This window comes from Lepidochelys kempii, chromosome 20, assembly GCF_965140265.1.
Source record: "Lepidochelys kempii isolate rLepKem1 chromosome 20, rLepKem1.hap2, whole genome shotgun sequence".
NCBI classification, from domain to species: domain Eukaryota; kingdom Metazoa; phylum Chordata; order Testudines; family Cheloniidae; genus Lepidochelys; species Lepidochelys kempii.
In genome coordinates this window covers 19,653,306-19,781,823 of record NC_133275.1, presented here as the reverse complement: position 1 = coordinate 19,781,823, position 128,518 = coordinate 19,653,306, and the positions used below count along the sequence as shown (strand labels likewise).

General features: G+C 49.4%; 3 protein-coding genes across 11 annotated transcripts; 2 read left to right on the top strand and 1 right to left on the bottom strand.

Moving 5' to 3' along the window:
- Positions 1-19,054: 19,054 nt before the first annotated feature.
- Positions 19,055-48,320, top strand: NFE2 (nuclear factor, erythroid 2). Of its 2 annotated transcripts, none has more exons than XM_073318744.1 (4): positions 19,055-19,437; positions 30,680-30,761; positions 32,100-32,303; positions 37,680-48,320. In XM_073318744.1, exons 2-4 carry the CDS (start codon positions 30,711-30,713, stop codon positions 38,790-38,792), a joined length of 1,368 nt encoding a protein of 455 aa, XP_073174845.1. In that variant the 5' UTR covers positions 19,055-19,437; positions 30,680-30,710; the 3' UTR covers positions 38,793-48,320. The 2 variants fall into 2 exon arrangements, with proteins under 2 accessions (XP_073174845.1, XP_073174844.1); XM_073318743.1 differs by having other exon boundaries at positions 19,055-19,441.
- On the bottom strand, positions 46,861-56,818 carry HNRNPA1 (heterogeneous nuclear ribonucleoprotein A1). 8 transcript variants are annotated; one of them, XR_012155731.1, is made up of 12 exons: positions 56,315-56,464; positions 55,841-55,957; positions 54,871-55,017; positions 53,512-53,722; positions 53,265-53,357; positions 53,075-53,170; positions 52,644-52,715; positions 52,165-52,284; positions 51,636-51,761; positions 50,784-50,942; positions 47,268-47,342; positions 46,861-46,976 (listed from the first exon to the last, which is right to left on the bottom strand). XR_012155731.1 is itself a non-coding variant. In XM_073318747.1 (11 exons), exons 1-10 carry the CDS (start codon positions 56,447-56,449, stop codon positions 50,791-50,793), a joined length of 1,269 nt encoding a protein of 422 aa, XP_073174848.1. In that variant the 5' UTR covers positions 56,450-56,464; the 3' UTR covers positions 46,861-47,342; positions 50,784-50,790. The 8 variants fall into 8 exon arrangements, 6 of the variants coding, with proteins under 6 accessions (XP_073174848.1, XP_073174851.1, XP_073174852.1 ...); XR_012155732.1 differs by having other exon boundaries at positions 50,784-50,846; XM_073318747.1 differs by having other exon boundaries at positions 46,861-47,342.
- A 603-nt stretch (positions 56,819-57,421) lies between these two features.
- Positions 57,422-118,307, top strand: CBX5 (chromobox 5). Its single transcript, XM_073319461.1, is given in 6 exon segments — positions 57,422-57,491; positions 57,494-57,570; positions 93,795-93,973; positions 95,133-95,319; positions 99,643-99,740; positions 108,892-118,307. Coding segments are annotated over 6 exon segments (747 nt in total). The 5' UTR covers positions 57,422-57,436; the 3' UTR covers positions 109,043-118,307.
- Positions 118,308-128,518: the final 10,211 nt, after the last annotated feature.

The window sequence follows — 128,518 nt, the reverse complement described above, 5'->3', positions numbered from 1 at the left end:
GTTCTGGAGACAGGCAGAGCCCCCAGCACGATCAGTCAGGAGAAGACGAAGCCCCAGTGGAACTGATGCAGATTTTGGATCCAGGCATCAGAGGACTTACTTGAGCATGGATTCACCAAGGGAAGGTCATGCCTGACTAATCTAATTGCCTTCTATGATGAGATTACTGGTTCTGTGGATGAAGGGAAAGCAGTGGATGTATTGTTTCTTGACTTTAGCAAAGCTTTTGACATGGTCTCCCACAGTATTCTTGTCAGCAAGTTAAGGAAGTATGGGCTGGATGAATGCACTATAAGGTGGGTAGAAAGCTGGCTAGATTGTCGGGCTCAACGGGTAGTGATCAACGGCTCCATGTCTAGTTGGCAGCCGGTATCAAGTGGAGTGCCCCAAGGGTCGGTCCTGGGGCCGGTTTTGTTCAATATCTTCATAAATGATCTGGAGGATGGTGTGGATTGCACTCTCAGCAAATTTGCGGATGATACTATACTGGGAGGAGTGGTAGATACGCTGGAGGGGAGGGATAGGATACAGAAGGACCTAGACAAATTGGAGGATTGGGCCAAAAGAAATCTGATGAGGTTCAATAAGGATAAGTGCAGGGTCCTGCACTTAGGATGGAAGAATCCAATGCACCGCTACAGACTAGGGACCGAATGGGTAGGCAGCAGTTCTGCGGAAAAGGACCTAGGGGTGACAGTGGACGAGAAGCTGGATATGAGTCAGCAGTGTGCCCTTGTTGCCAAGAAGGCCAATGGCATTTTGGGATGTATAAGTAGGGGCATAGCGAGCAGATCGAGGGACGTGATCGTCCCCCTCTATTCGACATTGGTGAGGCCTCATCTGGAGTACTGTGTCCAGTTTTGGGCCCCACACTACAAGAAGGATGTGGATAAATTGGAGAGAGTCCAGCGAAGGGCAACAAAAATGATTAGGGGTCTAGAACATATGACTTATGAGGAGAGGCTGAGGGAGCTGGGATTGTTTAGCCTGCAGAAGAGAAGAATGAGGGGGGATTTGATAGCTGCTTTCAACTACCTGAAAGGGGGTTCCAAAGAGGATGGCTCTAAACTGTTCTCAATGGTAGCAGATGACAGAACGAGGAGTAATGGCCTCAAGTTGCAGTGGGGGAGGTTTAGATTGGATATTAGGAAAAACTTTTTCACTAAGAGGGTGGTGAAATACTGGAATGCGTTACCTAGGGAGGTGGTAGAATCTCCTTCCTTAGAGGTTTTTAAGGTCAGGCTTGACAAAGCCCTGGCTGGGATGATTTAACTGGGAATTGGTCCTGCTTCGAGCAGGGGGTTGGACTAGATGACCTTCAGGGGTCCCTTCCAACCCTGATATTCTATGATTCTATGGGTAGGGTTTTTTGTAGAGAAACAACAATGGTTCAAGGGAGAACACTAGATTTGTGTATATGTAAACAAGGGAGTATACCAAAGTTGTTTTGTTGAAGCTAGACAATAGGAACTGATCATTCCTGGCTATGGGCTGTGTTCCTTGGAGGGCGCTCACAATACAATTAGGGAGCTTCACTGTTTTGGATACCAATAAAGGATTTATTACTAGAATTGGTCTGATAACAACTGAGCTGGGTGTGTGCAGGCATGGGTTCATTAACATCTGGAGCAGAGATCCTCCATCATGCAGTGCTTCCCTGTAGTCCTCGCCTTGGAATCTCTGTTCCCTGTTCAGTATGCTAATGGAGATACCTCCTTGTCCTATCTTCCATTCAAATGAGGCTAGGGGAGTTTCCTTAATCCTGTCATCCTTATCCCAGGGGTTTAGGTGTGTCTCTCACTGCCTTTTCATTGCCTTTTGTAAGTCTTCTGATTGGTTTTTGTTCAAATAGAGGCTGGGGTGGGGAAGGTCTTCTGTGAGTCAGACAGGTTGGGTACTGTGCCCTGGTTCCCCAAAAACACAGAGCTGCTAGGTAACAAGTCCCTCCGTTGATGGGGTGCTCGCGCTGAGGGAGTATCCCCATCACAGCCTTACTCCGTGATACCGGGTCTGATCTTCCATCCATTGCAGCTGCCGCATCAGTCGCTGGATCCAGCAAACCAGTAGAACCAGATAAATTGCTAGTATAATTTGGAAATCGATTATCACCACAATGGGGTGAAGCATGATATTTAAAAGACCTGTTGCACTGGGGCTCCACCCAAGCAGTCTTCCACCAGGAGTGATGGCCTGTGTTTTTAACTGTAGCGGCTAGCCTAGAGATCGCCTGGTTGTGGTGCTGAATCTCGAGTTTGCCTTTCTCCCCCAAAGTTCAGAGCTTCTACAGCTCAGTTTGTAAGGAGCGATGAGTTAATAGTCCCTTACTGGCAGTGAGACCCATTCCCAGTGAAATGGGGGAAACCTCTTTGTAGAGCTCAGGAGAGGCATTTAAATGTTATACAGTCCATATAGGCACAGTAAACTTAATATCACAGCTAACAATAGTGGTTACATTACAGAAACAGCGGTTAACGTAAGGCACCATTGGATTGAATCCAATGTCCATTAATCAATACAATATTACATCTCATTCTTACACACATACATGCTTTACCAACATAGATAATAACAGACCCCTCTTCCTTGATAACATGGAAGGAACAGGTTTCAGAGTAGCAGCTGTGTCAGTCTGTATCTGCAAAAAGAAAAGGAGGACTTGTGGCACCTTAGAGACTAACCAATTTATTTGAGCATAAGCTTTAGTGAGCTACAGCTCACTTCATCAGATGCATGCTTTTTCTCTCCTGCTGGTAATAGCTCGCCTTACCCGCTCACTCTCATTACAGTCTGTATGGTAACACCCATTGTTTCATGTTCTCTGTGTATATAAAATCTCCCCACTGTATTTTCCACTGTATGCATCCGATGAAGTGAGCTGTAGCTCACAAAAGCTTATGCTTAAATAAATTTGTTAGTCTCTAAGGTGCCACAAGTCCTCCTGTTCTTTTTATGGAAGGAACAGTGAGACTTATTCCCAGGTTGTGGGAAGAAGCATTCATCATGTTCCTCCAATGCTTGGTCTTCACAGATATAGCCCAAACCTTCTTTTCTCCTACACCCCTTTACAGTTCCACACATTATCTTTCTGCCAGGCTCAAACGTTAGGATCTCTGGAGTACATTACTGAGTTATCATTAATCTGTTATCCCAGCGGGACTACTGGGTGGATTACTCTAATTTCTTTGCCTGCCACTGTTATCAAGAATAACTGCAAGCTTTGCTGGTGGTGATTGTACGAAGTGTTAACTGGTCTCCACCAGGGCCGGAGGACTAACTTCGTTACATGCGGCAGAATCAAGTTGATTGCCTCCATGGGAATTTGTCCTACTTTGGCTTGCCGAATCATTCCCATGATTACGTGCTGGGTGAGAGGCTGAGTTTGCTCACACACTGAGGTCAATGAGACATTATTCTGTAGGAACTGTACACCAGACATCATTTACTCTTCATCTTTTTCTATCAGTCTTTCCCACCCAGGAAATACCTTACTTATTAACTACTGTTCCTCACTTAACTGTTTCAAAGATGTTGTTAATGGGGTATATTTCTTTACTATATTTTCGGTGGCATATGATAGTTTATTAGCCAGAACTTCTATATTTGCAGCAGCATCTAAAGAGATTCCTATTCCTACAGGTGCAATCTAATCACTTAATTCCCCTTTTACTCTATTTACATGGTCAGCCCCTTGCCACATTCTTACCCGTTCATCCCAACCCTCATGGCAAGTTCCAATCAAGGGAGCGCATACAGGTGCTATGCAAGAGATATTCATGCCCTCTAAGTGGATTTGAACCTCCTTCAGAGAAGTCTGAGGTTGAAGAACCAAATGTTCTTGTTGATCCAATTTTAACACGTGGGGTCCTGAAATTGCGGTGCTTAAAAGTTGGAGGGAAGCGAGGTTTGTGATCAGAGGGTCAAAATTTAAAACTGTTTTTTTCGGTTGTTGTTGGCCCAATTCTGTTCTGCACAAACCGGGCTCATGGAATCAATGTGCCCATAGAATTTAAACCAAATTGTTGGCATGAGCTTGTCACAGTGTGTGCCCTTTAATGGAACTACCCAGTCTGGGGGACCTTGCTGAATCAGGTCATGTCCAGCTAAAGTCCAGTTCAGCAGTTCCCAGTTTATGGGGAACCGTGTGATATTCTTGCCTGGTGGTGTGATCAGAGACAGCTGCAGTTCAACTCCGGGTAACGGAGGTGTCTGGGTTCCGATGACAATGATGACACATAGGGGTATGGTTGCTCCCCAAACAGCAGAAGAAACCAGGACTATCCTGCACCTTCTGCCACCCAGGAGGCTGTCACTGGTTGCGTTTGATGGTGTACATCCCTTTTGAGACCACAACGGCTTACAGAAGAATGGGACGGAGTCTGCTGTGGTCTTAGTTTCATAACAAAACTTGAGTGACTCCTCGGGGCACTCTGCGTGCAATTGGCAACGCTTTCCTAGAGGCAACCCGAGGAGTTGCTGACAGCATAGAACAGGTAGCGACGCTGCAGGGCCAGTTGCTCCCATTCCCATAGAATCCATGCATGTGGCACAGCAATTTTACTTCCTGGGCTCCAGCTGGCAAGCCCCTCCAGAGGCTCAGAGGGATCACAGGTACAGCATAGAGCCTGGACCGCATCAGACTCCAGACACTTATGAACAGCAGGGGGCTGGTGCAACGGTGGGATGTCATGGCTCATGTTCAGGACCTGTGAAGGGGCAGAGAAGAGAGAAGAAATTCTATGCCTCAGGGGCTCACACGAGATACAGTAAGAGGGGATACACACACACCCCGCCCCCCGTCCATCCTTGCCACCGTTAGGCTGGCTCCATGCACTGGCTGTGTTCTCTAGCAAACAGCCCTCCTTGGTATGATTTCAGCAGCATAGCGTAGCATTAGAGACCACTCCAGTGAAGCTGGCAGGGGGGAGGAAGAAAGCTACACATATGAGGCTTCTTAACTGGACTGTATGGACCATTCGGCACATAAAATTGGGAGGTGGTTGCACATTCCTTGGCAAATACCAGACATTTTGCAGTATGAGGTTTCCCACCTTTCAAGTCCTTCTTCTTAGGTGCAAGTCTGTATCTAAGGAAATGCATTGGAGGGTTTCTGCCCCGCCCCAGTGAAAGTGTCCACATCACAAAACCCATCACGCCCCTCAGCCCCCTGTGGCCCAAACACGGAACACAGGTTGGGACGTAGACCCAGAAAGGACACAGAACTGTATTCAAGCAGGAGGATGGAAAAGCTCAGTGGTTTGAGCATTGGCCTGCTAAACCCAGGGTTGTGAGTTCAATCCTTGAGGGGGCCATTTGGGATCTGGAGCAAAAATTGGGGATTGGTCCTGCTTTGAGCAGGGGGTTGGACTAGATGACCTCCTGAGGTCCCTTCCAGCCCTGATATTCTATGATTCTATGATTCTAACAAAACCCCATATATACTGGGAGAGCCTGGGACCAATATTGCAGGGGGAACATGAAGCAGTGACCTACGTGAGGGTGGCCATAAGTTGAAAACTTCTCTGGCCTTTTCCTGCCTCAGTATCGGGGTAGGCACTGACAAGTGTGTTTTCCAATGGTCCCAAGCCGTTCCTTCTTGCTAGCCAAGAAGGGTGGCTGGCAGGACGGAGAAGACAGTTATAATATCCCTTGAGGGTCAGGTGTTTTACCCTTCCACTCTTTGAGCGGTGAGGAATGAAACCATTTCCACCAGGATTTCCTGTTTTTTCCATTCAGGATTTCTACCTGATAAACACTAGGGCTGGCCCGATTCACAATAAAGCACAGGCCATCCCAGGTGTGTGTCAAAGAGTGCTCCTTCACTGAAAACTGTCTGTACATCACTGCTTGGCCTAATTGTTACCCGCACAAAATTCTCTGTTACTTATACACTCTAGGGACACCCACCTTTACCCAGTTTGTAGGACTCCAGGCGAAAGGCTAACTTTACTCCTCCGTGGGCTCTGGGCAAACAGCCTTTCCCTGTGGACTCAAGACTTAATCTTTTGTGAGTTTATGGGGTCTTCCACCAGCGAAAGAGCCCCACACAGCAATACCCCACTCAATCTCCACCTATTAACAATCACCAAAACAGAATGCACACCCCATACACACAACGCTCACCACTCCCAACAAGACAGATGAATCCTTCCTGATGGCCAGCCAGGATCAGGTCCATCTGCGGGACTCCAACCTCCACACAGTACCACCGGCAGAGTGCCGAGGTCTGGCAGCTCCGATCCTGGGGCTGTTTCCTGGAGTTGGTTCCCTTAGAGCATCCCCTTTCCCAGGGGTATTTCCCCTTCTTCATTACTCATCTCTCTAACCTGTTGTTTTTTTCCTGTCTCAAGTGAGCAGCCAAGGTTTTTTTTTCAGCCCTATCTACTTCCCTTATCTCATTAATGATCCCTACCAAAAGCCCTTTCACGCAGTCACAGTATTCCTCTAAAATCTTTACTTTTAAGCACAACTCTTTAACTCCTTATTGCATGGTCCTACAGTTATTCTAAGCACGAATCTTAACTTAAAAGTTACAGGATGTTACCAAATATTCTATGAGAGAGAGACCTCGCTAAAGGAGCTTAGTCTGAAAAAGGAAGAGACAGTTTGCTCAGGTCTGTGCCTCAGTTTACCCACTCCACAACAACTACTCAACAAGTACCACGTGATTAGGGTCACGTGCTGCCTGCGTTCCTCCACCAATTTGTTACCAGCTTTGCCTGTTACTTTGGGTATGCTCATTGATTAGGGTTACTCTTCGGGGGGCGGGGCGTTTCTGTAATTCGATCAATGTACTGCTTGTGTCACATGTGTTCTCATACGGCGCTGTACTTCTCCCTGCTGCAAGTCCCTCCCAGTGGAGCTACCCTGCAGGACCAAGGTTCCCCAGGGCTGGGTTCTTCCAGCCCCAGAATCAGTCACACACACACACACATTAACAGAGCACATCTGAGAGGACCAGGTTAATCAGCACTCCCAAGCTGTCACCCTCATATGGCCTTGGACTCAACAGGCTGGGTCGAACAGCACCTCCAGGCTGCCACCCTCCTATGCCGTGGGCACCGCACCAGAACAGGGTACGCCTGAGCAGGCTGGGTCAAGCAGCACTTTCCATTTGCCACCCTCATATGCCCCTGGACTCAGCAGACTGGGTCGAGCAACACTTCCAAGCTGCAATCCTCCTAGGGCAGTTTTTTGGGCAGTTTTTCAAAGAGACATTATTAAGGGCACAAGAGCAAATTATCCCACTGCGTAGGAAAGATGGGAAGTCTGGCAAGAGACCACCCTGGCTTAACCAAGAGATCTTCAATGATGTAAAACTCAAAAAAGAGTCCTACAAAAAAATGGAAACTCGGTCAAATTACAAAGGATGAACATAAACAAATAACACAGGTATGTAGGGACAAAAGTAGAAAAGCCAAGGCACAAAACGAGATCAAACTAGCTAGGGACATAAAAGGAAACAAGAAAACATTTTACAAATACATTAGAAGCAAGAGGAAGACCAAGAACGGAGTAGGCCCGTGACTCAATGCGGGGGGAAAGACAATAACAGAAAATGTGGAAATGGCAGAGGTGCTTAATGACTTCTTCGTTTTGGTTTTCACCAAGAAGGTTGGTGGTGATTGGATGTCTAACTTAGAGACTGCCAGTGAAAATGAGGTAGGATCAGAGTCTAAAATAGGGAATGAACCAGTCAAAAGTTACTTAGACAAGTTAGATGTCTTCAGATCACCAGGGCCTGATTAAATGCATCCTAGAATACTCAAGGAGACTGAGGAGATATCTGAGCCATTAGCAATTATCTTTGAAAAGTCATGGAAGACAGGAGACATTCCAGAAGACTGGAAAAGAGCAAACATAGTACCCATCAATAAAAAGGAAAATAAGGACAACCTGGGAAATTACAGACCAGTCAGCTTAACTTCGGTACCTGGAAAGATAATGGAGCAAATAATTAAGCAATCAGTTTGCAAACACCTAGAAGATAATGAGGTGATGAGTAACAGTCAGCATGGATTTGTCAAGGACAAATCATGTCAAACCAACCTGATAACTTTCTTGGACAGGGTAACAAGCCTTGTGGATGGGGGGAAGCAGTAGATATGGTATATCTTGAATTTAGTAAGGCTTTTGATACTGTCTTGCATAACCTTCTCATAAACAAACTAGGGAAATACAACCTAGATGGAGCTACTATAAGGTGGGTGCATAACTGGTTGGAAAATCATTCCCAGAGAGTAGTTATCAGTGGTTCACAGTCATGCTGGCAGGGCATAACGAATGGGGTCCTGCAGGAATCAGTTCTGGGTCCGGTTCTGTTCAATATCTTCATCAATGATTTAGATAATGGCATAGAGAGTACACTTATAAAGTTTTTGGACGATACCAAGCCGGGAAAGGTTGCAAGTGCTTTGGAGGGTAGGATTAAAATTCAAGATGATCTGGACAAACTAGAGAAATGGTCTGAAGTAAATAGGGATGAAATTCAAAAAGGACAAATGCAAAGTACTCTACTTAGGAAGGAACAATCAGTTGCACAAATACAAAATGGGAAATGACTACCTAGGAAGGAGTACTGTGGAAAGGGATCTGTGGGTCATGCTGGATCACAAGCTAAATATGAGTCAACCGTGTAACGCTGTTGCAAAAAAAGCAAACATCATTCTGGGATGTATTAGCAGGAGTATTGTAAGCAAGACACGAGAAGTAATTCTTCCGCTCTACTGCACACTGATACAGCCTCAACTGGAATATTGTGTCCAGTTCTTGGTGCCACATTTCAGGAAAGATGTAGACAAACTGGAGAAAGTCCAGAGAAGAGCAACAAAGATGTTTAAAGGTCTAGGAAACATGACCTATGGGGGAAGATAAAATTGGGTTTATTTAGTCTGGAGAAGAGAAGACTAAGAGGGGACATTATAACAGTTTTCAAGTATGTAAAAGGTTGTTACAAGGAGGAGGGAGAAAAATTGTTGTTCTTAACCTCTGAGGATGGGACAAGAAGCCATGGGCTTAAATTGCAGCAAGGGCGGTTTAGGTTGGACATTAGGAAAAACTTCCTAACTGTCAGGGTGGTGAAGCACTGGAATAAATTGCCTAGGGAGGTGGAGGAACCTCCATCACTGGGGATTTTTAAGAGCAGGTTGGACAAACACCTGTCAGGGATGGTCTAGATAATACTTAGTCCTGCCTTGAGTGCAGGGGACTGGACTAGACGACCTCTCGAGGTACTTTCCAGTTCAATGATTCTATGATTCTATGTCCCAGGTTTAGCACGTCTCTATCCCCACTTTCATGTTACAATTGTACCGGTAGTAACCCACTTGATGAGCAAACCCCACAGGATTTTTGGGCGCTGCAGGGATCTTTTAGCTTAGGTACGAGGAGCGTTGCTGCAGAGCAAATGAGGAAACCAAAAAACACTCACGAGGGGGAGAGAGAGAAGCAACCAGCTTCATCATGAAAGTTATTTATTGCCAGGTAATAACCATAGGGGAGCCAAACGAACATAACAGTTATAATATTAAATCTAACTTAAATTTCAGTATAAAAGTCAGGTTTACTAAACTATAACTGATCACACAAGCCAGGGTCAGAAGGCTACACTGAGAGAGAGAGAGAGCTGGGATCTCACCACTCCGTGAAGCTTGAATTGGTTGGGGTTCCCAGGTGGTGGTGGTAGCTGAGGGTCCAGGGTGCAGGAGACAGGCAGAGCCCCCAGCACGATCGGTCAGGAGAAGATGAAGTCCCAGTGGAACTGATGCAGATTTTGGGTACAGGCATCAGAACACATACTTGAGCATGGGTAGGGTTTTTGTAGAGAAACAACAATGGTTCAAGGGAGAACACTAGATTTGTTTGTATGAAAACAAGGGAGTATACCAGAGTTGTTTTGTTGAAGCTAGACAATGGGAGCTGATCATTCCTGGCTATGGGCTGTGTTCCTTGGAGGGAGCTCCCAATGCAATTAGGGAGCTTCACTGTTTTGGATACCAATAAAGGATTTATTACTAGAATCACTCCTGAGCTGGGTGTGTGCAGGCGTGGGTTCATTAACATCTGGAGCATCATGCCGTGCTTCCCTGCTTTTCTGGTCCCAGAGTTCAGCGCGGTTCTTGCCTTGGAATCTCTGTTCTGTATGTTAATGGAGGTGCCTCCATGTCCCATCTTCGATGCAAATGAGGCCAGGGGAGTTTCTTTACTCCTGTCACCCTTGTCGGAGGGGTTTAGGGGTGTTTCCCACGGCCTTTTCATTGCCTTTTGTAAGTCTTTCTTCTGATCAGTTTTGGTTCAAGCAGAATCTGGGGGTAAGGTCTTTCGTGAATCAGACAGGCTGGGTACTGTGCCCTGGTTCCCCAAGAACACAGAGCTGACAGGTAACACCCCCCAGGCCTGGGAGCACCTGTGGGCCTTGCTTAGGGTGGGGTCATAGGTCTCACGCCCCTCCTCCTACTGTCCTGCCATCGGGGCCCATGGAAGAGTCTGGACACAAGGCCAGGGTCCTTCTGGGAAACACCCCACAACCCTATCATTAAAGACCAAACCACAGCAGAGGCACGGCAGGGCTGGAATGGGGGGACAGGGCTGGCATGGGGTTGGGTGTGTCGCTGGGCTGGCATGAGGGTGGGGGGCATGGCAGGGACAGCATGGGAGTGGGGGCAGGGCTGACCTGGTGTGGGGGGTGCAGCAGGGCTGACATGGGGGTTCATGGTAGGGACAGCATGGGCGGGGCTTGGGGACCAAACAGGGCTGGTGGGGGAGTGATGGGCCATCACAGGAAGGTGCTCCTGTCTCAGAACTCTGGGTGAGATGAGTTTGTGGGGGCTCAACCTGGTGCCCATGTGTCCCCAAAACCAGAACCACCAGGGAAGCAGAGCAGGCATCACAAGCCCAGCCGCCCCTTGTTGAGCGATAGAAAATTCCCCCCTCCCCCACATACTGAAATAGGACCAGTCCCCCACCCCCTGCATTCTGTGGGACTTGGCATCTGGCTCTGCAGCCAGTGCTTGGACCCACACAGACCCTGGCATCAACTAAGGCAACGCCCCTGAGTCCCGACCCACAGCCCCCTGCTACCCCAGTCCTGGGCTTCCAGCCCCAGCTCTGCTGGTGCCCCTCAATCCCGACCCACAGCCCCTTCCTACCCTATTGACAGTGTCTACTGGTTGAACTGTCCCTCTTTTTTCCCTGGTGCACATAGGCTGTGGATGAGAGCAGCTAATCCCATGTCCTGGGGCTTGGCCTGGGGATGCTAACCTCAAACCGCAGCAGAGAAAACCCAGCACTGCCCCCCTCCCCCACATGGATCAGCCCAAAACCGAGATGGCTGCAGGAGGACTTGTGGCACCTTAGAGACTAACCAATTTATTAGAGCATGAGCTTTCGTGAGCTACAGCTCACTTCATCGGATGCATCACGAAAGCTTATGCTCTAATAAATTGGTTAGTCTCTAAGGTGCCACAGGTACTCCTCTTCTTTTTGCGAATACAGACTGACACGGCTGTTACTCTGAAACCTGTCATGATGGCTGCAGGGTGGCCCTGGGAATCCAGCTGCCTTCTGACGGCAGGGGGTGCTCTTTGCTTGCACAATCCCCTGGCACAGAGGAGCTGAGCCCCTGGGACAGTGGTATCTAGTGGTTAGAGTGGCAGGGGCTGGGAGCCAGGGCTCCTGGATTCTATCCCTGACTCTGGGAAGGGGGGGTGTAGAGGTTACAGTGGGGGTAGGGAGCCAGGGCTCCTGGGTTCTATCCCTGGCTCTGGGAAAGGGGAGGGGCCTAGTGGTTGTGGGGAGGCAGGGCAGGAAGCCAGGACTCCTGGGTTCTATTTCCAGTCCTGCTCCGTAACCACAGTGAGGTCCCCACAGCTCTCAGTGGCGGGGGCTGCTGGAGCCGTGGGTCGGGGTGGGGGCTCTGGTTGCGGAGGGGAAGCGCTGCGTGTCAGGGATACCAGCCCTGCAGCCTCCCCGGCCGGTTGCAGAGGAAGCTGGGCCGGGCGCTGCCAGGGGCGGATACGCTGGGCCGTGCTGATAAAGGTTGCGTTAGACCAGGCAGCCACCCCTCCGCGAGACCAGTTACATAACGTTGCCTGGGCTCTTTAGCAACGGGGCCAGGCAGGGTGTGGGACAGCTGTGCTAGGTCCCCCCTGAAGCTGAAGGGGCGGTCCCGTCAAGTCTGTGCCCCCCAGAGCCACTCATAGAATCATAGAATCATAGAATATCAGGGTTGGAAGGGACCCCTGAAGGTCATCTAGTCCAACCCCCTGCTCGAAGCAGGACCAATTCCCAGTTAAATCATCCCAGCCAGGGCTTTGTCAAGCCTGACCTTAAAAACCTCTAAGGAAGGAGATTCTACCACCTCCCTAGGTAACGCATTCCAGTGTTTCACCACCCTCTTAGTGAAAAAGTTTTTCCTAATATCCAATCTAAACCTCCCCCACTGCAACTTGAGACCATTACTCCTTGTTCTGTCATCTGCTACCATTGAGAACAATCTAGAGCCATCCTCTTTGGAACCCCCTTTCAGGTAGTTGAAAGCAGCTATCAAATCCCCCCTCATTCTTCTCTTCTGCAGGCTAAACAATCCCAGCTCCCTCAGCCTCTCCTCATAAGTCATGTGTTCTAGACCCCTAATCATTTTTGTTGCCCTCCGCTGGACTCTTTCCAATTTTTCCACATCCTTCTTGTAGTGTGGGGCCCAAAACTGGACACAGTACTCCAGATGAGGCCTCACCAATGTCGAATAGAGGGGAACGATCACATCCCTCGATCTGCTCGCTATGCCCCTACTTATACATCCCAAAATGCCATTGGCCTTCTTGGCAACAAGGGCACACTGCTGACTCATATCCAGCTTCTCGTCCACTGTCACCCCTAGGTCCTTTTCCGCAGAACTGCTGCCTAGCCATTCGGTCCCCAGTCTGTAGCGGTGCATTGGATTCTTCCATCCTAAGTGCAGGACGCTGCACTTATCCTTATTGAACCTCATCAGATTTCTTTTGGCCCAATCCTCCAATTTGTCTAGGTCCTTCTGTATCCTATCCCTCCCCTCCAGCGTATCTACCACTCCTCCCAGTTTAGTATCATCCGCAAATTTGCTGAGAGTGCAATCCACACCATCCTCCAGATCATTTATGAAGATATTGAACAAAACCGGCCCCAGGACTGACCCTTGGGGCACTCCACTTGATACCGGCTGCCAGCTAGACATGGAGCCGTTGATCACTACCCGTTGAGCCCGACAATCTAGCCAGCTTTCTACCCATCTTATAGTGCATTCATCCAGCCCATACTTCCTTAACTTGCTGACAAGAATACTGTGGGAGACCATGTCAAAAGCTTTGCTAAAGTCAAGGAACAATACATCCACTGCTTTCCCTTCATCCACAGAACCAGTAATCTCATCATAAAAGGCCCCCAACTCACCCAACTGGCCCCCCACCCACCTTTCGGGCTGAGCTGCTCCAGAATCTGGGTACAGGGTGCTGCTCCATGGGGCAGGGTCCAATCCCAGGGGGAGCCTGGGCAGTGAGCATCCCCAGGACTTGAACCTGGCATATGTCTGGGGTGACAGCGGGAGTGACTGGGGCTAGAGTAAGTGGGAGGGGGGCAGGGGGATGCCGCACTGGCTCACCTGCACACAGCCCCAGCCCCACATTGCTGCCAAGCCTGGCAGATCCTTATTCAGAAACCTGTTCTCCAGCAGTGAAATGCAGCCACCTCTGGGGTGGGTGGGGTGGGTGCTTCAATGCACTGAACAAAAGGGCCTGACTTTGTCCTGGTGGGGTCGCCACCCCCTGCGGCCCCAGCCCAGCACTGGTTCGGCCAAGCATCTCTGGGGCTAGGGAGCTGAGCCGCTCCCCTGCTGCTGCATCTGGTGCTCCCGGCCCCGTCCTCAGACTACGAGTCCCAAGATCCCCTGGGCAGGCTAGAGGGAAGCCCCAGAAATAGGCTCGGGCCCTGGGGGTTATAAATTGTCCATATGGCACAATACACAGGAGGTGGCACAGAAACCACAGTAACGGCCTTCCTGTGTGTGCGGGGGAGGGGGTCGCACAAGGGAGGAAAAACATCCAGAGCCTGTGATACCCTGGCTCTGATACCATAGTGTGGCATGCCCCAGATGGACTGCCGTGGCACCCGTGTGCGCCGCGTGTTACAGGCGTGCACTGCCGTGGCACCCGTGTGCGCCGTGTGTTACAGGCGTGCACTGCCGTGGCACCCGTGTGTGCCGCGTGTTACAGGCGTGTGCTGCCGTGGCACCCGTGTGCGCCGCGTGTTACAGGCGTGTGCTGCCGTGGCACCCGTGTGCGCCGCGTGTTACAGGCGTGTGCTGCCGTGGCACCCGTGTGCGCCGCGTGTTACAGGCGTGCGCTGCCGTGGCACCCGTGTGCGCCGCGTGTTACAGGCGTGTGCTGCCGTGGCACCCGTGTGCGCCGCGTGTTACAGGCATGTGCTGCCGTGGCATCCCTGTGTGCCGCGTGTTACAGGCGTGCACTGCCGTGGCATCCCTGTGTGCCGCGTGTTACAGGCGTGCGCTGCCGTGGCATCCCTGTGTGCCGTGTGTTACAGGCGTGCGCTGTCGTGGCATCCCTGTGTGCCGCGTGTTACAGGCGTGCACTGCCGTGGCATCCCTGTGTGCCGCGTGTTACAGGCGTGCACTGCCGTGGCATCCCTGTGTGCCGCGTGTTACAGGCGTGTGCTGCCGTGGCATCCCTGTGTGCTGCGTGTTACAGGTGTGTGCTGCCATGACATCCCTGTGTGTCGTGTGTTACAGGCGTGTGCTGCCGTGGCACCCATGTGCGCCGCGTGTTACAGGCGTGCACTGCCATGGCATCCCTGTGTGCCACGTGTTACAGGTGTGTGCTGCCGTGGCACCCGTGTGCGCCGCGTGTTACAGGCGTGCACTGCCGTGGCATCCCTGTGTGCCACGTGTTACAGGCTTGCGCTGTTGTGGCTTCCCTGTGTGTCGCGTGTTACAGGCATGTGCTGCCGTGGCATCCCTGTGTGTCGCGTGTTACAGGCATGTGCTGCCGTGGCATCCCTGTGTGCCGCGTGTTACAGGCGTGCGCTGTCGTGGCATCCCTGTGTGTCGTGTGTTACAGGCGTGTGCTGCCGTGGCATCCCTGTGTGCCGCGTGTTACAGGCGTGCACTGCCGTGGCACCCGTGTGCGCAGCGTGTTACAGGTGTGCACTGCCCTGGCATCCCTGTGTGCCGCGTGTTACAGGCGTGCGCTGTCGTGGCATCCCTGTATGTCGCATGTTACAGGCATGTGCTGCCATGGCATCCCTGCGTGCAGCGTGTTACAGACGTGCTGCCGTGGTATTACTGTGGACATGTGCTAACATGGGATTCCTATGTTATGTGCCCTGCATAATACATTACACACATGGTATTTCTGTGTGGTGCCCATTACAGCTAGATGCTGACCCAGGATTCATCCTTAAGAATGTTGCAGGTGTGTCCTGTGATCTGTATTATTGCTATAGGAAGCAAGTCACGGTTATGTGCTGTTAGAGCATCTCCACACCATACATGTCACAGCTGTGTAACTACTCGCTCATGCCACCAGGGTTCATGTGTAAGGCATGCGGCAAAGGTGTGGTGTGATATTCCTATGTTCTGTTTGCTGCAGTTCTATGCAGCTCTGCTACTCCTGAATCTCCTCATACCAGAGCTTGACACCCATATAACTTCACTGACTTTAACAGAAAGATTCCTGGTTTACACCAGTGTGAGAAGAATCAGGACCATGACCGAGCAGTCCCATGTATACCTATTGAAGATTTATGCTGCTCTAGCATTCATGTATATTACGTGTTGCAGTCATGATGATCGAGCATTGACATGTACTGCCTGTGCAGATAGATGCTGCTCTAGTATTCACATTGGTTGCATGTTGCAGGCGTGTGCAGCTGCATGATCCCCTATTAAGCCATGTTGGGGGGGGGGGTTGCATGTTATTTACATGGGGGCAGGTATGCACTGAACTAGCATGCCTGCACCATGCACGCCACAGACACGTGCTGCTGAGATCGTTCCATGTGAGCCCCAGTACAGACGGGTGCCTCATGTCATACCCATGATACGCACACGCATGCACTGAGTGAAGACAGGGCACACGCCAGGGCTCACAGCCCGGGAGCGGCATGTGCAGCAGAAAGACTGCCTGCGCCTTTAAGACAGGTGCGTGGGGATGCCTGGTTACCTGGGCCCATAAAAGGGCCTTTGTCTCTGCCTTGGCCTGGGCCAGCCCTGGGGGAGGGGGAGCCCAGGAGAATGAAAGGGCCGAGATTCAGGCAACCCTCCCCCAGCCTCAGCCCTGGAGCCCCCACTGCCCTGGGACTGTTCAGGTATCAGATCCCTCTCCCGCCCCCTGCCATGCCCTGGGGTGCGGGGGGGTGCACTTCCTGCTAGGATGCACTCCCTAAGCGCTCCCCCAGGCTTCCACGGGCCCCCCCCCAAAACTGCAGGACACGTGGACTCACAGCCTGCACCCACTCACTGGCGGTGCCTAGGAGCCAGGACTCCTGGGTTCTATCCCTGGCTCTGGGAGCAGGGTCTAGTGGTTTGGTGGGGGAGCCAGAACTCCTGGGTTCTATCCCTGGTTCTGGGAGGGGGGTGGGGATGGCTCTCTGTGACAAGCAATGGGGCCGTTTGCTCCTCGATGGCCAATGTGATTCAAGCTCAACCCGGCAGCAGTCGCTCCCCTCCCAGCACCAGGGGCAGAACTCAGGAGTCCTGGCTCCCAGGCCCCCTGCTCTAACCACTAATCACCCTCCCTTCCTTGAGCTGGAGATAGAACCCAGGCATCCTGGCTTCCAGCCAACCCGAGGTAACCCACTGCACCTCATTCCTGTCTCAAAGCTGGATTAGAACCCAGGAATCCTGGGCCATGAATGTACAGCACCCAGCACAAGGTGCAGTAAGAAATATCCATGAGCGCTAATGCCTGTGTTTCCAGCCAGGTGGCTGATGTGATCCAGGGGGAGTCACAGCCCCTCTCTATGCATCAGTTTCCTTTCCTAGATCCCACTCCTCTCCCAGAGCCAGGAATAGAACCCAGGAGTCCTGGCTCCTAGTCACCCCTGCTCTAAGCACTGACCTCCACTCCCTACCCAGAGATAGGAACAGAACCCAGGAGTCCTGACTCCCGGGTCCTGCGCTGTAACCCACTAGACCCCTATGCAGGGCTGTCTGTGAGCTCTTTGGGACAGAGACTCACTTGGTGTGTGCAGCGCCTGGTGTGGTGGGATCCTGTTCTCTGCTTAGACCCACGGGTGCTATGGGAAAAATCAGAAATACTCAAAGAGTGTAAACCATTTTTATTATTTATATTCCGGGCTCCCCTAGTGCTGCACAGACCCAGAGTGAGACACAGCCCCCGCCCCAAAAAGCTCACAAGTCTGACTAGATAAAAGGTGGAAGGGGAAACTGAGGCACAAGCAGGGAAGGAGATTTACCCAGAGTCACCCAACTGGGAATAGAACCCAGGTGTCCTGAGCCCCAGGCCCACATGGCAGCCCCAGCCAGACTGCCATTGGCTTAGGCCCTGTAGCCTCCTCACAACGAGGCCTTGTTGGCAAGGGCCCTGTTTCCCCTGTGTCCTGGCCCATGAGCTCTGAGTCTCCATGGCAACCCACACCGATGGCACCAGCTCTGGGGCCAACGGCAGGGAACTCCCAGGGGTGAGGGGGTTCACTCACCATCCGGCCCAGGGAATGGGCCCCCTACCCATGGGGACAGTTCTCCATGGAAAGCCCCTGCCTCGGAGACAATGTGTCTGACTCATTGTGCAATCGGCCAGTTTTGGTTCCTTCTCACGGGCCTTGGCCAGGCGGCTGCAGCCTCCCCTTCTGGCAATGGCCTGGCGATTCCTCCCCCCAACCTCACTCCCCTCCCAGAGCTGGGAATAGAACCCAGGAGTCCTGATGCCCATTCCTCCTGCCTCCCCCACACAACCCCTCTCTGATCACCAGACCCCACACCCCTCCCAGGGCTGGGGATAGAACTCAGGGGTCCTGACTCCCAGTCTCCACTGCTCGAACCACAAGACCCCACTGTCGTCCCAGAAGTGGCCCACTCAGCCCTTGGCTGCCCCACTGAGACTGTAAGGGCCTGTTGTTTGTAGAACCCAAGTGGCTTGCGTGGTGGAGTGGAGTTGGTTAGAACAGAGGGAGCTGGGAGTCAGGACACCTGGATCCCACTAGCCATATCTGCCTCAGCTTTTCTATCTGACTTTCAGCCAGTCCCAGCCCTTCTCCGTGCCTCAGTTTCCCCATCAGTACAATTGGGTAATGACTGGCAGGGGGGTTAACAAATGTGCAAGATTCTCACAAAAAATACACAATGGATGATGCTGGTGCCCCCCGCATCATGCCCTCCTGCACCCTGTGGTCACCCTGCTGCCCCCCAGCTAATCCCAGGATTGCTGTGCCCCCTTTGGTCACCCAGCACCCCCGGCCACAGACACCTCTCTCCCCTCCCTGCCACCGGTTCCTGTGAGACAAACTCAAGCTGTTTTATTGACTAAAATGAATTTGCATTGAACACCCACCTGGGTATATTTGAGACTTTACTGAAATGTGGCAAAAAGTCACAAAAATTCTTGGACTCCAGTGGGGGGAAAAGAAAGAAAGAAAGAAAGAAAGAAAGAAAGAAAGAAAACACCTCTGTGGATGAACCCATGTAACATTTCAGCTGAGTTGGGGGCTGCGTCTGTGGGTTTGTGTTTGTCTTTCTCAGGGCTCAACGATCCCTTTTAAAGTTGTCTTTGTCTATGGAGCTCTGTGTGTGGCTGTGTGTGTGTTTGTGAGGCTCTCTCTGTGTGTGTCTGTGGCTTTTTATGTGGGGGAGGCAAGCTCTGTGTGCACATGCTTGTGGCTGTGTTTGTGCGTACGCACAAGCGTGTGTGTGTGTGTGTGTGTGTGCATGCGTGGCACTGCGTGCAGGAGTCTTTGCGTGTCTGTGTGTTGTTGGGGATTGTGTCGTCTTGTGGTGCGTGTCTGTGTTATCACCGTGTGCCATGGAGCGAGGGCTCCTGTTTCCCTGCAGCGCAGCCCCCGGAGGCCGGGGGGGGGGGGGAGCGTCCCCTAGGGACACTGCTCTCTGTGGCTTCCCCTCCACACCTCGCAGGGGGGGCGGGAGGCCGTTAGACGGCGGGGCAGGGCTGGCCCCGCTTATGTAATAACAGGCAACCCCAGGGAGAGGCGCAGAGCCTCACAGAGGAGAACACGGACGAGAGCCCTGCCCTCGGTGTGCCCCACAGCCCAGCAAGGGCCCCCCAGGGCTGCCCAGGATGGAGGTGCCTTGAGAAGGCCCCCCAGCTCGCAGCAGGGAGCACGCTCGGCTTCCCCAGCACCTTGGGGTCCGGCGGGAAGGCGTGACGGAGACAGGGAAAAGAGTGAGACCCCCGCGCGCCCCCCGGCTGGGGATCCCAGGCAGGTAGGAGCCAGCAGTGATGCCCGGCCCAGCCACGGCCTCTCAAAGGAGACTTTGTTCAGGTCCCCGCGGCCGTGCAGCTCTGGCAGGTGCTGGGAACCCGAGATCGCAGCTGGGGGTGGGAGATTTTCCCAAGGCAGATGGGTCACCACTGGGCGGGGGGGGGGGGTGGAGATGAGCCCTGTCCTGCCTCCAGGGAACTGCTCGCTGGGGTGGTTCAGGAGCACCCCACCCCCAATGCACCAGGATAGGGGCCCCAGGCTCTGGAACAAGGCAGGGTACAACCCCGACACCAACCCCCGGATTCCAATGCCACCCCCCACGGCACGAATCCCCAGCCCTGTTCAGCCCCTCAATCGGGGCCTGCATCCAACCCCCTGACCAGGATCCCTGTCCCTGTCCAACACCCCCACTCCCCTCCCCCAGATCCCCATCTCTATCCGGCCGCCTGAGCTGTGGGGAGGGTCCGACCCAGATCCCGGTCGGAAACCTGCTGCTCGGGCCGTCTCTGTGAGCTGGCTGAGGACACATGGGACTGGGGTCAGACGTGGGGAGGGTGTGGGGCCCACAAAGAAGCTGGGGCTATGAAGCCCTGGGCATGTGGGGTGGAGATGCTGCAGCCCCTGGGGGTTCTGATCAGACAGGCTCCACCCTGCTGGGTTTGGGGGTCTGCACTCAGTGGCCTGTGGGGCAGTAGTTGCGCTGGGGGGTCCTGCGGAGACTTGCCCCGACTGCCCATCCTGGGGCTTCGGCGGGGGTAGGGTTTGTGTCTGAGAGGGCAGGAGAGAGACGGCAGGTCAGGAGGGTGATTGGGGGGGGACTCAGCCTGGGGGCAGCCTTCTCCCGTCTGTGCCCTTGTGTCTCTGGGTGTGAGTTAGTGACTCGCTGGAGGTGAGTGGAAAACACAGCCCTCCTCCCCCCACATCACCTTCTGGTGCACAACACACATCCACACATCTTACACACACGCACACTGCACACACCCACCCCTACACACAGAGTGCACACGCACACGGACACGCTGTATGCACACACACACACTGCACACACACACACACACACTGCACACAGAGTACACATGCACATGGACTCACTGTATGCACACACACACACACACACATACACACCCACCCCTACACACAGAGTGCACACGCACATGGACACGCTGTATGCACACACACACACACACACACACACACACACACACACACACACACACGGAGCCAGTGCAGAGGTCAGCAAATTCTCCCACCAGCTAGGTGAGAAGCAGCTCTCAAGGGGGAGCTCACAGGCATTTGCACTTTCCCCTTGGTGTGGGGTGAGTGGGATGGGGGTGGGGTCACTGTCAGCTCTTCTTCCCCCAGGGCTCGTGGCCCTGTGGCTCTAGCATTTGTTTCTGTGATGCATGCAGCAGGTTTCTGCTACTGGCAGGTTGCTGAGAGTCGAGCGTTTGCTCTGAAGGTTGAACCCAGGTCTGTGGCTTGGGTGGGACCTTGGTGGAAAAGGACAATCTAAATGGCCAGGCTGGGGCGGGGGTGTGTGTGTGTGTGTGTGTGTCACACACGTGCACCACTGCCCTCTCCTGGGTGCATCCAGCACTGCTACCCATGGCCCATAGACCCTGTAGTGTGAAGAATTGCAGGAGATTTTCCATTAGCTTGTGTCGGGGTTTGGGTTCTTGGGGCAGAGTGCTAAACTCGCTCCCTGCAGCTGCCGTGTAGTTCACGAGGCCCTGGCTTCATTACAGTGTTTTCTATTGAAGTCAGCAGGGCGGGGCTTGACCGTGTGCGGGAGAGAGTGTGAACCAGCAGAACTCCCTGCCACATGATATCACAGAGACACAGGGAAATGGGCATGGCACCTGCGGCTGCAATAACTGGTAATAAATAGAGAGGCTGGGGTTGTAGGGCTGAGTTGATCCAGCCCCTTGGGCTGCTGGGCTGTGCAGCAGAACCAGGCCTGGGCTCCAGGGACAGTGTGGTCGGCTGGACACACTGCGGGGAAGGGGTCTCACAGCGGAGCCAGGTCCTGGACTTAATAGCCCATTGGCCTTGCCCTTCCCTGGGGCTGTTCCTGCTGCCCCAGGGACCCTGCTCCAAGCCTGTCTCTTCCCAGCCTTTTCCTGGAAACCTGTGACCAGCCAGTTAGCGCTCACCACTGCCCTCTCCTGGATGGCTGCAGGTCTGCTTCACTGAGTGTCATAACCCCCTCACCACCAACAGCGATTTCTCTTCAGTTCAAGTGGCTGGGGCTGCACGCTTAGAGCAGCAGGGGCTGGATTCTATCCCTGAAGGGTCCCAGAGGGTTTCCTGCTGACACAGGAACCTCTTCCCCACTGCCCAAAAGCAGCCACTTCCGGGGTGCAGCACCACCCACAGCCATTTAGCATGAACTGGAAACTAGGCAGAGTTCAGGGGGGTTGGGCTCTGTTTGCTTTTCAGATTGGAGGTGTTGCCAGAGCCCCACACTGCCAGGCAGAGGGGCGGCTGGCTTGGTGGAGGCGCCCGGGGATGTGCCAGTGCTGGGGATGCCTGAGAGCTGGGTGAGGAGGCTGTTGGAGGTACCAAGTTACAATCTAGCCGTGGGGATGATGCCCCCCGCCAGACAGGCCATCGGCAGCTCTGCGGCACTGGCTTACTGGATGTGCCCAGGCCCTGGCTGGGTAGCCATGTACCTGACTAGGGGCCAGCCGAGCCCAGCTTTGCTGGCTGCCCTTTGAGGGGGTGGGCCCTGGGCCTCGCGCTGAGGGGTGATAAGGGGGTTCCTGAAGCTCTCTCTCTTTCTGAGGATCTGAGCCTTGTGGCAGCTTTGTCCTCAGACTGGTAACAAAGAGAAACAGCAAAGGAAATATCTCCCCGCAGAGTCTCAGCTCACTCCTGTCTCCAAGGGCGTGTCACGCCGGAGCAGGCGTCCCTTCTCTCTTAGCCTCAGCAGAGCAACACGTGCAGCATAACGGCTGAGCTGTGTGTCATACACCTTATATTGCTAACAGCTAGTGGGGATTCTCCTTCAGCACTGGGGGCAGAGGCCTGCCTTCCTGGGGGATCCAAGCCCTCTCCCTGCCCCAGCTCTGGCTCATGGCTTTGAGTGCTGATTTGGCACACAGAGTTGGAAGAACCGTGCCTGCTTCCGCCCCCTCTAAGCCAAACTCGGCACTTAGCTAGGCCGGTGTGAAGCTGGACTCGCCCCACTCAGGTGCATGGTGTGACTCTGGATTTACCCCAGCGTCACTGAGGAGCAGCTGCCTCTACAAGTCCCAAAGCTTCCTTCCCAATCCAAACCCACACAGGCTCCCACCCCCAGCCAGCTGCTCCGGCCAGGGGCAAGCAAGCCAGATTCTAGCCAGACTTCTGCATCATCTCCATTGGTGACTGCAGAGAAACAACCCAGCCGAGGGGCTGGATTGAACCCCTTTGCTAGGAGCAGAGATGCGGCTGGATGCGCCCCTGAGGCTGCACTGCCAAAACCAGGGTGGGAATCTGCGGCCGGCTCCACCCCCACACACACACTAACCATAATCCCCATCAGGTCCCTCCCTCTGGAGCCCCTGGGCTGGCCCCAAGGCTCCAAGCCAGTGGAGTGAGACTGAAGGCCAATCCTCCTGGGCAGGAGCCATTGGCTCAGAGCAGGGCTCGGTCCTGCCTGGGTTGGAAGAGGGGCCCTGAGACAAGCCCCCCGGGGCATCACAGGAGTCACACCCTAGACCCCCCAGAACCTCATGGTAGCTGGATGGGACAGATGCCTCCAGAGGCACTCCCTCCCGGATGGACACCCATGTGAAAAGAGCTTCCCTGGGAGCAGTACAGGGGCTATGACACAGAGTGCAGCGGTGTGGATTCCATCCAGTAGAGGACAGTGGAGCTCACACACTGACACATGTGCACACAACACCCACCTGCCTGTGTATAAGCCACGCCCACTCAGTGTGGCGCTCTGTCCCCTTCTTGTGGTGCCTAGGCCAGGTATGGCTTGATAGACCTAGTACGGCCTTGCCTAAGAGCTGATGTTTTAGGCTTAGGGACGAAGATCCGGTTGCAGGTTTGATCCCCACTGCTGATAACCCACACAGGGCGTCAGCATTTCACATGCTTGGTACAAGCTACGTCTCAGGCTAAGTGGCAGAACAAGCAATGGTCCTGGGGGAACCCCCCGACCACTGAGAGTCTCTGCCTGTCTCTCCCCTTTGCCTGTCTAGCCTGCCCCAGCCCTGAGCAGACCAGGCCGCACCTACCCAGCTCTGGGTTCAAGCCCCAGGCAGCCCCATCCCAGCACTGACTCCAGCCTGAACCTGAACGTCATTGGGAGCTTGAAAAGCCCACCGAGCACACTGCTGTGCATGCTGGTGTGTTATTGTAGGGTCTCCCTGAGTACTGGGCTGCACATGCTGGTTTGTTATTCTGCGGATCTCCCTGAGCACTGTGCCACATAGGCTGGTTTGTTATTGTAGGGTCTTCCCACAACAGATACAGGAGCTGGGCAGAATCTTGTAGCAAAGCCGTGGGCACTGGGAACTCCACGCCCAGCTCCACGCTGCATGTCGTAGCTGCATGAGACATAGAACTCAGATCCTACTGGTGTCAAAGCCGCCTGCACTAAGGGAGAATCCCCGTCAGCAGTGCAGGGCCTCTGACAGCTGAGCAGTCCTTATCCTGCCTAGCAGAGGGCAGTGGTGCACACATGCTCACTGGCTCCTGCTAATGCTAAGGTTGCAGGACGCCAGCTGGGAGGCGCAGGGGTCCGGAGGGAAAGTATCCCCATCCTGCTCCACTGGGTGACATCTGGAATGGGTGGGGGAGGGGATGTGGGTCTCACCTGGTGGGGGAGTATGTGAGACCCAGCAGCTGGAAGGCAGGACAGGGTGGGGCACTTGACTGAGGGAGCAGGCAGGGGTCAGCACTGTTGGCGGGGGCGGGGGTGGAATCTCAGCTGTCAGAGCCGTTGCAGGGTCTGGAGCAAACTGCCCAGCTCTCACTGCCATGGTAACAATCCTGCCAGGCTTTTCTCTATCAATCTCAAAGCGCTTCACGGAGCAGGCCAGCGCTGTGATCCCTATTGTACAGATGGGTAAACTGAGGCACAGCTTGCCTAAGGTCACCCAGCAGGCCAGAGCCAGGGACAGACCCCAGCTCTCCTGAGTCCCAGTCCAGTGCACTACCCGCGAGGCCACGCTGCCTTTGATGCTACAAGGGCAGTGACCGGTGTTTGCAAGTGGCTGCGCTGGGTGGATGGCTGGGGGATGCTGCAGAGTCTGCACCAAGGATCCTGCTCTGTGAGCCCAGCACGGTGCATGGTGCTGATCCCATGGCAGGGAGGCCTGGGCCAAGCGTGCTGGGCAGGGCCACCCTGATGAGCCAAGAGGGCTGGGCAGTGGCCGGGGCTGGTGGGGAGGCGCCTCCTAAGGAACCCCCCCCCGCCCCGTCCCACACCCTGGGCCCAGGAGCAGGGGCGGGGGACATGCCCTGCAGGAGCCAGGCACAGCGTTAACCAAGAGAGGGTTTTGCCTTGTGCAACATCCCGCCGGGGCCTTGGGAAATCGTAGGGGGCCTGTGTCGAAACACGGGCGGGAAACCAGGGGCCCCAGAAGGTGATAACGGCCCACAGGCTGCGGTGGGGAGGGAGCCACTCAGTGCCTTAACCCTCTGATCCCTGCATCTCCCTGCAATAAAAGCGCCCTGCTCCCTATAGGGCCCTAGCATCAGGTGGCAAAACTGCTCTAACAAAGGGCTCACGGGCAGAGCTGGGGCTAGAACCCAGGAGTCCTGTCTCTCTGCCCCATGGCTCTAACCCCCAGACCCCACTCCCCTGCCGGAGTCAAAGGAGAGAACCCAGGAGTCCTGGCTCCCAGCCCCATGGCTCTAACCCCCAGACCCCACTCCCCTGCCGGAGTCAAAGGAGAGAACCCAGGAGTCCTGGCTCCCAGCCCCATGGCTCTAACCCCCAGATCCCACTCCCCTGCCAGAGCCAAAGGAGAGAACCCAGGAGTCCTGGTTTCCACTCCCTTGGGCTCTAACCCACATGGAGAACGTGGCTTGGAATGGGAGGGGTTTGACATTTAGGCCTGGCAAAATGCCCCCACTGGTGGCGCTGAAGGGGGGACTCGGGTTTGGGATCTGACGCCGGTGGAGGGAGAGTGAATCTCATGTTGCTTCGGTGCAAATCTGCCCCCAGCTGGCATCGGGCTCAGCCCTGTGGGGAGCTGCCCCTGACCCAGGGGCTCTGATCCACATGGAGGGGAGCTGGGTCAAAACCAGACAAACGGACGGATGCGAGAGACGGACAGAGTCCTGCATCCAGGCACCACCTGGGCTGCTCAACAGGAAGTCCCCAGCATGCCCGCAGGACAGCACTCCCCACCCCACACCCACAGCTTCTCCACTGGCTCACCCCCCTGGTGAACAGGCCCATTAACCCCGTCCACGCTGCCTTCGGTGGAAACCAAGCACTGGTGGCAGAAGGCGGCAGAGCTGAGGCCCCCTCTGCTCCCCCCAGCCTGGCCTGCTGGTCCTGGTGGGATGATGCTGCAGCCAGCTGCTCTTCCCGCTTGCTGGAAAGCACCTGAAAGCAGAAGTGAGCGCAGCGGGCGGTCTGGCTGGGCGTTCCTGCGGCCGGGGAGTGTTTATTGTCCCAGGGCAAGAGGGATGAGACAGCTGGGGGCATCCACAGGGCATCCACAGGAGACAGCACAGGGCACTCTGCCAACCTGCCCCCACAGTGAGCTGCCTCTTGCTCCCCAGCCCCTCCAGGGCCCAGCCCAGTGCACCCGCAATGCCCAAAGGCAGCAGGTTGAGAGCAGGGAACACAAGGACAGCGCCAGGGTCAGGGCCCACCTCAAGGATTTGGGAGTGGGGACAGGCTCCCCATGGCCAGTTCTGATTGGTTACTTAAGTCACATGTGTGTGTATGGTGGGCGTGGGGGAGGGATTTTCGGAGAAAAACCACCAACCCCCATATTTCTGGGATCAAAGGGGTTGTTTCCTCTTTCCACATTCCGTTGTTTTTTTATTATATGTATTTTTGGAAAATTACAAAATGTTTGTAATAGCTTTGAAGGGGCCGTTGGGAGCGTCTCGTCCGCCGTCTCGCGTAGCACCAGCCAGAAACCTTCCCCCACCAATTCCTCCCTGAACCAGAGTAGGCCTTGGAGGAAAACAGCCTTTCAAAGTTGCCAGGGATGGAGACAAAAGCAAAGGGGGGAAAAGCAAACCAAGAAACCTCGCAGATTTGGAGAATTTTTTGGAGCTGAATTGGCCTCTTTGGAAATGCAGCAGGACAGAGAAGATCCAGTGAAGGTCCGAACTGAGAACCGAGGCCGGGTGTTGGGGGTGGATTTTTCACACCCCTGAGTCCCATAGCTGTCGACCAACGTTTTAAGTGTTGTCCAGGCCTCCAGCCCCAGAGGTGGCTGCATTGGACTGTAAGCTCTCTGGCACAGGGACCATCTGTCTGTTGTGTTTATACAGCGCCTGGCACGCTGGTGTCCTGGTCCATGAGTAAGGCTCCAAGATGCTACCGTAATACACCTAACAAATAACTACAGAGAGTAGGAGCCTCCGGAATGCCCTTCCCCGGATGCTGGATCCCTCCCAGTTCAAAGAGGAGCTGAGACATGAGTCTGTAACCGGTAGGGGAATTAGTCCTGGGAGCAGCTTCCCAGGGGACTGGTGGATTCTCCATCATGTGGAGGCTTTTGGTTGAGGATGGACATGTGTCTAAATGATCTGTGCCCATCAGTTACCAGGTTGGATGCAGGGATCTGAATGGGCCCTTCTGCTTTTATCGCCAAAAAATCTATTTATGCTCAGAACCACCTCACTAGCTTCCCAGCGGGGCTCGCAAGCCCCACCGTGCCCCCATGGCGGCTCAGTTGCCAGAGCCTGTCAGCCTGGGGGAACTCGGCTGAGACTGGCCCAGGGGATCTTTATGGATGGCTGGGGGGCAGGTGTCTCTGTGATCCAGGGACTGGCCTGAGTCCCTGCAAACTCGTTTCACAGACATGGAAACAGCCGCAAGGTGGTAGCTGCTGGCACTGTCTGCTGGGTTTGGATGGGTGGTCATGGGGGAAGACGCCGTGTCCCGTTATCCAACAGCTGCCTCTCTGGTACAGCAATGGGTGTGGCCCACTTGGTACCAATCAGCTGTAAAACAGTCTCTGACCTGCCTGGTCAGTTACATGGGACCCGCCTGGATGGCCCTTGGCAGTGCCCATCTCTGGGCCACTGGCGCTGGAAGTTTTTGGAGTGGGGGTGCTGAGCTGTACCCCTCTTATCCCTGTCCGCGTCTATCACTGCCCTCTAGAGCTAGGGCCAGGAGCAGAGCTATGGCTCCGGGAGGGGGGGGACATGGACAGGGGTAAGGTGGGGGAAACACAGCTAGGGGTGAGTGTAGAGCCACGGGAGTGGGGTTGGCAGCCAGGACCTCGCATGCAGGGCCAGTGTCCGGGACCCTGGGGCCAGCAGTGGAGCCCCCGGGGCCAGAGGCTGAGCGGAACCTGGGGCCTGTGGCCAAGACCCTGGACAGCAGCGGGACCAGCAGCTGGGACCCCGGGCAACAGGGGCGCAGGGCCGGCAGCCGGGATGCTGGGTGCAAAACCTCGGGGTGCTGCCACACCTCCCCGCATCTCTACTTCCCGTGCCTATGCTCTGCCCCCCCATGCTGATCTGACCATACCCAGCATCCCCCTGGCCTCAGAGCTCGTCACTGGTTAGACCCACCCCTCGCGTCTGGGTGGCACCTGGCAGGTGCTGTCTGGGGATACCCAGAGCCCGGCCCTGCAGAACAGCATCCCAGAAATAGGGCCTGGGGGGTCCATATGATCCCAGTTGGGTTGTCGATGTGGGTGATGCTGCCATGCGGAACTGGGGCAGGTGAGAGGGGACTGCACTGGTAGAGGGGGGCTTTGTGCCTGGATTCTGGTGGGATTCCCATAGATGAAGTATTCAAACACTCCCTGGTTGGCGATGGGTGGATGGAGGGAAGGACAGCAGGTGGCCTGAGCAGGGTGTGCCTTTGTTTCTCACCCTTGCGTCATCTCCTTGGTTTCTTGCCCCATCGTGTCTGTAGGTTCGGGGCTGGGCTGATGTCCCCTTCCCCCACGTCTTTCCTGTGAATTGCCCCTCAGGCTTCCCCAGTGCACGGAGGGGGAGGCATGTGCTTTCGGACCCCGGTTTCACGGCCATTCTGCGCTCAGGATGCAAATTACCGCTTCAGGCTCAGCTGAACCCCCAGGATGTGGGGAGCCAGGCTGGACTTTCCAAGGAGCTGCTGCCCAGCATGCCCCCAGCAGGACCATCTCTACTGAGAATCTGGCTCTGACTGGGTGCCCACCCTGTGAAGGCCGGCCTTATCATAGAATCATAGACTATCAGGGTAGGAAGGGACCTCAGGAGGTCATCTAGTCCAACCCCCTGCTCAAAGCAGGACCAGCCCCAACTAAATCATCCCAGCCAGGGCTTTGTCAAGCCTGACCTTAAAAACCTCTAAGGATGCAGATTGCACCACCTCCCTAGGTAACCCATTCCAGTGCTTCACCACCCTCCTAGTGAAAAAGTTTTTCCTAATATCCAACCTAAACCTCCCCCACTGCAACTTGAGACCATTATTCCTCGTTCCGTCATTTGCTACCACTGAGAACAGTCTAAATCCATCCTCTTTGGAGCCCCCTTTCAGGTAGTTGAAAGCAGCTATCAAATCCCCCCTCATTCGTCTCTTCTGCAGACTAAACAATCCCAGTTTCCTCAGCCTCTCCTCATAAGCCTTAGCCTTGGCGCTGGGGTGGGCTTAGAGGGGAATGAGAAGGGGATGTGGGGCAGGGGAGCGTCAATCTGCCACAGTCTGTGCCTGCAAGACCCACAGAACCAGTTGGGCCAAGGGCAGGACCTGGGATCTGTCCATTTGGGCCCCATGGAGCCAGCCTGGCCATGGAGGGTGGGGGAGCTGGGGTCTCTCCTTTTGGGCCCCAGAAAACCAGCCCAGCTATGGGGGGAGCCGAGATCTTTGCTTTCAGGGCCCACAGAGTTAGTCTGGCTAGGGGAAGAGCCCGAGATCTGTGCCTTTGTGCCCCATGGAGCCGTCCCCTGGCCATTTCATTTGTTAATTTCTGGGGTGGCACAAGCCCAGTGGGACTCAGCTCCATTGGGGGGTTAAAGACACCGACCCGCCCGTACAGGTAACCTCAGTATCGGGGGGGGGGGAGTCGTAGGGGTCATTGCTTGGCAGAGCTGAATGGAGTGGCAGGGAAGTTCCCCTGGGAGGGCACTGCCAGCAGGGAGGGGGTAACATGGGCGCTGGGTGGGGCTGGCAAGTGACGGGGCCGTTTCTGCTTTTCTTCCCGGCAGCCCAGGGCCTCCCCTGCCGCAAGGAGCCTCTTGTGAAATCACTGGAGGGAGGCAGCCCTGCCCGCACGCTCAGGCGCTGGCATTAGGGAGGGCTGGGGACCCAGGGAGCGGGGCGGGGGCTTAGCAGGGGGGCGCTCTCCCCTGGCAGTCAGCGCTGGCCCTATTGCCTCACTGTGGCTCTAGGGGGCGCTGTGCTGCAGGGAGCAAAGTGAGGGGCTCAATAGGGGGCGCTCTCCCCTGGCAGTCAGCGCCGGCCCCATTGCCCAAGGGTCGCGCTAGGGGGCGCTGTGCTCCAGGAGGGTGCAATGTAAATCCAAGACCTGGCCGTTCATGGTCATTAGCGTGGCGCAGTCTCTCAGGGCGGGAGCGTGAGTCCCAGCATCATGGCCAGTCTAAGTCGGTTCACAGGGGCCCCCCTCCATGACCCACCATCAGCTCCTGCTGCAAAACAGGATTATTCTGTGCGTATCAGCAGCACCTAGAGACCCGGACAGAGATCAGGACGCTGCAGCGCCAGGCGCTGCACAGACAGAGTGAGAAATGGACCCTGCCCCAAAGAGCTCCCAGGCTGAACAGAGACAAGGAGGGGGAAACTGAGGCACTGAGCAGGGAAACAGCTTGCCCGAGGTCACGCAGCAGGCCAGAGTCAGGAACAGAACCCCGGCATCCTGTGTTCTGGTGCAGTACACTACCTACTAGATCACACTGCATCCTTTGTGCTTTGGGCAGTTTCACGCGTGTGCCTGGCCCTGGAGAGAGACTGGGGACGGTCAGGGCTGGGAGGGTGTAGGTAGAGCACAGTGGGGTTCAGGGAGCTGGCTGGGCATGAGCCTGACAGCCGCTGGCCGGGGTGCATGCCGGGGCCATGCAGCTGCGGGTGATAAGGGCCCTTATCTGTGTGTTGCAGGAGCAGAGCAGGCCTCCTCGCGGCTTCATGAATGTCTGATTTTGCCAGCTGCGGGCTGCAAATTCACAGAACCGGCTCAGAGGTGAGGGGAGCGACCAGGGAGGGGAGGCTTATCGGGGCACCAGACGGGGTGGCCACGCCTGGGGTCGCCGTGGGGAACATCCCACCGGGGCTGCAGGAAGGAAACGTGGTGCTCTGGAAAGGGCCCCATACTGCAGCCTCTGCCCCCAGCCCCCCAGATGCGGTGGGACACCATGGAGGGTGGGAGACTCTGGAGGGAGCTCAGGAAGGGGTGGAGGGGGTGGAGAGATCGCCCCAGGCAGAGGGGGAAGAGAAATGAGGAGGCATGAGGCTGGGGTAGGGTAAGAGAGTAGCAGCGGGGCGAGTGGGGAGTGGAGGCTGGTGGGCATGGTCCTGAGCTCACCCCACATCCCCGGCTGGGTTGGGAGATTGCCAAGAGCTCAGTTGCCAGAGCTCAGTTGGAATCAGGTACTGGAGTCTTTCCTATGAATGCTCCCCCCACCCCATGCTATAGCCAGGCCTGGATCCAGTCCCCACTGAACTTCAGGAAGGGGGTGCCCCCCAGCCCAATTCTGTGCAAGGAGTTAGAGCCAGAACCCCTCAGGCCACCCAGCTCCAGACTGTGACCCCTGACCCAACCCCTCAGACTTGGGGGAGTTGGGATCTGGAGCCAGTCTCCACAGCGGGGCCCACGGGGAGCCTGGCCCCTCCATACACTTGGTCCAGCAGGCCTGAGGGAGATGCACAGAGCAGGGTGATCCTGGACATCCCCACTTCCCCGGCCATGCTGGACAGAACAAGCCTCAGGCCTCTAGGGAACCTGGGAGCTGCAAAGAGCCTTAGGGTGCCTCCTTAGGGTGCTTTATGTCAGAGAGAGCTCTCCAGCTCCCAAGAGAGAGAAATAGCTCAGATCACCAATCAGCAGATGGGAAGGCTGGGGGAGGGTGGGGGCGGAATCCTATCTCTACCAATCAGCAGGCAGAAAGGCTGGGGTGAATCCTGTCTCCACCAATCCCCAGGCAGGAAGGCTGGAACGGATCCTGTCTGTACCAATCAGCAGGCAGGAAGGATGGGGTGGATCCTTTCTCTACCAATCAGCAGGTGGGGAAGTTTGGGGTGGATCCAGTCCCTATCAATCAGAAGGCAGGAAGGGTGGGATGGATCCTATCTGTACCAATCAGCAGGGAGGAAGTTTGGGGTGGATTCTGTCTCTACCAATTGGTAGGCGGGAAGGCTGGGATGGATCCAGTCCCAACCAATCAGAAGGCAGGAAGGTTGGGATGGATCCTCTCTGCCAATCAGCAGCCGGGAAGACTAGGGTGGATCCTGTCTCTACCAGTCAGCAAGTGGGAAGGCTGGGCCTTTATCCAATCAAATTCTTTCTTTCCTTGTGCCACAGAATTTCGCTGCCACGGCCGGTTTTGGGGTGGCCCTTCTGGAGCAGACGCTGGGCAGGGCCTGGGCCGGCAAGATGCCCCCTTGCCCTCCCCAGCAGGGCCGGGCCCGGACAACGCTCCTGCCTGCGCCACCGGTGAGTGAGCCTGGCCAGCAGGGGGAGATGGAGCTGACCTGGCAGGAGATCATGTCCATCGCGGAGCTGCAGGTGAGCCCCAAACAGAGCCTCTGCTTCCCTCCCCCAGCCAGGCCGGCTTTGGATCCCAGCCTCCTTGCTTGCGGCAGTGGCAGTGCCTGGTGCTGTTAGCCCCCTTCTCCGTCCTGCTGGCCGAGCCGGTCGCTGCATCCAGCGCGGAGCCCTGCGATCTCCTGGGAGCTAGACAAGCTGGAGGGGCAGTTATTGTAGAAGCTATGCTGGGGTCCCAAGGCGCTGTGTTGCCAGGTCCCTGTCCCCACTGGGCTACTGCCACCCACCTGGGTGCCTGTCTCCCAGGGAGTTTGCTTGGCATCTCCCCTTGCAACGGGGCCTTGTTCCTGGGCGGCTGCCTGCTCTAGGCTCACACAAGTGACACGAGGTTGGACAGGTTCAGAGCCCAGATGCTAGCGGGCGACTTGCTCCCAGCACCTAGAGAGGGGAAATTCTGATCTGGGTCGAAAGTCACGCGGGTTCCCTTGAGCCTGGCACAGGGAGGGGACTCATGGCTCAGCCCCCACCCCACCTTGGCACGGACACTGCCAGCTCGAGGAGGGGAGTGCACTGGCTGGCTCTTGGCCTGGCCTTGATAAGTCAAGGCTGGACTAGTGGGGCGCCCCTGCGATGGACCAGCTGCCCCAGCCAATCTGGCCCTGGCTGGAAACACAGAGCTCACCCCAGACCTGATGTTTGGGTCTAATTTCTCCCAACTGCTCCCCCCTCCTTTGGCCTCAGCCCAGTTCCCAGTGGCGCTAACCGGCCCCCAGCGCTGACCGAATCCCCGTCCCCATAGCGGGGATCCCTGAGCGAGGGAGAAATGCTGCCCCTTAGTGGCTGGGCCCACCAAGAGGATAAGGGAGCTGCTAGATGTGCGGGCCAAGGGAGCGTGCCCTCCTGCTGGTGAGTTCTAGCCCCACCTCCCTGAGACTCTCTGCAGCCCCCGGGGTCCATTCCCCCAGGCACCGGTGACCTGCTCAGTGTGGGGAGGCAGCCTGGGCTCTGGGGACTCACAGCCCCCAGCCCAGCACCCTGTCCTCCCAAGGCCCCGGCAGAGCTGCAGGTATTAATTACATGCAACCGCCTCTTTAATCTTCCCAGTGGGATGGAGCCGCTCACCTGCCCCTGCGCCAACACTGCCCCATTCACTGCAGGGCCCTTGCTGTGGTGTTCAGCTGGTGGGGGTAGGGCGGGGGGGCCGGCCGCACAATGGGGCGTCTGTCTGATGAGATGAATTGGCTCCATTGTTCTGGTAGGGACGATATCGTGCTGTCCATCTCTGTAAGGCAGGCACCTGCTGCAGGGCTGGGCGTCTTCCCATCATGCTTTGGGCCTGCAACCCCCTCCCCGAGGGGCAGCGTGATCCCAGCATGCTCCATTCCTCCTCCAACCGCAGGAATGACATGTTCCAAGCATGTTCTGGGTCCCCCATCCCACCCCAAGTAGTGGGGCAATCCCAGCATTTCTGGGTCCCCTATCCCACCACAAGGACAGGGTGTTCCCAGCATGCTCTGGGCCCCCCCATCCTACCCCAAGGGGGAGGGCTCTAGGCCTTCCCATCCCAGACCAAGGACTGGCACATTCCCAGCATGCTCTGGGCCCTCCTATGCCACCCCAAGGGGCAGGATGTTCCCAGCATGCTCTGGGGCCTCTCATCCCACCCCAAGGGGCAAGGTATTCCCAGCATGCTCCATTCCTCCAACCCAAGAAGTGGCATGTTCCCAGCATGCTCTGGGCCTCCCATTCTACCTCCACGGGGTGGTGAGTTCCCAGCATGCTGCATTCCCCATCCCCACAGCCTTAGGCGTTCCTGACCCCTTTCTAGGGCTGGCAGTGCTGCAGAGTGTGGGTAGAGGGGCAGACAATGCTGGCGCCCTGACCAGCCTGGCAAGGGTGCCTGTAAATGCTCAGGAAGATTAAAGAGGCTACAAAAGCCGAAAGAATTTTCTGTAGTATCTGGCTGGTGAATCTTGCCCATACGCTCAGGGTTCAGCTGATCGCCATATTTGGGGTCGGGAAGGAATTTTCCTCCAGGGCAGATTGGAAGAGGCCCTGGAGGTTTTTCGCCTTCCTCTGTAGCATGGGGCACAGGTCACTTGCTGGAGGATTCTCTGCTCCTTGAAGTCTTTAAACTACAATTTGAGGACTTCAATAGCTCAGACACAGGTGAGAGGTTTTTTGCAGGAGTGGGTGGGTGAAAGTCTATGGCCTGCGTTGTGCAGGACATCAGACTAGATGATTATAATGGTCCCTTCTGACCTTAGTATCTATGAATGTCCCCCCAGGGCAAGATGCAGAGATAAAATTCCTCGACACCACTAACTTCCACCACTGCTTCTTGGAGCAGCTAGTCCTAGGAGCTAGTCATGAGGGGAGAGGCAGTTCTTGATTAGTCCTAAGTGGCACAGAGGATCTGGTCCAAGAGGTGAATACAGCTGACCTGCTTGGGAATAGCAACCACTGTGTAATCCTTGTAGGGGGATAACACAAGAAAGCCCACCACGATGACATTTAACTTTAAAAAGGTGAACAACACACCAAGGAGGATGCCATTTGCTGGACATTAAAAGGAGCTGTCACACAGGTGAAATGCCTGCAAGCAGCATGGGGACGGTTCAAAATCACCATAGTAAAGCCTCCAACTAAACAGATACCCCAAGCCAGGAGAGACAATCAGAGGACCAAAAGAATGCCACCAGGGCTAAGCAGTACAGTACGAGGCAAAAAGGCATCCTTTAAAACCTGGAAATCAGGTCCCAGTGAGGGTAATAAGAAGCCGCCCAAACTCTGGCAGATTAAGCATAAAACTAAAATAAGGCTGGTCAAGAAAGAATTTGAGAAGCTGCTTGCTAAGGACGCAAAAACTAACAGTAAGACTGTTTTTAAATACATCAGAAGCAGGAAACCTGCCAGCCAGCCAGTGGGCGATCAAGGTGCTAAAGGAGCACTCAAGGAAGACAAGGCCGTTGAGGAGAAGCTAAATGAATCCTTTGCATTGGTCTTTGCTGCAGAGGATGTGAGGGAGATTCCCACACCCGAGCCATTCTTTTTTTGTGACCGATCTGAGGAGCTGTCCCAGACTGAGGTGTCAGTAGAGAGGTTTTTGGAACAAATTGGTAAATTAAGCAGTAATAAGCAGGGGTGAAAGTAATATTAAACTCTTACCGGTATGGGGGCCCAGCTCCTGGCCCCTGGAAGGTGCAGAGCCTTGGGCGGAAAGGGCGGGGCTGGGGGGTCAGTTTCCCCCAGCCAGCCCATCCATGCTGCCTGGCTTACGCCGCCCAGCTTGCACCGGCTGGGAGCCCCGGGCCCTTTTAAATTGCCAGCCCCGGGGCAGCTGCCTCTTTTGCCCACCTTGTCGGTGGCTCTGCCGCAGTGTTTAACTTCGGCTGCGTAAGGGCAGGTACTGACCCCGTACCGGCCTGTACCGGCCTACTTTCACCCCTGGTAATTAGTCACCAGGACCAGATGGGATTCACCCAAGAGTTCTGAAGGAACTCAGATATGACATTGCAGAACTACTAACTGTGGTATGTAACCTACCACTGAGATAAGCCTTTGACCCAGCTGACTGGAGGGTAGCTAATGTAACACTCATTTTTAAAAAGGGCTCCAGAGGTGATCCTGGCAGTTACAGGCCGGTGAGCCTAACTTCAGTGCTGGGCAAATTGGTAGAAACTAAGTGAAGAACAGATTTATCAGACACACATATAAACACGATTTGTTGGGGAAGAATCAACATGGCTTTTGTAAAGGGAAATCATGCCTCACCAATCTATTAGAATTCCTTCAGGGAGTCAATAAATACGTGAAAACAACAAGGAGTCCAATGGCACCTTAAAGACTAACAGATTTATTTGGGCATAAGCTTTCGTGGGTAAAAAACTACTTCTTCAGATGCAACGTGGACGCAACTAAATACGTGGACAAGAGTGATCCAGGGACATAGTGAACTTGGAGCTTCAGAAAGCCTTTGAAAAGGGCCCACACAGAAGGCTCTTAAGCCAAGTAAGCAGTTATGGGATAAGAGGGAAGGTGCTCTGATGGGTCAGTAAATGCTTAAAAGACAGGAAACAAAGGGTAGGAATAAATGGTCAATTTTCACAGTGGGGAGAGGTAAATAGCAGGGTCCCCCAGGGATCTGTACTGGGACCTCTGCTGTTCAACATATTCATAAATGATCTGGAAAAGGGGGTAAACAGTGAAGTGGCAAAGTTTGCAGAGGATACACAATCACCCCTAGTTAAGTCCAAAGCTGATTGTGAAGAGCTACAAAGGGATCTCAGAACTCGGTGGCTGGGCAACAAAATGGCAGATGAAATGCAATGTTGTAGATATATGTAATGCACACTGGAAAACATAATCCCAACTACACATATATAATGATGGGTCTAAATTAGCTGTTACCACTCAAGACAGTGAGCTTGGCATCACGATGGAAAATGTCAGCTCAGTGGGCAGCAGCAGTCAAAAAAGCGAAGAGGATGTAAGGATCCATTGATAATGAGACAGAAAACATCATAATGCCACAATATAAATCCCTGGTACGCCCACGCTTTGAATAATGGGGGCAGTTCTGGTCGCCCTGTTGCAAAAAGGATACAGCGGAACTGGAAAAGGTTCAGAGAAGGGCAACAAAGATGAGTGAGGGGGTGGTTGGAGCAGTGTGAGTTAGGGGAGGGGTTGATGGTGAGTGAGTTGGGGAGGGGAGAGTGGGTTGGGGAGTATGAGAGGGGAGAGGGGGGAGAGGGGACAGGAGTTTGCAGAAGGCGGCTGTGGGAACATGAGTTGAGGGAGGGGAGGTGGTTGGAGGAGTGTGGGTTGGGGGAGGGGTTGGGGAGAGTGAGTTGGGGGAGGGGAGCTTGAGTTGGGGGAGGGGAGGGGGTTGGAGGAGTGTGGGTTGGGGGAGGGGAGTGTGGGTTGGGGGAGGGGAGGTGGTTGGAGGAGTGTGGGTTGGGGGAGGGGAGGTGGTTGGTGGAGAGTGAGTTGCGGGAGGGGAGGGTGTTGGGGAGCATGAGGTGGGAGATGGGACAGGAGTTTGCAGAAGGAGGTTGGGGGAACATGTGTTGAGGGAGGGAAGGGGACACTGGTCCAGTCTGGATCCCCGTGTTGCTTTTGCACCAGTATTTTGGGCCTAATGGGTGGTGGGGAGCGTGACTGTGGGGCTATAGGAAGGAATTGGGAGTAAGGACTCCTGGATTCTATTCCTCAGTCTGCCACTGACCCTGGCTCTGAACATGAGCAAGCCGCTTACCCTCCCTGTGCCTCAGTTTCCCTACCCTGTACTATGGGGACAACATCCCAGATCCCTCAGGCATGGAAGGCCTGGCCCAGCGATGCCTCGGGGGAAGCTCCTAGCAGCCACTAACCAGCCCGTGTCTCTCAACCCCACAGGGCCTGGATGTGCCAAATGAGACCCCCTACGACCCTGCAGTCTACACCCTCATGCACCAAATGGCGCCCGCTGCCAACTACGGGCACTGTCCAGTGCTGGGGGATGGCCTGGTGCCCAGCTGCAGCCAGCCTGCCCCAGTCTATGACCGCCACTATCTGGATGTCATGGCAGCCCCATGCCCCCGGCTAGGGATGGGCCCCGTGCCCCCTATGGACCCCCCTTATGGCTACACTGGGATGCTGATCTCCTCCAGCCTTGACCCGGGGCCGGCAACCACCGCCCTGGGCCAGATGGGCACCAACAAGACTCCGTCCCTGTCTGGGCTGCTAAGCGAGTCCCAGGGGGAGGCCAGCGGGCGGGCTGAGGGGGGCCGGGCTGAGGGCTACGGACCCCCGCCCCCCTGCAATGCCCAGGAGGACTTGGAATCAGATTCGGGCCTGTCGCTCAACTACAGCGACGCCGACTCCATGGAGACCGAGGGGCTGGAGCCCAGCAGGCTGCGGCCCGACTACGCGGAGATGTACCCTGTGGACTATGGCCCGCACTACCCCTTGCTGCCCACCTTGCAGGAAGCGTCCCCCTTCGCCATGCAGCCCCCGGAGCCGTTCAAGCCCCAGCCGGAGAAGGGCCGGGCGCCCCCGCGGGCCGAGCTGGCCTGCAGCCGGGACGAGCGCCGCGCCTTGGCCATGAAGATCCCCTTCCCCACCGAGAAGATCGTCAACCTGCCGGTGGACGACTTCAACGAGCTGGTGTCCAAGTACCAGCTGACGGAGCCGCAGCTGGTGCTGATCCGCGACATCCGGCGCCGCGGCAAGAACAAGGTGGCGGCCCAGAACTGCCGCAAGCGCAAGCTGGAGAACATCGTGCAGCTGGAGCAAGAGCTGGAGCAGCTGGGGCGGGAGCGGCAGCAGCTGCTGCGGGACCGCTGCGAGGTGGACAAGACCCTGGGCCTCATGAAGCAGAAGCTGGGCCAGCTGTACCGCGAGGTCTTCCTCATGCTGCGGGACGCTGCGGGGAAGCCCTACTCGCCTGACGAGTTCTCCCTGCAGCTCACCACTGACGGTGGCATCTTTCTGGTGCCGCGCAGCAAGAAGCTGGACAGCGGGGACTGAGCGGGGCGGCCCCTGGGGCCCCACAGCTAGGCCCTGCCTGTGTGTGGGGTGGGGTCTGTGTTCTTTCCCAGCAACCAAACCTGCTTGTGGGGGGGCCCTTTAGTGCCTTACACACCTGGAGGCATCATAAGGGCATGGGGGGGCCTGTCACTGCCTTACACACCGAACCCTGGAGGTGTCATATGGGAACAGAGGGGCCTGCCAGAGCATTACACACCCAAGTGAACCCTAGAGGTGTCATATGGGGATGGGGGGACCCTGTGGTGCGTTATGCGCCCACGTCCCGGATGTGACACTGTTAGTTTCTGTGATGATTGCCCCAGCCCCCTTCACTCCCCTGCAGAGACCAGGCCCGCTGAGTCCCTTGCCCCCTACTCCCTGATCTCTGTCCTAGGGGGTGTTTGGGGCAACACTGGTGACTGCAGGGAAGAACAGCACTTCTCATGCCCACTCACCCCATGGAAATGACCCAGCCTGGAGAGAGGGAGAAGGATGCTGCCCCATGAGCCCCAAGGAGCTGGCCCAGCCGTGGGACGGGGGGGGGGGGCGCGGGCGGGGTGGCGCGAGCCCCACAGAGCTGACAGAACCAGAGTCTTCCTTCCTGTGCATCCATAAGCTTGTTTGTCAGATGCCCCTTTGAAAAGTCACTGAGAGCAACAGGAGCCCAAGGTCCCTGAGGGCAGGGCTAGAGGGGCTGGGGAGGGGGCAGCCGGGGACAGGAGGGGGTCCCTGAGGGCAGGGCTGTGCAGGGTCAAGAGGGAGAGGGACAGGAGGGGGTCCCTGAGTACAGGGCGTGAAGGGCAGGGGGCTGTGCAGGCCCATGAAGGAGGGGATAGGAGGGGGTCCCTGAGGGGGAGCAGAAGAGCCTTTCTTCCGGGTGATGCTGGGCAGGGAGAGGCCGGCCTTGGGGCCTCTGGCTCGTGGCACTGAGCCCATGTGGCTGGGAACGGAGCCAATCCACCATCATGGTGGGCCGTATGAGCAGGAGCTGAGCACAGCAGCTGAGATCCTGTGGCCCGGAGGCCAGTCGGAGGACCCCAGAGCTCAGAGGGTTAAATGTGGGGAGCCATGGCCCCAACTGCCCTGGTGCAAGGTGCCCCCGGCAGCATTTTCCCCATTTGGACTATTGTAAATAGAGACCTGACCCGCAGCTGCCAACTGTCCCGCAATAAACAGCGCCCGGAGGGACCTGCTGGGAGCCCGCGTCTCCCTGCCCGTCACTGGGGGTCACTCACCGATGCACGGGGTGGGAGGGGGAGGCGGACGGTGGGAATAGGCTGCAGCCTGTGTGATATGGGAGGGCATGCGTGTGTGTGAACAGTGCAGGGGGGCGTGGGGGGTTTGTGTGTGCGGGCAGTGAAGGGGTTGTATGTGTGTGTGTACGTGGTGGGAGTCTCTGGCTGTGTAACACAGCCAGCACCTGCATTGGTGGGGAGTCTGTATACAGTCCGGGGCTTGGGCGAGGGACGCTGACCCACTTCCCAGCGCTGTAATTCCATGGGCGCAGGTTGCTCCTCCTGGCTCGCCCTGGGTCATGGCTCTGCACAGAAGCCTGCACAGCCTCCCCGCAGCACGCCTGGCCTCAGTGGGCCGGCAGCACAGGCCAGTGCCAAGCGGAGCTGCCCTGCGCTACCCACACACATGGAAACTGGATCGGAGCTGGGAAAAAGTGGGACTTGAGGCAGTGCTCCTAGGCAGGTCATGTGGTGTGGACAGGGAGTGGGGCAGGGTGTGGGGAGAGCATGTGGGGCAGTATGAACAGGCTGTGGGGTGGGGCAACTTTCAGGATCAGGATCTCTGCTCCCCCCCTTCTACGTCACTTGTCCTTGCACCATTTCTGGCTGATCCCATTCCCACCGGGGGCATTTGCGGTCCATTCCTGGGCTCTGCTTTTTGCAAATATAAATCTCCAAGCTGTGTTGAGCTCATAAAGCAAAGTGTGTGTGTGTGTGGTGGGGGGGAAGGAATGATCTGACTGTGCCCTGCTTGGGCCTCCCCATAAGACACTGCAGAGCCCCCTGTCCATCCACCTGTCCCTGATCCACGGGGCTCTCAGACACTTTGCTGCCCAGCCCTGGCTGTTGGGCTTTGGTTCTGGGTGTATAATTAATGAAGATCACAATTATTGATGGCCCCAGAATGGGTGTGTGGTGTGTGCGCATTGTGTGGCATACGCATTGTGTGTGCACATTGTGTAGTGTCCACTGTGTGGAATGGGTGGGTGTTGTCTGCATTCTGTGGTAACATATAGTGCGTTGTGTATGTTGCATGTTGCATGGTATGTACATTATGTGTACATTGTGCAGGGGGGTGCATTCTGTGGTGCGGTGTTGTACAATAAGTGTGTTGTTTGCCCACATTGTATGGTGTGATGTTTGTGCGGCGTGGGTAGGAGGTGTGTGTGTCGTGTGGAGGTGTCACGCAGGTGTATTGTAGGGGAGGGTGGGTGTTGTGTGGTGTTGTGTGGGTGTGTTGTGAGGGTGGGGGGGGTGCATTATGTAGTGTGGGTGCATTGTGTTTCAGATGTCCACATAGCTGCTGCAGTGGGTGAACCAGTTCCAGCTCTCTGCATGGTACCGTAACTGGGATAACTAACATGGAACAATACCCCCTCCCCAAACTCGCCGTGGAGCACCCAGCCCAGCCCAGCCCAGGGGCGAGAGGAGACAGCACATCAGCTTGGAGGACTGCGGGATCTCTATAGTGCAAGCAGTGCATCCAGGGGCTTCTCCATCCCCACAATGGTTTGGACTGACGGCCACCATGTAACCAACTCTTTACACCGCCCTCTCCCACCAGAATTGAACCCACTTATAAGCTTTTATCCCCACCCCACTCTTTGAATATAGAATCACAGGACTGGAAGGGACCTTGAGAGGTCGTCTAGTCCAATCCCCTGCATTCATGGCAGGACTAAGTATTATCTAGACCACCCCTGACAGAGGTTTGTCCAACCTGCTCTTAAATATCCCCAGTGATGGAGATTCCACCACCTCCCTCGGCAATTTATTCCAGTGCTTCACCACCCTGGGAGGTCAGATTGGGAGGTCGTCTCAAGGTGGGTTCCACAGGGATCCATTCTGGGTCCCGTGTTATTTAACATCTTTATTAATGACCTGGATATAAGAACAGAGAGCCTGCTGATCAAATCTGCAGGTGACAACACATGAGGAGGGGGAGGGAGGGTTACAAACACTTTAGAGAATAGAGCTAAAATTCAAAGGGATCTTGACAAATTGGAGAATTGGTCTATAGCCGACAAAATGAAATTCAACTAAGAGAAATGGAAGGTGCTACACCTAGAGAAGAAAAACCCAATGCACAAATACAGAATGGGGGATAACTGGCTTGGCAGCAACACTGCGGAGAAAGATCTGGGAGTTGTGCTGGATCACAACCTCAACATGAGTCAGGAATGCGCTGCTGTTGCAAAAAAAGCAAATGCAGTTTGGGGGTTGCATTAACAGAGGCAGAGCACGCAAATCTCGGGAGGTGATAATACCGCGCTACTCGGCCCTGGTGAGGCCTCAGCTGGAGTACTGTGTCCAATTCTGGTCACCAAAGTATAGACAGGATGTGGAGAAACTGGAAAGGATCCAGAGGTGAGCAACAAAGATGATCAAAGGGATGGAATGCCAGCCATATGGGCAAAGGCTGAAGGAACTCTTTAGTTTGAAAAGAGAGATTAAGGGGGAGGGGACATGATAACGGTCTTCAAATACTTGAAAGGCTGCCATAATAAAGATGGAGAAATTTTTCTCTCTTGCCACAGAGGGCAGGACAAGAGGCAATGGACTCAAACTACAGCATAGCAGATTTAGATTGAATCTCAGGAAAAACTTCCAAACTGTGTGAGCAGGATAATGGAACAGACACCGTGGGAAGTCATGGTGCCTCCTTCACAGGGTTTTGAAAAGAGGCTGGATAGCCATCTGTCCCGGATGGTTAGACACAAGTCCTACATGTTCCTTGCGGCCCCTCTCATGGGTCAGGGGCTGTGTGGGACGGAACGCGGAGCTGATTGCCCAGCAAGGGATGTTTCAAGCCCAGTACAGCCTGTGGGCGGAGGCCCTTGCTGTTTCCAAGGTTGTACTCCGAGCATCTGGCGCTCCCTTCCCACGGAGGGAGTGTTACACACTCACACTCCGGTCACAGTCCCAGCTGACGCACGGCAGGAAGTGGTGCAACAGCTTGCAGTGGCCAGGCGGGGGCGGGCCCAGCTGAGCCCTGTGCAGCAGCTGCCCTTGCCACTCATGGTGCAGTTGATTCAAATGCCAATTGTTCATTCATTGGGAGGAAGGCTCCAGGGCTGCATTGACCCACATCCAGTTGGGGTGCATGACTCGTCACGGCAGCTGAATAGAGCAGATTCCTCTGCTGGCATCACAGGGCAAGAGATTAGGAAAACAACATTTACTGCAGCCCTTGCTGAAAGAGGGGCTGTAAGCATGGCTTTGTGGGGTCTTTTCTTACAGAGCCAGCACAGGCTGCTGCTCGGCCTAGTCACCAATGTATTTAGTCAGTAACATGGGACAATCAAAGCTTTTCAGAAGCTTGTCCCTTAGTCTCTCTAAATTTGGGATGTTTAAAATCACGCCGTGTCTGCCTGAGAAGCCAGTGACGGTGCATGGGACTGGAGAGCAGCTGTGGTATGACTCACACGCTGCCGAAACCGCACAGAACCTTTGAGAAGAGAGACTGACCATGTAGACTGGAACAACACGCATGTTATAGGTTTCTATCCCCTCCTCCACTTGGCCCAGCCAGCTCATCCCACCCGCTGCTGTCCCACTTTTTGCCCCACCCTTCACCTACACCTCTGCTTCACTCCCCTCCTGATACAGACAAGTTTTAGGGCTGTGGTTCTCAACCAGGGGGACACTTAGCCCTGGGGGTACACAAAGGTCTTCCAGGGAGTACATCAACCCATCTAGATAGTTGCTTAGTTTTACAACAGGCTACGTAAAAAACACTAGCGAAGTCAGTACAGACTAAAATTTTACACCGTGACTTGTTTATACTGCTCTGAATACCATGCACTGAAATACAAGTACAATATTTATATTTCAATTGATTTTTATAATTATATGGTAAAATGAGAAAGGAAGCAATTTGTCATTAATAGTGAGCTGGGACACGTGTGTTAACCAGACAAGCTCTTCTCTTCGCATCTCGCATGTTAGTGAGTCCACCTCTTAACTCCCCTTGCTTCTCTGACTACATACAACACGCTCGCTGGGGTTCCAATCACATCCTAGAATCTCTCCAAACCCACAGCCACTCAAAGCTCTCATAGAATCACAGAACTGGAAGGTACCTCGAGAGGTCGTCTAGTCCTGTCCCCTGCACTCAAGGCAGGACTAAGTATTATCTAGACCATCCCTGACAGGTGTTTGTCTAACCTGCTCTTAAAAATCCCCAATGATGGAGATTCCACCACCTCCCTAGGCAATGTATACCAGTGATTAGCCACCCTGACAGTTAGGAAGTTTTTCCTAATGTCCAACCTAAACCGCCCTTGCCGCAATTTAAGCTTCTTGTCCTATCCTCAGAGGTTAAAAACAATATTTTTTTCTCCCTCCTCCTTGTAACAACCTTTTACATACTTGAAAACTGTTATCATGTCCCCTCTCAGTCTTCTCTTCTCCAGACTAAACAAACCCAATTTTTTTCAATCTTCCCCCATAGGTCATGTTTCCTAGACCTTTAAACATCTTTGTTGCTCTTCTCTGGACTTTCTCCAATTTGTCCACATCTTTCCTGAAATGTGGCACCAAGAACTGGACACAATATTCCAGTTGAGGCTGTATCAGTGTGCAGTAGAGCGGAAGAATTACTTCTCGTGTCTTGCTTACAATACTCCTGCTAATACATCCCAGAATGATGTTTGCTTTTTTTGCAACAGCATTACACGGTTGACTCATATTTAGCTTGTGATCCAGCATGACCCACAGATCCCTTTCCACAGTACTCCTTCCTAGGCAGTCATTTCCCATTTTGTATTTGTGCAACTGATTGTTCCTTCCTAAGTGGAGTACTTTGCATTTGTCCTTATTGAATTTCATCCCTATTTACTTCAGACCATTTCTCCAGTTTGTCCAGATCATCTTGAATTTTAATCCTACCCTCCAAAGCACTTGCAAACCTTCCCAGCTTGGTATTGTCCACAAGAAAACCTTTTGTAGTGATAAACACCCATTTTTTCATCGTCTGTGCGTATAAAAACCATCTTCTGTATTTTCCACAGTACGCATCCGATGAAGTGAGCTGTAGCTCACGAAAGCTTATGCTCAAAGAAATTGGTTAGTCTCTAAGCTGCCACAAGTACTCCTTTTCTTTTTGCAAATACAGACTAACATGGCTGTTACTCTGAAACTTTGAAAGTGTACTCTTTGTGCCATTATCTAAATCATTGATGAAGATATTGAATGAAATCAGCTCCAGAACTGACTCCCTGAGGGACCACGCTCGTTATGCCCTTCCAGCAAGAGTGTGAACCACCGATAACTACTCTCTGGGAATGACTGAGTAATGGTCTCAAATTGCAGTGGGGGAGGTTTAGGTGGATATTAGGAAAAACCTTTTAACTAGGAGGGTGGTGAAGCACTGGAATGGGTTACCTAGGGAGGTGGTGGAATGTCCTTCCTTAGAAGTTTTTAAGGTCAGGCTTGACAAAGCCCTGGCTGGGATGATTTAGTTGGGGATTGGTCCTGCTTCGAGCAGGGGGTTGGACTAGATGACCTCCTGAGGTCCCTTCGAACCCTGATAGTCTATGATTTTCCAACCAGTTATGCACCCACCTTATAGTAGCTCCATCTAGGTTGTATTTCCCTAGTTTATGTCATGCGAGACAATACCAAAAACCTTACTAAAGTCAAGATATACCACATCTGCCACGTCCCCCCTATCTACAAGGCTTGTTACCCTGTCAAAGGTAACATGACCTCTTCCAAGCCTAAACTGAGAATCAATGCCCCAGCCTCATCAACACTGACTGCTCTTCTCAATATGTTGTCTTCACTTGGCTTTTCACTTTCTCCTACCTCTCTAATCACTCCTTCAGAAGGTTTGGAGGATTCTCCTCACCCCCCTCAGCTTTCTATGGGGGTTTCTAAGGCAGCATTCCTGGTGCCCCTCTCTTCCTGCTCCACACAATCTCATCCACAAGTAACACCTCCATATGGATGATTCGCAGACCTACCTCTCTACGCCAGATGTCTGCTGTCCAAACTAACATGTCCAAGATCTCATGGGTGTCCCACAAGGCCTAAGGTTAGCGTGAACAAGACAGACCTCCCTGTCACCCAAGCCCATAACCTGGGTATCATCTTCACCTCAGCCCTCTCTAGAGCCTCACATTCTGCTGATTCTTGCTGTGTAAGAGAAGAACTTTCCTCTCTATCCACACAGCAAAATTCATATCCAAGTTCTCATCTTGCACCTCAATTACTGCAACATCCTTTTATGGGGCCTTGACGAATGCAATCTCAGCCTGCTCACATCCATTCAAAATGCTGCTATAAAAGTCATTGTCGTAGCTTGTTGCTTTGACCGTATCTCACCTCTGCATCCTTCCACTAGCTCCCCATTTTCTCTCACATCAAACAAACCACTTGCCTTCACTTCCATGGCCACTCACAGCCTACCTCTCTGGCCATCATCTCATTCAATATGGAGATGACAGCTTCCACCTCTGACTGCCTAATGATGGCAGCCTTTCATCACCCATGTGTCAATTTCAGCCAAGCCATTCTTCCCCCATCACCCCATGCTGCCCATCCTGCTTGGGAGGGGCACCTCACAGCCTTTCCCTTGTTTACAAAATCTTAACAGTAGTGAAGCAGCTACTGTGCTAAATCCATTGTCTCATGTTGACCAGTACTGCCTTATTGCTTCCTCTTTTCTGTATTGATTGACCTTGTCTCGTTTCATACTTAGAACGTAAGCTTGTTGGGGCAGGGACGGTTTTTGTTGTGCATCTGTACAATACCTTACACAATGGAGTACTAACTCAAGATGGAGGCTTCGGGTGCTACTGCAATACAATAAAACTTTCAGCCACACTAGATTTATTTTAAAAAAAATAAAATCTTTATTTAAAAAGATGCGTTCCAATATGAACGAGTGAACACAGCTACACAGCAGCTCTGCGACTCTCCACGGAGACATCAACTGGGCTTCCGGCTAGATAAGAGAAAGTATTGCAAGGAAGTGAGAGAGCACATGAGTAGAGGGCAGACATTACCACAAGTCATTTGGGATCACTAGTAGGTCTGCTTCTTGTGTGGGCTTCTAAATTGTTTCACATTAGACAAAGCATCCCTTATTCCTGTTTGAGGGTTGAAATCTACCCCAGGCCCAAAGAGGTAGTTTTCCCAACAAAGCATACTAGAGCCATGAAGAGAAGACACCAGGCATTATCAGCAGTCATAAACAGAGTTGCCTACAATGAGAAACCCCCACAACAGTTCTCACCTTTTAAAGCAGCCACTGCAGACGTACACGGAGTCCTCTAGTTTAGAGGGCAGGCTTAGCACTGGGCATTTCCTCCTACAAAAGTGAAGGCACACATTAGATTCTCCAGCATAGCTGCTTTCCAGTACATTTAAAAGCTACCCTGCATGACCACCCCATTGCAATTTAAAGAGTTAACTACTGGCCAATTTGAGTGCCCTCTGAAAGGCACAGACAGCGCACTAAGGCAGTTTATAGCACCTGGACTGCAGTGCTAAGCAAGTGGGTAAACATTAAGCAGCTCCAATAATAATGGCAATAGAATGAGAGGCGGTGACTTGAGAATGAACGTGCCAAAATAGGTGGGCGAGCATTACTTTCAGGCCAGTGACCAAGTAATTTAAAGTCACTATATTCCAGCCATCTGGTGCTTGCGCTTACAGCACTGGGCGAGTTTAAAAAAGCAGCCCATCTTGTAGATTTCAAGACAGCTAGCCTGACTACTTGGGTTCATTATACAAAGCTTTAGCAAAGTACTCGACAAATTAATTTCAGGCAAAACCATACGGACATAAGTAAAATCTGTTCTTACCTACAAGCACAGTAATAAAACCTTGCCTTCTGGATCTGACTGCTAGTCCTAAGAGCAAGGATCTTTACTCTTGTCTGCCTCCTTCGATGGTCACTGATACTCCACTCCCTCCTAGAGTGCAGAGCCTGCACCTGGCTTATCTGTGTACACTGGACTCCACACACAAGTGTCTACTCTCTCTCAGCTGTAGAAGTGTCTGAACTCGAAGCCATTCGTGCTATGCTTGCTAGCAGCTCCTAGTAGCTCAACATCTGCATGTCTCCTGGATCTTTAAGCTACTTAGTTCTTGGCTCTTGGAGTGCCTTCCTCTGTTGTGGTATGCTACCATGTCCTCAACGTTATCAAGCCATGCCAAGAGTATACTCCATGAATCCTGAGGTCTCGTCTCCCTCTATAAGTTTAGGATCCACCTGCTATTGCAAACTCAGCCACATAAAACCCAATGGAACTAAAACTTTTTTTTTTTTTGCATTCCACATTAATACACTTCATAATCATTCAACTGAAGAGATCGGTTAGAAATATGCCAACATGATTTAGACAGAGGCCTGCTTCAAACAGTTACCATGGGGCTAAGTTGCTCTTTATCAAAGGATTGAGATCACCAGTGAATGCCTGATTTGAAATACCAGTAGAACTGAGAGCTCTGCAATGACTCCCATGTTCTGCAATGCAGCAAACAGAAGGAAACTAAAGCTATGCTTTTAGGCAGCTGGAGGAAGCAGCAGTTTGCATAAGACGGGAACTGCAAAATGTAGATTTTATACTCATTTACATCAGAAAGCTCAGGTCTTCACTGTGCTGGAAGCTTAGAACGGAAGAAGGGGTGCCAGTTCAGAGTTTTTATCCCAACTACTTCAGCAGTTGGAATTTAAACCTTTAAAACACAGGCAGTAAGATTTTAATGTTCGTCAAATTACAGGGCTGGGGAAGCTTGTTCATCCCACCTCATCTCCAGCCCTCTCATACACACCAGCAAAGATCTGATATTCCTAATGAGGAGCAGAAGAAGCTGGTTTACATTTTGGGGCTATCCCCTAAGGTCAGCTTCTTCCTCTGCAGTTCCCCTTTAAAACAGGCTGAGGCACAGTTAGTTACCAACCAGTTTAAAAACAAAAAAGGGAGATTCAGTTACAGCAGTTGAATGGCTATGTTTATACACAGGTTTAAAACTGCAATGGAATCACACTGCATCAGTCAGAAAATGCCTCAGATACCATTCAGACAACTTCTGCAGAACCCACTCAGTGCTTAGAAGAGGCAGAGATTAGAGTTTGGTTTCAGCAGTCTGAGAAACTGCAACTGTTTCTCAAAGCTGGAAGCTGTATTTCAGAATCAACCCATTTGCTGAGCACTTGTGTTAAAGAAAAATGCAATGCAACTTTCCCAGCATGAGGCCCAAGCTGATCCACCTATGGTCACGATGCCACTGTCTAGCTGGTGGAAACATTTAACATAGGCATCTGAACTGGATAGCTTTGCGAGAAACAAAAGCGCAGCTTGCTTTCAAAGTAACCCTGGATGCACTCAGCTTTCCTTTATCATTACACAAGTAAGATTTCACGGCCACTAGACTGGCCTCCATTAGTATCTCCTGCTGCTTGCTGTGAATTCGGGGTGTGCTTCTCAGCAGAACTAGACCCCCCCACCCTCACTGCTAGAGGGTTTTAGCATTGCTCTTCATTTTCCAAAAGTAGGAAAGGAGTTTTAGTTCCCACCTCTGTCAGCCATTAGGGTTTGGTTAACTGGATAGAAGATCCATACCAATGAGAGTTAATGTCCCTAACTTTGTGAGATAACCCAGGGACAGTTTTATGGGAAGTTTTGGCTGGCAGGGACTGGTCCATTACACTTCAATTTACAGCCTAAGCTACTCAACATCAACTGACTTTTGTTCTTGTATAGAGCAGGATCCTAATATACTTTGTTCAGGCAAGTTAATCTTGTTTGGTGAGAAAGGGTTTACATGGGCATATACACCATGCAAAGAATTAGCCCCTTTTGGTTGCTGTAAGACAGTCTCTGGACCCATCTACACTAGCAGACTTTGCAGCTGTAATTCACCAACAGCTGCATCTGCGGCAGCTGGAGTACAGGATACCCAAATTCTGTCTACAAGGGTTACACGGAGGCAGCACACCGAAATCTACAGATTCCATTGGTGGTTACAGCTGTAACGTTTGCTAATGCACCCATCCTCTGGCATTAGTATTCAGGACCCAGCCCAGGAGGCCTGACATGGCCCACAAATGACTGTTCCTGCCCAGTGACACTGCAGTGCACTATTGCTGAGCTATACCTGGTCTAGTTACATGCAGGTACTGCTGCATTCATATAGCTAGGATGGCATTCAATTGACTTATATCAGACTAACTTACACAGCACATTTAAAAAAAGACACATTTATTCAGCGTCATGATCAGTCTATTACAATTAGCAATCAACAGCATGGGTGCGGAAAAAAATAAAATAAATTCTACATAAAAACCCTTATTGGAATGCTTTGCACTTTCCACAGAACAGAAACTAAAATAACCTGTTATACAATTAGTCACAAATACAGTCCTTATGTTTGCAAAGGAGAGTTTGTCTAACACATGTCTTCATGTAGCAGCTACACCCTGCCACAACTGTGTTTGGCTGAGTTCACAACTGTTGTAACCTGTAGCTTCCCTGTCCCTTCTCTGGCTCTCCTCTCCTGCTAAGTTTTGTTTCCTGTTGAATAATATGGAATAAAGTTGTTAATCTAAACACATTGAGACTCAAGGCTACAATCCAATAGCAAGTTCGTTCCCACAGATAGCTGATCGGAATATTAGCTTAAACAACCACATTTTACTGAAATTAAGTCTTTTTACTGTGTACTTGCTCAGCTACATTAGTTACTATTACGGATTCACTAGCATGATATGTTTGACTGAGAGGTGCAACGTCCAGATGCTTACCTGGTAGTTAAAACCGTCTCCCACCGCCATAACTACCGCCACTACTGGAGCCACCGTAGCCACCTGAGAGAGCAATTGGAGACGGCGTTATAGCAGTGGTTTTCAAACTTTTGTTCTGGTGACCCCTTTCAGATAGCAAGCCTCCGAGTGCGACCCCCCCTATAAATTAAAAACACTTTTTATATATTTAACACCATTATAAATGCTGGAGGCAAAGCAGGGTTTGGGGTGCAGGCTGACAGTTTGCGATGTAATAATCTTGCGACCCCCTGAGGGGTCTCAACCCCCAGTTTGAGAACCCCTGTGTTATAGCAAACACAAAGACTGAGGGTTTGGCAAACCTGACTGTAAGGTAGGGCAGAGGATTAGATTCAGGTAAGCCAAAATTGCAAAGGACTGCTTTTGATCCCAATTGTATGTTTGAATGTCTGCAATATAAGCATATTCTGAAGCATGAATTTGTTCCTGTTAGATATTCAAGTTGTAATACTCAGCTAGAATTACATTTGATTTATTATGATTATAGCAGTCTGTGAGAGGTTAAATGGACAAGGATATTTTCATGTCAGGAGAAAAGCTTTTTAACTGTGGGCTAGTGACTGTTCCTGTGGTTAAAGCTAGATAATTGTAGGCCCTCTTGGGAACCTGCAAGTGGGAGGGTGGAAGCCTGCCCACTGCTAAAGGACCTCCCCCAGCCTAAGGGGAGGATCCACAAAGTCTGGGATCTCAATTAATTGTGGCAGACAACTAGGCAGGTAGATTTTAAGCTTGTACCACAAGTGTGATATTGGCTTAGGCTTCTCTCATGCCTACTCCCCTTTATAAGGACGGACCCCTCATTCTGAGACTCACCACCACTGCTGTACGGACCAGAGCTCCTGCCTCCAAAGTTCCCTCCTTTCATAGGGCCAAAGTTTGAAGATTGGTTGTTGTAACTGCCAAAGTCATTGTAGTTTCCACCACCTCCAAAACTGCTTCCTAAGGAGTGGAACAAGCAATGGGAAGACTGTGATCTGTAATACCTTTCTCAGCAACAGTACACTTTGCAGGGCAGTTTTTGCAGCTTGATTTTGAGAACTCAAAGGCAGCCTCAAGAGTGAGGACGTTCTCTTACCTCTGCAACATGGCAGGGGAGGGAGAGAGCTGGCCCAAGGGTGGAGACGACACAGAACGGAATTTTGGGAAACAGGAGGTACAACATACCATGTGATAATGGGGAGGTTCACCTAGCATAGGAAGTTATGCCCCATGTCAGTCTACTAGTAATGAAGGCTTTTGTCATGGAACTGTAGCAGAGCAGAAAGAACTGGCATTGGCTGTTTGAAAGCCAAATAGTCCACTTCTGGGCAAGGTCCCCTAGTGACAGTGGGGGGATACTTACCTCCACTGCCGCTGCCAAAGCCACCACCTCCGTTGTTATAGCCGTCATAGTTGCCACTGCCACCATAGCCTCTGCTTCCTCCAGAGTAGCTAGGCCCACCACCGCCGCCGCCACCATAACCTACAAAATAAAAACACAAGACTGCTGAATTCCAGCATTTCACAACCCAGTCCACTGATGGAATTAGAAACTCCCCAAAGAACTGATCACAGCATGCACTTTGGTAAATCAATATATTTGTACAGAAAATTTGTGACCAATCAATGTGACATGCTTAACACAATAATTATTCTATCTGGATGGATCCAGTTGGGTCCATGCTGTAGTCAGTTTGTATCAGCCATCCGCCAGGCCAAGGGATTGTAGTTTAGTCACTTTCCTCATGTCACCAGTGCTTCTTCATGGGCGTAGCACCTTTGAGCCTGGAAACAAGGCAACCTGGCCGCTGACATGTCAGTAAAGTTATGCTTTGGCCTTACCCTCATTGCTAAATCCATTATAGCCGTCTCCACTGCCTCCATAGCCACCACCGCGGCTGCCACCAAACCCACCTGAAAAGAACAAACCTTTGTGTTCAGTCTATCCAGGAAGGGAAACTGTCAGGTGATGGCGCCCAGGGCACACGGTTTTGTAAGCCAGTTTTACAGAATGAAGCAGCTGTATAAATTGATGGAGACTGTTGCAAGGAATCAGGGATTCCAAGGTCTGTCTGAATGAGCCCTTGTACTATGTTAGAACGCCAAGAGCCAAGAAAGGAGAATTGCACTTAGTCCAACGTCCAAATCAACAAGTAAAATCAATAGCCAGAACTGCAGCAGCAGGTGTGTTAACCTATGGGCTAAAACTTTAGTTTTGTTAGCCTGACAGTATCCTTTTAATTTTAGTCAGAATGACCTCTCAAGTCACTTACCACGACCACTGAAGTTGCTGCCACGGTTAAAGTTGTCATTTCCACCAAATCCACCTCCACGGCCACCACCACTGAAGTTCCCAGAGCCACTGCGACCTAGAAGAGAGAGTAGTGTTTGTGAATGGCACAGCTAATTATCAAGGGGCCATTTGGATTAATTTCAAACTGATTTACAGAAACTGGCACTCACCTCTCTGGCTGGATGAAGCGCTGGCCATTTCTTGCTTTGAAAGTGCTTTCCTCACTTCGCAGTTGTGGCCATTCACAGTGTGATACTTCTGAACTGAAAGGGAAGAATCAGACATTACTAGGTTGTTATTAACTGTTACATCCACAATTGCGTCCTGATTTTAAGCCAAGGACAATTCCCCTTCAAATACTATAAATTCTTCACTGGTTTGCAGAGTTTTGTGTAACAGACTCGCTGGGATACTTACTAACAATCTTGTCCACAGAGTCGTGGTCATCAAAGGTGACAAATGCAAAACCTCTCTTCTTGCCACTGCCACGGTCTGTCATGATCTCAATCACTTCGATTTTGCCATACTGTTCAAAGTAGTCTCTCAGGTGGTGCTCCTCTGTGTCTTCCTTAATCCCACCAACAAAGATTTTCTTCACTGTAAGGTGAGCTCCAGGCCTCTGAGAGTCCTATGCAGGACAGAATAGAGCAATATGAAGTATTATCTGAGATGTATGAATTTAGGACACCACAAACACTGGTCTGAACAGCAAGGCTCCGATAGCTCAAACAAAGAAAGCCAACACTCAGAATTGTGGTAGTTGTACACTATGACTGCGAACAGAAGTTAAAGGCTAGTGCACAGCTGAAATTTTGTCCCCCTTCATAATCAATTGTAGTGACTAATGGCATGGTTCTGCTTTAAGAATTTCAGTACCATCTATGCCAAACTTGGACAAACATTTTGGCCCGAGGGCCACATCTGGGTATGGAAATTGTTTGGCGGGCCACGAATGCTCAAGAAATTGGGGCTAGGGTGCAGGAGGGGGTGCGGGCTCTGGGGTTGGGCCAGAAATGAGGAGTTCAGGGTGTGGGAGGGGGCCCTGGGCTGGGGGTATGTGGGCTCCAGCTGGAAGTGTGGGCTCCAGGGTGGGGCATGCAGGAGGGTGCTCCGGGCTGGGATTGAGGGGAATCAGGGCTGGGGCATGGGAAGGACTCAGGAGTGCAGGCTCTGGGCAGCCCTTATCTCAACCAGCTCCTGGAAGCAGCGGCATGTCTCCACTCCCGCTTATCGGTGGAGCATGGCAGCCCTGCCCTGCAGCTCCCATTGGCCAGTTTGCAGTCAATGGGAGCTGCGGGGACAGAGCAGAGCCCCCTGGCTGATTCTGCACAAATGAGCTGGAGGGGGGACATGCCACTGCGCCCAGGAGCTGCGGCACTCGCACACAGAGAGGCCCTCGACCCCGCTTCCCAGCTGGAGCTCGAGGGCCGGATTAAATCAGCCCACCCCGATCTATGCCATTGACTAATGTCCTTTTTTGGGGGGCGGGAGGGGCGGCACATTTTCTTGCTGTCACCAGTGCACTGGCAGTTACAGCCAGCGCGATTAATGTAGGGGGAGTTCTGTGTGTGGGGAGTGGCTGCTTCCCCAACCCATGAAGAGGACAGGAGCTATTCTTCTCAGTTTAAACCCTTGATTATAGCCACACCATATTCACAATAACCTCATCCCACACCCTACACAACCACACAGGACCATTTAACACTATCACCAGTGCGTGAACAGCCAATTTAAGGCTACAGAAACATCATGATTAGATTAAACATTAATTCATACCTCTCTGGATACAGCCCTCTTTGGTTCAACAACTCTGCCATCAACTTTGTGTGGTCTAGCATTCATGGCAGCATCAACCTCTTCTACTGTAGAGTATGTAACAAACCCAAAGCCCCTGGAGCGCTTGGTATTTGGATCTCTCATTACCTAGAAATGACATCTCCATTAGTGACCGAAGTAGATAATGTGAAACAAGCAAAGTGGCATACAGATGAGAACAAAGGAACATCTAAGGTTATAATCTAGCATTGGTTTTGTCCTACAAGTTACTGAAAACCTTTGACTGCCAGAAGCTGGGACTGGATGACAAAATGGATTATTCAACAATTGCCCACTTCCGTTAATTCCCTCTAAACTAGCATTTGACATCAGCCACTGTTGGAAGATAGGATACTGGGCTAGATGGACCACTGTTCTGACACAATATGGCCATCCTTATGTACAGTGAACCCTTCAGAGCAACACTAAGTATGCAACTAGACCAATTCCGTACTATTCCACTATCTAGGAATAGTGATTTAAGGACTCTTAACTGGTAAGTAAAAACAAAATTCTTCATTTCTCCCTATTTCATCAAAAACCAGTAATGCCACAGAATGAGATTCCTTCACCCATTTCTGAGTTTTAATATCAAATACATATAAGTTTATTTGCTCCCTTCCTACTCCCCCGCAAGGAAATGTTTTTACCCCGTTTGACAAAAAGTATTTTGGAAGGCTTTCGTTACAGTGTGTATGGTAACACCCAATGTTTCATGTTCTCCGTGTATATAAATCTCCCCACTGTATTTTCCACTGCATGCATCCGATGAAGTGAGCTGTAGTTCATGAAAGCTTATGCTCTAATAAATTGGTTAGTCTCTAAGGTGCCACAAGTCCTCCTTTTCCTTTTGCTAAGTTACTGTAACACAGCTGTCCTGCCCAAAAGCCCTAGAGTGCTTCAGCTATGGCGCTGGGACCAAGGCACTCACCACGCAATCAGTGAGTGTGCCCCACTGCTCGAAGTGGCCACGGAGACTCTCATCTGTTGTCTCGAAGCTCAGGCCACCGATGAAGAGCTTGCGCAGCTGCTCGGGTTCCTTAGGGGACTAGAGAGGAAGAACAAGCCATGAGATGGGAACAAGATAAACAGCCTCCTGGAGCTAACAATACCCGTTCTCCCCCACCCAAGGGAGCACTGATCTAGACTAGGGCAGCAGGAATTCCCTTCCCCACAAGGGGATCAGAATAGCCTAGCAGTAGGGGGAAAAGCCACCCCCATTACACAGTGGCTTCCAGGCTAGCCACAGCTCCGGCCCCTCAAGCTGCTGAGCACTGAGAAAGAGGGGGCCAGCCTCCCTGTGCACTGATCACCGGGCCTACCCCCCCCCCCCCCCACGAGGCCTTGCATCCTGCACGGCCCAGGCGCCTAGCGCGGGAGAGGGGCGAGCCGAGCAGACACGCACGCGCACACGAGGTCCGCCACGCGCCGCTCGGCCGGCCGCCATAGCTCGCAGCTGGTTCTGCACAAAGACGGGCGCAGGCACGAGGGCTCGGAGCGCGGGAGGGCCCACACCCAGAAACTGGTCTCCGCCACGCATGCGCGAAAGGGCCGCCCACAGGGGGCGAGAGGAGGGCCGCGCACGCGCGAAAGTTGGGAGGGGGGGGGCCCTCCCCGCCCTCGAGAGCGCCCGCGTAGCATGCGGACCGCCGCAAGCGCAAGCAGGGGCCTCGCAAGTTAGACCGAAGCCTAAGAGGCCCCGAAATCAGAAAAGAGCCACCGGAGCAGCAGGGCCAGCGGAAGGCCGCGTGGAGAAGATGGCGGCCGGAGTCCTGGGGCTTGGCTCACCTCGGACTTGGACATGGCGGCGGGTGGAGGGGGGGGTGCAGGCCTCCGTCTCAGACTGCTGCGCGCGCGATGCTTCCTCCGTCAGGCGCCGATACAGAAAGGGCTGAATGACGAGTGCGTCGCCGCCTCACTCCACCGCCCCCCTTAGGGCTCCGCCCGCCGCGCGCTCCCATTGGATGAAGGGGGTCGGGTCACACCCCCTCACATCCGATTGGATAGTCACGAACGACAGACACATCTCATTGGTGGTGGAAATCCTGGACCTACCCCACTGCGGCAGTCTACTGGCTAAGGCAGCCTAAGCCCCGCCCATTAACGTATCTCATTGGGAGTCCATGCCTTCCCCCCCCATCTATCTTTCCCGCTCCACTCGCGAGAGACTGTATCTCACCTCTGATTGGTTTGCTGATGGACAATCACGCTCTAAACTGCCTAATGTTTGGCCGTTGCTGCCAAGCGTTGAGTTTGACTGGCGGGCTGTCTTGTCAATCATTCGATGAGGCGAGGGTGTCGATTACTGTGGTGGGAAGAATTAAATGACCTGTTTTGTGTCACTGGCACTACACCGCGAGCATTAGCCCTGTGAAACAGACCGGACCAGGGCTTATACCTGGCAGCGTCACGGAAAAGGGAATAAAAACGCACCAGCCAGAAAGTGCTCATCTGCGCATGCGCTGAGATAAACCCAAGGGCGCTCCAATATGTGTACAAATGGGGGAGGGAAGCGCATTGGCTGCGCATGCGCAATGTGGAGAACCAGGCGCCTGCGCGCTGGGGGGGCTGTTTTGGCGGGCGTTGCGCAGAAGCAGCCTCGGCTCTGAGGGCCTGCGAGAAGGGGGCGTCGGTGCCGTGCCGGACCCGCTTCGTACCCAGGTACCCGGTGGGTGGGAGGCTTGCTGAGTTAGGGCATCGGTTTGTTCGGGCGGGAGACCCGGGGGGGGGGAGGACAGGGGCTCATTGTATGGAATGAAAGGGGTTAGGGGGCGGGATCGCGACGCCTGATGTACAGGCTAGCTGGCCAATGGAGGGGCGGGAGCGGGGCTAATGTAGCATGATTGGCAGCACGAGGCACCAGTGCCAACTGCGCGGAAGAGGGAGGGCGCGGTAGCTGGGAGCGACAGCCTTCTCCGCTAATGAGGCAGCCGCAGAGGCTGAGACTGATGGCGCGGCGGGCTAATGGGCGCGCGGTGTCTCGGGGGGTGCTCCTGAAGCGCATTAGGGGGGGGTGCTTCAGCCTGATGGGCGGGGCAGCGGGCCAATCGGGGCCCGACGTCGCAGTGCCCGCCTCTGGACCCCATGAGATGGGGGTTGGGAGATGGGGTGCACCCCCAAAGTGCAGGAAGGGACCTGGGAAAGGTAGGGGTCCCTGGCCACATCGTCCTGGGTTCTTGACCCGTGCCCTGCGCTGTCCTTCAACACCCCCGCTGCTCCCCCTGGAAGCGACCCTGCTGTTTCTCCCTGGTTGGATTCCGTACACCGCTGTGTTTTGCAGCCCCTCCTGCTCCCCCCCACGATCCCCTGCACTGCCTTGTCCTGTAACCCTCCCCCCCACGAATCCCCTGCTGCCCCCCCCACGATCCACTGCACTGCCTTGTCCTGTAACCCTCCCCCCCACGAATCCCCTGCTGCCCCCCCCACGATCCCCTGCACTGCCTTGTCCTGTAACCCTCCCCCCCACGAATCCCCTGCTGCCCCCCCCGATCCCCTGCACTGCCTTGTCCTGTAACCCTCCCCCCCACGAATCCCCTGCTGCCCCCCCCGATCCCCTGCACTGCCTTGTCCTGTAACCCTCCCCCCCACGAATCCCCTGCTGCCCCCCCCCACGATCCCCTGCACTGCCTTGTCCTGTAACCCTCCCCCCCACGAATCTCCTGCTGCCCCCCCCCCGATCCCTTGCACAGACTTGTCCTGTAAATCTCCTTCCCCACTGTCTCTCTCCGACTCTTTGCAACAGCCCCTGGATCCTCTGTGCTGCCCTGTCCTGTAACCTCCCTGGGATCCAAAATCCCCCCCCCCGCCCAACCTTCTGTAACCCCCCCTCCCCCCTGCTGGGTTCCCCACAACATCCTCCTTTCTACTGCTTAGTTCCTCCTAGATCCCCTGTAAATCCTTCTCTCCAAAATTCCTCCTACTCCCAATCTCCTGTAAACCTCCCACATGCACCCCCCACCCCAACATCCCCTGTAGCCTCCCCCCCCCGTCAACCTCTTGGATCCCCTGCACTGCCCTGTCCTGCAAACATCCCCTCCCAAGATCCCCTGTAACAGGCCTCCCACCTCTCTACAGCTTCCCCCACCACTTGCCCACCACAGATCTCCTGTATCTCTCCTCCCCCCCACCCCCCCTATCACCTGCCACACACCCTCATGCTTGTCACTCCTCCCTGGGATTTCTTGCAACGTCCCCATTCCCTGCAACTCCATCTCCCCTGCTACCCTCCCCCACAGCCCTCCTTGTCCCACCTGTCCCACCCCCCAGATCTCCTGCAAACATACCCCCGCAGCCCATCTCCCTTATCCCCTGCAAAACCACCCCCCTTTAGCCCTCCTCATCCTCCCAAGGATCTCCTGTCTCTCTCTCCTGCAGCCCTTCTCCTCTCCCTGAATGCACCTCACAGTCTTTCCTCTCCTCAGGATCCCCTGCAACTGCCCACCTACAGCCTCCTGATTAGGGGGGGCTACAAACCATACTCTGCACTGCAGCCCCCTGCGTGATCTCCAGCAGCCCCCTACAAACACCACTTAGCTTTTTAGCCCTCCCTGCTATTCTTTGCAGGATGTTCCTAGCCCTGCAACCTCCCAACACATCCCCTATCTCTAGAACCCTCACAGTAGGCCTGCTTCTAGCCTTGCAAATCCCTATGTAGCTCTGCTTGAGATCCTTTGTGAACATCTCCTCCACTCTCATTTTTCATACCAAAGCCCTGATGTTCCCAGGATTTCACCTGAAAACCCCATATTGCTCCCAGTCCTGCATATCCCGCAGCTTCTCTTGTGCCTATGTGACCTCCCAGCCCTGCAAGTCCCTGTAGACACCCCTCTTCCTCCCAGTGCTCTCTTTATTTGTAGTTATACCCCCCCATGTTGCATGCCTTCATTTCACATCCAGATCCAGTTTAAGTCTTCAGAGCAGTGATCTTGTCTTATGAGCCCAAACTCTGCCACATTCATACAGGGTTCCTCCTAACCAAGCGCTTCCCCCCCCACTGCAACTCTAGGTTAAATATTGTATGCACCGCTATTGGCCCATCTACATTCTTGGGAATACAGTAGAACCTCAGAGTTACAAACTGACCAGTCAGCAGCACACCTCATTTGGAACTGGAAGTACACAACCAGGCAGCAGCAGAGACGGGAGAAAAAAAAAGGCAAATACAATACAGTGTTAAATGTAAACTTAAAAAAAAAAAAGGAAAGGAGCATTTTTCTTCTGTCATAGTAAAATTTCAAAGCTGTATTAAGTCAATGTTCAGTTGTAAACTTTTGAAAGAACAACTATAATGTTTTGTTCTGAGTTACGAACATTTCTTAGTTATGAACAGTCCCCATTCCTAAGGTGTACGTAACTATGAGGTTCTATTGTAGTAGTTTCCAGACGTGTTCACAGCATTCTTGGTTTTGTAGACACCATGACTCCAAGTGCACTGAAGTGTCCTGGGACATGGTCTTGTACAGTGTTACGGTATTTGTGTTTGCACATGTGAAAATTAATCTGGAATAAGATAGAACGTGAAGTTACAGTGGTTCATTATAACTATCTGAAACCCACTAATACTGTAGTGGTGTTAACTGCCTACTTCACTTTGAGTGGTCTCTTGCAACATGTGTTAACTCCTTATCTGTTCCACCCTTGTATTTAGCTATAACACTCTCAGTACCTTTCCCAGACCTGAAGAAGAGCTCTGTGTAAATTTGAAAGGTTGTCTTTTTCGTCAGCAGAAGTTGATCCAATAAAAGAGATTACCTCACCCATCTTGCCTGTCTAATATCCTGGGACCAATATGGCTACAACAACACTGCAATTTACTGTGGGTTAACTATTCCTGATTAATTCCATGTCTGGATGCATTTATTCCAGAATAAGCGTACCTTGTTCTGAATTAGTTTAAACATGGAAAAAGGCATGCTTATTCTGGAATAAGTATCTATATAGAGAGGTAATCCATTTTAAATTCACACACACACTACCTTATTCTGGATTAATTTTCAAGTGTGGATACAAAGCTAGTAGCAACAGAAGGGGCAGATGGGATTTGGATCTTTATCTGTTGTATGCTATAGGACAGTGGTTTTAAACTTTTTTTCCTTTGTGGGCCCCTAAATTTTGAATGGAGGAGTGGACACCTTTGGAAATCTTAGATATAGTCTGCAGACCCCAGGTTGAAAAACACTGTTCTATGGTTATAACAGCGTTTCGTGGATCCCTTAGACATAGCCTGCAGACCCCCGGGGGTCCGTGGACCAGCAGTTGAAAACCACTGCTGTAGCAGTTACCATGCTCGGGCACTCAGATACATGTCACTGCTCTATATGTAGCAAGATAGAACCAAGCTTTAACCCTGTATGTAAAGAAAAAGTAGCTGGATGTCTTTGACTGATTTTTACCACTCTTGTAACTGTATAATAAAGCAAAGGTAATCTAATTTCATACTGATTGTCTGAATTCTTATTAACTCTTCCTTTGCCGTTGCCTCCAAAATTGGTCTATGTGGCAAAATTGTCCAGGTGTCTAATGAGGGACTCAGAGAGCCTTTTCCCCCTCTAAAGGAAGGCAGGACTTCAGAACTTGATGAACCAGTTACCTGCTTTTGTTAGGCAAATCCTATGCTTGAGGGTTTCCTTTGAGGAGACTGTATTCTGCCCACCTATTTCAGAACAAGAGGCAATGAGAATTTATGGTGGGAGTGGTATTCCTTACTGAAATACTGGGTTTATTTCTTACCCCCACTGTCTAGTTACCATGATGTTTGGAAACCAAGTTATATACACACGCACATGTTAAATTAGACCGTTATATACACACGCACATGTTAAATTAGACCAGGTAACTGGAGCCTATGCTTTAGAACTTACCCTTGTGTAACTTTAATTTCTGTATGCTTAAGTACTTGTATGGCTCTCATCACCCTGGTATCTGAGCACTTCCTAATACAATAACAGACGCTTTTTTTAATATTTGTCCAATGCTATTTTAAAACATATTACTAAATATGTTTGTATCCCTGCACTGTGTGTTAGTTGTATATCCTGAAGCAGAGAGAGCCCTTGTAATTTAAAACGCCTGAGCTACAGATTGATAGTGGTGGTTTTATTTAATAGTCTGCTTGGTATAATGACAAGACTAAATGTGTTACTGTTCCAAATGTTAAGCCACTTGCTTGTTTCTGTTTGATCTGTAACTAGTTTTCATCCTCTTAATATTGGTTTAACCATCTTCTGTAAGGCTTCCATGTCAGTAACTTCTCAGCAAGATAGTTGCCACCAGCTTGAATTTCAGAAATTCAAATTTTTACTTCAGATTTAAACCCAGTTGACGAACAGTCAGAGCAGTAATTTTGGGGAAGGGGCTAGGATCTTTGAACTCGGAAAGGAGGCATTCTTCTCCAATTGATCTCCTAATCCTAATAACATTTGTTTGTGTGTGTTGTAATTACTGTTCACGTAAAATGAGAGAGTAGCTCCATAAAGCTTTTGGAGATACATGTTAGCTTCAAAATGTTGGAAGTGGGGCTACTTTTGTGCATCAGAGCTCCAACGATCCCCCTTAGAATAAAGCAGCTACTTTAGAAATGTATAGATAATTCTGATTTTTATGTTTATCCAAAGGGAACTATAATGGATATTGCAACAACATGCACTCATCTCTATAGAGCTGGTTTTGTTACCATGTGCTGCAAATGTTTCTTTACCAGACACACACTTGGATGGATGTTTTTCATTGCTTGTAACTAAGGGCAAAGTTAGCAGTCTTCATGAGTGGAGAAATTACGATAGAAATAAAGTTCTGCCCCTTATCTTGTACCAATCACTCACAAAATCTACATCATTGCAATGTTAAATTTTACATTAAGGGAGTTCTAGTATTGCAAATGCAACCAAGTTTGCCTGACACAATGGAACACCATTTCATTTGTAGTGCAGATGGGACCTTACCAGTGTCCCTTCAAGACTTTAGTATGATGCAGGGACTCTTAATGTTCTGGTCCAAAATACAAAATTGACCTAACCGGATCTCCTGGCATGGTTATACTTCTTGGATAGAAAGATCCTTAATATGAAGCCCTTTCATTGTGTTACTAGAGCAAGTTGGGCTAGGAGCGAACTTGGGAGGAAGGGAATTCTGTCTAAACTGGGACAGTACTGCTGAATGTAACTCCTCCATTAAAAACTTTGGGTTGGAAGAGCAACCATTGCCCCTCTGCTTCCTCCACATGAGCCTTTTGAGCCATTGGATCTGTGGAAGTAGGAATACAATAGTCCTCTTGTGCTCTGGCCCAAGTGTATTACGCTCATTGCCTCAGAACGTAGAGGTTGCAGAGGCAACATTTGTTAGTCTCTACGGTGCCACAAGTACTCCTTTTCTTTTTGTGAATACAGTCTAACCCGGCTGCTACTCCGAAACATTGCATGGTTTCTCCAGCTGTGCATCCATATTATTGGGGCTTTCTGCATAAATGTCAACCCAGAATAGATAGATGGTGTTTGCAAATGCTGAAAATCATAGAATATCAGGCTTGGAAGAGACCTCAGGAGGTCATCTAGTCCAACCCCCTGCTCAAAGCAGGACCAACCCCAACTAAATCATCCCAGCCAGGGCTTTGTCAAGCCGAGCCTTAAAACCTCTAAGGATGGAGATTGCACCACCTCCCTAGGTAACCCATTCCAGTGCTTCACCACCCTTCTAGTGAAATAGTGTTTCCTCATATCCACCGTAGACCTCCCCCACTGCCACTTGAGACCATTGCTCCTTGTTCTGTCATCTGCCACCACTGACAGCAGCCTAGCTCCATCCTTTTTGGAACCCCCCTTCAGGTAGTTGAAGGCTGCTATCAAATCCCCCCCTCACTGTTCTTTTCTGCAGACTAAATAAGACCAGGTCCCTCAGCGTAATTCTCAGTTCCTTAAGCATAATTAAAATGCTTCAACCAAACAGGAGTAAGAAAGGTAGGACCTTGCTACTTTGTCCTATTCGCTTAAAAATGTGGACTCTATTCTTTGCCATTCCAGTCACTTAAAAAAAGACCAGACAGCCAGATCTTTTAAACTGGCAACCCTATTAAACCAAATCTAAAAGCCAAACTAAGGAGGAGCCAGGTAACTTGTTGTTGTAATGCTACCCCTCACCCCGCTCTCCACACTTTTGTTTTCAGAATTCCACCAACCTGACTCTCAATTTTGCCAAAACAAAGTCCTCATAAGTCCTAAAACAATAGAAATGTTTTCATGATTTTTAAACAATAATTATGCTACTGGAAACAAGTGATTGGGATACAAACATTGCATAAGAGTGTTATTTCAATATGCAGCACTTAGAAGCTAAGAGGAAAATTGGCCACCCCCACCCCTCCAAAACTGACTTCCTGGATTTTTATTGTTCAACCTGAGAGAAGAGCAAAAAGTAGACTGGATTTTTAGAATCTTTCAGTTTTAACGAATCTAATACTTGATAAAATTCTGATAAAGTGCATTCCATTTAGAAGAATCGCTGAAATAAGAATCAGCTGCATATAGTGATCAAAACCAGTGGGACAAAATCATTCCTATAAGAACATAAAATATTCCACTTGTAAGAATAACTGCTTATAAGAATCAAATTATCCAGTACAGATATGATTCATATAAAAGGAGTGCACTGTATTTGTATCTCCAAAACTTATGCCTTTCAAATGAAATCTGACATGCAAAATTAGTTCACTGATTGGATGTTTTTTGCTAACTTGATCAGTTCAAATAATTAATCATGGTTACCTATATTTTAAATTGTCCTGTTAAAACACCATTGAGATTAAACTGGCAGATTTATATCCGATGACTGGCGGATAGCTAATGTACTGCTGAATTTTTAAAGTTTCTAGGTGATCCTGGCAATTACAGGCCAGTAAGCCGAAGTTCAGTACCAAGCAAATAGGATGAAACTATAGTAAAGAACAGAATTATCAGACACACACATGCCACAATATGTTGGGGAAAAGTCAACATGGCTTTTGTAAAGGAAAACCATGCTTCACCAATCCATTAGAATTATTTGAAGGTGTCAGCAAACATGTGGACCAGGATGATCCAATAGATATAGTGTACTTGGACCTTCAGAAAGCCTTTGACAAGGTGTCTCACCAAAGGCTCTTAAGACAAATAAGCAGTCCTGGGATAAGAGGGAAGGTCCTTTCATGGATCAGTAACTGATTAAAATATAGGGAATAAAAGGTAGGAATAAATAGTCAGTTTTCACAGTGGAGAGAGGTAAATAGCAGAGAAGCCCAGGGTCCTGAATTGGGACAGGTGCTGTTCAACATATTCATAAAGCCTCTGGAAAAAGAGGTAAACAGTGAGAAGGAAAAGTTTGTGGAGGATACAAAATTACCCAAGATAGTTAAATCCAAACCTGACTGTGAAGAGTTACAAAGGGATCTCTCAGAACTGGGTGACTAGGCTAGAAAATGGTAGATAAAATTCAATGTTGATGAATACAAAGTGATTCACATTGGAAAATATAATCCCAACTATACATACAGAATAATGGGCTCTAAATTAGCTTTTACCATTCAAGAAAGAGATCTTGGGGTCATTGCGGATGGTTCTCTGAAAACATCCGCTCAGTGTGCAGCAGCAGTCAAAAAAGCGAACAGAATGTTAAGAACCATGAGAAAAGGGATAGATAATAAGACAATAAATATCATAATGCCGCTAAATACATCCGTGGTATACCCATGTCTTGAATTCTGTGTGCAGTTCTGATCACTCCATCTCAAAAAAGATATATTAGAATTGGAAAAGGGACAGAGGAGGGCAACAAAAATTATCAGGAGTATGGAACAGCTTTCACGTGAGGCGAGATTAAAAAAACCAGGACAGGTCAGTTTAGAAAAGACCTAACTCGCACTTCAAAGTGCTGCCGCTGGAGCGTTCCTGCTGCAGTTATTTGAAGTTTCCAGTGTAGCCATGCCCAAAATAGCGTAGACATGGCCTTAAGCACTGCTGTCTAACCCTACACAAAGTAGGTTTCAGATGACTTGCCTAGGTCTTGCCTAGGCTTTAAAGGTGCGTTAGAAAATGTTCACTTGACATGCTCTAACACTCAATTGCGGACAACGCAGAGTTGACTTTTACAGTGCTAAGCTGAAGTCTAGGGTCCCCTCAGCAACCGAGACTTTTAACTCACAGGTTGCCATGTATTAGAGACACACTACCTTGACTCTTAACACGTGTTAGCTAACATCTTCAGATCCTAGTATGTGTGTACAGTGCCTGGCCCAGTGAGGCATTAATCCTTGACTGGTGTTTCGAGGTGCTAGCAATACCAATAATAAAAGTATGATCAAGGGATGGCAGAGGTTATTGGGGGCTAAATTTTGACGCTGATGTAAGAAGGTGCAATTCTGTGAACATCAGTGGAGTTGCATCTGCTTATTCTGTAACTGAATTTGGCTCCATAGCTGTATCTATGGCAACTTAAAATGTTTTTGTTAGTGGAACATGTAGCTGCAGCTACTGTTAAGTCTCTTCAGAATTAACAGTCCATTACTACAACTTGCTGGAACCTGCTTTCTTTCAGTAGTATATACTACGTTTAAATGCAAAACATTTTTACTAATGAGACATTTAATGTTGGTAGCACGATTAAAAGCCCAGGAAATGCAAACATCAACTTTCCATCAGGAACATTAACTTCGTTGCATTGTGCATTCTATACATTTTATACAGGTGAGCAAAATATTAACCTACCACGCTAAACCTGAAACAGAAATGCAAAATACATTTGTGCAATGAGTCAAGTTAATGTTGTTAACACTTTAACTCTTGCATTTCCTGACTTAATATTGTGACAGTTGCACATAATGTTGTTGTAGCACAGTTTTACACATTTAATTTCCATTTAAAAAAAAAAAAAGACCAAAACAGAAAGGGAAGACAGGGAGAGGAATAGAAATAACCTGGAGAAGTTTATTGTATCCTTGAATCCAGTAGGGCCCTGATCCTACAATTCTGTACTCCCACAAATTATCCCATAGGCCATGCCGATTATTGTGGTATTTTTCAATGGAGTTAAGTTCAGACATTCTTCAAGGTGTTAATCTGTATCTGCTGCACCATTGAGGGTATGTGGACATAACTTAGGTTGACATAATTTTGTAATGTCGACGTACGGGCACCACAATCATTAAATCGCTTTTGCATGTCCTCACTGTGCTCCTTGTGTTGGCAGTGTGCCCCCTCACCAGGAGCACTTACAGTGATTTAACTCTCAGCATTGGGCATTGTGGGATAGCTTCTGAAAGCCAGTAACAGTTGATGTAAGCAAGCAGTGTCTATACTGACACCGTGTTGATGGAACTATGTTGACCTAAGCACTACACCTCTTGCGGAGGTGGAATTAAGTTGGCATAGCGCGCAAGTTACATTGGCGGGAGCGATATTTTAGCGTAGACACTTACAGAGTTAGGTTGACACAAGGCATCTTATGTCAACCTAACTCTGTAGTGTAGACCAGGGCTAGGGGGGATTTTCAGTGGAGTTAAAGTACTCAGTTGAGCTAACTTCACTGAAAATAAAGCTATAGACACTGGCTTTATGGTTAACCATGCACAGCTAATGCCCCTTTAAGCAGGGCTGCCTGCTCTTATCCACACTAAGGGCAGAATCGTATTTAAGATTGTTAACTTGTTTTGAAATACAGTGCATTTTCTGAGTGTAACCAAGACTTGGAAACAAGGGTTTGCCGGATCAAGGCCCTATTGCACAGGAATGCGAGTTCATTTATCTCCTAGGGTATCTCTATATTAGGAAAACCGGTTCTTTTTAAAAATTGAATTAGAAAACTCCTAGGCTATGCCTTGGACCTTGTCTAGTTTAGGAGGTGTGATGTTAGTATGTGTTAGCTAATGTGCTACATAACGCATTTGAAAAGTGCTGTTTAGACCAGGGATGGGCAAACTATGGCCCGCGGCCTGGATCTGGCCCGACAGCCGTTTTAATCCAGCCCTTGAGCTCCTGCTGGGGAGTGGGGTTTGGGGCTTGCCCCGCTCTGGTGCTTCAGCCAAGGAGCAGGGTTGGGGACCACTGCATGCGGCTCCCGGAAGAAGCAGCATGGTCCCACTCTGGCTCCTACACGTAGGGGCAGCCAGGGGGTTCTCTGCATGCTGCTCCCACCCCAAGTGCCACCCCCACAGCTCCCATTGGCCAGGAACTGTGGCCAATGGTTGCTGCAGGGGTAGCACCTGCGGACGGGGCAGCACGCACAGCCGCCTGGCCGTGGCTCCGCATAGGAGCTGGAATGGGGACGTGCCGCTGCTTCTGGGAGCTGCTTGAGGTAAGCGCCACCTGGAGCCTGCGCCTCTCCCTGTGCCCCAACTACCTGCCCCAGTCCTGATCCCTCTCCCACCCTCCAAACCCCTCGATCCCAGCTTGGAGCACCCTCCTGCACCCCAAATCCCTCATCCTCAGCCCCACCCCCGAGAGCCTGCACGCCCAGCCAGAGCCCTCCCCCGGCCCGGAGCCCCCTCCTACACCCTGAACTCGCCATTTCTGGCCCCAACCCAGAGCCTGCACCCCCAACCAGAGCCATCACCCCCTCCCGCACCCCAACCCCAATTTTGTGAGCATTCATGGCCCACCATACAATTTCTATTTCCAGATGTGGCCCGAGGGCCAAAAACTTTGCCCGTCTCTGGTTTAGACAATGCCTTTAACACATGCTAGACTGGCCAAATTAAAGCATAGACTCCCCATTGGAGTACCTAACATCACACCTTCAGCTCTTCATTAGGAAAAAGATGTATTTTTAATTTGAATTAACTAACGATGAGGTAAATCCTAATGAAGAGAAAGCTGTGTTTTCCCATGCATTAGATGGTTGAGTTGAAGACTTGAAGAACTAGGGTTTTCCTGGATCTGCTGGCTTGAGTTAAGAACACATCTCTTGTCATAGTGAAGACAGACAAGGCCTAGGAATAATGATGTGTATTTAACATGTTAAAATTCTAGTGTAGATGAGGCATGATGTAGTTTTAGCATGTTAGCTGGTGAAGGCAAGCCCTAAGACTCCCCCTTAGATTCTTATATTTTAAGATCAGAAGGGACCATTATAATCATTTAGTCTGATCTCCTGCATGAGACAGGCAGTAGGACTTCCCCAAATTAATATTGCTTCAAGTCCAAGAGCTGTGGTTGAAGTTGAACATGACCTTTAGAAAAACATCTAATTTTGATTTAAAAATTTCCAGTGCTGGAGAATCCACCATGACTTTTGGTAAGTTGTTACCAAAAGTTGTTAATTGCTCTGAGGGTATGTCTACACTACAAAATTAGGTTGATTTTATAGAAGTCGATTTTTAGAAATCAATCTTAGACAGTCCATTGTGAATGTCCCCACTAAGCACATTAAGTCGGCGGAGTGCATCCTCACGGCTGTGGCTAGCATCGACTCACGGAGAGTTGACTGTGGGAAGCTATCCCACAGTTTCTGCAGTCTCTGCTGCCCATTGGAATTCTGGGTTAAGCTCCCAATGCCTGATGGGACAAAAACATTGTCGCGGGTGGTTTTGGGTACGTCATCAGTCTCCCTTCCCTCCCTCCATGAAAGCATTTGCAGACAATCATTTCGCGCCTTTTTTCCTGGGTTACCCGTGTAGATGCCATAGCACAGTAAGCATGGAGCCTGCTCAGCTCACCGCTGCTTTTGCGAGCATTGTAAACACCTCATGCATTATACTGCAGTATGTGCAGAACCTGGCTAAGAGACAGCAGCACGAGGACGATTGGGGGGGGGGCATGGACACAGACATTCCTGAAAGCACAGGATGTGGCAATTGGGACATCACGGCAGCAGTGGGGCTCTAATGACAGTTGAGAAGCAAGTGGTGATAGCCCTGTGGAAGCTTGCAACGTCTGACAGTCAGGAATCAATTTGGAGTGGGCAAATCTACTGTGGGGACTGCTGTGATTCAAGTAGCCAGTGCAATCACTGATGTTCTGCTATCAAGGGTAATGACTCTGGGAAATGTGCAGGTCATAGTGGATGGCTTTGCTGCAATGGGTTTCCCTAACTGTGGTGGGGCGATAGACGGAACGCATATCCCTATCTTGGCACTGGACCACCTTGCCAACTAGTACATAAACCGCAAGGGGTACTTCTCAATGGTGCTGCAAGCACTGGTGGATCACAAGGGATGTTTCACTGACATCAACGTGGGATGGCCGGGAAAGGTGCATGACGCTCGCATCTTTAGGAACTTTGGGCTGTTTGAGCAGCTGCAAGAAGGGACTTACTTTAGCTGCATTAGGGACTTACTTCCCAGACAAGAAAATTACAGTTGGGGATGTTGAAATGCCAATAGTTATCCTTGGAGACCCAGCCTACCCCTTGCTCCCATGACTGGCCAGTTTCATGACTGGCCAGGCTACGGTGTGACAGTTGTGTGTGTTTCTCCTTGATACAAGCCCGCCCCCTTTGTCAATTTTAATCCTCTGTAGGCCAACCACCCTCCCCACTTCGATCACAGCTGGCAAAGGAAATAAAGTCACTATGGTTTTGAAACCATGTATTCTTTCTTTATTAATTAAAAAAAAGGGGGGGGGGATAACTGATAAGGTAAGGTGCGGTGGGGGAGGAGGGAACGACAAGGGTACGTGGCTTATTGTAGCCACACTACAAATCAAAACCGTTTGAATGACAGCCTTCTGTTGCTTGGGCCATCTTCTGGAGTGGAGTGGCTGAGTGCCCGGAGCCACACCCGCCACTTTCTTGGGCGTCTGGGTGGGGAAGATATGGAACTTGGGGAGGAGGGCAGGCGGTTGTACAGTGGATGCAGTGGCGGTCTGTGCTCTTGTTGGCTTTCCTGCAGCTCCACCAGATGCCTGAGCATGTCTGTTTGCTCCCGCATTAGCCTCAGCATTGTATCCTGCCTCTTCTCATTGTGCTTACTTAATGCTTTCCTGGACTCTTCCACTGAATGCGTCTATGCATTCAGCTGTGTCCTATCAGTGCTGGAGGACTGCATGAGCTCGGAAAACATGTAATCACGAGTGCATTTTTTTGCCTTCTAATCTGCGATAACCTCAGGGATGGAGATGATAGCGGGAGCATAGAAACATTGGCACCTGCAGGGGGATAAAAAGGGAGAGTAAAATTTAAGATAATACATTTCTGAGAACAAAAGGGAGACTTTTTCACAGTGAATCAAGCAATTCACAGCAGACAGCACATGTGCTTAGGTACAAGGTCGCATTTTGTCTTTTATATTGAGCTCCTGCTTGTATGGTGACACATCACACATGCCTGGGCAACAGAATTTGGTTTCCAGGCAGCCATGGTAAGCCAAAGGGTATGTGGGTTTGGCTTCTAACGCCTTCATAACGTGTTTCAGAGTAACAGCCGTCTTAGTCTGTATTCGCAAAAAGAAAAGGAGTACTTGTGGCACCTTAGAGACTAACCAATTTATTTGAGCATGAGCTTTCGTGAGCTACAGTTCACTTCATCGGATGCATTCATCGGATTCATTCATAACGTGGGAATGTTTTCAGACTGCAGCATCCTCCTTTCCCATAGCAAGCAATGCCAGTTGGGTTTGCCATTTGAAAGGAGGGGCTGTGGTTTTCAGGTGGATGTGCAGCACACACCTCCTCCCACCTCTCCGCGTGGCTATTTGGGATGATCCCTTCACCCCTCCCCCCACCACGTGGCTATGGGATGATCCTTTTTAGCCAAGTGCAAACAGCCCAGCATGAATGAGGTCCTTTTACTGTTCCCTTACAAAAATTCCCCTGTTTCAACCAGGTGACCATGAATGATATCACTCTCCTGAGGCTAACACAGAAAGATAAAGACCAAATGTTGCTTGAATGTGACCAAAACCCAGGACCATTCACTGCCATACTTTGTGCTGCAGTGATTCCAGACTACTTGCTACTGGCTTGGCGTGGTAAAGTGTTCTACCGTGGAGGATGAAATAAGGCAGCCCTCCCCAGAAACCTTCTGCAAAGGCTTTCAGAGTACCTCCAGGAGAGCTTCATGGAGATGTCCGTGGAGGATTCCTGCTCCATCCCCAGACACGTTAACAGACTTTTCCAGTAGCTGTACTGGCCACAGATGCATCCCAAGTCTTCAGGGCAAATCAAACATTAAACACTATTGCTTTTAAACCCTGTACTGTAGTTACAAATGTGCACTCACCAGAGGTGCCTTCTCCGCCTTCAGGGTCGGGGATCCCACCTTGGGAGGGTACTGGCTCCAGTGTGATGAAAGGGTCCTGGCTGCCGGGGAGAATGGATTCACGGCTTTCCTGCTGTGCATTCTCCTCCACAGAATCCTCCTCCAAGTTGTGTGAGACTTCCCCCTTGCAGGTGTCCATGGACAGTGGTGGGATAGTGGTAGGGTCACCCCCCAGAATGCCATGCAGCTGATCATAGAAGCAGCATGTATGGGGCTCTGACCAAGAGCAATCCGTTTGCCTCCTTTGTCTTTTGGTAGGCTTGCCTGAGCTCCTTGACTTTCACGCAGCACTGCTGTATGTCCCTGTTGTAGTCTCTGTCCATCATGCCCTGTGCGATTTTTGGTATATATATTAGCATTTCTTCTTTTTGATCGGAGTTCTGCCTGCACAGATTCTTCTCTCCATACAGCAGTCAGATCCAGTGTCTCCCATTCACTCCATGCTGGAGCTCGCTTATGATTCTGGGAGGACTGCATGGTCATCTGTGCTGCTGAGCTTGCCACACTGACCAAACAGGAAATTAAATTCAAAAGTTTTTCCGGGGCTTTTCCTGTGTACCTGGCTAATGCATCAGAGTTGAAAGTGCTGTCCAGACCAGTCACATTGGAGCACTCTGGGATAGCTCCCAGAGGCCAATAACGTCAATTTGCGTCCGCACTACCCCAAATTTGACCCAGCAAGGTCGATTTTAGCACTACTCACCTTGCCGGGGTGGAGTACAGAAGTCTATTTTAAGAGCCCTTTAGGTTGACGGAACGGGGTTGCTTGTGTAGACACATACATTGTAAAATCAACCTAACGCGGCTAAATTCGACCTAACCCTGTAGTATAGACCAGGGCTGAGTGTTAAAAATGTGTGCCTTATTTCTAGTTGGAATGTACTTAGTTTCAACTTCCAGGCATTTAATTTTGTTATACCTTTGTCTGCTAGATTGAAGAGCACTTTACTGCAAATAGGTACTTATACACTGTGATTAAGTCATGCTTTAACCTTCTTTTTGCTAAACTAAATAGATCGAGCTCATTGAGTCTCTCACTGTAATGCATCTTCTCCAATCCTTTAATTGTTCTTGTGGCTCTTCTCTGAAACCTCTGCAATTTATCAGCATCTTTCTTGAAGTGTGAAAACCAGAACTGGACGCAGGATTCCAATAGCCAAATATAGAGGTAAATAAACCTCCCTACTCTGAGTCAGTCCTCTGTTGATGCATCCAAGAATTGCATTAGCGGTTTTAAGCACAGCATTTTACTGGAAGCTTATATTCAGCCGATCATCCACTATGACTCCCAAGTCATTTTCATCTTTGCTGCTTCCCAGGATAGAGTACCCCATCCTGTATGGATAGCCTGCGTTTCTAGATTTTAGTTTCTAAGCCTGTGGTGTTTGTACCTTACATTTGGCCTTATTGAAACGCACATTGATTGATGCGCCCAGCTTACCAAGTAATCCAGATCACTCTGTCAGTGATCTATCCTCTTGGTTATTTACAGCTCCCCCAATCTTTGTGTCATCTGCAGCTGTATCAGTAATGATGTTTTCTTTTTCTCTTCAGGTCACTGATAGAATATTAAATAACATACGGTCAAGGACTGATCCCTTCAGGACCCTAGTACAATTAATATTATCCTCTTTGTTAATTTTTTTTTAACCGAGTCTTGTATCAGTCATAAGAATGGCCATATTGGCTCAGACCAGTGGTTCATTCAGGCCAGTATCCTGCCTTCCTGCAGTGGCCAATGGCAGATGCTTGCAGTGGTTCTCAAACTGTGGGTCATGAGCCCGTTTTAATGAGGTCACCAGGGTTGACGTTAGACTTGCTGGGGCCAGGGGCTGAAGCCCAAGCCCCACCAGCCAGGGGCCGAAGCCCAAGCCTGAGGTCTTCAGCCCTGGACAGTGGGGATCAGATTACAGGCCCCCTGCCTGGGGCTGAAGCTCTTGGTCTTTTGCATCCCAACCCAGGGTGGTGGGGCTTGGGCTTTGGCCCCCGCACCTGGGGCGGCAGGGCTTGGATGGGCTCAGGCTTTGGTCCCCCCTCCTGGGGTCGTGTAGTAATTTTTGTTGTCAGAATAGTTTATTGCTGTCCAATAAAGTTGTAGAGCTGCTGTGAAGGAATGAACAGTACAGAGCAGTTATCAAATGATCCATTGCCTGTGTTCAAGCCCCAGTTAGAAGCTTAGGGGAAACCAGTTGCATCCCTGACCATCTTGCCTGATAACCATTGATGGACCTATCCTCCAGAAACTTATCTAATTCTGTGTTGAATCCTTTTATAGTTTTGGCCTTCACAAAATCCCCTGGCAATGAGTTCCACAGGTTGACTGTGCTTTGTGTGAAGAAGTACTTCCTTTTGTTTGTTTTAAATCTGCTGTCTATTTAATTTCATTGCGTGACCCCTGGTTTTTGTGTTATGTGAAAGAGAAAATAACACTTCCTGCACACCATTTGTAATTTTATAGACCTCTATCATGTCCCTCCTAAATTTGCCTCTTTTTCTAAGATGAATAGTCCCAGTCTTTTTAATCTCTCCTCATATGGAAGTTGTTCCATAATCATTTTTATTGTCCTCTGTATCTTTTCCATTTTCAATATGTTTTTTTTTTAAATGGGATGACCAGAACTGAACGCAGTATTCAAGGTGTGGGTGTACCATGGATTTATATCGTGGCATTGTGATATTTACTGTCTTATTATCTCTTTCCTAATGGTTCCTAACATTGTTAGTTTTTTTGACTGCCACTGCACATTGAGCTGATGTTTTCAAAGAACTATCCACTATTACTCCAAGATTCTCATAGACTCATGGATTTTAAGGTCAGGAGGGACCATCAGAAGCCTCTAGTTTGGCCTTCTGCATACTGCAGGCCACAGAACCTCATGAACCCACTCATGTAATAGACGCCTACTAGCTAATTTAGAATTCATCATTTTGTACCTATAGTTGGGATTATGTTTTCCGTTGTGCATTACTTTGCATTTATCATCATTGAATTTCATCTGCCATTTTGTTGCCCAGTCACCAGTTTTGTGAGTTCCTTTTGTAACTCTACACAATCAGCTTTGGATTTAACTATCTTGGGTAATTTTGTATCCTCTGCAAAGTTTGCCACCTCACTGTTTACCCCTTTTTCCAGATCATTTATGAATATGTTGAACAGCACTGGTCCCAGTACAGATCCTTGGGGGACACTGCTATTTACCTCTCTACATTCTGAAAACTGACCATTTATTCCTTCCCTTTGTTTCCTGTCTTTTCATCAGTTATGATCCATGAGAGCACTTTCCCTCTTATCCCATGACTGCTTACTTGGCTTAAGAGCCTTTGATAAGAGACCTTGTCAAAGGCTTTCTAAAATTCCAGGTACACTATATCCACTGGATTACATTTGTCCACATGTTTGTTGACCCCCTCAAAGAATTCTATTAGACTGGCGAGTCATGATTTCCCTTTACAAAAGCTAGATTGACTGTCCCCCAACAAATTGTGTTCATCTGTGTCTGAATTCTGTTCTGTACTATAGTTTCAACTAATTTGCTTGGCACTGAATTAAGGATTACTGGCCTGTAGTTGCCAAGATTGTCTCTGGAGCCTTTTAAAAATTGGTGGCACATTAGCTATCCTCCAGTCTTTGGTATAGAAGCTGATTTAAATGTTAAATAGGTTACATACCACAATTAGTAGTTCTGCAGTTTCTTATTTTATTTTCATTAGAACTCTTGTGTGAATACTATCTGGTCCTAGTGACTTATTACTGTTTAATTTATCAGTCCGTCCCAGAACCTCCTTTATTGACATCTCAATCTACGACAAATCCTCAAATTGATAATCTAAATGAATGGGTCAGTCATTCCATTATTTTGCCCCGGATGGATGTCAGGCTGACAGGCCTATAATTACTATATCGTCCTGTTTTACCCTTCTTAAATATTGGCACAACATTGGCTTTCTTCCAGTCTCATGGAATTGCTCCAGTGCTCCAAGACTTATTTAAAAAATCGACATTAAAGAGTCCAGCAAGCACCTCGGCCAGTTCTTGTAAAACTCTTGGATGTAAGTTAGCCGGGCATACTGATATAAAAAATATTAACTTTAGTAGCTGCTGATTAATATCCTCCTTAGTTACTGTTGGAACAGAAAGTATTTCATCATCATGATATGTATGTATCACCTTGCTTGTTCCCAAATACAGATCAGAATTATTTTTATAGTACACTTCTGCATTATTTATTGACAACTTGATGTTTATTTTGACTAGCAAACATGAATTAAAACTACGACTTGCCATATTTCCAGTAGGGTTTCTTAATACATTTTTAAAAATAAACCTCTTTTCTAGTGCAGGCATGGCTTACGATGCAGGCTAACAGGTCTGAATTAGCCTACCACATTTTAGGTTAGGGGAGAGGCTAGGCTAAAGCACAGCCAGCTAACATGGCTTCAAACATACTTAGGCTGTATCTTAATGGAGCTTTTCAGTTGTGTTACCTTTAACTCGATTAACCTTTTTTTTGCCTGTCAAGAACAGGACTTTAGGCTACTTTCTAGGTTATGATAGGACTAGCTAACGTGATTGTGAAGATTTATGCTGTGTCTGCACTGGATGCTAAATGGTGTTTGAAATCGTGTTCGATAAGGCAGGTTACCTAAGTCGATTTTAAAAAGCACCTTGTTTTTTAATTTAGGAATTGGTCTGCACATGGTTTAGAAAGTGATATAAAGTAGCCCCCTAGGGTGGAAACTGTTATACAGGTATAAACTTGTTTACATACAGCAGTGTCCACACTAGGGGGTTGTACCGTTTTACTATATTGGTATACCAGTAGACTATACCATCAAAGTGCTCCTAGGGTGGATGCAGCTTATACTGGCAAAACCTGGCAAAAGCACAGTTATCTAGGTCGTCCCCTTTTCCCCCCACCCCAGTGAAATAAGCTGCCTTTGCTGGCATATTGTGCGTACTCTAGGGGCATTTGCTTGCATAGCTATGTCTGTCTGGGATCACACTCTGAACAACGTAGCTGTTGACAAAAGTCTAGTGTAGAGTTGGTCTATGTGTAAGACAGGGCTGAAGGATACCTATGGACTTCACAACATTTGCTTCTGAGCATTCTTAGTAAAATAATTTCCAACAACTTTTGTTAAATCAAAAATGTTTTTCAGACCAAGTAGAAGCTCTCGTTCTCAGCAAGAACCACATCTGTTCCAAGTTTCAAATTGAGCCTATTTTTGCTGTAGCTTTTATGTATTATTTTAAGGTGGTATTACAATGGGAAAAGTGATTTTTGTCTCTACCATGTCTCATACTGCTGAAGGGACTCTGGCCACTTTTTAGAAAATTTCCTCTGGGCAGAGACCAAGCACAGAAGACTTCAATGAATATTTTTATGAAGTTGTAAGTATGGGACAGACAGGGTTTATAGTGGAAAATGTTTTGGAGCATTGATAATTATAGTGTCTGCTAGTCCCCATTAGAATAACTGCAGTCTCTGCTCTGGCCTTTCTTCAAAAACATTTCCATTATTCTGTGCTACTACAGCTCCCCATGTGGCAGCAATAGCGAGAATGCTGTTGTAGAAAAGATGCTGTCAGCTGCTGTATTTTAACCAACATGTTGTCTAGTCTTGTTCATTGTAGTAGCTAAAATGCAGGTGGCTGCTTTGCACTAGTGGTCCTACTGTTGCTTCTGCCATGGTGTTTGAGCAACGACAGGAAGATATTTTGGTGGGAGGACTAGTATAAACAGTGGCCCTGGGGCCTGAGGGTATGTCTACACTTACATTTTATAGCGCTCTAACTTGCTGGCTCAGGGGTGTGAAAAATCATCCTTCCCCCCTCTCCCTGCGCACAACCACACTCACATTTCAAAGCGCTGCCGCAGGAGCGTTCCCACGGCAGCGCTTTGAAGTTTCTAGTGTAGATATACCCTAAGGTACGTACAATTACTGTACCAGTTTTAACTATTTTGGCTAGGAGTATGATTTTCCTTCTGAAATAGTTAGATCAGTACAGGTCCTAGTGTAGACCCACTTGTGTTTGTGTAAAGGTGCCGCATGCTGCCAAAGGAGAATATCCATATCAGTATAACTGCATCTATATTAGGGGGGCTGTAACAATTCAACTGCAGCGGTACAATTCATATGTGTAGACAAGGCCTGGTATTTGTAGTCATAAGCAGTGAAACAGCACCATAAAAAGTATGAATTTGCCTTATTTATCTCAATTTAGTGGAAATGGCAAGGTCTGGTTTTTCTCATTTGGAAATTAATGCTCATAGAAGAGTCGCACATCTTGATTCACTAAAATGGGGCTGTAATTCATTTAATGTACACATCATTGTGAACTTGTAAAACTCTGAAATGCATGTTTAACACAAAATGTTAAGGTTTTAGATGCAGGTGGGGCTGGGTGGCTGCTGTCATAGTGATGCTGTGTTCTTGCACTACTCTTGCCATGGGAAGAAGGCTCTATCTGTGGGTTACTGTTCAAGGCCACATCTACACTGGGAAAAAAGCATTTTTTAACATGTTAAATACATCTGTTTTCCTAGGGCAGATAAGGATTTAGGGCTGGATTGTATTAGGTGCTTGAACTTCATTAGGATTCAGTATCTTGCAAGATGTCTGCTGTGTTTTAATGTTTAACCTGGCTTTGTTTCTTTGTTCAGCATATCTTACCTGTGTTGAACACTGTGTGAGAACACTTTAGAACATTAGCATGGAAAGAATTTTCAAAATTGCAAAAAAGATAGCTAAAATCCTGGTGGAGACAAGGAACTGTAGTTTTTATCTTGATGTTAAAAGTACATCTTTTTGCAGTGAAGACTTAGGATCTTCCACTGATGTTCATTGATGCAGATTTGCCGTTTCATTTAGTTTGGACAGTTAAAATAGATGAATTTGTTTTATTTTCTGGTTCTCCTGCCCTAGCCCGATGCTGTTGGTTTTTGGGTTGCACACACTGCAAGAGAATGTTTATATGTTAAATATTTCTATTAATGGGCTTTGTAAAATGTTTTTTATCCAGAACCTGTATTGGACCTAAAGTACCCCTGCAAGAGGGAAATAACCATATTGAGTTTGTGTGTGTATGGGGGTGGGGGGGATGTGAGAGAACCTGGATTTGTGCAGGAAATAGCCCAACTTGATTGTCATGCACATTGTGTAAAGAGTTGTCACTTTGGATGGGCTATCACCAGCAGGAGAGTGAATTTGTGTGGGGGGGTGGAGGGTGAGAAAACCTGGATTTGTGCTGGAAATGGCCCACCTGATGATCACTTTAGATAAGCTATTACCAGCAGGACAGTGGGGTGGGAGGAGGTATTGGTTCATATTCTCTCTGTATATATAAAGTCTGCTGCAGTTTCCACGATATGCATCTGATGAAGTGAGCTGTAGCTCACGAAAGCTTATGCTCTAATAAATTGGTTAGTCTCTAAGGTGCCACAAGTACTCCTTTTCTTTTTGCGAATACAGACTAACACGGCTGTTACTCTGAAACCTGTCATATTTGTAGGCTGATTCAGGGTTGGTGATTAACTGTGGTATACAATATAGGAAGAACAAAACGTATTACGTTTCTCTAAATCAGTGGTTCTCAACCAGGGGTACATTTACCCCCCCCCCCCCCCCCCCGAAAGACCTCTGCATACCCCCAACGGTACATCTACTCATCTAGATATTAGCCTAGTTTTACAATAGGCTATATAAAAAGCACTAGTGAAGTCAGTACAAACTAAAATTTCACAGGTAATGATTTGTTTATATTGCTCTGTATACTATACACTGAAATGTAAGTACAATATTTATATTCCAATTGATTTATTTTATAATTCTATGATAAAATGAAAAAGTAAGAAATTTTCAATAATAGTCTGCTGTGACACCTGTTGTATTTTTATGTCTGATTTTGTAAGTTTAAGTGAGGTGAAACTTGAGGATACACAAGACAAATCAGACTCTTGAAAGGGGTACAGTAGTCTGAAAAGATTGAGAGCTACTACTCTAAATGAACGATCTCTTATAGCCTTGTAGATCTGAAATGGGAACTTCCGATTTCTGTAAAAGTAGCCTTCTCTTGTATGAAACTGGCTTCTTTTGGTGTCATTTAAATAACAATATATCTGTAGCACTGAGCATACTTTTATGATATTGTGACACAATAACTCACACTTAAACATCAAAAGAGATACTTCAGAGGGCCCGCAAGGTTCAATAACTCTGTGGTTTGTTTCGCCTATCATCGGCCATTATATTTTTTACAAGCTCTTAAATTGCTACAGAGAGAAATTGTTTTGGATTGTAATAGATGGTTAAGAAGCTGCCAAGGATACCTTGTTGTATGGGGTGGAAACAGTTTAATACTATTTTGGTTTTATTTATCTAAGTTCTAGACAATATTGCTTAAGTATAATTTGTATTACAAATACACTGAAGTGATAGCAGGACACAAAATTATACTGTGCATTAAAGGGACATTGTCAAGGGCTTCGAAACATTTGGAAGCCTCTCCTTAGAGGAGATTAAATTTTAGTCATAGTTGTTTGAGCTTTCTCTAGTCCTTGCTGTGAATCCCACACTAATAAACATCCATGATTTGATAGATGAACCGGCTGCTCAGGTTGCAGAGCTCTGCATTTGTGAATTATCCCTGTATACTATCACTGCAAGCAAGCTCCTTTTTAATAACAACAATCATAATCTTAAAAATAAGAAGAAACTCTTGAGAGGCTTGATCCAACTCCCATTAAAGTTAGTGTAATATGTTTCATTAACTTCATAGGGAATTGGATTCATTTCTAAATTAATGTCTGGCGATTTCACGTGACTTTTTTTTTTTTTTTTTAAAGATGAAGAGTCCATGTTAGAGTGATGGAAAACTTGGGAATTAAAAATTCTTGACATCTGTGTAAGGGCGTGGGTGGGTAAATGTGCACAAATACAGTTAGCTTCTATGCTGGCAAATCCAGAAATTCAGAATTAATATTTTGAGAGAAATTGAGTAAAATTTTAAAGAAACATTAGGGTTAGTCTCATTCTGCAGAGGCTAGCAACAGGTCTGAGAGCATCATGAATCTAGACAAAGGTTTAGGGTTGTTGGAGTTTGATTATTCTTCTGGCTTGTAGATCTGATGAAGATGTGTTAACTTTCTCAGGAGGATGTTAACTAGTGTCTACTAAAGTTAGACATTTTTAAATCAGCATGTCCAGATAACTTGCATCCAAGAGTTTTAAAAGAGCTTCCTGTAGAGCTCACTGGACCATTAATTTTGATTCCCAATAAGTCTTGGAACATCGGGGAATTTCCAGAAGATTGCAAGAAAGCTAGTGTTATGCCAATAATTAAAAAGGATAAACAGGATGACACAGGTAATTATAGGCCTGTCCCTCTGACATCGATCCTGAGCAAGATAATGGAGTGGCTAATACACCACTCGATTAATAAAGAATTAAGGGAAGGTAATATAAATAATGCTAATCAACATGTGTTAATTGAAAATAGATCTTATCAAACTAACTGGATAGCTTTTTTTGCTAAGATCGCTAGTTTGACTGGTAGAAGTAACAGTATTGCTGTAATATACTTAGACTTCTGTAAGGCGTTTGACTTGGACATTTTTATTTTAAAAAAAAAACAAAACCTAGGAAGATATAAAATGAACATGGCACACATTAAATGGGTCTAAAGCTGGCTAACCGATAGGTCTCAAAATGTAACTGTAAAGGGCAAATTGTCATTGAACAGGAAGGTGTGACGCTCCCCAAGGCTGTGAGGTACCTTGTTACCACCTGTTCATGGTGTGAGGAAGCCTGCTGTCTGTGCCTGCTAGGAGTCAGCTCCCCAACCCCACTGGCCACGGGCAACACAAGCACTCCCCAGGCAGGCCTTGCTGTCTCGCTTTAGATTAGCTATAAGTATGCTCCAACTTTCGAGCCTTCCACGCATCCCCCTGGAGTGACCAGCCCTTAGTCTATTAGACATTGACAGAATTCACAGACCTGCTGCTCCTAAAGGAGCAACATGCACCAGCTTACAAGTTTCACCTCAGGATCATCTCACTGTTTAACACACAGCTCTTACATGTCTATAGTGAAAACAAGTAAAAGTGTATTTAACGAAGAGTAGAGATTGAAATGATAGCAAGTAGAAATATTGGATACAAATGGTTACATGTAAAATAAAAACATAACAGGCATTCTAGAGCCCAGACTTACTTAACTAGTTACCGTTGTTACCCTGAAAACAGATTTCTAGCTAACCTATTATTCCCACCTGGGTTTACCAAGGGTTCCCTCGAGAGGTGAAATTTAAATATCTCCTTAAAGGTTTTCCCTTAAAACCACCCACCTGTGCTCCTCAGTCTGTTTTCCTCAGGTATGGGTGGCTAAGGAATTTCCCAGAGGACATGGATACAGCCTTCTGATAAATAAACGATTAACCTAAAACAGTATTTTTACTAAAACAAGGAACCTTTTTATTGGTGCAAATAATAATCCCTAATACAATAATAATCTAAAATACAAATCCCTTGCAAGTTAGAGAGCACCCCAAACTGTAATAACATACAGTTTGAGATCATTCTAAGTGGCTGCGCCCTGCTTCAGATGGCCAGTCTTCTGCAGGACACTGACAGCAGCTCTTAAATGTTTCTTAAATCTTACATATATACATTCCTTTTGCAGCTTACACACATACATACACCTTTATTAACCGAAGCACACCCATATATACACTAACACTATACTGTACTATGTGCGATTATAGCTGACAAGCTTACTCTGTCTCCTAACTTCGCTGTCTTCTCCTCAGGTCTCTCTTTCCTTCCTCTATTCAGGGGACACCATCATAGGGCCTAATCACATCAGCCACAATATCAGAGGCTCGTTCACATCTACCAATGCGATCTATGCCGTCATGTGCCAGCAATGCCCCTCTGCCATGTACATTGGCCAAACCAGACAGTCTCTATGCAAAGGAATAAATGGACACAAATCAGACGTCAAGAATTATAACATTCAAAAACCAGTTGGAGAATACTTCAATCTCTCTGGTCACTCGATTAGAGACCCAAAAGTGGCAATACTTCAACAAAAAAACTTCAAAAACAGACTCCAACGAGAGACTGCTGCATTGGAATTAATTTGCAAACTGGATACAATTAACTTAGGCTTGAATAGAGACTGGGAGTGGATGGGTCATTACACAAAGTAAAACTATTTCCCCATGTTTATCCCCCTCCCCACCCCCCACTGTTCCTCAGAGGTTCTTGTCAACTGCTGAAAATGGCCCACCTTGATTATCACTACAAAAGGTTCCCTCCCCGCCGCACCCCGCTCTCCTGCTGGTAATAGTTCACCTCACCTGATCACTCTGGTTACAGTGTGTATGATAACACCCATTGTTTCATGTTCTCTATGTATATAAATCTCCCCACTGTATTTTCCACTGAGTGCGTCCGATGAAGTGAGCTGTGGCTCATGGAAGCTTATGCTCAAATAAATTTGTTAGTCTCTAAGGTGCCACAAGTACTCCTTTTCTTTTTGCGAATACAGACCAACACAGCTGCTACTCTGAAACCTTTCCTTCCTCTGTGTCCCCGTCTGTGTCTCTGCGTTCCAGTGGCAGGGCAGGGCAGGACTCCTCTGCTACTGTCCTGCTGCTGCTGCTTCTTTACTGGCAGCTCCTAATCCTCCGGCTGCCTACTGACACACTGACTTTTATACTGTCCTGTCAGAACTTTCTTGCACAACTGCCCACATTTTAAACTGCCGGGTCTGTTCTTAGCTTGCAGCTGTTGATTACCTCAGTGTTAGGACCTTTCCCCTACTTTGGTTTTCCTGCCAATTCTATTTTTGGTGCTGTGTGACCTGCAGCTTCTAATGGCGGAGTGACTCTTGCTTATTTAAAATGGAAGCCAGGGATACAAAATGGAATCTGGGGAATTTCTCTGGTATCAGTCCCTTCCTTAATGGTTTCAAGATATTTATATATCTAGCCATCACCTACTAGTGAATTCGATGGGTGTTTGGCGTTGTCCAAAGTTGGCTCAAGTCTCTCTTTTTGAGACTGAGCATATGTTTCTTTTCATTGGCACAATACCTTACTTCCCCAATTCAGCCTCACTAGAAGGATGTAATCATTTCAGCGCTCTCTACAACTGTTTAAGCTTTCTTTTAATTCAATGTATTAAAATAAGCATCTCAGTCACCACCAGTATCTGAAGCATTAAGATCACTATAATAGATGCAAAATTGCTTGCATTCCTGTTTGTTTTATTTTAATTTCATTTTATTTGTAAAGTGACATATAATGGTCATAACTCTGTGTATATTGGCTTTGACTCGTTATAACAAGTTCTTGCAAATATAATATTACACACACACAATTGTTTAAACAAAACTAGGGTAAAACTGTTTCATGACATATTTATGAGTTATATTTAGAAAAACAAATGGTTGGCTGTAAATTGCTCACATTAAATTTTAATACATGTTTTACAAGTTAATTTTAAATTTCTTTTAATAAACCCATTACAATTTCCAATCTTTTTTGAACTATTTGTAATTTAACATACATTTTCTTGGTTCAACAACACACTAATATAATAAATAATATACAAACAATTTGTACAAAATGGAGCCTGGGGAATTTCTCTAGTATCACTGTCATGTCTTGTAATATTGTTCAACAGTGTTTTTCAGCCAGGTGGGCTCTGATCCTTTTTTCATGAAACAAGCCACACTCTCAACTTGTTCTCTCTAGTGAAGGATCTTGGATGTCTCCTTGCATTCTCCTGTTGTACCAGACTAGTTCTTTAATGTTTGACATCAACAGGACACCCTTCTGCTGTGTGTTCCCTCCTGTAGATTTTTGTGATCTCTTGTCAACTTCAGTCTTGATTAGCTGGTGGCTTATATGTAAATAGACTTACAATGACCAGCCAGGGAGATAAATGTCTACTGCCTCTTGCTTGAACAATTCCTGTTTATCACCTTCTAGTTACTTGTTTTACCTTACATATCTTAAGAACGTAGTTTTCAGTGTAGATACATAACTTTTTAAATAATATCCTTACATACATTTCAAAGTGATTATGACGACCAGCAGGCTGTGGGCTCTCAGTAGAGCCTTTAAATGCCCTCTTTGGCTAACTATTATGTAGATAGGGATCCCCGGGGTCTCATAAAAACTCCCCATAGACCCCTTATGCCTTCTGCCAGTTGGCACCAAGGGGTCCCTTGGTCAGAGTGTGTTTCTAGCTGTGTCCTGCAGGGATTGGTTCTTGGCCCTACCCTGTGTAACGTTTCTGATAATGACCTTGAAGAAAACATAAAATAGTCACTGATAAAAGTTTGCAGATGACACAAAAATAGAGGGAAGGTAAATAACGAAGAGGACAGGTCACTGATACAGAGCGATCTGGGTTGCTTGGTAAGCTGGATGCAAGCAAATGATGTGTGTTTTAATATGGCTAAGTGTAAATCTTTGAACAAAGAACATAGGTCATACTTATACAATGGGGGAATGTATGCTGGGAAGCAGTGACACCGAAAAAGACTTGGGGGGGATGGTGGATAAGCAGCTTGAACACAAGCTCTCAGTGTGACGCCAGAAGGGCTAAATGCAGTCCATGGATGTATAAACAGGAGAATCTCAAGTAGGGGTGGTTAGGCCATATTACCTCTGTATTTGGCTTTGGAGTGACAACTTCTGGAATACAGTGTCCAGTTATAGTGTCCACAATTCAAGAAGGATGTTGATAAAATGGAGAAGGTTCAGAGAAGAGCCAAAAGAATGATTTAAAGGATTAGAAAACCTGCCTTATAGCGGTAGCCTCAAGTAGCTCAATCTACTTAGCTTAACAAAGAGAAGGTTATGGGTGACTTGATTACAATCTGTAATTACCTATGTGGAGAACAAATAATTAATAATGGGCTCTTCAGTCTAGCAGAAAAAGTATAACACAATTCAATGGTTGGAAGTTGAAGCTAGACTAATTCAGACTGGAAATAATGCATACACTTTTAACAGAGAGAATAATTAACTATTGGAGCAACTAGCCAAGGGTCGTGGTGGATTCTCCATCATGACCGTTTTTAAATCCAGACTGGATGTTTTTCTAAATGATCTGCTCTATGAATTATTTTGGGGGAAGTTTTATAGCTTGTGTTATACAGGAGGTCAGACCAGATGATCACAATGTTCCCTTTGGGTGTGGGAATCTATGAATAATTATGAAAAGTCCCAGTTCTCTAAACATGCAACTCTTTAATGATCATGGGTTAAGGAACATGTGGTATTTAATGCTTTTTCAAACTGTAGCTAGTTAGCAAAGATCCCCTTATGTCCAAAATGTACTATGTGCTTTATATACTGTAAGAAGACAGGTCTGTGCCCCAAGAGTTTACAGTCTACACAGATAACATAGGTCTTGTCTGGATGCGTATTAGCTGTGATCCCTAGGGATTACCTTGACCAGCTAATCTGTTAAAAGCACAGCTGCATTGTCTTCACTAGAATTTTAACATGTTAACAAGTACTTGTGGCACCTTAGAGACTAACCAATTTATTTGAGTATAAGCTTTCGTGAGCTACAGCTCACTTCATTGGATGCATTCAGTGGAAGATACAGTGGGGAGATTTATATACATAGAGAACATGAAACAATGACACACACACACACACACACACACACACACACACACACACACACACACACACACACACACACACACACACACACACACACACACACACTGTAACCAGAGTGATCAGGTGAGGTGAGCTATTACCAGCAGGACGGGGGGGGGGACGGGGACCTTTTGTAGTGATCATCAAGGTGGGCCACTCCAAGCAGTTGACAAACGTCTGAGGAACGGTGGGGGTGGGATAAACATGGGGAAATAGTTTTAATTTGTGTAATGACCCATCCACTCCAGTATGCCAACATTTTTATGGCTGACTTAAGACAACGCTTGCTCAGCTCTTGTCCCCTAATGCCCCTACTCTATTTGCGCTACATTGATGACATCTTCATCATCTGGACCCATGGAAAAGAAGCCCTTGAGGAATTCCACCATGATTTCAACAATTTCCATCCCACCATCAACCTCAGCCTGGACCAGTCCACACAAGAGATCCACTTCCTGGACACTACGGTGCTAATAAGCGATGGTCACATAAACACCACCCTATACTGGAAACCTACTGACCACTATTCCTACCTACATGCCTCCAGTTTTCATCCAGACCACACCACATGATCCGTTGTCTACAGCCAAGCTCTACGATACAACCGCATTTGCTCCAACCCTGCAGGCAGAGACAAATGCCTACAAGATCTCTATCAAGCATTCTTACAACTACAGTACCCACCTGCTGAAGTGAAGAAACAGATTGACAGAGGCAGAAGAGTACCCAGAAGTCACCTACTACAGGACAGGCCTAACAAAGAAAATAACAGAACGCCACTAGCCGTCACCTTCAGCCCCCAACTAAAACCCCTCCAACGCATCATCAGGGATCTACAACCTATCCTGAAGGATGACCCATCACTCTCACAGATCTTGGGAGACAGGCCAGTCCTTGCTTACAGACAGCCCCCCAACCTGAAGCAAATGCTCACCAGCAAACACACACCACACAACAGAACCACTAACCCAGGAACCTATCCTTGCAACAAAGCCCGTTGCCAACTGTATCCACATATCTATTCAGGGGACACCATCATAGGGCCCAATCACATCAGCCACAATATCAGAGGCTCGTTCACGTTCACATCTACCAATGTGATCTATGCCATCATGTGCCAGCAATGCCCCTCTGCCATGTACGTTGGTCAAACTGGACAGTCTCTACGTAAAAGAATAAATGGACACAAATCAGACATCAAGAATTATAACATTCAAAAACCAGTTGGAGAACACTTCAATCTCTCTGGTCACTCGATTAGAGACCTAAAAGTGGCAATTCTTCAACAAATAACTTCAAAAACAGACTCCAACGAGAGACTGCTGCATTGGAATTAATTTGCAAACTGGATACAATTAACTTAGGCTTGAATAGAGACTGGGAGTGGATGGGTCATTACACAAAGTAAAACTATATTTCCTCACGTTTATTCCCCCCCCCCCCCCCCCCCCCGGTTCCTCAGAGGTTCTTGTCAACTGCTGGAAATGGCCCACCTTGATTATTAGTACAAAAGGTTCTCTGGTAACAGCTCACCTTAAGTGATCGCTCTGGTTACAGTGTGTATGGTAACAGCCATTGTTACCATGTTCTCTATGTATATAAACCTCCCCACTGTATTTTCCACTGAATGCATCCGATGAAGTGAGCTGTAGCTCACGAAAGCTTATGCTCAAATAAATTGGTTAGTCTCTAAGGTGCCACAAGTCCTCCTTTTTCTTTCTGCGAATACAGACTAACACGGCTGCTACTCTGAAACATGTTAACAGATTCTCCTTGAAAATCATTTGAGGCTGTGCAATGACCTAGTCTTGAATGGTTTTCTTAACCAAATTCTACCTCAATTCCACTAGGAGCTATGAACTATGCTTGCTGAACATGACTGTCAGATCAAGGTTGTGAAAGTCATTTCCAGAATGGTCATCTCTTGTGGTGTGTAGAGAGAGACTAGATTTTTTTTTTTCCCACTGCTAGAAGTGAGAAATTTTAGGGTTTCTTGGAGGTTGAGTGATTTATCAGGATAATTACCACTTCTATCCTGGAGGTATGGGAATATTTAAGGATTATTATGTGCTTTGAAATCCTTACCGGGACCATATAATGTTTTGTGTTTGTGCAGCATCTAGCACTTTGTGGGTGCTACCAGAAACAACGTAACCAAACTTGATAGACAACAGTGGCATGGGAAATGTATATTTTGTTTTGGATATCTTAACCTTTAGCTTTGTGTTACAAACACTTTTTTACTAGTTTATTTTGCAGTATTACCAAAGTATTGTAAATACTGTCCCTGTATTGCCTGTAATAGCAGATGCCACATAGGCTTCCATAAAACTCCTACAGGTTTCCAATTGTTTAATTTTGTCCATCTTCCTCCCTTCCAGGAAGATTAGAGATATCTGCCTTTAGAAAAAGGCTGCCAATGGATTCTCTAGTAGCAGTACTTAAGACTCCAAAATTGAAAAGTGATTGTGCTAGTTCACAAGATGTCCAGCTGTTGTAGACATATACAAGGGAAAATCCCACTAGTTATTTCTCTCTTTGGATCTGGGTTGCATCTGGAGTTGACATTTGAGTTGCTGCAGCTCCTGTTCCTGTTCTATAATGTTTACAAGAATCTGAGCCTGCTATTGAAAAGAGCTCAGAGCTCCCATTAAGGCATGAAAATAAATGGCCAGTTTTTCAAAAGAGCTCAGCACATTGGGTAGACACTGGGTGTGGAGCTGTTTTGAAAACCTGGAGCAGTGCACTTTAGCAAGGGGGGGCCTTAGGGAGTGGTCTTGTACATGTGATTTCATAAAGTTATTAACGTAATAAATTACCCACACTTAGGTATGTTCAGGATGCCCATTACCATGGTATCATAGCGCAACCAACTACATTTTATGGCATTTTTTCCCTCTTCACCTTTGTTCTTTTAAAGTTTAAATACAGATTTGTTTCCTCTTAATACTCTAGCATACATTTCTATAACATAGTTTTGTAGTAGAATAGCAAAGCCTATCTTAAACAGGTTTAACAAGTGACTTGTTTTAAAATCAAACTACATTGAGTCTGCTAATTTTGTGGTTCTTTACGTTCTGGATTAAAATAAGATGTTGAAAACATGTAATCCCCAAACTTTCTGAGGTTCTGAAATAGGTATCACCAAATGAAATTAATAGGCAGGAGGTTTAAAACAAATAAAAGGAAGCATTTCTTCACACAACGCACAGTCAATCTGTGGAACTCCTTGCCAGAGGATGTTGTGAAGGCCAAGACCATAACAGCGTTCAAAAAAGAACTAGATAAATTCATGGAAGATGGGTCCATCAGTGGCGTCCCTAACCTCTGTTTGCCAGAAGCTGGGAATGAGCGACAAGGGATGGATCACTTGATGATTACCTGTTCTGTTCATTCCCTCTGGGGCACCTGCCACTGGCCACTGTCGGAAGACAGGATACTGGGATAGATGGACCTTTGGTCTGATCCAGTAGGGTGGTTCTTATGTTTTCAGGCAGGTAACACTAGAACAGTGTTCTCTTTCAGGGAATTAATAAATGCACTCTCTTCTGAGCCTTATCTTGTAAGGAGCTGAGAGCACCTTTAACTCTGTGGTGCTTGTTATTTTGCAGAATTGAGCTCTTAGACTGCAGCACATGCTAACGCTGAGGTGGGGGTGAGCAGCAGGCTGCTTACCAGCTAGCTAACATGGCCTCAGCCAAATGATAACATGACAGAAAGACAGATGTTGCACATAACTATAGGCTGCGGCAGAGAGGGTAGTTTAAGGTGAGTGTAGGATTGTAGCCACATCTGGTCACCACCTGGACAGACTGAGGTCAGGTCTACATTACAAACTTACATTGGTATAGCTACATTGCTCAGGGGTGTGAAAAAATCCACACCGCTGAGCGACCTAGTTACGCCAACCTAACCCGCAGTGTAAACAGCACTATGTTGACGAGAGGGCTTCTTCACTGACATAGCTACTGCCTGTCGTACAAGTGGATAACTACGTGGACAGGAGAAGCTCTCCCATCGGTGCAGTAGTGTCTTTTCTGAAGTACTACAGTGGTGCTGGTTCACTGGTGCAGAGCTGTAACCCTCAATTAAATCACCACGCTTTTTAATAACCCTGGGGGAGGGATTGTTTGTAAAGCAGTTTAGTTGCAATTAAAGTAAAGCAAGTTCAAGAATAAGGCCTGGCCTAAATTAGAAAACTGTGTTGCTCAGGGATGTGAAAAATCCACATCCCTGAGCAATGTAGTTAAGCCAACCAAGTCCCTGTATCTTTTTTTTTTTTTTTTCCCCTTCTCTCCAGGAAAGGCCAGACTTTGATATGTGAAAGTAGTTATTCCAAGGCTCTGTCTTTGTGTTAAAACTTCCTTGTGTAGACCAGGCCTAATTCTATACACTAGAAAATGAGGTTGGTTTAGCTACATCGGTCAGGGGCATGGCGTTGTTAAGACAACCTAAGTCCTTTTCTAGATACTGCTAGGTCGACCGAAGAATTCTTACATCAATATTGCAATCTCAGGGAGGTGGATTACTTACACTGTGGTTGTGCTGCTGTAACATTTTAAGTGTAGACAAGCCCTTAGTGTTGTAAAACATGCACAATGAGCTGTGTGAATGGGGCATAACACCATTAAAAATGCTTTTAAAGTGTGATTCTACTTTGAAAACAGACTTTGTGGAAATGATTCCATGGATTTCCAGGTTTGTTTTTTTGTGTCTAGCGCATGAGCCAGTTTTACAAGTAAAAAGGCTCAGCAAACTCCCGTTGAGGTCTGTGAAGAAAATTAGGCTAATTGTGGACCATGAATCACCATCAATAAAGATTCTGCATTTGTAGTTAGCAATTCTGTTGATGCAGCAACCAGGTTAGGATTCCTGTTCATGCTCCCAGGTTCACTGAAATAGTGCAATTAAATTGGGTCTGCTGGTGGTTGGCTTGTTTCAAGCTCTGTCCATTTGCCTTTTCTGCCCTCAGGCAGCTTATTCATCCACTCCTGGGCCAGAAGTATACTAGTGCCTCATAGGACTAAATGCATAACTGTTTAATGAACATTAGCTGTGTGGCCTAAACTGACACAAGCCAGGAAATTCCAAGTTAAGAACTGGGAGTCTGCTTTAACTTGGAATTTCCTGGTTTCTGTCTAAATCACATGTTGCGTGTTCAGGGGGTGAGTTGTTGAATTCCTCTTTTAAAGAAACAACAACTGAGGTTATAAAAATATGCATTTACCTCGGAGCTTGGAAAGGTTCCCAGTTTGGTAAGCCTGTGTACTAAGAAATACTGTTGAAAAGTCAACATTTTAAACTGGGACCTTTTTTCTAATTAGCTATGCCACGTGCAGCAATGACTGTTCTGTGTATGTGCAGTGGCCGAGTTTTATACTAGAGGGGATCTGTAATTTAAAAATAAAATGAAACTTAATACCCAATGCAGTTGGACCACACAAGGTTTATGGACTAATAATTTGTTAGACTTGTTAAACTGGAAGCAGAGTAAAGTTATAGGAGCACAAATCTGCTATAACCACTTTTTTCACTCTTGTACCTCAAATGGTATAATTGATTCCCCCTGCCTTTATTAATTTTTGTCTAAAACTTCACTCTGGGACAGAAACCTCATAACCCCATGTTTGTCTGGAATGGTTTTTATTGCCAAGTTATAAATTCCTGGAAAAATGCCATTTTATATCTAACATTGACAGAACTTTAACTATTGTCCCATGAATACGTGCCTTTAATGGCTACAGCCCAGTAATCACAGTAGTAACGTCATAGTCAAGGTTGAAATAGCCCGTTTTTATTTCTCAATTACCTGAATTCTAGTTTGGGGCTGAACTTTCCCTTGTTTCTGACCCATCTATGTTTTGGAAAGTGATGATATCTGTTCAGATCTTTTAATAATACTTGCATAGCAGTTTTCATTTAAAGATCTCAAACCTGATTAATTTAACCTCACTACTCTCTTGGGAGATAGCTAAGTATTATCCCTGGTTTGCAGAGAGGAGAAACTGAGGCTCAGAGTTTAAGGTCCTGTCTGTGTTACCCCAGTCCAATTGTTTCTCTTACATCAGGATGCAACCTAGTTAAATTGCATCTGGACCTTTCAATATAGGGTGACATGGTCTAGTCTTTTAACATAGTCATGATTTCAAACTCTGAGCCTCGTTTTCTCTCCTGTAAAACAGAGATAATATTTGCCTTCCGAGGAGGATAGGGTGGTTATATCCATTGGTATCTGTAAAGGTGATGGTTGTAGAATTGGTTCAAGAACAGTCAAGCCCTCTCTACACGGAGGAAACTGTTTTTTTAAAAAAAAAAAAAATGGCACCACTGCGAATGTTCAGCTCCACTGCTGCTGGAAGCCCTAATGTAGACGGACCACTGGCATTTAACGCCATCTGATAACCCTTGCTCATCCATGCTGTGGCTTCCAACATTGCTAACCTTTGTGGTGCTGAACTAGTGTTCAGAATTTCTATAAAAATGCCCCCAGAATAGGTAGGGCCCCGTTGTTGTTGTAACTGGGTCCCCGGATGTGGTTGTATTTGTAGTTCTAGATGGGGGCATTCCTGCTGGTCAAATCCACAGAATATGTTTATTTACTGAACTCTGCATCCAGCCCAGGGTAGACAGGCCTTCCAGAGATTAAAATGGATCAGTTTAGCTATCCTCAACAGCTCAACTGGAAATACCAACTCGCTTCAAAAATCTTGCAATTCTGGACAAAGTCACTTTGTCAAGTCCTTAAATGACAGGCTCATAGTCTTGTTCACGCTCATTCTTCCCCTTCTGTTTATAGTGGCCTTTTAAGCCCTGATCCTGCAGTGAGCTCTGACCATGGATCTCTCTGCAGGGTCGGCGCTTTAGTGACAAGAGTTGGAGAAACCTTAGAGGGTCCCAAATGGGTGGGTGATACCTTGGCTGGGAGCAGTGCTGAAGCCTGCATCAGTGCCAACAATTAACAACATTTCACTTCCGATTTGCAGGAATTGGGTGGCCTTGGTGCATTAGGTGGAACTTCCTGCGCTATGGGAAAGAAAACCAAGAGGACAGCAGATAGTTCGTCCTCTGAAGATGAGGAGGAGTATGTTGTGGAGAAGGTGCTAGACAGGCGTGTTGTGAAGGGTCAAGTGGAGTATCTTCTCAAGTGGAAAGGATTCTCTGAGTAAGTCCAACTTTCCTTCTGACTTGGGCTATCTTCTTTAGCAGCGCTCCAGGCAGTGCTTCAAATTTGACCTTTGCTGCCCTCATTCAAGCTTTCCTAAACACCTTCAAGGGTGGAGCTTGCCTTCTTCACTCCAGATAAGAGTGGCGTGCATCCATTTAAATGAGTGGGTCACGAGGAGAGGGCCTGGGATTGTGAGTGGGTTGTGAAACACTGGCAAAAGTTACTTTCCCTTTGGCATCTGCGTTCCCTCTCTCACTTCATGGAGTTGGTAGTTCCACTTGAGTTGTTCACCAGCACTCTCGTCTATAGTCTTCCTCCTCACTTGAGCACCAGTGACTGACTCCCGGGTGAAGGTGCACCTGAGCAGTTATTGTCTAGACTTATTGTGGAGATGCTATTGACTGCAGCTTGGGTAAATGGCTGTTTAGAAGAGGGATACTTCAAGTGCCTTTTTAAAAAAATCTCCCCTTTAACTTCCTCTTAATCTGCCCCAATGGGGAAACTTTTTGCAGGTTGTGTGTCCTGTGTGTTTTTCATGGCTTTTGGCCAGACCATTGGGGAATCTAGTAGTCTACCGTGAAACACAGCCATGACTGAAAATGTGCAAGGTTTTTATCTTGGCATGGGTTGTTTAAATGGATGCACACTGCTTTATACTGCGGGCGGGGGCAGAACATTTAACACAGATGATCAGAAAGGAAGGTTCTGGGGGGAGGGATTGGGAAGTATGTATTTGCATAGAAAATCTGGTAGAACCTTGTTTAGTCAAACCTGGTTTATCCATACGTCTTCACTTAAGATAATGACCTCCATTATCACTGCAGTGAAGAGCTCTGCAGACTTCCAGGTGATTCTAGAATAATCAAATGCATTCTCTGTCTCCTGTTAGTCTGAGATTATGCTTCATTTTGAAATCTTCACCTTATGAGTCACTTAGCAACACGGCAATCTGTGTTCATGAAGTGCAAGGGTATCTAAAGTATTGATACTGCAGGTGTCTGGGCTCCCAAAGGAAATGGGGAACTCAGCTTAAAACGCTTGCTAACAACTAACTAACTTTGCCTTAGAGTAGGTCAATATCTATGATCTTTGGATGGCAGCATTAAAACTTCTCCACCTCTGTTTTGATTGTTGTTGCCCATCTTTTCCATGGCAGGGAACACAATACTTGGGAACCCGAGAAGAATCTGGACTGCCCCGAGCTGATTTGTGAGTTTATGAAAAAATATAAAAAAATGAAGGAGGGTGAGAACAACAAATCAAGAGAAAAATCCGAAAGCACAAAGAGGAAATCCAGCCTCTCCAACAGTGCCGAGGACATCAAAACCAAAAAGAAGAGGGAGGTGAGCTTGCAGGATTTTCCTTCACCCCATTCCGCCACAAGTTTCTAGCAAAGCAGCAAGCCCTGTTCTGCACAGAATATATTGATCTGTGCTGGTGGAAACCATCTCCTACCCGCAACCTCCTAAAAATTACATGAGAGAATTATAAAAACGAAAGAGTCAAGAGGGTGTATTCTGTTAGGCAAACTGGCATAGAGCAACACCTCAGTTTGGCTGTGCTTCAGTCTGCCAGCTTTGTACAACTTTCAGGAAAGCTGCCCTAGAATAGGATGAACTAAATGCTGCCGCTGACTCCAAAAAATTGAATCACTAAAAATAATTAGGGTCTTAAATATAATAAAGATTAATAAACAAACAAGGAGCAAACTACAGTAGGCTAGGACACAAGAAATACAGCTTATTGTTTGACTGAAGAAAGAGACTTTAAATGCTGATTTAAGCTTGACATAAGTATTTTAAAGTAGATCTTGCCTTAAAACAATACATGCCTAAAGCAAGAGGCTTTCCTGTATGTCTCAGTCTGCAACAGTCATTTGGGGCTCTAGGGAGGATGCAGCAGTAAAATGCCTGCTCTCGCTGCCCTTAAGTGTTTCTCAAGCATTCATTCACTGTCATATCTAGGAGCAGATTTTAGGGAAAAGTTCATTGTGGGGTTTTTTTTACATTTCTATCTGTTTGTTGTAATTTCAATTTAAAATTCGTATTTATATTGTACTATGTGCAGTGACTAAGAGGCTACATTAACTATCTTGAGCCCAAATGCATTTGAATATCTAGAAGGTCTGGCATAGTTAGGATTCCAAGCAACTTCTGTGCAAAGTAGGACCCATCTCCTCTGCCCTTCCCTTGCTTTCGTTATTGATTACTGCCTCCCACTGGAATGTGGCTGGGCACTTCTGCTCTTCTCTTTGGAGAGTTGTTGCAGCATCTCCTGAAAGATGCATCTCTTTGTGCAGTTGACAAGACATGGTCTCCTCCTGACACCCACAGCTGGATGTTGTACAGATCTCCACTGTGACAGCTCTGGCTCCTGAGTGTTTGGCCATGGACTCGGTCATCTGCACCAGCCAATAGCTGCCATGAAATACATTTTCCAAGATGGGCCTAGCTAGTAAGGGCTTCAAAGGTCAGAGGTGAAATCCTGGCCTCCTTGCAATCAGTGGCAAAACTCCCATTGATTTCAATATGGCCTAGATATCACTCCAGAACCTTGTACCTTTAAAGTAGACCTGGGAAACCAGAGTAACTTTTATGGAGGTCATGGCCTTAGCCTCGTTGAGACAAAGCACTATTCACAGCTGTGAAGATCACAAAAGACTGACAGGCCTTTCTAATCTGTTAGCAAATATTTAATGAAACCCAGCCATTTAATTTTCAAACTCTGGAGGCCAGAACTACAGTATAGGCCGATGGACAGTAATTCCCAGGGAAACTGGGGAAGGTCAAGCAGCTATAGAGGGAGTATCATGTAGCCCTACTTACCTAGACTACGGAGGTAGTGGGTGGACCTTTCATGGTCAAGAGAGGAAAGGAAATCAAGGAATACAACAGAGCGGCAGAAACATGGTGCTTTCTCTTAGAACAGGAGCTCTCTGTTTCAAAGTGCTGCATAGACTTTTAACCACCATTAAAAGCCAATGGGGCATTGAAAATAAATCCCCAGACGTGGCTTTGAAAATGTAGGAAATCCAGACAGGTTGCTGGAGGTAATGATGCCTGTTGGTTAAATTACTGTCACTGCAAGCACCTTGATACTCAATTATGATGAGGGCAAGGGGGCCTTGTTGGCTGAAGTATAAAATAAAAATGTTGACTCCCTTTTTAAAAAAAAAAAAAGAGGTTTCCCAGATGTGCAGTCCAATGCACAAAACGTGAGAAGATGGGTTATTAAAGCCCATCTTTGTGGAAAAGACTAATATATGGAATCTTACATAAATGAGGAACCGTTGAGCAGTATTTTATGTCTCAGATTTTCCTTTCCTGAAGAAACTCTCCTGCAGAACTGTCTTCTCGTTGCTTTTTTTACAACCTTATTTGAAGAAATGCCCTGCCCTTTACAGCTGTGTCTGTACAAAGTTATGGCTAAGTCATTGGAGATTCAAACCCATATTGCTACTGTCTGCCAGTAATGAAATGATAAGGGGTAATAAGGTCATATATTTCATATCCAGAAGGTTACCCTTAGTGTGTAGGGATTACAGTTTTATAACCCATTATGTATCCTATTTAAAGTTTTGGAACTAAAGCTTTCCACCAGTACAATGAGCAGTTTGATTTCTACAGCTTAGCTGAAGCATCTTGTCTTCTGATTCCAATGTTCTAGCTTGGCACAGTTTCCCAAAGAGATGATGCAAATATCAACACACACTGGTATGGGTCTTAAAAATCCATGCCATGCTTGCATCCACCAGTACTTTTCATGGCAATTGCCATGTATCTGAAGCTGGAGTCTCCCCTGCTGTGTTACCTCAGCCATGATAGTCCATGATCGAACATTAAAAGGCTGGAGACTTGCATACATCTTCTGGGGGCAAAAAAGGAATAGCAGATATTTCTTAATCATTGTTACAAGGGACATTGTTTTGAAATCTAGATAATTTTTAAAAAAAAGAATTGAAAGTAGTTTGAGATAATGTACCTGTCCCCAAGTCCCCTGTCAATTTCTGTGGTTTAGTCACACTTTCTAAAAAATGTTTTTTTCCTCTCCTTTCTTGTGTAAAGACAAAAGGGGAAGCTGGGTAATTTATAGGAGAAACAGTGAAACTGATGATACACAAAGTGTTGTGAAATGCACAAAATATACTCTTGGGAAATTTCCCCCCTCTAATCTTTCAGTGATGGTAATCTCAGTTATTGCATGTCACAATAATAGGGCCACTATTTCAAACAGAAATATGATTTGTTTGTTAAGCTGTGCCCCTTACACCATGTGATCTCTTGTGTGGCACCTGCAGTAAAACATCCTTGAGGTACACATCTTTGTTTACCCCTAAAATGCTCCTCTACCCTCCACATCTCAGCTAGATCTAGTAGCTGAGCTGTCATAACCAAATATACCACAGAATGTTTAGGGTTAGATTTTTAGAAAGCGCTGAGTACCCCTGTTTGGGGTCAAACATATATTTTTGAATGTGCTTAGCTGCTGTGTAGGCACCTAAATGAAGTGGAGAGACTTTCAAATGCGCCCAGCTCCCATTGTTCTCAAAGGCAGTTGTTTGGGTGCTGAGCTCCTTCGAAAATTTAGCCCCAACGCTGTAGTATTGCAGCTGAAGATAGTGATGAGTTCCAGCCATGAAGTTCTCCTCCAGACCCACACTCTTCTAAAGTTGGACAGTGTTCAGGTCCGTCCTTTTGGTTTAGACCTATTTCTAATATAAAAACTAAACACCTGTTGCAGTGCAAATTGTGATGCAGTAGCTTAGATTTTTTTTGTATTTTATTCGTTTACTGAAATTGGTGCATTCCCAGTGGGTCTCCTAGTCACTAGTGAAGTAGCCAGATTTTGCTTGGGTCTGTATTCTCTCATTACCCTCTAAGCGTTTCTTCATTTGGCAAATGTTTTTAGTGCATCCAAAGCCAAACTGGCTGCCTCTTTGTTTGCCTCTTGATCTGCATAGCAGTATCTGTTGTACAGCATGGCAAGCAGCAAACATGTGTATCTGAGAATAACATGTGCTCCTGCAATGAAAGAGAGAACCTTCGCCCCAGACACTATGGCCTGTGGTGACTGAAAGCTGTCAGGCCACCTAACAGCCATCAGATGGTATGTGCGAGGAGCTGCATCACCCCTGCCTCCCTCACGCGCTCACAAGCCCCATCTCAGACTGTTAGTAAAAATGTACAAATTGTCCCATTGTTGGTGGCCTCAGCCCAGAGACCTCATGGACAGAATCAAACTCTCCTCTTCCTTTGGAGTTGGTGGTAGGCTCGAGAAGCTAGCATCCCTGTAGCCAGAGCTATACCTCTTCTGGGGAGAGCAGACTTTGATCTTTGGGGATGTCTGTTATCAATCCAGGACCTCTCACCAGCTGTTAATTTAAACTGATTGCCCTAAAATAGGGGCTTGGCTTTAGGGATTTCCTTGTTTTCCCCTCTCTCCGTGTTCATTATTATTGACTCATGAATTGTAGATTCCAAACAATGACTTGGAGAAGTTAAGGAGTCTAGCCGTCTTTTTATAACCTCACCATATTTCTACATGTCAGAGGGTTGCCAGTGCCCTTTTAAGTCTGCTTCATTCTAAATTGTCAGGATGTAAAGAAACAGCCAAAGATAATATAAATCATTATAATTTTTTTTTTCAACCCATTCTATCCTTGCCAGAGCAACGATATTGCCAGGGGCTTTGAAAGAGGATTAGAGCCAGAAAAGATCATCGGTGCCACAGACTCCTGTGGAGATTTAATGTTCTTAATGAAATGGTAAGTCCCGGAGTATCGTCATCTCCCCCCCCCTCCCCCGGCCTCCCTTTCAGATTAGTAGCTTGGATGGTTTTCTGGTCTGTGCTCTCGTCTAACACACCCAGGGAAGGAATGGTCCCAAGTGAGCCACTGTAGTAAACAGGACTAGGGCAGCTAGGTAGCTCCACTTTCTTTTGTGTGGCTTCATTCTCTCTCATTCAGGCTTGCCCCTCCTATCTTAGGTTTTACCTCTGCTGTGCCACTGACCTGGTGTTCACTGGTTCGGGGGCTGGCTCGCTCCCCTGTCCCAGAACACAATCAAGTTCAAGCTTCCTGCTGGAACCAGCAACTAGGCAGTTTCCAACTCTGCTCCTCCTGACCCCCCCACCCACCCAGTGATAGTGCACAGGAAATCCTTTGAAAGAGATTCCCATTTGGCTTTCTTGGTTCCTTTGCTTTTTTCAGCTGGATTGGCATCTTGCTGGGCCAATGTAGCAGGCAGCTAGTGGCCCCTCCCCCACCCTCTGCAAAGACAAAGAGCTGGGAGCTTCAGGCACAACAATCCTGCAGCTTTGCTAGGCAGGAGAAGGCTGCAGCTTTGTTTTGCCTGCCTGCTCCAGTTCCCAGCCCTGCCGTAAAGAGTTCCCTGGCTCGTGGCACCTGCCCTCGTTGGCCCAGAGTCCAGCACAGAGTGAGCCCTGGCTCTGCTTTGGCTTTTCTGAAGCCCAGCAGGACAGAAGCAGATTCACTCAATTCCCTCACATCAGCAGGCAGAGTCTTGTACTTCCCACAGGTCTCAGGGTCCTCTGCCCGCAATATGCACCAAATCTAAACATTATAAGGACAAAGTGACGCACACTGGGTGTTGCTCTTACAGCTGTTAGTTGAGCCTATCTTCTGGTAAGCTCTTGTGCATATAGAAATCCAACAGTTCTCTTTGTTCTGTACTCGCTAGTTAAAGGTGAAAAAGCACCTTACGCATACATTACCAGGTGGCTAAAGATGTTGTATTAGAGGAGTGTAATGATAAAAGCTTATTAAGAGTGAGCACACTTCTACATTGTAAATTCACGTGCTGTATGAAGAAATGTGTAAGGCAGCAACTTGGTCATCTTGCAGGCTTTTGCCAGATGCTGCAAACAAGGAGTGAAGGCAACATCTGCAGAGGCCTCTCTGGTCCTGGGATATTGTCTTTACAAATGGAAAACAAAAATTTTGCCTCTAAAACATTCACTCTGATCTCAGCCAGGGGGTTTTGCTGCTGCCATTTCTGCACTGGGGGGAGAACATCTGCACTTTGACTGTTCAGTCTTGTCCTAATTCACCGTTACCCTTCTACATTTTGGGTCAGATCAGTAGAAGAGTTACACTGCTGTGTTCTGCAGATGGATTTAATTGGGGAAGTTAATAATTAAGTGGGCTTTCAGGTTTGGATACCTTCTCACTGGGTTGTGTTCCTGAAGGTAGAGCCAGCCCCTGATATGGTGATTGACAGGTCTCCTCCTGCCACCTCAGTTGCACAGCACAGATTACACCCGGTGTAGGAATGGTGATACTTCGGGAAGAAGGTGTGCATAAAAGTATCCTATATAAATGGACTATGTTTATGGAACAGAGGGGGAAACTGCAAGTGATCCCACAAGATGAAGATGGCAAAATCTTGGTAGATGAGAGAGGCAGGGAGAGAGAGCTCCCTGGTGAGCAGTGGATACTAAACTAATGTTGTTCTTAACATTACCAAAGTGGACAGCATTACATTGATTGGGGTGGAAGGTGATCGTGGGGAGCAGGAAATGAAGTTTCCTATAATCCAGTACATGAATTGAATTTATCTGGCAGTTTTACTTGATGGTAGCGCTGGGGCAGCTGTTGCTCCACTATTCAGTTCTTCTTCAAGTAGCGTCCCGGCGGGTGCTCCACTGTAGGTGTGCTTGCGTCCCTGTGCTGCCGATCGGAGAACTTCACATGAACTGTCTCTCCCTTCCCCCAATGGGGTGTGCTCAGCTCACCGGGCTTCAAGAAGTCCCTCTCTTGTAAAGTGGCTGTCCCTATCGCAGACAAGCACTCCCGATGTATTTGCTGCCTTGGGGAAGGATACATCCAACAAAAGTGTGGTCTTTGCCAGCAACTCAGGCCCCCGTCCTCTAAGAATAGAGAGCTCAGGCAGGTTATCTTCATGGAGTCAGCTCTCCGACCCTCTCCAGACCTGCACCACAAGTCACCTGGCAGATGTGAGTCTTCTCGACAACCCTTAACACTTAAAGACTGTGGGTCAAAGAAAAAAGCTGCTTCTCACAAATCATCAAAAAAGAGAGCGAGAAGTCCCCACAGTGAGCACCGAGATAGCTGTAAACATTCTCTGGCAAACTCAGTATCCTCAGTACTGCTGGCACCGAGACCTTTTCAGTCCTGTTCCTATGGCTCATGGAAGTCCTCAGTGGCAGGTACCGTTGATAAGCCTTTGGACCCGATGGGCATGGGCGCTGAGTCAGTGGCACCGAGGAACAAACACAGGAGTAAGCTCTCCTCCAGGAAGGCATTACTGGTACGCGATCCTGCATTGGTACCGTACTTGATGCTTCATCCAGCACCAGAGTGACTGGTACTGCCTAGATCCCATCCCTGTCCCGTCCCCCCTGGCACTGCTGAATTCCGACATTTCAGGGACCTCTGTAACAGACATGCTGTGATGGTCTCCTCTTTAGTGCCGGTACCGCCACACAGAGTTTTCGTTCGGCACAGGAGTCTTCCCCGCTGTCCTGCCATGCTCCCCCGCCCTCCAGTGAGGGCTCGGACAGTGAAGCTGAGGAGATGACATCTCAATACTCCTCACAGGCTCCTTGTGGTGCCCAATATCAGAAGAGCCCTCAAGGATACCCTCAAATGGCCCCACCACCACCACCTTGATATGGCAATCCATGAGCACCACCACTGATGTCTATGCCACCACCCCAGTGGCCATACTGGGACCATTGGCCTGCATATCACCACCATGCCTTTTGAACCTCTAGCCCCACTCGAGAACCCATGAGTTACACCCCTTCGGCCGCGATGTCCTAGGCCTCAGAACCACTGGAAGAAATTGTGGAGGAATAGGAGGGTGGCATTGATGAAGAAGTGACCCTGAGGACCATTTCCTCCTCTTCCCCGGATGATGCCGTTATGCCTCCCCTGCTGTTTCTGGCATACAATTTTTCCTCTTCCAGGACCTAGCAAGATGTCCTAGCAAGGGAGACCGAATTCCTCTTTTCCCACCCTCCACTCAACTCCATTGTGGTGGATACTGTTAACTCCCATGGCTGTCAACACCAAATGAGGTCCACTCCCTATGATGGACTGGAAGCGTTTGGATCTTTTTGGGAGGAAGGAGTACTTCTTGGCCACGCTCCAATTGAATCGCCCTCATGGTGAAATACAACTACGTAAACTATTCAAAACTGAATGATTTTATTGAATAGCTGCCCAAGTCACATTGTGACCAATTTAAGGTCATCGTTCAGAAGGGACAGCTAGAAGCAAAGACAGCACTATCATCTGCATTTGACACAACTGACACTGCGGCCAGGTCCATCTCCACAGTGTGTTGCTTTTCACCACCAACACATTGCTCATAGGGTGGTGCACGTTGCCACCTGATGTGCTGGGGTCTCATTGAGCCTGCCCTTTCCACCAGCCTTACGACACAAGGCAAATGGTCACTCACAAAGATATCCCTTCACATCAACCTCCTCAAACTAAGAGCAGTCAGGAATGCCTGCGCCCACTTCCTCCTGCTGAAAAAAGGACCACAGACGAGTCCTAACAGACAATGTAGCCTGCATGTACTACATAAATTGACAAGGGGAAGCCTGGTCACCCTCCCTCTGCATGGAGGCAATGAGACTGTGGAACTCCCGCAATGTCACACTGGCAGCAGCCTACCTCCTGGGCACATAAAACTCAATAGTGGACAGTCTTAGTTGCAAATTCCCACTGTGACAGGTTGGACCTCCCTTTTGGGGTGCTACCTGATGTGCTGGGGTCTCACTGAGCCTGCCCTTTCCACCAGCCTGGGTTTCCTCACCCTGTTCTTGCTGTGCTAGGCTCTCAAGCCTTCTCCAGCACACACATAGGTAAGGCCATAACCTGCTGCAGAGACGGACTGAAATCAGCTCTATGTGGGAGGACGTAGCTAGGAGGATGGCCAGCACTCACATGCACACCTCCTTTGGGATATAAACCCAAAATAATAATGTCTTGTACTGAATAGAAAGATCTGCACAAACTGGGTTTTGAAATAGACAAGAAATACCTTTATTAACTACAAAAGGTTTATAAGGGATAGAAAACAGAACAAAGCAGATTACTGAGCAAATAAAACAAAACATGCAAACTAAACTTAACACACTCAAACAGGCTACAAAATGTAATTTTTCACCCAAAATGTTGTTTTAGGTAGGTTGCAGAGTTTCTGTAGCTTAGGGTTCCAGTTATTTCTTTAGACTGGACCCCTGTCTCAGCCTTTCCCTTCAGGTGTTTTTAGCAATCTTCCTTCTTGGATAGGGAGGCAATGGAGAAGAGTCCTGATAGCATTACTTCCCAGCCATAAATAGAATTTACATAAGGCGGGAATCTTTTGTTTCCACTGGAAAAATACCAGCAGTGTCCACGGTGGTACTCCATATCAGGTGACCTCATCAGATGACCCTGCAGTGTCAAAGCAACATCCCAGGAAGCTCCTCAGAAAGGTGGGAGATTAATATCTTTAAAGTTCTATTGTCCTTAAATGGCTCATTCAGGCTGATTGCTTACTGTCTGGTGGGTGTTCCCCCTCATGTACACACAGTTGTAATTGTTACATAGTCAATATTCCTAACTTCAGATACAGAAATTATACATGTATGCAAATTGGATAAACACATTCAGTAGATCATAACCTTTTCAATGATGCAAGATGGGTCATGTGAGGCATAAAACATATATCTTAGTTATGCTATATTCATATCACAACAATATTTCTATGAAGAATATGGGTGTAATGTCACACCCACATGACCACAAGTGAGAGCTAAACCCAGTAGTACTTCAGTCTATTTGGTCGCTGGGAACACCGACCACAGTCTTGTTTGCCACTTAAACCTGTACAAGAAATGTACATGCTACTGCTCTAGAGCAGGGATAAGACAACACTCCCAAGGTGATGCTCTCCTCCTCCTCCCCTGGGATGGGGACCTTCTTTATGTCTTTCCTTCTTTTCCCCTACTATTGAAGGTTCTGCTGAAAATAAAAAGAAATGGAGCACACATCAGTCTGGTCGCTCCTACTTGGCTGAGACACACCGTGGTCCCTTAACTGTCACAGTGCATAACGTGCCTGACGATCCCTCTCCCTGCACTCCGTACCTCCTCTCCCAGGACCTACATGCTGGCTTGGGGGTTCTCTGCCTTAAGGCATGGATCCTTGGTTCAAACACCTAGAAAGCTCCTGTTTGAACGATGTGCAAGAGGTATTATTACACAGTAGAAAGTCCTCAACACGAGGTACTTAAATCCAAAAATGGTCCAGGTTTCGGATTTGGTATACTTCACAACAAATCTCCCCAACATCCGTGACTACTCCACACATCTTAGACTATGTTCTGGCCCTAAAAATATTGGGGCTGTCTCTGAGCTCTCTCTGAGTCCACCTAGCAGCGCCAACAGCCTTCCACTATCCAGTAGAGGGGTGCTCAGTGTTGTCACACCCAACCACCAAAGGATCCTCAAGGGTACAATGAACCTTTTCCCACAACCTCAACTTCCTACTCCCACATGGGACTTAAATATGACTAGGGACTGACTAGGCCTCCCTTCGAACCCATGGCCACCTGTTCGCTTACATACCTGTCAGTGACAACGGCCTTCTTGATAGCAATTACCTCAGCCGGGAGAATAGGCGAAATAGTGGCTCTGCTGGCACATCCCCCCCTTCAATGGTATCCTTTTAGGACATGGTTACGCTCAGGCTGCATCCAAAATTCATTCTGAAGATAACTTAAGGTTGATTCATCTTTCAACCTTCTATCCCAAGCCTCACCAAGACAACAGGGAAGCTAAATTACACACTCCAAATGGCAGGAGAGCCCTAGCCTTCTGCCTGGGCAGGATGAAAGCTTTCAGAAAGTTCCCCAAGCTTTTCCTTTCCATTGTGGACAGATCCAGGGGCTCACCAGTATCATCCCACGACTCTCCAAGTGGGTCTCGAACTGCATCAGACAATGTTACCAAGTTCGCAGTATGACCCCTCCAGATACTACTCTTACACACTCCACAAGGTTGATCTCCTCATATATCGCCTTTTTCAAGAATGTTCCTATCTCCGAGATCTATAGAAGTGTGACATGGGCTGTGACTGGAGTCCTGGGGAGCCACGATGAAGTTACTCAGTTAGGGTGAACTGCAAAGAATGGGGCAGACAGTCCCCGAAGCTGGTGGATATTCCAGTACTTAGATTTACCAAGCCAGCACAAAACAGCTTCTATAATACCTCACTGGTTACCCAGAAGCCAACAACACAGTTCACTTAAAGCAACCCAGCCTCAGGCCTCCACCGAGACACCCAAGTGAAATATGATGAGGATCTTATTCATCATATTAAAAGGTTCTACCAATCCCAAATGATAGGACACATTACCTCCCAGGTTAATGAATATTTCAGATCTTACCGAATTATGCGCTTACAGCCAATTCTTATTAACTAAACTAAAATTTATTAAAAAAGAAAAGAGTGAGTATTGGTTAAAAGATCAATCTACGTACAGACATGAGTACAGTTGTGAGATCAGATTCATAGTATAGATAGTGAGTTTTGTAGTTGCAAAGAGTTCTTTCAGAATTAGTCCATAGGTTATAGTCCAATGTTCATATTCAGGGTGATCCAGATTAGGACTGGAGATCTCAGCCTTATGGCTTAAACTTCCCCTTCATGAAGCATTAAGCACATCTGAGATAAAAAGGATCAGGATCCAAAGGGTTTTTATACAGTTCCAGGTCGTTTTTGGCAACTCGGAGTCCTTAGGCAAACAATAGGCAATTATGGAGCTTTTGAAGTTGACCTATTTCCTAAGCATCACCGGTAATTAGCTACACAGATTATCATGAGGCGGTTGCCGGTTTTCCACCATTCTCAGGTGATTTGCTATACATTTCAAAGAGAGATGAATACAGTGATTATGGTTCATTTAAATGTTAGTATTTCCCTTTGAACTGTCTGTTTACATAGCTAACATCTAACGATATGAGTACACACATACAATTAGTATCACCTCTGATTTCTAACTGTATAGGTTTGCATTTCAAATTTCTAGCCTAACCACCATGGAATGGCCCTAATTACCATTCGCATACTTCTGTACATGTCTCTAAAGGTTGGCTCTGGGTCATTTAGCCTGTGAGCTGCTTAACTCTTTCTGGCCATTCATTACACTTTTTGTATAAGATTTGTTGCAATTATATAACAGTGGTAGCAACAATGATTTGCATTATTATACTCTAATCAGATAATGTCACATGGGCGTCAGTCCACACTTTCGCAGAACGTTATGCGATCACTGGGGACTCTGCCTCCAATGCCATCTTCAGCTCCATAATACTGTCATCTGTAACTGACCTGACTCTGAAGTTCCAGCCCTCCAGAACGGGTACTGCTCGAGAGTCACCTACAGTGGAACGCCCATAGGGACACTACTTGAAGAAGAAGTTACTCATCTGTGCAGTAATGACCCACCCTCCTCCCCTCTACTTCAGAGTTCTTGTCAATGACCGCGGAAGAGAAGGAACTGAGGGGGCTTAGCCCGTGCACGTTGATTAGCCTCATGGCTCAGCATGAGGAGAAACAGCACGCGTGGGCCCAGTAGACACTGCTACCAAAGTTCTCTGATCAGCAGTGCAGGGACACAAGCACACCTACAGTGGAGCACCCATAGGGACACACATCTCAAAGAGTCATTGTTACTGGACAAAGTGAGTAACTTCTTCTTTTATGGTGAACGTACAGTTTAACAGGACATTTCTTGCCTTACGTATATGGGTATCGTTGTGTTGGCTGTTCCACCCCAGAGACTATTGCTTGTGCTGCACAAAACAAGAAATTGAAAGGGCACTGTATTGGTCCCCAAGCTAGTGAAGGTCTGTGGAGAGTTCCTAAGGAATGCTATAACTCGCTAACACCAATGGTAGTTGGGGTGGTCAGTGTTTAGTCACATGCTAAAGTGATTTTGGGAATGGAAAGCGTTCCATAGAAACCGAAGCTGCTTAATAGTCTAGCATTGACATCTGACTAAAGTTGTTTCTGTGAGCCGCATTCACAGTGCTATGTGCTTTCAAGGCACTGTCCAAAACTAATCTGCACACTGAGTGAGAAGGATAATCTAGTGGACAGGAATTTAGGAGACCTGGGTTCAGTTACTCCCAGACTCCCTTTGTGTCCTTGGGCAAGTCACTTAGTGTGTCTGCCCTACAGGTTCCCATCTGTGAAATGGGTACGATGCTTCCCTTCCTTGCAAGGGAGCTGTGGAGATCACACCCATTAATGGCTGGGAAGTGCTCAGGGGTTGTGTGAGAAGAGCTATGTATATACATAAAGAGACAGACACACATCCTGTGAAGGAGGGATGTATCTCTGCGTGTGTGTGTGTGTGTGTGCATATTCACGCTGTTCCTCACAGCAGAGTTTTATAGTCCTATTACAGTAGAACCTCAGAGTTACGAACACCAGAGTTACAAACTGACTAGTCAACTGCACACCTCCTTTGGAACCGGAAGCACACAATCAGGCAGCAGTAGAGACAGAAAATAAAAGCAAACAGCGTACAGTACTGTGTTATACTAAAAATATAAAAGGAAAGTTTAAAAAAAATATTTGACAAGATAAGGAAACTGTTTCTGTGCTTGTTTCATTTAAATCAACATGGTTAAATCAAGCATTTTTCTTCTGCGTAGTAAAATTTCAAAGCTGTATTAAGTCAATGTTTACTTGTCAACTTTTGAAAGAACAATTATAATGTTTTGTTGAGAATTATGAACATTTCAGAGTTATGAACAACCTCCATTCCCAAGGTGTTCGTAACTCGGAGGTTCTAAGGTAATGTTGAAAGCTGGCCAGTGGGAGCCCAGAGCTAACAAGGAACCTAGTAATACTCTCTTTGAATCTTCAGGAAAGACACAGATGAAGCAGACCTGGTCCTAGCAAAGGAAGCCAACGTGAAATGCCCGCAGATTGTGATAGCGTTTTATGAGGAGAGACTGACCTGGCACGCGTATCCAGAGGACACGGAAAACAAAGAGAGAGAAGCAGCGAAAAGCTAAAGTGCCATCCTGGGCCATCCTTAGCTGTACATACACATCCACCCGACCCGACCACATCCATTGAAATGTGCTTATTACTGTGCTCCCAGGAGAAACCTTGTTATTGGTTCAGTCATAACATAAATGGTTTGCTTCATGTTCAGCTTCATCTCTAGTGAAACCCACAACATTTATGTGCTGTGTCTCCTCTCTCTTCCCCCCACCCTCCAGAAAACAGTTTTGACTTCTCACATCCTCTTAAAGCCTCCAGGGGTTTACAGAGTTGTTGGTTCCCTTTGGTTCCATCCCTTTTTGCCGCTTTAAATGCTGAGAATAGCAGCGATGCTCTTCCTAAACAGAACTAAGTGGAGTTATCCTGTCCAGGTGCACAAATGGCTGTTGGCTGGAAAAGCAATAGGAGCTGTCTGCATTTGGGAAATCCCTCCTGCTAATGCAACACAGGGCAACATCCTGAGATGGTCAATGTGGCCTTTGTATGCTGGCTTGTGTGTTGTTACATAACTGGCAAAGTCTTGTTGGGACTATGCATCTGGACTCCATCCTGGGGGACACCAATTGTCCTGGGTTGTGATGCCTTCCAGCCTGTCTCGTGCCTAGGATAGTTTCCAGGCTAGTGTTCTCTTTGCAAGCCCAGCCTGCATTAGTATTGGTTCCCAGATGCAGAGCGAGTCCCCTTCCTCCAGGAGGAGTCTAATATGTGGGAGATAGGAAAAGCAGAGCCTTCTTAACTTTAAATGCGATTGTGTATCCCCTGTCGGGCGCAGGTGGAGGCCTGCCACTGCTTTTGTATGATCTTATACAGTATGTATGTATATATTCGTTTCTCATTTGGGCTGTGTATTTCCATAGTGTGAGCATATCAGGTGGCCTGGCTTTGTGCCAAGGCACCTGATCTATTTCTGTCATTGGCTGTTGCTTCAAAGGCCACAAGCATTGTGTTACCAAAGTGGCTTCCCCCTTGAGGATCTCTCCTTCCCTCCCCCATGAGCTCTGCCTTGGAAACGTGGATAGCTGATCCGGTCTGGTATGCACAGCACTTCTCCCTGGAAAATATGCCCTAGGCTCTAGGACGTGCCAGTGGAGCAGAGAGGGCATTGCTGTTTCCCAGGGGGATGAATGCTCGTTTTGCAAGGCATGGGTATCTGGGACAGTCGCTCTGCTGCCCAAGAGAGCTGGCAGCACAGTAAGGTGGTGCAGAACTGAGCCGTTGCAGCATTAGGCACTGCTCTCAGGGGTTCCTTTTTCTTTCCCTACCTGAGTATGGTGAGGCCAGAGTGGAGACCTGACCTAGGGCTGGTTGCAGGGTCTGCTCCTTAGCATCTCGGCACAGCCCTCTTTTGCTTTCCAGCATCATGTTCACTCTTCATGCTGATCCTACATCCTGTGTAGTTTAGCTGGACTTGGGCTCTCTTGCCTGTGGCGGTCTCCTTGCCCGCAGGAACTGATGGATGTCTTAAGCTCCCCGCTCCTAATGTTGCAAACAGAGTCCTCCTTTATGACTAGAAGTAATAAAATTATGGTATTGCGGTATCGACACTGGTTTCTGGTTGGCTCGTTCCGTGTGCAAAGCTTCTGCAAGAATGAGAGAGAGTTGGTTCTGTGACCTTCACTGTGGCTTGGAAAGGCTTATTGCATAAAGTGGGGACCTGCAGGTGGATGAATTGGAAAGGGGTTGTGGGTTTATTCTCTCAAATGAAAATATCATTGTTGCATCCTGACTTTCCTCAGTCCAAAGGCCTGGTCCTGTTCTTGTTTATCTTCCGTCATTCCCACCCCTTTGCTACCCTGATTCTCTCCCTTTATAGTGAGCTTTGAAATCTTGAATGGCATTGGGGCATATCTGTAGACTGGGTACAGAGGGAGTTTTATCAGTGCTGACTCCCTTCCTGGCTCTTGGACTCTGCTTAGTCTTTGTTGTGGGCACAGAGAAGTTTGCTTGTTCTGCTTTTCTAGAGCACGTGACGCAGTTTGTTCTCAGCCTTTGTGTCTGTCTGTCTCTCTTCTGGGCACAAGCCCTTTCAGTATAATGTTCATACTGTTGGATGAATTCTGCTTGCAAGCAGTTCAGATGCTGTGGGGGAAATCCAGGCACCCTGGAAATCAATGCCATTGACTTCTGTGGGGCCAGGATTTCACTCTGTCTCTAACACAACTTCTAGTTGAGCACATATCACTAAGCAGTATTTCCACTTCACTGACGCACCTGCCATCGTCTTCTGTGCCTTTTGGAGGTGTGTGCAGGCAAAGGGTTAGCATGGCCATTGCTTAGAGCAGCATACTCAATACATCATTTACTTTTGAAAGTTCCCATTGGCAGGGTCAGTATTTCTAGTTGCGTTGTCCTGGCTGATGTTGAAATTTAAAAAATCTGCCTTCTGAGCCACACTGCCAAACAGGCCAGCCAAGCTGCAGCTGCCAGCACACAGAGTAGAAATGCTGATGTTCCTAATGCTGCACACTTTTTCATATGTGCTGGGAAGTGCTCCTGGCCCTGGCACCCTTCCAAGGCTTCCGCTTAGCAGCGTTCCTGGCATCTCTGTAACTGCCTTTGCTCATCATGAAGCGCCTGTGGTCTCACAGCCTCTTGTTCCAATAACCGTGGGGCTTGCACGGGTACCTCTGGCACTAGCGCAACCCACAGAGATTGAGTGTGTGTTTATGGGGTTATGACATTTTTTAATTTGCTTTTGAGTGACCTTGGGCTAGTCAGAGAGCGCTCCCAGAGCCAGGGCATGTGGTGATGACGCTTTGGGAGGAGTTTGGGGATTCCCGTCATTCTCACTTGGTTAGGATTTGCGTAGGTTTAGGGCTAAGCCTGACGCATCTGTATTTGGATCTGAGCTGGGTAGCATGGGCTCCTTGCTGTGTAGCATGTTATCAAACATTGATGCTCGTATGTGAATTGCTGTAGGATGTAGTTGGTACAATAGGTAATGGCAACAGCTGGCTACCTTCCAACTGCATTAGTTTAGGGGCTTCCCCACCTGTAATGTGGGGGGAGGCGGGGATATCGAAAGAAGCTTTTACAGGGCGGGATGCAAGAGCATAGCCTGGCTGCAGTCTATACCACTTGGTGCGCTGCTTTCAGGTATTAGCTCAGGTATAGAAAAAGCTGCTGGCATATCAACCTGTGGCTTCCACTTCTTCTTCTGGCCCCCATTCTCCCAGCATCACATGCTCCTTGTTCTTCCCCTTCCTCTCCAGCCGTTCCAGCAGGCAGACTTGTTGCTGTTGCTTTATCCCTGCCTCTGCATGGATTTCTTTTCTCTGAAGGGAGTCAGCTAGCCTTCCCGTGATTTGCTGGAGTCTTGATCTTTGCCAGCTCTGTTTTCCTCTTCCTCTCCCCGCAGCCCCCAACCTCCTACAGCCCTTTGCACCAAACTCGGAGGGAGCAAGGCAGCTGCTGTACAGCAGTGCTTCTCAATTAGGGGTACACGTCAGTACAAAGTCAGTACAAACTAAAATTTCATACAGACAATCATTTGTTTATACTGCCCTATATACTGTATCAGTGTTTCTCAGCCTGGGTCTGACAGGATGGGTTATGGGGGATTGCAAGTGCAGGGCCGTCATTAGGGGGGTGGCAAGCAGGAGAGCTGCGAAACAGATACATGCTGAAGCCAAAGCATGAGTCCCGCCTCCCGGGGCTGAAAGCAGACCCTTGAAAGGGGTACAGTAGTCTGGAAAGGTTGAGAACCACTGCAGGAGTTGCAAATAAAGATGGATTAATGCTCTTTCTGTGCCTCCGTGTCGTCTGCAGATGGGAGTGGATAAGTGTGTGGGAGTGGATAAGCCTGCTGGCGATCTCTGAGCTAGTGTGAAATGCTATAGAACATGGAGCAGCACGCAGAGGACAGGCACTGTTAACAGGAGACCGGCCCCTTCTTCCCGCACAGACTGTCTCTCTTTAACTCTTTGCTCTCTGGAAGCAAATCTAAGCGAAATCCACCATTGATTGTGTTGTGACCTAAGTTCCCTCTAAGCTGCGTGGCTGCTCAGCAGCCTATTAAGCATCGCACAGACACTCGGGGCTGTGGTGGGGAGAGATGCCTCTCTCCTAGCCCCGACCCAGCCCGGCCCAGACAGTACCAGGTTTATAATGGCACCCGACTCATGCTAAGTAGGGGCCTCGCCTGCTATCCCAGGACTTCTCTCTCCGTCCCCGCCTTCCGTCACCAGCAGTGACGGGGCAGGAGGCAGAAAGGAGCCCACAGCCACTGCTGCTCCTCCGGGCCGCTGGTGGGGGATGGGAAGCCCGCATCGGCGGACCATCGCTGGCGGCCCGGACTGTGGAAGGACCTGCTGTGGACAGGGAAGAGGTGCTTATACCGTGGCCCCAGCCCCGGAGCTGCTGCGGTGGGGAAAGGCGCCTCTCCCCCGCAGCCCAGGTGCTGCTGTGGGGGGAGAGAGCTGGGGGGAGTTAATGGAATCATAGAATATCAGGCTTAGAAGGGACCTCAGGAGGTCATCTCGTCCAATCCCCTGCTCAAAGCAGGACCAATCCCCAGCTAAATCATCCCAGCCAGGGCTTTCTCAAGCCTGACCTTAAAAATTCCTAAGGAAAGAGATTCCACCACCTCCCTAGGTAATCCATTCCAGTGCTTCACCACCCTCCTAGTGAAAAAGTTTTTCCTAGTACCCAGCCTAAACCTCCCCCACTGCAACTTGAGACCATTACTCCTTGTTCTGTCATCTGCCACCACTGAGAACAGTCTAGATCCATCCTCTTTGGAACCCCCTTTCAGGTCGTTGAAAGCAGCTATCAAATCCCGCCTCATTCTTCTCTTCTGCAGACTAAATAACCCCAATTCCCTCAGCCTCTCTTCATAACTCATGTGCTCCAGCCCCCTAATCCTTTTTGTTGCCCTTCGCTGGACTCTTTCCCATTTTTCCACATCCTTCTTGTAGTGTGAGGCCAAAACTGGACACAGTACTGCAGATGAGGCTTCACCAATGCCAGATAGAGGGGAATGATCACTTCCCTCGATCTGCTGGCAATGCTCTTACTTATACAGCCCAAAATGCCGTTAGCCTTCTTGGCAACAAAGGCACACTGACTCATATCCAGCTTCTCGTCCACTGTCACCCCAGGTCCTTTTCTGCAGAACTGCTGCCTAGCCACTCAGTCCCTAGTCTGTAGCGGTGCATGGGATTCTTCCATCCTAAGAGCCCCTTGTTGAACCTCATCAGATTTCTTTTGGCATAATCCTCTAATTTGTCTAGGTTCCTCTGTATCCTATCCTTACCGGCCAGCGTATCTACCTCTCCTCCCAGTTTTAGTGTCATCTGCAAACTTGCTGAGGGTGCAATCCATGCCATCCTCCAGATTGTTAATGAAGATATTGAACAAAACCTTCTCTCCCTGCATAGCCCTGAGGCAGCCTGCACCCCAAACCCCTCATCCCCAGCCCACACCCCCAGCCGGAGTCCTTACACCCCAAACCCCTCATCTCTGGCCCCACCCCAGAGCCCACACCCCTAGCTGGAGACCGCACACTCTAAACTCTCTGCCCTAGCCCTGAGCCCCCTCCCACACTCTGAACCCCTCAGCCCCATCCCCACCACATGAATTTTGTTATGTGCACCAATATGGTACAGCATCACTTACATATTGATGCACATAAAATTCATTCTGCACATGTGTGGAAAAAATTAGAGGGAACACTGGTTGTGACCAGAGCTGGTTGCAAATACTCCCCATGAGCCTATTGGACTCTCATTTTAGCTGTGCTGCATGTTCTAATAGAAGCAGTAAAATGGCTCTGGATAAAAAGCCTGATATGAATCAGATTAGAGCCACATGGCTCAGCAGGATTGGTATGTCAGGTGCTGTTTCAGCAGTCAGTCTTGAGGGTAGCTGTTATGTCTTCTCCCTTCCAGCCTGAATTATGCCCCTTTGGGAGATGCAAAATGGTTCTTAAGTTGCTTCAGCATTCGAAGTGGCTTCTAGACAGAGTAATAGATTGTGTTGGTTGCAGCCTCAGGCAGCATAGTATGTAGTGTCATCTCCTGTCAATAGGGCTGTCCTGGACCTCCCTGCAAGCTCGTGCGCCAGGCAGATCTCTGCCTATTGAGTCTGCCCCAGATCCCTCCCCAGTCGCTCCCTTGTAACTGCTCTTGAATGCTCAGTCCTGCTGTTTTTCCTATTGCAGAGAGGAAGCTTCTCTGCAGCTGGCCAGCCACCTTCCCTTCTGGCTAGATTTTGTTTTGCTAATTTCCGGTATCAGTGTTGCTCAAAAAGTAGATGAAGCAGCTGGCATGGGAGGAAGGGGGTGGGTAAAGAAGTGATGTCAGAAACCCCTTAGCAAACTCTGAGTAGGTCGTGGGAGGTTTTCGGTGTTTGTGGCCGAAACCAAATACTTAATGCTAGACTGAAAAGCTCTCCGGGCATTGCTTATTTTGTGTCCCAGCCTGCATGTCTAGCTATGAGCAGTACCCTGGTCCTAATCCTCTTCTTACAGGGTGTTCGGGGCAGGAGGTTAAGTGCCAAACTAAGTTCCTGGAATGGCATGTACCATCTGAAAGAGGAGACGTTTTCCTTGTGGCATCTATTGGGAACCAAAACTCAACCCTTTTCCTTGGCCCCATTTATTGCAAACAGCCCTCTCAAATTGTCCCTCGCTCAAGAAAACAGCTTAGTGTCTGTGAACAAGCTGCCCATAATGGCGCGGTTTGAAACTAACCTAATTAAACGAGTGTGAAAGGCTGTGTGGATGCTGCACTTATTTAGCTTGTTAAGAATTGGCGTAAGCCAACCTGAGATAATTGTCAACACAAGTGTTCACACTGGTTCTGCAAAATAAATTGAGAAAGGCTAAAGCCAGACTGAGGGAAGCCCCGAGAATGCAGTACGTACTGCATGCCTCCCGTTGTCACATGCGGTCTGATTCCCCCCTGTGTGTACTACGTTTGGGGGTGGGGGGGATGGACACCAGGATTGGGATCCTCTTGTTGCACCATAGTTTTCAAGTTGAAGTCTGATGCTAGCTAGGGAGGTCAAAGCGATTTCCCCAGCCAGCTGCCATTTCAACGCTTGGTTTGTAGTGGTGGGGGGACCAGGGTAATTTTCAAACACAAAGCGGGGTCGGCTCCGACTGGGACGGGGCTTACATGTGGCACGCAGAAGGGGAACTGAAAACCATTTAATCTTGGATCCTAAATCTGCCCCCCCTCCCCCCTCACACTGCTCAGACAAACCTGACCAAAGGCAAAGGAGCGAGCCTCTGAGTGAGAACCCGCCCAAAGGAATGGCTGGGGGTGCGGGATGCCCACATCACAATAAGGAAGCTGCACTGCAGATGGAAGTCACTCTTCCGTATCTGCCAAGACCTAGGTTGAGGCTCCTGGTCTCCTGACGTGCAGTTGTCACTGAACAAGACCCACAATCAAACACTGGTCGTGCAGGGCTAATTTTCAATAAAGCTGTGGGACAGGCCACAGCTGTTGCACCTGTTTAAAAATGCCATTTTGAGGGGGACTCTATCTCCAACTCTCCCAAGGAGGAACACCCAGAATCCAGGGCTGTGGTTGGGTAAAATGCTTTTCTGACCTCTCTTGCTCTTTATTTTAATCCCTTGTAAGTGGCTGTAACCCAGTGCAGTCAAGGCAGCTAGAACTCCCTGTGCCAACTCAAAGCTCCCCAGCCCTACTGCACTGGGCAGTCCTCCGACGCGTATCCACACTCTCCTTTGTGGGAAACGATCCCCTTGGCCAATCTCCTCCCTCTGTCAAGTTGCTGTTCCTGGTGGTGTTGGTGGGTTTTTTTTATGGCAAAGCAGAACGCTAATTTTTTGTCAAATTTCTTTTGTTGTTGTTAAATAGAAGGGATCTGGGGAGCGATCATTCTGAGATATGGGCGTGGTCTCTGGCCAACTTTGTAACTAGTGTGTTTTTTTAAAAATCTTTCTTTTATATACTGAGCACTTCTGTGTGGACACTTTTTAGGCCGAGTCAGTTCTCAAAGCCAATTGCCAACGATTTCAAGTCTTTTGTGCTAAAGGTTGGATCCGCCCTGCTTTTAAACAACTATTAACTTTTAGAGAGTCTAGTTCCAGTCTGTCCTCTCTGTCTGTTCCATGGAGATTGCCACTTGCAAGGACTGGTAACTTGCAAGTGAAGTGGGGAAATTAATTACATTTTAATTAAACACATGAATTTTTGTCACAGATGTTCTAATTTTATCTGGGATCACAGCTGAGCCTTCTCTAAGCTGGAACATGATGATTGTCTTCCTCCTCTTATAAATTGGTCTCCCCCTGATTAAAAGTCTGTTGGTGAGGCATGATTTGCTAATGATTAAAACTTGCTCTGATCCCACATGTAGAGGCAAGACAGAGCCTTAGTTCAGCCTAGTGTTGAGTCTCCTAGCGCAATTGTTTTGTAGCATACATGCCTCCTTTTGAACAAATGTAGAGTCCATGCTCCTATAAGGGTGAATCTGCAAAATACAGGGCTACTTTCTACTTGTCAGTTTCTAGTATTCCAGGGGGCTAGGTCCTGCCATTCCATTTGGGGGCATCTTTCCTTCCTAGCCAATCTGAGCTTTTAGGGGTTCAGCTCCCACATTTTTGATCCCCCTCCCCTGAACAGGGGGTGAACCCCTTTTTTAAAAAAAGTACATCTCTGACAAAATGAGACTCTTCCCCTGGAGAGTTCAGAAGTCATTGCTCAGCAGGCTGGATCATTTCAAGGTCTGACACATTTTAGTCCTAAATTATTTTGACAGTGTTACTTTTAATCTATGGGCCCAACCTCCTCTCCTGCCAGCCATCCCAATCGCTGCTTGGTGTGAGTAAGGGCTGCAAGATGAAGCACGATTGGAAGAGACTTGAGAAGAACCCATGGCTGCTCCCGCCACGTGCCAGGTGTGTGTTTCCTTGCTGTGTCACCATTGTGTTGCCTAGGCAGTAGGTGGCACAGCACTGTTGGTGTGGGGGCCGTGGGCAGCATTCAAACCCATCTCTCTGTTAGAACTGACTTGCTAGGGAAGAGTGGGACTCTGTCCTCCAGACCTTAGCCAGGCGCTACTGTGTGGCGCAAAGTGTCTGTCTGAGCTGGCGTGTGGCTCACGGCTCTCCCCTCTCCCGTGTGATGTTCAGTAGCGTAGCCCGTCTCTCCGCTAATGTATGTTATGCTTTTTTTAAATAGTGATGTTTTTAAACTAGGGATTTTTTTCCCATCATGAGACTGACATGTTACAAAGGCCCCCTGTCCCTTCGCACTCTTTCATACTCTTGTATTGGTTCTAATAAATGGTTACTTTTCAGTACAGTATCCTGTGTGGTTTTTCCTCCCTTGCTCTTGTCTCTGTGTGTGTGGATATAATTGTCCTGCATAGACACCCCCAACACGCACACCCTGCTCTTGGTGCATCACTCAGTCATGTGGGCGAAACAGACACATCAGGCCAGATTCTAAGCTGGTGCAAAGCACCCTAGAGCAGAGGTGGGCAAACTACGGCCCGCGGGCCACATCCAGCCCATGGGTCTGTCCTGCCCGGCCCCTAAGCTCCTGGCCCAGGAGGCTAGCCCCTGGCCCCTCCCCTCCTGTCCTCCTTCCCCCGTAGCCACACCGCTGCGCGGGCAGCGCTCTGGGCGGCAGGGCTGCCCGGTTATGCAGGACAGCGCGGCAGCGTGTCTGGCTCCGGCTGGGCGGTGTGGCTCCGGACATGCTGCTCTGAGTGGCATGGTAAGGGGGCTGGGGGGTTGAATAAGAGCCAGGAGGTCCCAGGGGGCAGACAGGGAACAGGGGGCGGTTGGATGGGGTGGAGGTTCTGTGGTGGGGCGGTCAGGGGACAGGGAACGGGGGGGCGGGTCCTGGGAAGGGGTGGTCAGGGGACAAGGAGCGGGGGGGGTGGGTGTTGGATGGGTGGGAGGTTCTGAGGGGGGCAGTCAGGGGGCGGAAGTGGGAGGGGGCAAATAGGGGGCAGGGGCCATACTGTTTGGGGAGGCACAGCCTTCCCTACCCAGCCCTACATAGAGTTTTGCACCCCAAAGTTTGCCCACCCCTGTCATAGAGCCATGGAAGCTACGCCGATTTAACCAACGTCCTTTCAGGCACAGTCGGAGCAGGAAATTCTTCCCTGTGTAAGGGGAGTGTTGCCACCTTACTAACATTCAGTGGGGGTGTTTTAGTTGCTAGCTCCCAGTACTAAAAAGGGGGAAGGGTCGATGGGGAATCAGGACCCTGAGACTGACAGCCCCCAGGAACAATGGGGAGAGGTGAATGCTCCAGGTCAGCCTGAATGACTGGGCAGGCAGGCTAATCGGGGGGCCAGGGAGGTCCCGTCCTCTGTGTGAGCTGTATTTGCCTGGGTCAGACAGAGTGGGGCTGAGCTAAGGAGAAAGCAGGGGCCCAAGCTGAGCTGGGGAGCAGAGCTGGGCCAGATCCAGAGGGGCCAGAAAAGCAGCCCAGAGAGAACAGACCCTTTCCTGGGAGCAGAGCTGCAGCCCCAAAGCCAGAGGCACCGCCCAGAGAGAGCAGACATGCCCTGGGAGCAGAGCTGCAGCAACCAGAGCCAGAGGGGCCCGAAAAGCAGCCCGGGAAGCAGGTCAGTGCTGGGAGCAGAGTCGCAGAAGCAGCCTGCAGAGCAGACCTGTCCTGGGAGCAGAGCTGCAGCAACCAGAGCCAGAGGGGCCAGAGAAGCAGCCCAGGGAGCTGGAGGCAGAGCAGCAGCAGCAGTGCTGAGACGGAGTGGTGGAGCTGGGGCTGGAGCAGTCCGGAGCCGGGTGCGGTGAGCAGCTGGGGAGACCGAGAGGGACCCTGGGCAGCGGGCCCAGCACGGGGAGACGCCTCAGCCAAGAGGCTCTGCAGGCCAGGCTTGGATCGTAACCCCGACAGGGCGGGGGCGACACTGGGGAGAAGGGTCCTACCACTTAAAGCCTGAGAGCGTGTGGCCACCACCAGAGCGAGTGTCCAACCCACAGCATCCCTGCAGCACAGCCAGGGCCTGAGCAGGAGGCCTGGGACTTACAAGGACCAGACTGTGAACTGCCCTGACGTTCCAGAGACACTGTTTGTGATGTTCCCTGCCACAGAGCGGGCTGATGTGTTTCCTTTAACCTTTCCCAGTTTTCCTTATTTTTTAAAATTAATTGTTGATTAAATAACCTGCTTTAACTTGTATGTAATGGTCAGTGGGTCAGAGGAGTGCCCGGTGCAGAGGGAGTACCCCGGAGTGGGGACACCCTAGCCCCTGTCCTAGGTGACCATAGCAGGGTTGGGGGTCGAGCCCCCCAGGAATCCTGCGCCCAGCCTTGTTGGGGTTACGAGGACTCTGCTAGACAGGAGAGTGGAAGGGGAGTCCTCAAGGGCAGGAAGGCCACTGGGTGAAGGAAGTGTGGGAGTGAGGACTCAGATCCTTTTGCTAGCCCACTTCACCGGGGTAGTGCAGAAGCCAGGAAAGTTCCCCCCAAGAGCGTGACTATTCCCCCGCTTACACCTGCGGTGAAGTCAAGGCTGGTGGAAGCTGCTGTTTCTCAGCCCCACCGACTAATGTCCTGTGGGGATATAAGGGGCAGGCAGTTATGGGGTGATCTCCCACACACCTGGCCCCCCCTCATGTGCCTCAGCCCTGCCCTTGGGCAGGACTGTCCCTTTCCTTTGCCGTGTCCCCTTCTGACCTGATCTCTCTCCTGCGTTGGGGGCTTCCCATGGAGATTCCTTTCACCTCTCCCTTAGGCTCCTCCCACAAGAGGGGCCTATGGACAAGTCACCCTCCTGTGCCCATGCTGGCCCCACAATCCCGGCACAGCCGGCTGGTGTGACTGCTAGATGGTCAGCAGTGGGAGTTAATGCTTCAAAATGTCAGTGGTGTCACTAAATTCCAGTGTCAATGCAGCAGCCAGGTCTGTGCTACACAGTTTGATGTAACTAGATCGCTTAGGGTTGTGAAAAATCCACTCCCCCAAGCGAAGCAGTTACACCAACTAACTCCCTGTGTAGGGCTTCTCCCGCTGCCTCTTGCGGAGGTGGAGTTATTGGCCAATGCCAGTTTGCAGTGTAGACTCAGGCAGTCAGTCCCATGGGGTTGCAGATGGGTGGTTCCCTGGGCAACCTGAAAGGGTGATTACACTGCAAGCTTCAATTCTTCGGGGTGGCATGTTCCCTAGAGGGGGCTGCAGCCATGTGACACACACCACCCCCCCCCCCAACGCAGGCTCAGTCCCACGGGTGCTAAATCTGATGCAACACTTCCTGCCTCGGGGCATCTGGCTGGCCGGCCTCCTGGGTTCCAGTCCTAGTGTAGAGCATGGAGTGGACTCTAGTGGTTAGAGCAGCGGGGGCTGGGAGCCAGGATTCCTGGGTTCTTTTCTTCCTGCTGTGCCCAGCGGGTCAATGGCGGAGCTAGGAGCATGCTGTGCTGGCGGCACTCAGGGCTTTGCAAAGGCAAGTTCACGTTGGCTCTGCTGCAGGGGAGTGAATGGAGCCACACGGGGGACAAGCTGCAGCTTTCACAAGTGGCCTCTGCTGGGGCTGCCCAGTTTGGGAGGGTGTGGCCTGATTGCTCCCAGCACCCAAACTTCATGGGTTGCAGGTCCCAGCACCTCTGACCCTCAGGCCCCTGCCCAAGCACGGACACTAAATGGCTTGCTTAGTCTGCAGAGGGACCCAGGAGTCCTGACCTCATTCCTCCCTCAGAGCTGGGGAGAGAATCTGGGAGTCCAACCTGGAGCACCAGCCTGCACACCTGAGCGTGTCTGTGGGCATGTGGGCCCTGGCTGCAGTGGCTTTGGCGAGGACTTGCCTGTGGGCTCAGACAGGTCTGCGTGCTGCTCCCCTGCCTTGCTGTGGGGCCGGCAGTGCTGTGGCTGGTGCCAGGGGGACGATGGGGCCGTGAGGGTGGCTGGCAGAACATGGAAGGCTGTCGGAGTTCAGCTCTGTGGTTTCTTTGTGGGGCTGTTTGGAGGACGGGGGGAGACTGGGAAGTGGAGCCAGGGCATTGGAGGGGGCAGCAGGCCATGGGGTGGGAACTGGAGTGGAGAAGGGGAGAGACTTCAGGGAAGCGGGTGGAGGGGGGGTGATTGGCTGTGGGGTTTGAAGCAAATTTGGGGTGGGACAGAGCTTCCTTCACAGAGCAGTTTACACAGACAGATGCTGGGACACCATTAACTGCAGGGGCTGGGAGCCAGGACTCCTGAGTCTATGCCCGGCTCGGGGAGCGGAGTGGGGTCAAGGGAGGTGGGGCTAGGAGTCAGGATTCCTGGGTTCTATCCCCAGCTTGGTGGGGGGCTCAAGGGATGCGGGGCTAGGAGCCAGGACCCCTGCGTTCTCTTCTTGCCCCTGCCATCCATTCATTAGCTGTGTGCTAGCTCGCCAGGACTTGGTCCTCAGCTCACCTCGCCCCTCCGGCTCCAGCCCCCCCTTGCTGGGCTCCTGTAGAGGCTCCATTATCCCACCCCCACCCTCCCCCCTACTTTCCTGCACACAGGAGTCATCCCAGAGCCCCGTGCAGCCCGCAGGCCAGGTGGCTCCCTAACCCTGTCCTCCAGCGACACCTGGTGCCCGAGCTGGGCCTTGTGCTTGGGAAGGGAGCAGGCATCATCCGTGCTGCCCTGGGCGTGAGTTGGAACGGAGCGGGCTGGCAAAGGGCAGTGGCCAGTGGGGTTCGTTGCCCCCCGAGGGGCCTACAAGGCCCTTGTTCAAATGCTGGTGCAGGCTTGAGCGCCTGGGTTCTATCCCCAGCCCTGGGAGGGGAGGCGAGTCTAGTGCAGTGATTTTCAACCTCTTTTCATTTGTGAGCCCCTAAAAAATATTTTGAGTGGAGGGGTGGGACCCCTTTGGAAATCTCAGACACCCTCTGTGGACCCCAGGGGTCTGTGGGCCCCACGCTGAAAACAACTAATCTAGCGGCTCAGAGCAGGGCGGGCTGGGAGTCGGGACAGGTGTGCTCTATCCTGAGCTCTGCCATGGACTTGTGCTGTGTGACTGTGGACAGGTCCCCTCCTCTCTCTGTGCCTCAGTTTCCCCATCTTCTGAATGCACCTCAAACTACTTCAGAGGCTGTGGAAGAAAAAGGGGGGCCAAAGTGCTGCGGGGTCTCTGAGGGGGGGTGCCAGGGAACAGTCACCTTGGTGTGTTGTTGTTTTACTGACAATTGAATGAACTTTGAAACAGTTTCATTGAACTAAAACCCGCACATCTGTTCCCTTTCTCTGCCAAAAGCCATCAAAAGGCCTTTATCCTGCACGCTCAGACTGCGAGAGGTGTTTCATTACATAGTAGAATAACCACATGAAAATAATCAATAACACCCCCATGTACCCAGGGCAAATATGTTCTGATTTTGTGATATTTCATATTTTACATAAGATTTACTTAATATTTACACATTATTGGATTCATTCATTCATTTCTTAGCACGCCTTTTATTATTGATATTTTATATTTCTTATTAGAACAGGACTCTCTGTGTTCATACAGGACAATGCCCAAGTGGCTATTGTACTCTACATATTTAAGGTACTATTGTAGTCTACATATTTAGCAGTAATAATAGTATATTAATAATCAAATAATGTAGTAATAATCATGAATATAGGCCTACATTTCTGTATATGATATTTTAATGCAATTTATATTTAGAGGGTGTTTTAATTGTTACTCGTGTCATAATCTACATGTATTGGAGTTATTAGATTGACTGGTTTTACTATAATTAATCCATTTGCTCTGACCTTTTATAGCTGTGCGTTTTTTGCGTTGCTGTCCCTAGAATGGCCACTGGGTGGCGCCTGTCCCTGCTGGAGGCTGGGCGCTTTTACAGTCTCTGCAGAGGAACCAGTTGGAAGCAGATCACTGCTCCTCCCCAGCGTGGGGAAGCTGCAGATCCAAGGCCGTGTCCCCGCCCCCCCAAGAGATGCAGCCAGGCCGCAGGGAGTCACCCAAATGGGACTGAGGGGCACCAGCAGAGCTGTGCATGTAGGAGCCCAATGGCACAGTGAGGGCAAGGGCTGTACTGGCATTGGGCCCCCCCATCACTGCACTGTCCCAGCCTGGGCTCCCCCCCTCCCCAGCTCTGCCAGTGCCCCTCAATCCCAACCTGCAGCACCCTGCTATCCCAGCCGTGGACTCAAAGAACCCAACAGTTCTCCCAACTCTTTCTCCTCTCCTCTACCTCTCCCCCTTTTATCCATCAGCTCCTGCTTCTCTCCCGTCCTCTCACTCTCCTTGCACCTCCCTGGCCACTGCTCCCTGGCCCTCCCCCCTCCTCTCCCTGTTGAATTATGGGAAACAGCAAGAGGCATCATAAAATATTATGAAGACATCTGTAGCGCCGGGCGGGTTTATGAGACGTGACCCTTGCTGGCACGTTGTAAACCCCGTCAGGGCGCAGCCAAGGCCCCCATCTGTCTGCCGTCCACGGGGAACGCTACAGAGAGATGCTCCGGATCCCGTCTATCCCTTACCGTGGCCAGGGAGGCAGCTGCTGGGATGGAGATGACAGGCCAGCCCCATCAGGCACTGCCCAGCTCTGCCCGTGGCCACACCCCTTTACTAATCAGGATCCATGATGCATTAATTATCGATGATTCAGTATCACAGCCCTTTCCCCCTCTTTGATCCATTGCTTGTCCCTTGTCCCAGCTGCTGGCAGCTCCATGGGGCCCCTGAGCTGAGACCCATCTGAGGCGGGGCTGGGGGAATTTGGGGTATTTCCTATCAGAAGGATAGTGGGGCTTCTGGAGATTCTCCCCATTCCAGTGAGACCGAGTCAGTTTCATACCCTGTGGCCGTGGCCCTGGGTCACCTGAGCTCCAATGGGCGGTCACCCGGCCTTGTGCGCTCACGGCCCCACAAAGACACCCTCTCCTGCCCCAGCCCGATATCCATATTCACGGCCTGCACCACAGACACCAGGTCAGCTCCACCTACATGGTCGCTCTGCTGGCATCAGAGACAAGACGCCTCGGCCACTGCCACTTGAGGGCTCCCAGGGGGTTGAAAGGAGCCTGTCCTAGGGACATACACCACAGGAACAGAGTCCTGGTGTGAGCGGGGAGTGTGCATGGAGCAGTCTGTGTGTGAGCGTGCAGGGGACAGTCCATGTGCATGCATGAAGCAGCCTCACAGAGCCAGAGGCCGGGTCACCCGCACTCCCTGCCCAGCAATACCGACATCCTGGTGACTGATCAGCCCTGGGGTCTGTCCACACCACTCCCCCAGTCTCTGGTACCAGCTAGGGTGACCAGACAGCAAGTGTGGAAAATCGGGATGGGGTGGGGGCTAATAGGTGTCTATGTAAGAAAAAGCTCCAAAAATCGGGACTGTCCCTATAAAATCGGGACATCTGGTCACCCTAGTACCAGCTGCTTTGAAGGAAGGTGCAAGACCCGCTTCTGTCACAGGCTTTGCTTTCCCAAGAGGGGGTTGGAACCCAGGAGTCCTGACTCCCAACCCACCATTCTATCCCACTGGACGCTACTCCTCTCCTACAGCCAGAGAGAGAACCCAGGAGTCCTGACTCTCAGGCCCGTCCACCACCCCCTCTCCTCTCCTATTGTCCGTTAGAAGGAAAACGTCTTGTCCAATCTATGAACGAGACGGAGTCACGTTCTGCAAGGGGGAGTCCCTCCCGCTCATGAAATAGGAGCTAATTTGTGCATCGATCGCTTTATTTATATGTATATTTATTAGGAATTAAACGGGGCTCGTTAGTCAGCGGTAATTGGCCTTGGCAGAATTCCGAACACACAGAACTGTCCTGTCCATGAGAACCGCCCAGGATCCTGCTGCTGGATCCAGGTGGGGCCAATGCCTGGGGCCTCTTGCCCAGAGCTCACGCCGGGATCGGGGCCTTGATTCTTCCTGAGTCCTCTCGGGTGCCGCAAACCTGTCGGCAAAGCTATTGGACCCAGTTTCCTTTTGGGAAAGGCCTGGGGAAGAGCAGGTCGAATAGCCAGAAAAGAGTGGGTGAGACCAGCGTCAGGACACCTGGGTTCTGTTTCTGGCCCTGCCACCGACCTGTTGGGTGACCGGGCCCTGCTCTGTGCCTCAGTTTCCCATCCCACCCTGTATGTATTTGGATGGTGAGCTATTTGGGGCAGGGGCTGTCTCTTCCTCTGTGTCTGCACAGCACCCAGCACCCTGGCCCCAAGTTCAGCTGGGATCTGTAGATGCTGTTGTCACACAAATAATTAATAACTGATCGGCAACCGCTTCCCCAGCTGCAGCCCCCTGCTCCGCGGGCTGTGTCTCACGGAGGCTGGGTTATTTGCTAGTCACAAGGATTCGTGAAAATACTGGTGCAAGCACCTTCCATCTCAGCACTGCCTGTTCATCCAGAATAGGCCTTGTTCATGCCGTCATAGGCAGGAAGATCGTCTAGTCTGACCCCCAGCAGAACCCAGGCCTGAGGATTTCACCCACTTACCTTGTACTGAGCCCCGTAACTTACCTGGGCCAAAGCATTGTCTGGAAGGGCCCCGGGGAGCCATCCAGGGATGGAGACTCCGCTTCGCTCGGACATTGGTTCCCCTCATTAATCCCCTCCCTGGAAGCCCCATGTGCTGTATTTCTCAGCTGAGAGTGTCTGGCTGCCAGCCGCTGGCTCTGGTTCTGCCATTAGCTGCTGAATTAAAGCGCCCCTTAGTACACGGGGCTGACGTCCCCAGAAGGGCCTTAGACACTGATCAAGTCACCTCTGGATCAGCTGACCCACGTAAGCACTGTCGGGCTTGGACTACACTTAAAAGGTTGTCAGTCCACAGGGTACATGGGTCAGGGTGTGGGGCAAACCAGGCTTGCCCGCAGAGACGCAGCAAGGTCAAAGGTGTTCCTACCGTGAGGGGAAACCCCACCCGGCTGGTGGCGGAGGCTGTGACTACCCTGGGGGGTTTGGCCAGCTTAGCCCTGCTGCTATAGCCCTGCAGGGCGGACGTGGCCTCAGGCTCCGGCCGTCAGTCGCTGGTCCCGGCCCTCGGATTGTGTGTGTCGTCGTCAAGTCATGGAGCAGGAAGCGTCACGGCAGAGCCTTTGCGTGTTTGGTGACTGGTGGCTTTTGGGGGTGTGTGTGCAGGGGGGCGGCTGATGGGGGAATCCAGCCACAGACGCGTCGCTGGCCAGAAAGCGGGTGCATCTGTCACTCCTGTCAATTGTAGGGCGTGATCTGCCAAGCTCTAGGGGTGGTCGGCCATCAGGGGGCACGGTCCCTTGTAGGAGAGACCACCAAGGCAGGGGCTGGAGGCAGAGGAGGAAGGAGAAAGAGAAGGAGATTCTGTCTGCAGTGTGGAAGGTGCATGCGTGTGCACCTGGGTGTGTGCGTGTGTCGATGTGTGCAGACGGGGGTGTATGTGCACATGAGTCTATATCCATGACCGGGCTCTGCACACACAGCTGAGCCTTTCGTTTTTTCATTCACAAACCAGTGCTGCTGTCTTACTGTTCCAGGAGCCCCATGGGCCTGAGGGCCACCCCCAGGGATGGCCCCGTCATTGTGGGCTCCCCGCCATCCCCCAGACCCTCCTCCCCGCTGCGTGTGGTGCTCAGGCCCCATGGCTCATTCACTCCTCGGTCTCTGCTGATGAGGGCACCGTCAGTGCCATCTTGGGGGCGTGGGGGGTTGTGTGGCAGGGAGGTAGTATGTCCTAGTGGGTAGAGCACTGAACTGGCCCTCGGGACACTGAGCTCTATTCCTGGCTCTGCCAGGGCCTGCTGGGTGACTGTGGGCAACTCATCCCCGTGCTGTGCCTCAGTTTCCCCTCCCGCCCTGTGTCTCTTCAGGCTGGGTGCTTTGGGCAGGGACTGTCACACTGGATCTGTGCAGTGCCTGGTGCAACAGGGCCCAGGGCTGTTGTGACACACATGGGAATAATAATAACCAGAAGAGTGAGACCCAGCAAGCTCATCTCACCAGGCTGCTGTAGGTGGGAACAACCTTCAGGGAGGGTGTAGCCCTGATCCCTGCCCCAGTGCCAAGCCAGGCCTGGGGTCCCTAGTGGAAAACCGGGCGGCAGGGTACCTCCCAGGTGAGAGAGACTCACTGTTCAGCTGAGTTTGGGCAGGCCCAACGGGCCCTCAGAAAAATGACCCTCTGCCCCCAGCTTGGGCACGTTTTGGCCAAGGGTCTCGAAGCACCAGAATGAGTTCATGTAACAGGCTGAGTCATGAGTCTCCAAAAACCCCTGCCCCTGCTGTGGGCCAGAAAAATAGCAACACCCTCAGTCTACTAAGGGGAAACTGAGGCACAGAGCAGGGAAGGGATTGGCCCAGGGGCATCCAGGGCATCAGTGGCAGAGATTAAATCCCAGGAATCCTGATTCACAGTCCTACTGATCTAACAATGAGCCATTACTCTCTCCAAGGGCTGAATACAGAACCTAGGAGCCCTGACTCCCAGACCCCGCTCTAACCTGTAAGGTCCCACGCCCCTCCCAGAGCTGGGTCTAGAGCCCAGGTGTCCTGTGCTCATTGGAGGGAGCTGGGATTCCCTTGGGATTTGTCTCTGCCAGGGGCCAAGTGCTGTCATCCGCCACGGTC

What these genes read in the sequence shown, in the direction of transcription:
- NFE2 (XM_073318744.1), top strand. Translation starts at nt 30,711, where the DNA reads ATGTCTGATTTTGCCAGCTGCGGGCTGCAAATTCACAGAACCGGCTCA. An exon ending in TTCACAGAACCGGCTCAGAG is followed by an intron (nt 30,762 to 32,099) that starts GTGAGGGGAGCG and finishes CTTGTGCCACAG; the next exon opens with AATTTCGCTGCCACGGCCGG. An exon ending in TGTCCATCGCGGAGCTGCAG is followed by an intron (nt 32,304 to 37,679) that starts GTGAGCCCCAAA and finishes TCAACCCCACAG; the next exon opens with GGCCTGGATGTGCCAAATGA.
- HNRNPA1 (XM_073318747.1), bottom strand. Translation starts at nt 56,449, where the DNA reads ATGCGTGGCGGAGACCAGTTTCTGGGTGTGGGCCCTCCCGCGCTCCGA. An exon ending in CGCTTCATCCAGCCAGAGAG is followed by an intron (nt 53,171 to 53,264) that starts GTGAGTGCCAGT and finishes TCTCTCTTCTAG; the next exon opens with GTCGCAGTGGCTCTGGGAAC. An exon ending in TAATGGATTTAGCAATGAGG is followed by an intron (nt 52,285 to 52,643) that starts GTAAGGCCAAAG and finishes TTTATTTTGTAG; the next exon opens with GTTATGGTGGCGGCGGCGGT.